We start from the raw sequence: 144,179 nt of genomic DNA on the forward strand, positions 1-144,179 counted from the left end.
TACGAAATAAATAACTTTTTATGTCAAAACATATCCTTGAACGAAAGAATGTTGTTTATATGGGGTGGAAGTAATGCCACACTGAAAAAAATGAATAATCAAGCTTCTACGAAATAAATAACTTCTAATGTCAAAAATGATTAACCGCACGTGGTTGAGGCTTAAAGAGAGAGATCTAGTTGAATGAATGGAAATACAGAATCAATAACATTTGTTGGCAGCATCGTATAAAAATAAAAATAATACTTATTAGCTGCACGTGTTATTCTTCTTTAGATTTTTTTTTGTTTAATATGCGTCTTAAAAGTGATGTTGTGAGCTTTCTTTTTGTTCGCCTTTTTCTTTTACTTAAAAAAAAATAAACGCTATTATTTTGTTAAACAGAATTAGAATTACTTTCTTGAATTTTATTCGTGGCAATGTTATTATTATTCCGATGATTATATATATTATAACTATTCCTATAAAAATACCCGCAGAAGTAATAAAAACTGTGACAAATCAATAACTTTAGTATTTAAAAAACAGCTACAGTTACGAAAATTAAGGTATATGCCTGCCTTCGGGCACTTTTATTTGAAATTTATAAAAATTTAATGAAACATATTTTTAATTATAAAGGGAACAAAAATTAAGAATTCCAGTGAAATTTTTGAAAATTTTTATTAACTTCGAAATTATAAGCAATTCTTAACTTAATTTTGGTGAATATTCATTGTTATGTCAAACATTATCGAGTAAATTCTAAAGAATGTATTTTAATTATTTTTACACAATACATAACTAATATATTTAGCTATGTTATGAACTAAAAGTTTTCCAGTAACTCTAAATGTTTTAGAAATATACCAATTTTGTTGGAAAATTCAAAATTTCTATTGAAAATTATCTAATTATTTCATTAAAAGACTGATTAAATAATTAAATATGAGTCGACAGATTAGATTCTAGTTCATAACATAGCTAAAACCAAATGGAACCTTTTGGCAAAATTTCATTTCAATATCTAAAATACATTTTCTAAAACGATGTTTATCGCAAATAAAAATAACGAAACGAACAATTTTTGTTTCTTTTTTTCTATTAAAAAACGCATTTAAAGATTTAAATAAATATAAGACAAAAAATTTTGTTATCACTTTAGAATGTTAAAATTAACCACATATGCAGGTCAAACTCTCTTTTTTACAAATTTAAACTGGTTTTATTTTTTTTTAAATTTTGCACATTATTTTTGTATTATTTTGTAATAGGCAATTATATCTAAATCTGCTTTTTGTGAATTCCCATGTAGATTTAAAATATCAGTGGATCAATCGATATTTCAAAATACTTGAGAATGGGTTACGAATCGTTACATCATGAATAAAATAATAACGCAGCAATAAAAAGGTCTATAGGACTTATAAACTTTTAATTTTTCGAAATTTTTTTATGATTTCCTTTGATAGCCAAAAAGTATTGTACGTATGTGTACGCTAATTAGTTTAACGCTAGTTAGTACGCTAGTTTAAAAGATATAGCCAAAAACGTGAATATATTTCAGTGCTGGCTGTTATGCTAAAAATGATTTAAAAAAAAAAGCATTGTCATGTTTTAACAATATAAAAAGTAAAATAACTTCAGTAAATCTATTAAAATATTTATCATGTTGCATGATTATCAAGTTGTTCTTTGGAAGTAAATTGGTTTAACATCTGTTAATATAAGTCAAACTTTGCGCTCAAGCAAATTTTGTCTTCGACACTTTATAAGAAACACGCTTTTTTTACATATATATTATTTAATTAATGAAAATTATTTACTAACTTAAAAATTCATATTTATAAGGTTAAATGTCTTATAAAACAGTGTTAAATCTATTAAGATTTATTTAGCTTAAGGATTTTTTGTCTAACGTTAGGAAGAGTCGCATTTGACCAACTTTCGAGGTCTGTTATAGGTGTTAAAGGTCCTCTAGCCCCTTGATTTCTTCCAGATAAATTCGAGCTTCTTTGGGCAAAGCGATCCATTAAAGGTTATTAAAATTTTCATTATTGTTCTGTATGAACATATTTCCTAAGCAAATTTTTCTTGTAACAAACTATTATCGACGTCTAAATCTTGCATATTTAAGTATGGAAACGATCTCTTCGGTGAAAATATTAAATATATTTCGATCATATTAAGAAAATGGCATATAAACAAAAATAATTTTTTTCCATAAGGAATCTTTCACAGCATTAAAAATGGGTGTTGAAAAAGAAATTTAAAATTTTGCACAATTTTTAATATATAGACAATTTTTTTTATAAAATATTAAATATATTACTACGTTTAAGACAGTGTTTTAGTTTCCGTATGTGATGGTTAATAGTAGAATAAACTTGAGTGGCAACTTCTTTTACCCCGCGATCGTTCAACTCAATCGATAACTGGAAGTATTAGTGATTAGTGAGAAATTATACGAACGTGAATCAAATGGATATTATACGAGGCAATTCACATAAAGTTGAAATGTAAATTTTATGCTTTAATATACATACATATATTTCTTAAATATTATTATTTAAAATACGATTTTTTTGTGTTGGGTCTTCCTAGGCATGGGCCTACTTAGTCTTGGGATATTTTTCAGGGACTTTTATGGCTTGGGCTATTTTAATGGGTTTTCCAATAGACAATAAAATATCATTAGTGTTAGAATGTCTTACATATCGACATATCCGTAATATGGTTAAAGTTTTATTTTTCAAAAACAAAAGAAATAATTCCATGCAAATAAAATGCATGCACAGAAAAAATTACAAGGTTCACTAATTAAATCCGGATCCAACCATCGATTTTGAGTATTCGAATCCGGTCTACAGTGAATGACTCATTATAAATGAAAAATGAAAACAATTTAGTTCTTAGCTCACTACTATTATTACTACACTACATCACATTCTTTTTCTAGATCATAGAATATTATTGATCATTTGGATGGATGTATAAAAAAAAGAAAAGTATGAAGCAGTTGTTGTTTTAAAAGTAAAATAAAATTGAGAGGAAATAAAATTTAGAAGCTTGGAATCGTTTTTAAAGGATACACATTTTGAAACTTTTAAGCAACGAAATTGTTACTGAATTACACTTTTTTTTTGATGGACTGCCATTCAGTAGAAGGTCAAAAGTGATCGTTGTTCTTTTAGGGAACTTTCATGCAATATGTTAAGCACAGAATCGGGATGAAAGGGGAGGGGGAATCTAGACACCCAAAAACTGCACACACTGGCTTAAGACATTTTCTAGAATAATGTGCAGAAAGTTTTTGTCATGTATGATTTTCATAGTTAAAAACAATTCTTTGCAGATAAAATTTTGATAAAATTATCTAGCTTTAGGATAATTAATCGATTAATGGAAGCATCAGTAAAAAAATCATGAAATATAAGTATGGACACTTTTTGTGACATTTCGCATAATCCTGAAATGTTATTTTTGTATATTGATGTGTTAATAAAAGTATATACATTCCTCAAATATGCTTTTTAATATTCTTCAAAAGTGGAATTATCGTTATTTTGCCCCGGCTGTTTTGACCCGAGCTATGTAGTCTAATGCTCTTTTTATTGGGATTTTTATAGCTTGGGCTATTTTGACGGGTCATGCGATTAGATTATATCCAATTTTAGAATGTCCATCATGTCGACATGTCCACAATATGGATATAACGTTGGTCATAAATAAGAGGAATCATTACATCAAAATGAAATGCATCCGTGAAACTAAAAACCGGTTTATTTGTCAAAGCATTTCTAACCGTTCATTTGGCGCATTCGGATCCACTGTACTGCAGTGAGTTTTTTCATAACATGATTTTCGTCTTTGTTTATAATTCTTTTAAGATTTCAAGTTAGAGAAATCAGTATAACATTATATATAGCGTTAAACTAATCTAATAGACCGCTAGAAGCATCACTAGAAAGTTACAAACTTAGGAAATGTTTACTTATATTTCACATAATTTTGACATTTAACTTTTATATACTGATAAATTAACAAAAGGATGCATATTTCCTATGCTTTTTAATATTATTCAGAACTGGAATGTGGGTTATTTTACCAGAACTGATTTTGCATAGGCTTTTTAGTCTATCTTGGGCTATTTTGACGGGCTCTCAGTTCTAATCGTTCACTGTGAGTATTCGAATCCGCCGACCCGATCTAAAGCGAACGATTCGCTACGAAGGGAGAAATCCAAGTTTTCATTTCTTAACGTCAGTATGTGCGTGAGCTCTATCATAATATTTTAAACTTCATTTTTATCGTTGCGATTGCATCTTTGAAGATGCCAGGTAAGAAAAATTCTTATGAAATTATTCTACATCGATCTTCTTAACGTATCGGAATATCTCAAGAAAAATTAAAGTTTAATCAAATAATTAATTTTCGGTAAAAACATCATTTCCCTCTTGAAAATTGTGTCGATTTTATAGCATATATATTTTTAAATGCATTTAATTCTCTGTGCCAACTTTTTTTGAAGCAGTGCTTTAATTAAATACGAATAACATTAATCATAAAAGTTGCCATTTCCTTATAATCTCGTTTAACAAATATTAGAATTTAAACAAGAAACTTCATATAAAATTTTTTTTCAAAATGCATATACGAATACATAAATTGTAGTTCATGTTATGCATGTAAATTAATATAATGGAACTTACTTCATTCGAAATTGAAGGAATCCCAATAAAAATTAGATTTATCTAATTATTTGAATGAAGAGAAATTTATTTTAAAATGAGTTTAGAAGACATTTTAAAATTAAAATGGCAGAAAAGGGTTATTTTTAATATTTAACACTTTTAGTACATAATTAATAAATAAAATAATAACACATTATTAAAATTAAATTTTCTCAGTAATTTCAAGAATTATAATAACAGTAAATCATTTTAATACATAATTTTAATAAATAGTTCACAATAATTTTAATATAACAATTGTACAGTAAAAAGGAGCAATAAAATAAAATAAACAGTAATTTATATATAATATGCTTCACATTTTCAAATGGAGAGCGATACTTTTTTTGCTTTTCTAACTGAATTTATAAGACAGCAGTTAAGTTCTGCTGTGAATTAAAGCATTAAAAAATTTTTACTTATAAAGCAATAAGGACTCATGTTATGGATGTTTCTAGCTAAACAGATCAAATCAGAAATAAAAGCTGCTTAGTTTTGAGTAAGTAAAGTGATCCAAAGTAAATTTAATATTTAGTCAAATTTGCCCATTATTTAAAAAAAAAAAATCGAAATTCAGAGAAAAATTCGAATTAAAAGCGATTAGAATAAGCACTCAAAATTCAAATCAATTTTTAATTGTTTGTAATTTAATTTTACAAAAGCTCGAATTAATTATGGGTCGCTCTTTGTCATTTTATTAAAAAATAAGTTTTGATGCTTATATGAAGGTAACAATAATTATTCATAACTTCTTAATAGTTTAAATTATTTGAAAATTGGCTCCAACCAACTTCAGAAATGAGGCATTAAAAAATATTCATTCTATCAGGCATATGCAATTAAAATTAAAGAAAATTCATTTAAAGGAACTAAAGTTCATTGGCAATAAACTTCAAATATGTATGAAAAGGAGTGTTTGGATTATATTTATTTTAATTACATGCTATTTAATTACAGAGGACTAATTTAATTCCATTTCAATATATTATATTTAATTCTAATTCAATATATATTATATTTTATTTTCAATATAATATAACGATGTCAATAATGTATAGCCCGTTTCTTCATATATGAAACAAAATCAAAAATCATTTTGAAAACAATTAAACAATTAAGTTCCGTGTTTTAAACAACATGCGCATTTGAAGTCAGAAGAGTCAATTAAATAATTAACAATAAACATTTCAGAATTTTTGCGATGACTGATTCAGAGAAAAATTCGAATTAGCAGAAGAAATAACAATGAATTTTAATTGTGTATGATTTAATTTTACAAAAGCTCAAATTAATTATGGGTTCAAAAAAATTCATTTAAAGGAATTAAAGTTTATTAGAAATAAATTTGAAATATCTATAAAAAGGAGTGTTTAACTATACCTATTTTAATTATAGAGAAATAATTTAATTACATTATACTTTCAACATAATGTAACGAGACCAATAATGAAAAAGTACCATTCTTCATATATATATATATATATATATATATATATATATATATATATATATATATATATATATTATATATATATATATATATATCGAAAACCATTTTAAAAACAATTCAGGAATGGCAGAATTATTGCTATGTTTTAAACAATATACGCATTTGAAGTCAGAAGAGTCAATTAAATAATCGATAATAAGATACAATTTCACAAATTTTACCAATCACTGCTCCAGAGAAAAATTTGAGTTAAAACCGATTCGAATAAGCACACGAAATTTCAATGAATTTTAAATATGTATGATTTAATTTTATAAAGCTCAAAATAATTATGGGTTCAAAAAATTCATTTAAAAGAATTAAAGTTTATTAGAAATAAATTTGAAATTTGCATAAAAAGGAGTGGTTGAATTATACCTATTTTAATTACAGAGGAATAATTTAATTTCATCACTCGGAGCATTTTCTCATGCTCCGAGTGAAGGAATAAAAAGCCCTAAAGCTTACAACATTTTTTTAAAGTTTTAAAGATGCCTAAGATTCCTTGACTGATTTGACACGTGGCAAAGAAATCCCTACAAAAAACTCTTAGTAAAATTTCTGAAGGGAAAAATTTCTGACTGAAGGAAAAGTTGTAGATCAAGGTATAGAACATAAAGATAATGAGGTGCTTAATATGAATTTCAAAATATTTAAAATGTTGTTGTTGTTTCTTATGGTACTTGCCATGGACAAGCCCGCTGTTACGAAGATAGCGATTTTAAGCCGGCGGGGGAGCGTCTCTAGTTTTTTTAGTAGCGCCAACTAAAACCAAGAGTACGACTTTGCTTCTCACGTATCATTCATTCGCTTGCACAACCCCTTTTTACAGGAGAGCACATTCACACATCTCACAGATAGAACAACGGAAGAACAACCATGCCCAAACCGGGACTCGAACCCAGGACGCTCAGGTCACGGGGAAGACGCGTTACCCCTATGCCAGGACGCCGGCAAGATTTATAATAGTCAAATTTATACTATTTTAATATTTTGTATGTATTTGAATCTTATTGATATTTATTTCTAGAGTAAATTGGGAGTATTTGAAGACAAGTAGTTAAATTAAGGTAAACACTGATTTCAGCTATGTCCTTCTGTAAAAATACCAAAATACCATTACTAATTACAATTCGATTACTAAAGAAGAAAACTTTTTTTAAGGATATAAAGCTTTATTCCTTGTAATTTAATTTAATCAGAATGGAAATTAACAAAAATTAAATAAATATATTCAAATTTGGACCTCTTTGTTATAAAATTCAAATTTGAACCTCTCCTTGCAATATTCGCAGAGAAGTGAAAAATTAACAGATAAAAACCATTTAAATGAAGCCAGTCATTTTAGTAAATTTCCTTATAAAGAAGGAAATACCTGCAAGGTCAATTGCAATAAAGTTAACATAATAATATCTAAATGCAATAAATTGATATTACATTCAAGAATTATTTTTCTGTATATTCAGTGACTCTAATTAATTAATTCTGGTTACTTAAATTTGCTTTATATTCAATAACTACTTCTTACATCAATCTTTGTAAATTTTACGATAAAAAAAATCAAGAACGTAGAAATATATAAATACGATTATTTAAGACAAGTTATAGCAGTAAAAGTGCTGTGACTATATGTTATAAACGCTATTTAATTGTAAAGTACATCATCTATATACTTATATGTATATAAATATATCATGTATATACTTAAAAATATATCAATATTTATTCAAAGAATTACCAGTATTATTTCATACATTATAAGCACAATAGTAAATTTAAATTATTAGTAAATCTTAGTAAAAGTTAGATTGCAATTATTAGAAAAAGTTAGACATATTATACTGTGCGGCCGGAATAGAAGCTTATTGCATTTTGAACCAAGATTCAACAGTATTCTATGGCAAAACGTTGTACTTAAGGATTTACATAGTGAATCAAACTAAGGAAAACAAAAGTGTTTTTTCGAATTAAATTTATTAATTTATTTTATTACAAATTAATTAATTTCAAGAATTTTTAAATATACTGTAGAATTTCTTTTTTTAAAAAAAATATTTCATCAGTTTGTGAGAATACAGTATTAACACAATACCATACCTATTTAAGCACAAGGAAAAAGTTTAGAAAGAAATTAGGAAAAAATTTAGGGAGAAATTAGAAAAAAGTTTAGGAAGGACAAGAATTTAATTATTTATTAAGATTTTCATAATTTTGACTGAAAGGTTTACATTCTTTATGAAATAACAACAGCAACAAAAAAAATCTTGAATTTCGTGTATATGAGTATAGATTAAAAACAACATTCATTTCCAACTGTTTGCTCTCTCTCTCAATAGTTTTTAAATTGTTATCATATATTTTTGAAAACTTTCATGATGATTATTGTAAACAAAATATAAAAAATAATATAGATTTTCAAAGAAATTTAAAGTTGGTGAAAGAGGTATAACTAATTCTGTTGTGCAAGTATGTTTGCTTTGCAAAAAAGAATTCATTTATCATTAATCAGAAATTATAAGTAATCATATATCAGGCTATTTCTAAAGCTCCATTCTAGATTCTAGATTATTTTTGTAGTTTAACATATAGTATTTTAAGATTGAAAATTAGTAATGAAAACAATAAAAACAAACTTTACATAATATGGTAATCGCTACACGTCTTACTATGAATCTGAATTGAATGATAATTTGATTTATTTTTCACGAATATAATAAAATTATTATCATTTAATACATCAGACACTAATACATACATCATCAGAAATACATCATAAGAGGACCAATAAGGTATAAATTAAAAATTTGGACTTATAAGCATTAAGTAAAATTTTGGTAAATAATTTATAAAATATCTTTCAAGATTTTGATTTAAATTTGATTACCAAATGATAACCATCTTAATTTATCTTTGATTATTAAATTATTATTATTTTGATTTACTTTTGATAGTAAATTTATTATGAATATCATTCTGATATGTTTTCAATTACTAATTTACAAGCAGTCTAATTTATTTCGATTACTAGATGTCTTATATAAATATTATTTTGATTATCATTTACAGTAGATATATCATAAGAGGACTTGTGAAGTATGAATTAAAAATTTGGATTTTTAAGCATTAAGTAAATTTATAGCGGATAGTTTTTAAAATATCTCACAAGATTCTGATTTAACTTGGATTACTAAATGATTGATAATATAATTTGATTTATATCTTTAAAACCAATTTTTGACAGATTCTGATAACATAACTGATTTTAATTTATCTTTCATTACTAAATTATTATTATTTTGATTTACTTTTGATAATAAATTTATCATCATTTTAATATGCTTTCGATTACTAATTTACTAGCAGTCTGATTTACTTTTGATTACTAAATGACCTAGTCAATATAAATCTGATTATCATTTATAGTAGATGTATTATATGAGGACTGATGCAGTAATTAAAAATTTTGACTTTTAAACATTAAATAAAATCACAGTGAATTATTTATAAAATGCTTCTCAAGATTCTGATTTAATTTTTATTATTAAATGATTATCATTTTAATTTATCTTTGATTATTAAATTATTATTATTTTGGTTTACATTTGATGATGAATTTATCACGAATATCATTCTGATAAGCTTTTGATTACTAATTTATTAGCAGACTAATTTATTTTTGATTACTAGATGTCCTATATAAATATTATTTTGATTGCCATTTACGGTAGATATATCATAAGAGGACTTATACAGTATAAATTAAAAATTTAGACTTTTAAGCATTAAATAAAATTACAGTGAATAGTTTATAAAATACCTCACAAGATCTTAATTCAACTTTAATGATAATCAATTAATTACTAAATGATAATCAATTTAACTTATCTTTAATTTCAGAATGATAATTATTTTGATTTGCTTTTGATTATAAACTGATCATCATTTTGATATGCATTCGATTATTAACTTATTAGTAATTTGATTAACTTATGATTACTAGGCATCCCATGAGAATACTAGTCTGATTTACAATTTGATAATAACAATTTATTAAAAACATCTCAAAAGTTTACATTTCGTATTATCGAATATTCGTAGAATATTAATTCGAAATTTATCTATATGAATAACAACAACCAATTAAGAACGAAATTGATTGATTGTTTTTCTAAAAAGGTCAATAAATGTGTTCTTAAAACTTTATGATTTAATCATTTTTTAAAAATAAAATTATTATTTTTGTGATATTTCTTATTGTAATTGGTCACAATTTATGTCTTTAAAACCAATTTTTGACAGATTCTAATAATATGGATCATTAAAAACTTTTTTAGCTTTAAGAATAATTCTAAAAAGTTTATTTTAAAAGAAAGGAAATGGTGTGAGAATAGATTCAAACAAAGCATTACATTTTTCAGGCTTCCACCCCGTTTCATCAGTTAAAAGTTAAATAATGGTATTATCCGAGATTAAAACGAATATATATATAGTCAAAATTCATATTATGGAAATGGAAATGCATTTTGCTGCTGCAGATACTTCTATTGTGAGGATGCCATTTTCTTATACGAATTGCTGTAAACATTCTGATGAAAATTTAAGATAAAAATCTTCCCTAAAAGAAGAACTATGTAACCCTAAAACATTACATAGAATATATTCTTTAATAATTTTATACGCGAAATAGTCGAGCAATTTTTTTAGGCATAAATCTCTTCCTAAAGTTTAAGCTTAATCTCTCCGGGACTGAAGCCATACGGAGAAAACGACAGACCGTCGTGAAGCAACCTCATCCGCCAGATGAAATTCAGTCACACTAGCGTCGACACTAAAAATCGACTGCAGGCTTATTCACTCCACGATCCAGTAATTATCTTTCTCTGGTACGTAAAATTATGTATTATTAATCTTTTAATAATTAGTTTAAAATTTATAAAGTATAATCTGTATATTAATATTTCCATATATCATTTCTATATATAATCTGTATAACTACATATGAATATGTTAATCTATCTCTCTATGCATCATGATTAATATGATGAATTAATTTTTATTATTGATAATCAGTAGAAGTGATTAGTAGATTAATTTCAGTGACTTATTATCGTTAATTATAACTGGTTAACCACCGTTATTTTTAATAATAACCAACAAGTTACATTCACTGTAAAAATGTATCGATGTTGAAATATCTAATTTAAAAGTTTAAAATTTAAAATTATGTCAAATTTCTTGGCATGAATATTTCTAAATGTGTTTAATTCTTATTGTGTGTTTTTAGACTTAATATTTGAACTATTTTAAAAATTATGAGTTCCATATATGTTATTTTTTCATTACTAAAGCAACATAATCTAACGAGATTAGAACATTTATAAGTATATTTTTTTTGAAACTATAGATTATAGTAATTATTTCTCAGATTAAGAACTTCTCATATAAATATGAGAAGTTCTTAATCTGAGATCTAAATATGAATGAAATGTTCTAAATATGAGAAGTTCTTAATCTTTTGACATAAATGGAGTATATACATAATTACTGCGTTCTAAATTTCTCTCGTTCTTAACTATTATTCCGAATCTTAACTTCTATGATAACAATGTTTTTCATAAAATTTATACATATAGTCCCGCTTCTAACTCAAACAGCTTTTCAAACTTCATTAACATTTTTGAATCTACAATTTTTTATTGATCTTTTCAAAAGCTCAAATGTGCAAAACACCATGCATGATGAGGGTTTTTAGTTTTGGAGGATTGTGGGATAGAAATATTTGTTTGATTTTAATTTCTTGTTTCTTCTTTTCCAATTTCTAGTGGATTCAAATATAAGGTTACTTGCTTTGTCTAAATGGAGTTTTATTACTAGATGTAAGATTTGAATAGGTAAATAGATGTATTTTCTTTCTTAAAAATTGACAATATATATTATTTCAATAGGACCACCAATTCATTTTAATATTTTTCATTTGACTTTCTATTTTTTTATGAGAAAAACGGCAATGGCCATGCTGTAATAAACGTTTATCATTCAGAATTCTGCATCATGTTCTATATTTAATTTCATGTCTAAAAAAAATAATAATTTTTTGTTTTTTTTTAAAGAATCAAAGCACTATTCATTATTTCATTTATTTGATATAAGAAACATCGATTTCATAAAACATTTTTTAACCGGTTACTTAATACATTTTCAGATATTTTATTTTTGAGTATTTTTACATGTGTACAATATATTTTGCAATATACAACTCACTCAAGTCTTAATCAGGAAGTTATGTCTTTAATGGGAGCTCAAGTATCAATTCCACGTACGGTGACTAAATCTATAAAACACAAGTTTATAGGATTAAAAATATTTTTTTTGGATAGTTTGAAATTTAAATGGCTATCACATTTCCGAATAACAAAACTGTCATGGACAAATAAAATATTCTCATCTTTGAAAATTACTTCTTTCTAAGCATCAGTAAACTAAGCCTTACATTTTTTAGCCCGATATTATCATTTTCTTCGTTTGAGATCCGATAACTTTTCTTTTATATTTCTTATCTTTTATCTAATCCAAAAAAGTTATTACATTGAGATAGATGATCACGTAGTTAAAACACTAACAAATTTCTAAATGATTAATAACATGCACAGAGCTAGTTCGTAGAATTCAATAATGATTTACTATAATATTATAAGAATATTTACCTGAAAAATGTTTACAACTATTTTGGGCTTTCATTATCAGGGATTTCTTTTTCAATTTAATTATTAAATTTTTTTTCTGATTTTTTACATTTTTTATATTAATTTTATTTTTAATGTAACCGGACTTTGTATTAAGTGAAGATAATCGGTTTTTTTTAAATATACATTTATAATAATATAAGAATATTCATCCGAGAAACGTAAAAGATTATTGTCTGATTTCATTTTTAGTTATTTATTTTTCAATATATTCATAATGTGGATATATTCTACATTTTTTTAAAATTTTACGTAATTAAATTCATGCTAAGTGAAAACAATTATATTGGTGAACGATTTACTCTAATTAAGTAAGAATGTTCACCGATAATGTTACCTAATTTTAAATTTAATTTTTTTACATTTAATGTAATAAGAATTTTTATTAAATAAAGAGAATTCCATTTTTTACTGTATTACTCTAATTAAGGAATAATATTCAGTTGTAAAATATATACGGCTATTGTGTATTTTCATTTTCAGCGATTTATTTTTCGATATATCTAAAATTTTGATAGATTTCTAATGTTTAAAGTAATTTTTATATTAAGTAAAGACAAGAAGTGAATTTTTGAATGTTTTACTCTAATGAAACAAGAATAATCGTCTATGAAATAAGAATGTCAACGGTTTTCTGTATATTGTTATTTAGTTTTTACTTTTAATGTATTAGAACTTTGTATGAAATGAAGATAATTCCATTTTTTACTGTATTACTCTAATTAAAGATGAATATTTGCTTGAGAAATTTGCACAGTTATTGTATGATTTCGTTTTCAGTGATTTTTTTTTAAATATTTACATGATGTTAATCGATTCCGACATCGTATAACATTATTATTTTTTTACTTACAAATTTAGTTTATGTCCAAAATGTTGATTGATTTCTACATTTTGTTACATTTTTTTTTATTTTTAAAGTAATAAGTTTTTATGTTGAGTGAAGACAATTATATTCTTGAAAGTTTTATTCAAATAAAACAAGAATATTCACCGATAAAATAAGAATGTCGACGATTTTCTGTATATTGTTATATAGTTTTTACTTTTAATATAATAGGACTTTGCATTAAGTGGAAAATTCAATTTTTTACAGTATTACTCTAATTAAGGAAGAATATTCACCTGGGAAATTTCTGTGATTTCATTTTCAGTGATTTATTTTTAACTGTCAGCAAAATGTTAATCGATTTCAACATTTTGTTACATTTTTTATTTTTAAATTAAGTTTTATGTTAAGTGAGGATAATTACTATTATTGAATGGTTTATTTTAATAAAGTAAGGATAATTACCGATGAAGTAAGAATATTTAATAATTTATACATTTAGTAATTTTAGTTTCTACTTTTAATTGAATAAGTGTTTGAAGTAATTCCTTTTAAATTATATTTCATTCTTTTTGTTAAAAAGAACCTTTAAAAAATCGTTGCTTTTAAAAGACAAATATATATATATATATATATATATATATATATATATATATATATATATATATATATATATATATATATATATATATATATATATATATATATATATATATATATATATATATATATATATATATACAGTTTTGTATAGTTTACTTATAATAAATAAATGCTTAATTTATAAACGTGGAATCTCATTTTCTCAAATTAGATACAAATTTTATTGAATCATATATCATTTTCGAAAAAAATGGTTTTTTTTAAAGGTCGTAATTTTTTAAAAATGGGATGAAAAATAAATCTACGATTTAATTAATTCTTTAAAAAGAAAATGGTGTTTTCAGACATTCAATTAATCATACTATTTGATTAGTAGTACTATTTCATCCCTTTTTCATTTAACAAATGCTTAATAGAATTAGAATGAAAATTAAGAAAGTTTTATTATCTATTTGGTAAAAATACGGTTTAAGGATTCGTTTCCTTCTAACAAATACTTACTGTAAAAATAAAATTTTCCTGTGTCCACGAAGTTCTTACATATTTCATTAAAAACCTGTCCAGAAATTGAGCGAATCCAATGCATTGCGAATCTCTTCGCCAAGATTTCAGTGATTATTTGGATTTAAAATTTTTCCTGTCATTTTAAAACTGAAAAATTTAATAGCCTATTTATTTTTTTCCATATTCATTCACAACAAATTTTTAATTTATGTATCGAATCAAAGTCTGTAATAAATATATAATTATAAACAGTAGCATGTACAATTAAAGTAAAAAGCAGATTAGCATTGTATACTTATTTTCTTTGTTTAAATTAATTTTAAATGTATTCAGCTGTTTAGAAAACATTGAAAAAGATCTGAAAACTGTGAAATTCGAACACATCAAAATATAGATTGAGCTTTATAAAACACAGAATTAAATTGTAATCGAGTCAAAATCCAAAGACCATCAACAAATAGCATTTTCATTCCTATATTAAACAGTTCGTTGTTGAGTTTCATTTCTGTTTTGATAAAAATAAAATACTTAATTTACCATTTCTTTTTCTCAAAGGAACCCAATATTATTTTTATTTTGTATTAACTGTATCATCATTACATTTAGTTTCTACATTCATTTATAACCATACATTTCCATGTATATTTATATATTATGAAGTATTATCATTTCATATTATATAAATATACATGGAAAAACTTTCTACTTCCTCTGGTATCTTCTTCCTGCTTCCCGCTTATTTTCACGTATATTTATATAATATAGCGTATCATCATTACATTTAGTTTCTACATTCATTTCTAACCATACATTTCCATGTATATTTATATAATATGAAGTATTATCACTTCATAATATATATGGAAAAACTTTCTACTTCCTCTGGTATCTTCTTTCTACTTCCTGCTTATTTTCACGTATACATATATAATATGGCATATCATCATTACATTTAGTTTCTACATTCATTTCTAATCATGCATTTCCAAGTATGTTTATATAATATGAAGTATCATCACTGAATGTAAGCTGAACGTTTTACTTTCTCTGATATACCTTCTTACTACTTCCTATTAATTTTCACGTATACTTATATAATATGGTGTGTCATCGTTACATTAAGTTTCTATATTCATTTCTAACTTTGTATTTCTAAGTATACTTCCATAATATGTTGTATCATCACTGAATGTAGGCTATATTTCCTACTTTCATTGGTATCTACTTTCTACTTCCTATTTATTTTCACGCATACTTATATAACATGGTGTATCATTATTACATTAAGTTTCTATACTCATTTCTAACTATGTATATCTAGGTATACTTCTATAATATGTTGTATCATCACTGAATGTAGGCTATACTTCCTACTTTCTCTGGTATCTACTTTCTACTGCCCATTTATTTTCACGTATACTTATATAACATGGTGTATCATCATTATATTTAATTTCTACTTTTAATCTACTTTTAATTTTTATTAGTATTTTTTTTTCTTTAAGCACTTACATTTTATGCACTGAGACATGTATTATCTACTTCGCATTTTATTTTTTCTCTATTTTTTGACTAACAGGATTGGGTGGTATCATGACAAATTCCGACGGAAAAAAATTTAAACAAACGGAAATAAAGACTTCTTTATAGTTTTGCCAAAATATTTAAGAATAATAATGGAAAAAAGAGATAAAAGTGAAACACGGTGAAAAATAAGTGTTCGCAAGTCTCAATTAATTTAGATATTTTGAAATTAATATCTTAACTCCAGTCTTTTTTCTTGCAGATGCTGCAGCCTTAGATGTGCTTAAATACTGAAAAGGAAGATGTGACAAAAAAATATCCAGATTTATGTTTCTTTTTCCGACTGGGACAAGCAAATTGAAATGGAAAGAGAATGAATACACAAAAGAGGAATTTTCTCAGAATCATATGTAATAAAGTCAATAAAATGAATTTTATATACATTTTTTTAAATTTCCACAACATAAAATGACATGTTTCACTCACTCCAAAATTTCTCTACCAAATTTGTCGGTTATTTATTTCTTCACATTCTCTTAATACCAAAATACCAAATAATAATTCTTAAGGTAAAATAATAAGAATAAAATTTTAAGATGTTATAAACATAATTCATAAGTTTAAAATTTTAAGCTAAAAAGCTGTAAAATTATTGTATTAATGAAACTGGATTTCCATTTAAGAGCCAATTTTAACAATATAACATTTATAAGCTTATCTAAATGATGATATCCTTATGCAAAAATTTTTTTCAAATGCTCTAGAAATATCATAATCTGTTATCGGTTTTACCATGGGGTTTATTCTTTGTAGTAGGTGCAAACTAAGAAATTTCTTTAAAGAAATTATAATGTAATTTTAAACAAAGTTAATTATTATATTTTTTTCTTAATATTATCAGACCATAGTTTTGCTTAATTTTAAATGGTACAAATTTTACTTCTAGATAATTTTTTATTTGATTTAAACCAATTTTTATAAGTATTTTTAAATACATTTTACAACAATATTTTTCATTGTTGAATTATTGAATTAGAATCGTCATATTACAATGTTATTAAACCAGTTTTGTGTCAGATTATTGCTTTTATATGCTATAATATTAAATAAAAAATATTTATATAAAAATAGATGAACAAATCGAGCCGAAAATCTCATCAGGCTAAAAAGTTTTTGAATGAAGATTAAAATTTGTTTCAAGTATTTTTCTTAAAGCTCTCTTTTTTTAACGAGAATTTTATTTATTTTTAACTTTTCCACCACTTCGAAAACTTTGGAACTTCTGAAATCAATTTAAAAAAGTGAGTGCTTATCAAAAATAAATTATTTGAATACTTACCGAAAATAAGTTATTTGAATGCTTATCAAAAATAAGTCATTTGAGAGCTTACCGAAAATAAGTTATTTGAGTGCTTATCAAAAATAAGTTATTTGAGTGCTTACTGAAAATAAGTTATTTGAGTGCTTACCAAAAATAAATTAATTGAGTACTTACCGAAAATAAGTTATTTGAGTGCTTATCAAAAATAAGTTATTTGAGTGTTTACTGAAAATAAGTTATTTGAATGCTTATCAAAAATAAGTCATTTGAGAGCTTACCGAAAATAAGTTATTTGAATGCTTATCAAAAATAAGTCATTTGAGAGCTTACCGAAAATAAGTTATTTGAGTGCTTACCAAAAATAAATTAATTGAGTACTTACCGAAAATAAGTTATTTGAGTGCTTATCAAAAATAAGTTATTTGAGTGTTTACTGAAAATAATTTATTTGAGAGCTTACCGAAAATAAGTTATTTGAGAGTTTACCGAAAATGTGTTATTTGAGTCCTTACCAAAAATAAATTATTTATATGAAATAGAATCATTGACAAATGATTTTAAATTCTTAAATGCGTTTTAGATAAATAATAAAGTATTATAAAAATAAATAAGACTTTATAGAAGTGAACAGTTTATCAAATTAGCTATTAAGTATGTAAATTCAACATCAGTCTTTAGTAATTATTAAATGAATTTTATCTAATCTTCCAAAATATTACACCTAAATTGTAATATATAATGAAGTACTTACAGTAATTAACTCGCATTGCATATGACAGTGCTTGATAAGGAATTGTACTATCAAAAGTTGTAAGACTGGACGGATCTAAAATTAAAAAAATAGATTTTGATAAAAGAATTATATAATCTGTAGGACATTCTTACTTAATTTTTTATTTTATTTATCAAAAATATTGATTTTTAGATTTCAAAACATGGTATCAAGCTCCAGTTTTCCAAGGACAAAACATAAATAAAACTCTTATTTTTGAATATTCAACGGTATGAAAAACAGTATTTTATAACACTGACAATGCATATTATGCAATATAAGGAATGCCAGTGGGATGTAATATTGTACGAAATTAGGAAAGTTTTACATTTCGCTATGGCTTAATGTCGAAAAATAATGGGTGATTGTATAAAAAGTTAGAATTTGTAATCTTTCCAGTTGGGCATTTATTGACTCAAACAATATAAAATATAATAAAATCATTAAAATATAAATAAATAAAATCAAATAAAGTATATATATTCTTTACATCGTTTAAAGCATTTTTCTAGTAGAAGCATATGCTTAAATGTTTAAAAATTAATTATTAAACCATGATTAGTACAAAAGCTTTATATATAATATTTGGAAAACACATTGAGTTAAAAGAAAAAAAAATTAGACATGTGAAATTATTCAATTTTTTTTTATTTGTTTCAAATCATCATCAATCAAAAAGTAATCGTCTTTCCCACGAAAGCATTTGATTTTCTTTACAAGCGAGTATTGCTAAATTTACAGAAATTATATTTTAATTTAGGAGTTTCGAATTAAAGTTTATTACTTCCAGATTTTTAATTATGGCATTAATTAAAGTGCTTGTTACCATTCATATTCATAGTAAATAATATATTTCTTGATATATTAGCTTAATTTTTTTTTGCTTAATTCAGTGAAAAGATTAAATATATTTCTTTCCTTAATTTGTAGTGAAAATAATTAAAATATATTCAAAAGTGGGAAAATGTGAGGGAAAAATCAATAACAATAAGATTTAAATTATTAAAATTGAATCATAAGTTAATAATATTATAATTAATATTAATATATATTAATAATTAATATTAAGTTAACTCAATGATTCATTAAATTATCATATTAGAACGTTTATAATACAATGAATTCATGTAAAGGTCAGTCGCTCAATTTATTTATTGGAAAACAGTAACAATGTTCGTGTGAAGTAATACCTTATAATATGTAGCATTTATATTGTCACATCACATACAAAGGAATGAAATCATCTATTCAAATATGTAAAACAATTCATAACATAAAATATATTATTTTATTGCATTTTATGTTCTTTGAATCAATAAATGCACTGCTGAAAAAAATTAATAATAAGCTTTAGGCTATAAAAAATCTAACCTATTGGGTATATAAAACCTAACCTATCTTCAATTTTGAGTTCATCTAAAGACCAGTCGTTCAATTTATTTATCGAAAAACAGTAACAATGTTTGTGTGAAACAATTCCTTATAACCAGAAACATTTATATTATTACATCACTAATGAGGAACAAAATCTACCTAATCAAATATAAGTGAAGAATTCATAATATAAAATGTATTATTTTATTACATCTTATGTCGTTTGTATCAATAAATGGTTTGCTGAAGAAATTCTAAGCTATTGAGTAGGCTTTTCTTCAAGTTTGAATTCATCTAAAGGTCAATAGCAATTTATTTATCGAAAAACAGTAACAGCGTTAGTGTGAAACAATTCCTTACAACCAGAAACATTTATATTATCCCATCACATACTGAGGAATGAAATTCATCTATTCAAATATAAGTGAAAAATTCATAATATAAAATGTATTATTTTATTATATTTTCATGTCATTTCAATCAATAAATAATTGTTGAAAATATTTAAAAATCGAAAGTATTGAGTAGATTTTTCTTCAAATTTGATTTCGTTTACAGGTCAGTAGCCCAATTTATTAGTCAGAAAACAGTAACAATTTGTATGAAGTAACAATATTTTATAAGCAAAAACATTTATATCATCAGATCATATATTGAGAATGAAACCTGTATATCTATTCAAATATAAGCGAAATATTCAAAAACAATTAATATGTTATCGAAATCCAAACTATCGATTAGATTTTTCTTTAAATTTAAATCAGAAGGTACATTTTAGTAAGATTTCTAGATGATTAATTTAAAGTTAATTTATGAATAAAAAAACTTTCTATCCATATATAGTGTTGGAATCAATGGAAATATAGATATATTGAATCATTTTATTTATTTGTCGCTGAATTGCCACTCACATTATTTATAAAGACCACACACACACACACACACACACACGATTCTTTTAAAATTGTTAATAATTTATAAGAGAAATTTGTTTTCGAAAATTTATAAAAATCATTCAATGTAATTTGTAATTTCACAAGAGTTATCCTGGAACAGACATTATCATTTCATTTAAATATAAAGATAATTTAATGTTTAAGCATTAATTTAATTTAAACATTCAAAAAATACATTAATTTCATTATAATTCATCATCATTTATGGGAAAAATTAGTTTTCGGTGATTTATAAAAATCGTTTAATGTAAACTGTAATTTCAAAAGATTTTGCCTGGAACTGACATTATCATTTCATTTATTTATTAAAAAATTTACATTCAAACATATATATTTAATGACTACAGTCACTAATGTTTGAGATGTATTTCTTCTAACTTAGGTTATAAGGAATATATCAGAAGGCACATACAGTATATGTCAAATTCTATTTATTATCATTTCATTTAAACGTTAAGAGAATTAATGTTTAAGCATTAATTTCATTTAAACAAAATACATTGAAATATATATGTATTTAATAAATGCAGTTTCTAATCTATAAAATGCATTCCATCGAATTTAGGTTATCCTGACTTTATCAGAAGGCATTTCTTGTATACTTCAAAATCTATTCGTTATTATTTCATTTAACATTAAGATAATTAATGTTTATAGCATTAATTTCATTTAAAGATTTAAAAAAATTACATTAAAAAATATATATTTAATGAATGCAGTTTCTAATATGTGAGATGTATCTCTTCGAAGTTAGGTTATCCTGATTTTATCAGAAGGCATTTATTGTATAGGTCAAAATCTATTCATTATAATTTAATTTAAATGTTAAGACAATTAATGTTTTAACATCAATTTCATTTAAACATTTTAAAATATTGCGTTCAAATATATGTAATTAATAAATGCGGTTTTTAATATGTGAGATGGATTTCTTAGGTTATCCTGACTATATCAGAAGACACATACAGTATATATCAAACTTTATTCATTATAATTTCCTCTAAACATAAAAATAATTAATGTTTAAGCCCTAATTTCATTTAAACGTTTAAAAAATTTCATTCAAATATTTATATTTAATGAATGCAGTTTCTAATGTGTTAGATGTATCTCTTCGAAGTTAGGTTATCCTGATGTTATTAGAAGGCAATTATTGTATATGTCAGACTCTATTCATTATTATTTCATTTAAACGTTAAGAGAATTAAAATTTAAGCATTAATTTCATTTAAACGTTAAAAAAATACATTCAAATATATATATTCAATGAATGCAGATTTTAATGTTTGAGACGTAAATTCAATCGAACTTATATTATCCTGACTATATCAGGAAGCATATACAGTATATGTCAAAGTCGGTGTGTTTTTAATTTAAAATTAGAATTTTTTTTAATCCTGAATAAAGCTCAGTACAAAAATATGTAAAGCTTAAAAATTAAAATCATGTATCAAAATAGTTATTAACTCAAAAATCGAATCATTTTAATAATTAGTTTAAAATAAAATATATCTATCTAGTTACTGATTTAACAGTCATTTTTCAAAAAAAATTTTATGTTCAACGCGTGTTCAGATCTGTCCTCGTATGTATAATAAAATGAAATTTTGTGATATTTATTTTATAAATACCAACCTAACAAGCTTGCTTAACATTGATGAGGGAAATATCAAAAAAATTTATGGGTGGCTTTGGTATGCGTATGTGCTTGGAATATCTACAAAAAAACAGGAAGAAAAGAGCACTATGAAATTTCAGAGAATTTAATCAGCTTTGGTACTACAGAAAACATTCAATTATAAACTTAAATATTCAGTTTAAGTAAGTTTACCATAAAGACACCTGCTGAGTTTATGCTGTCGTATATACCTTAAAATAAAATTTACTTTATTTAACAAGTTGTCTAACCTGCATCATAAAATAGTTTGTCAGACGAAAAACACATTAAAAATTCTACTGTGTCTTGTTTTAAAGCTTACATTGTCCGTAAAGAAAAACAAGGGATACGCACAACAAATTTTATGGAAATTTGCTCAGCTTTAATTTTCTAAATCCGCTGATATAAAGAAATGGGAATAACGCGAAAACCATAAAATACTGCCTTTCATAAAATTAAAAAAAATTTAATTGCTTTTCTACTTAACATGCGAACTTTTTTCAAACTTTCATTAAAAAGAGGGACTGTATTGTAATAAAATCAAGACAAAAGAATGATACAATGTTTTGCAGTTGCCAAAATAGAAATTAAATATTATTTTGATGCCTAAGTATCGAGAAGAATAAAATTGATGCATCGACCCCTTATCAGATATGCACGACACTCCCTCCTATTTAATTAATTAGAGCTAAAACGCATACTAAAGAATTAAAAACTCTACAAAATAAAACAGTTCGTCATATCAATAAATGCCATGTTTATTTTTTCGGAAGATACAAAAAGATCTTTAAATAATTTCAATTAACAATTTCTACAAAAACCTCACCAAAAGACTCTTTCAAAAACTGAAACTATGCAATATCAATGCTTTTGAGGAAATAGAAAACTTAATACCAAATTTTCCCAAAAGCCCACGGACATTTATAAGTTAATAATGTACTTAATTACTTATAATTAAATGAGTTTAAATATTTTAACTATCATAACTCTTTTCTTCTTCTTCTGCTTCTAAATATAATTGATATTTAAGTCCATTTATCTATCACTGAAAAATATTTTATCATTATTTGTAAAATTATTAAATAACTATTTTTTTTAACTCTTTCTCTCTTTCAGTAATTTGACTAAGAACTTCTCAATTCAAGAATTCGACAAATACTAGATACCAGTGAACATTTCGAAGAAAAATTTATTATATAACTAATAGGAATATAAAGTCCTGGTTCAAAGTTAGTATTGAATATATTCATGAGATGTTATATTCACATAAGCCCAAGTGCTTATGTTACCTAGCTTAGCAACTAAATGTCAAAAAATGTGGTACATATAACATGGATTGTCATTTAACATACGATAGTTGGCTTTTCAATTTCCAATGAAGCGAATGTGACATTTCATTGAATAAATAAATAAATGCAATGAATAAATTAACTAGATGCGTTATACATAAAAATAACGATAAAGATTAGATTATGTTTAATATTAATAATAAACTCCAATCATTAACAAAAAAATTGCCTATAATAAACAGGTAAAATTTAAGAACTATTAATTTTGATTTCACTTTTTGTGTTTCATGTAATATTCTTAATGTGAAAACTATAATCCGCTCAAAAATATAATATTATTTTATTTAGAAAAAAATATTTATTATATAATATATGTATATATATAATTTTAATATATATATATATATATTAAAAATATAATTTTATTTAATTAACTCCAATAATACGATTTTATTTAGAAAAAAAACCGAATGAAATTTTTTTTTCTTAACTTTTCTTTCATAAACGTTTCCTTCTAAGGTAGCAAAAAAATTATTAAAAAAATGCGATGAGCTAGATGAATGAAATTTAACCTTTCGTACTTTCCCTAACATTTTAGATACTATCAAAGTTTGGAACATATTGATAATGACATCTGTGTTTCATTCATATTCATTTAACTTACAGATGCCGAATAAGATGCTCCAAAACACAAAACGTTAAAAAAAAAATTAATTGTCGATGAAAACCAAATTTTGAAACCAAAAGTTCGAAAACAATCGGCAAAGAACTATAGTAAATATCTAAATACAAAATGAAGTAAGAGTTGTGAAAATATAAGATAAATTCAGAGTATATACATCCTCACTAGATTATCATAACAGCAGGATCTTGAAGAGATACAAGCATTTAGCTAAATGATCGATTTCTTTTTTGATATGTAACAAATGAGCTCCCCAAATTATAGTACTGTTATTTTATTTTACCAATACAATAAAAATAATCAAACTTTGAGTTTCAATCTATGGCATCCATTAATTAATTATCCAACTATAATCCATTTTAATCCTTTAATAGTTAACATTTCATAACTAAAGATTAAAAGCCATGCCTCGAAAAAGAATTCTGTACATTAAAAGAGAGCTTGAACTTCATATTACAAAAACTTGGTGTATTGGTTTCACCAAGTTTCACCAATATATATATATATATAATCCTTAAATTATTACCTAATAAGTAAAAAAAAAAAAAAAAGTCGAAGGACTTCGACCATTTTTAAAAATATTTATAGAAAAATGTAAACAGTTCGGGAAAAATGGCATGGCAGACACAAGATTATTAGATATATTATACAAATATAGCATTTTTCCATCGAATACAAATTTATTTTATAAGCGAAAGAGAAGAGATAGATTAATTTTTTAAAACTTATAATTTTTGCCATTACATGCGTGCAAAACAATATTGTTCAACCAGAATTAACAAAAAATACGACAAAAAGACAAAATATTCATGTTCTGAGGAAAAAGCTGGAAACAAAATTTTAGTATTTATATGTAAAACACGCGAGCTTCATTTCTGCTTCTAGCTACTGTTATACTAACTGCTATTTTATACAATATCGGAAACGGGGTCTAATTTGTTATACCGATCTTTTTCCGAATCACGAATAAATAAACATGATGAGACGAGAAAAAAAAATTAAAATTGTATTTATTTATTCATTTGCTATTCAATCACAAAAAAATTAAAAAGGAAATTTAAGAAAAAATTTTCAGAAATAAAATTTCGCTCATTTTTAATCAACAATTTTTTTAAAAAAGGAAACAATTAACGGAAAAAGCTGCCACACCTCATCAAATTGAAGACATTACTTCAATACAGAATAAATAATCATTGTTTCCTCAGATGAGAACTTTTAATAATTCAGATCTTAAAAGTTGGATTGGTAAAATAACAAATTCACAATTCATAAATCAAGAAAATATATTCCTTTTTTTTCAAACAAACTTAAAAAATCAGGAAATAATTTAACTTCTTCTAATTAAAGAGCTAAATTATAATCAATAAAAAATAAATATGAAAGAAATTTAACATTCGAGATGAAAGGTATAACCTTAAACCAAAAATGAATACAGGAATTGAATCTTCCTGTTACACTGGGGATTCTAGCACTTTACTGAACGTTAAAATATGTAAATAAGAATATCGTCCCTCTTACATTTCGAAAAATCAAATGAATAATTGTTTTTTTAATGACAATTTGCATTCAAATCGTGAGCTCTCTTAAAACTATTTTACGATACAACGTTTTAGAGAGTAATAAAAGAATCACAAGATGAAAAGGGAAATATTCATTAATTGGATGAAATAAAATCAAAAACAGACGGCAGTATTTCCACCTGCGCGGTGTCACGATCTCTCAAGTATAAAAGGAGGATGGATAACTAGCTGAAGTACGTTCGGTTGAACAACTCAGTTATTCAGCCATGAATTGGTTAACTACTCTTGCTTTCGCAGTTCTACTGCTTTCAGTACAGTACGATGCGGTGCAAAGCGCGTCACCTTTGTCAAGGAGTCCTTGGGCCAATCCAGCCAAAGCAGGATCGTTGATGAACTGTCTTATCAACAGAATCTCTAGCTCAAATGTCTTGCCTCAACAAGATAAAGATGACTTAGAATCCATTATGGACACACTGATGTCTGCAATAACAGGGGCCAGTGCCAAAGGCAAAAGCTCTGCTGCGCAGTTGCAGGCCATCAATATGGCAGTTGCATCTTCCCTGGCAGAACTAGTCGTTGCCGAAGACGCAAGCAATCAGGCAAGCATTGCTGTAAAGACGCAGGCCCTTTCAGGAGCACTACAGCAATGTTTCCAAGCAGTCATGGGCACGGTCGACCGAAAATTCATCAACGAAATAAACGATTTGATAACAATGTTTGCCAGAGAAGCTGCCAGCGAAAGTAATGAAATTCCTGACCAAGGATCATTCTCCGCAAGCGGATCGTCTGCTTCATCTTCGTATCAAGCAGCAAGTCAAAGTTTCCAAGGATCATCTCAAACTACAGGCGGATTTAGTTCATACTCTCAACCTCAAGTTTCGCAGCCAGCAACTTTCGGCACTGGGTCAGTCGGATACACTGGTGGATCTGGGACATATGATGGAGGATTGCAATCAGGCTCAATTACAGGCGGAACTTCTTTCGGCCAAACAACTGCTGCATCAACCAGTTTCTCTCAAACAGGAGCTTCATCTACCAGTGGCGCCGGTTACACGGGGCCTGCTGGCTATACTGGACCTGTGAGTGGAGGATCACAGTTCGGTTCTGATTCAGGCCAAACGGCAAGTCTTATATCCAGAGTTGCAAACGCACTTTCCAATACGTCTACATTGAGAACAGTCCTTAGAAGAGGGGTATCCCAACAAATTGCGTCTAGTGTATTGCGAAGAGCCGCTCAGACGTTGGCCAGTACACTCGGAGTCGACGGAAATAATTTGTCCAGAATAGCATTACAAGCCATTTCACAAGTGCCCGCCGGTTCAGACACTTCTGATTACGCTCAAGCATTCTCTAGCGCGCTGTTCAATGCCGGAATTCTGAATGCAGGCAACATTGACACTTTGGGATCTCAAGTTCTGTCAGCTGTTTTGAACGGAGTATCAAGTGCGGCGCAAGGTCTTGGCATCAATGTAGATACTGGCAGTGTACAAAGTGACATTAGTTCCAGTAGCAGCTTCCTCTCAACAAGCTCGTCTGCGTCCAGTTTCTCTCAGACATCAGCTTCTTCTACCAGCGGTGCTGGCTACACAGGGCCTGCTGGACCTTCTGGATATCCTGGACCTGTGGGTGGCGGAGCGCCGTTCGGTCAAACATCAGGCCTCACCGCACCTACTGGCGGACAAGGCGCTTTCGGCGGTGCAACAAGTGGAGCGTCTGCTGGCCTTATCTCCAGAGTAGCAAACGCACTTGCCAATACATCAACATTGAGAACTGTCCTCAGAAGAGGTGTATCCCAACAGATTGCCTCCAGCGTGGTACAGAGAACCGCTCAGTCGTTGTCCAGTACTCTGGGAGTCGACGGAAATAACTTCTCCAGAATAGCATTACAAGCCATCTCTCAAGTGCCCGCAGGGTCTGACACTTCTGCTTACGCTCAAGCATTCTCTAGTGCGCTGTTCAATGCCGGAGTTCTGAATGCAAGCAACATTGACACATTGGGATCCCGAGTTCTGTCAGCAGTTTTGAACGGAGTATCAAGTGCGGCGCAAGGTGTTGGCATCAGTGTAGATAGCGGCAGTGTACAAAGTGACATTAGTTCCAGTAGCAGCTTCCTCTCAACAAGCTCGTCTGCGTCCAGTTTCTCTCAGACATCAGCTTCTTCTACCAGCGGTGCTGGCTACACAGGGCCTGCTGGACCTTCTGGATATCCTGGACCTGTGGGTGGCGGAGCGCCGTTCGGTCAAACATCAGGCCTCACCGCACCTACTGGCGGACAAGGCGCTTTCGGCGGTGCAACAAGTGGAGCGTCTGCTGGCCTTATCTCCAGAGTAGCAAACGCACTTGCCAATACATCAACATTGAGAACTGTCCTCAGAAGAGGTGTATCCCAACAGATTGCCTCCAGCGTGGTACAGAGAACCGCTCAGTCGTTGTCCAGTACTCTGGGAGTCGACGGAAATAACTTCTCCAGAATAGCATTACAAGCCATCTCTCAAGTGCCCGCAGGGTCTGACACTTCTGCTTACGCTCAAGCATTCTCTAGTGCGCTGTTCAATGCCGGAGTTCTGAATGCAAGCAACATTGACACATTGGGATCCCGAGTTCTGTCAGCAGTTTTGAACGGAGTATCAAGTGCGGCGCAAGGTGTTGGCATCAGTGTAGATAGCGGCAGTGTACAAAGTGACATTAGTTCCAGTAGCAGCTTCCTCTCAACAAGCTCGTCTGCGTCCAGTTTCTCTCAGACATCAGCTTCTTCTACCAGCGGTGCTGGCTACACAGGGCCTGCTGGACCTTCTGGATATCCTGGACCTGTGGGTGGCGGAGCGCCGTTCGGTCAAACATCAGGCCTCACCGCACCTACTGGCGGACAAGGCGCTTTCGGCGGTGCAACAAGTGGAGCGTCTGCTGGCCTTATCTCCAGAGTAGCAAACGCACTTGCCAATACATCAACATTGAGAACTGTCCTCAGAAGAGGTGTATCCCAACAGATTGCCTCCAGCGTGGTACAGAGAGCCGCTCAGTCGTTGTCCAGTACTCTGGGAGTCGACGGAAATAACTTCTCCAGAATAGCATTACAAGCCATCTCTCAAGTGCCCGCAGGGTCTGACACTTCTGCTTACGCTCAAGCATTCTCTAGTGCGCTGTTCAATGCCGGAGTTCTGAATGCAAGCAACATTGACACATTGGGATCCCGAGTTCTGTCAGCAGTTTTGAACGGAGTATCAAGTGCGGCGCAAGGTGTTGGCATCAGTGTAGATAGCGGCAGTGTACAAAGTGACATTAGTTCCAGTAGCAGCTTCCTCTCAACAAGCTCGTCTGCGTCCAGTTTCTCTCAGACATCAGCTTCTTCTACCAGCGGTGCTGGCTACACAGGGCCTGCTGGACCTTCTGGATATCCTGGACCTGTGGGTGGCGGAGCGCCGTTCGGTCAAACATCAGGCCTCACCGCACCTACTGGCGGACAAGGCGCTTTCGGCGGTGCAACAAGTGGAGCGTCTGCTGGCCTTATCTCCAGAGTAGCAAACGCACTTGCCAATACATCAACATTGAGAACTGTCCTCAGAAGAGGTGTATCCCAACAGATTGCCTCCAGCGTGGTACAGAGAGCCGCTCAGTCGTTGTCCAGTACTCTGGGAGTCGACGGAAATAACTTCTCCAGAATAGCATTACAAGCCATCTCTCAAGTGCCCGCAGGGTCTGACACTTCTGCTTACGCTCAAGCATTCTCTAGTGCGCTGTTCAATGCCGGAGTTCTGAATGCAAGCAACATTGACACATTGGGATCCCGAGTTCTGTCAGCAGTTTTGAACGGAGTATCAAGTGCGGCGCAAGGTGTTGGCATCAGTGTAGATAGCGACAGTGTACAAAGTGACATTAGTTCCAGTAGCAGCTTCCTCTCAACAAGCTCGTCTGCGTCCAGTTTCTCTCAGACATCAGCTTCTTCTACCAGCGGTGCTGGCTACACAGGGCCTGCTGGACCTTCTGGATATCCTGGACCTGTGGGTGGCGGAGCGCCGTTCGGTCAAACATCAGGCCTCACCGCACCTACTGGCGGACAAGGCGCTTTCGGCGGTGCAACAAGTGGAGCGTCTGCTGGCCTTATCTCCAGAGTAGCAAACGCACTTGCCAATACATCAACATTGAGAACTGTCCTCAGAAGAGGTGTATCCCAACAGATTGCCTCCAGCGTGGTACAGAGAGCCGCTCAGTCGTTGTCCAGTACTCTGGGAGTCGACGGAAATAACTTCTCCAGAATAGCATTACAAGCCATCTCTCAAGTGCCCGCAGGGTCTGACACTTCTGCTTACGCTCAAGCATTCTCTAGTGCGCTGTTCAATGCCGGAGTTCTGAATGCAAGCAACATTGACACATTGGGATCCCGAGTTCTGTCAGCAGTTTTGAACGGAGTATCAAGTGCGGCGCAAGGTGTTGGCATCAGTGTAGATAGCGGCAGTGTACAAAGTGACATTAGTTCCAGTAGCAGCTTCCTCTCAACAAGCTCGTCTGCGTCCAGTTTCTCTCAGACATCAGATTCTTCTACCAGCGGTGCTGGCTACACAGGGCCTGCTGGACCTTCTGGATATCCTGGACCTGTGGGTGGTGGAGCGCCGTTCGGTCAAACATCAGGCCTCACCGCACCTACTGGCGGACAAGGCGCTTTCGGCGGTGCAACAAGTGGAGCGTCTGCTGGCCTTATCTCCAGAGTAGCAAACGCACTTGCCAATACATCAACATTGAGAACTGTCCTCAAAAGAGGTGTATCCCAACAGATTGCCTCCAGCGTGGTACAGAGAGCCGCTCAGTCGTTGTCCAGTACTCTGGGAGTCGACGGAAATAACTTCTCCAGAATAGCATTACAAGCCATCTCTCAAGTGCCCGCAGGGTCTGACACTTCTGCTTACGCTCAAGCATTCTCTAGTGCGCTGTTCAATGCCGGAGTTCTGAATGCAAGCAACATTGACACATTGGGATCCCGAGTTCTGTCAGCAGTTTTGAACGGAGTATCAAGTGCGGCGCAAGGTGTTGGCATCAGTGTAGATAGCGGCAGTGTACAAAGTGACATTAGTTCCAGTAGCAGCTTCCTCTCAACAAGCTCGTCTGCGTCCAGTTTCTCTCAGACATCAGCTTCTTCTACCAGCGGTGCTGGCTACACAGGGCCTGCTGGACCTTCTGGATATCCTGGACCTGTGGGTGGCGGAGCGCCGTTCGGTCAAACATCAGGCCTCACCGCACCTACTGGCGGACAAGGCGCTTTCGGCGGTGCAACAAGTGGAGCGTCTGCTGGCCTCATCTCCAGAGTAGCAAACGCACTTGCCAATACATCAACATTGAGAACTGTCCTCAGAAGAGGTGTATCCCAACAGATTGCCTCCAGCGTGGTACAGAGAGCCGCTCAGTCGTTGTCCAGTACTCTGGGAGTCGACGGAAATAACTTCTCCAGAATAGCATTACAAGCCATCTCTCAAGTGCCCGCAGGGTCTGACACTTCTGCTTACGCTCAAGCATTCTCTAGTGCGCTGTTCAATGCCGGAGTTCTGAATGCAAGCAACATTGACACATTGGGATCCCGAGTTCTGTCAGCAGTTTTGAACGGAGTATCAAGTGCGGCGCAAGGTGTTGGCATCAGTGTAGATAGCGGCAGTGTACAAAGTGACATTAGTTCCAGTAGCAGCTTCCTCTCAACAAGCTCGTCTGCGTCCAGTTTCTCTCAGACATCAGCTTCTTCTACCAGCGGTGCTGGCTACACCGGGCCTGCTGGACCTTCTGGATATCCTGGACCTGTGGGTGGCGGAGCGCCGTTCGGTCAAACATCAGGCCTCACCGCACCTACTGGCGGACAAGGCGCTTTCGGCGGTGCAACAAGTGGAGCGTCTGCTGGCCTCATCTCCAGAGTAGCAAACGCACTTGCCAATACATCAACATTGAGAACTGTCCTCAGAAGAGGTGTATCCCAACAGATTGCCTCCAGCGTGGTACAGAGAGCCGCTCAGTCGTTGTCCAGTACTCTGGGAGTCGACGGAAATAACTTCTCCAGAATAGCATTACAAGCCATCTCTCAAGTGCCCGCAGGGTCTGACACTTCTGCTTACGCTCAAGCATTCTCTAGTGCGCTGTTCAATGCCGGAGTTCTGAATGCAAGCAACATTGACACATTGGGATCCCGAGTTCTGTCAGCAGTTTTGAACGGAGTATCAAGTGCGGCGCAAGGTGTTGGCATCAGTGTAGATAGCGGCAGTGTACAAAGTGACATTAGTTCCAGTAGCAGCTTCCTCTCAACAAGCTCGTCTGCGTCCAGTTTCTCTCAGACATCAGCTTCTTCTACCAGCGGTGCTGGCTACACAGGGCCTGCTGGACCTTCTGGATATCCTGGACCTGTGGGTGGCGGAGCGCCGTTCGGTCAAACATCAGGCCTCACCGCACCTACTGGCGGACAAGGCGCTTTCGGCGGTGCAACAAGTGGAGCGTCTGCTGGCCTCATCTCCAGAGTAGCAAACGCACTTGCCAATACATCAACATTGAGAACTGTCCTCAGAAGAGGTGTATCCCAACAGATTGCCTCCAGCGTGGTACAGAGAGCCGCTCAGTCGTTGTCCAGTACTCTGGGAGTCGACGGAAATAACTTCTCCAGAATAGCATTACAAGCCATCTCTCAAGTGCCCGCAGGGTCTGACACTTCTGCTTACGCTCAAGCATTCTCTAGTGCGCTGTTCAATGCCGGAGTTCTGAATGCAAGCAACATTGACACATTGGGATCCCGAGTTCTGTCAGCAGTTTTGAACGGAGTATCAAGTGCGGCGCAAGGTGTTGGCATCAGTGTAGATAGCGGCAGTGTACAAAGTGACATTAGTTCCAGTAGCAGCTTCCTCTCAACAAGCTCGTCTGCGTCCAGTTTCTCTCAGACATCAGCTTCTTCTACCAGCGGTGCTGGCTACACAGGGCCTGCTGGACCTTCTGGATATCCTGGACCTGTGGGTGGCGGAGCGCCGTTCGGTCAAACATCAGGCCTCACCGCACCTACTGGCGGACAAGGCGCTTTCGGCGGTGCAACAAGTGGAGCGTCTGCTGGCCTTATCTCCAGAGTAGCAAACGCACTTGCCAATACATCAACATTGAGAACTGTCCTCAGAAGAGGTGTATCCCAACAGATTGCCTCCAGCGTGGTACAGAGAGCCGCTCAGTCGTTGTCCAGTACTCTGGGAGTCGACGGAAATAACTTCTCCAGAATAGCATTACAAGCCATCTCTCAAGTGCCCGCAGGGTCTGACACTTCTGCTTACGCTCAAGCATTCTCTAGTGCGCTGTTCAATGCCGGAGTTCTGAATGCAAGCAACATTGACACATTGGGATCCCGAGTTCTGTCAGCAGTTTTGAACGGAGTATCAAGTGCGGCGCAAGGTGTTGGCATCAGTGTAGATAGCGGCAGTGTACAAAGTGACATTAGTTCCAGTAGCAGCTTCCTCTCAACAAGCTCGTCTGCGTCCAGTTTCTCTCAGACATCAGCTTCTTCTACCAGCGGTGCTGGCTACACAGGGCCTGCTGGACCTTCTGGATATCCTGGACCTGTGGGTGGCGGAGCGCCGTTCGGTCAAACATCAGGCCTCACCGCACCTACTGGCGGACAAGGCGCTTTCGGCGGTGCAACAAGTGGAGCGTCTGCTGGCCTCATCTCCAGAGTAGCAAACGCACTTGCCAATACATCAACATTGAGAACTGTCCTCAGAAGAGGTGTATCCCAACAGATTGCCTCCAGCGTGGTACAGAGAGCCGCTCAGTCGTTGTCCAGTACTCTGGGAGTCGACGGAAATAACTTCTCCAGAATAGCATTACAAGCCATCTCTCAAGTGCCCGCAGGGTCTGACACTTCTGCTTACGCTCAAGCATTCTCTAGTGCGCTGTTCAATGCCGGAGTTCTGAATGCAAGCAACATTGACACATTGGGATCCCGAGTTCTGTCAGCAGTTTTGAACGGAGTATCAAGTGCGGCGCAAGGTGTTGGCATCAGTGTAGATAGCGGCAGTGTACAAAGTGACATTAGTTCCAGTAGCAGCTTCCTCTCAACAAGCTCGTCTGCGTCCAGTTTCTCTCAGACATCAGCTTCTTCTACCAGCGGTGCTGGCTACACAGGGCCTGCTGGACCTTCTGGATATCCTGGACCTGTGGGTGGCGGAGCGCCGTTCGGTCAAACATCAGGCCTCACCGCACCTACTGGCGGACAAGGCGCTTTCGGCGGTGCAACAAGTGGAGCGTCTGCTGGCCTCATCTCCAGAGTAGCAAACGCACTTGCCAATACATCAACATTGAGAACTGTCCTCAGAAGAGGTGTATCCCAACAGATTGCCTCCAGCGTGGTACAGAGAGCCGCTCAGTCGTTGTCCAGTACTCTGGGAGTCGACGGAAATAACTTCTCCAGAATAGCATTACAAGCCATCTCTCAAGTGCCCGCAGGGTCTGACACTTCTGCTTACGCTCAAGCATTCTCTAGTGCGCTGTTCAATGCCGGAGTTCTGAATGCAAGCAACATTGACACATTGGGATCCCGAGTTCTGTCAGCAGTTTTGAACGGAGTATCAAGTGCGGCGCAAGGTGTTGGCATCAGTGTAGATAGCGGCAGTGTACAAAGTGACATTAGTTCCAGTAGTAGCTTCCTCTCAACAAGCTCGTCTGCGTCCAGTTTCTCTCAGACATCAGCTTCTTCTACCAGCGGTGCTGGCTACACAGGGCCTGCTGGACCTTCTGGATATCCTGGACCTGTGGGTGGCGGAGCGCCGTTCGGTCAAACATCAGGCCTCACCGCACCTACTGGCGGACAAGGCGCTTTCGGCGGTGCAACAAGTGGAGCGTCTGCTGGCCTCATCTCCAGAGTAGCAAACGCACTTGCCAATACATCAACATTGAGAACTGTCCTCAGAAGAGGTGTATCCCAACAGATTGCCTCCAGCGTGGTACAGAGAGCCGCTCAGTCGTTGTCCAGTACTCTGGGAGTCGACGGAAATAACTTCTCCAGAATAGCATTACAAGCCATCTCTCAAGTGCCCGCAGGGTCTGACACTTCTGCTTACGCTCAAGCATTCTCTAGTGCGCTGTTCAATGCCGGAGTTCTGAATGCAAGCAACATTGACACATTGGGATCCCGAGTTCTGTCAGCAGTTTTGAACGGAGTATCAAGTGCGGCGCAAGGTGTTGGCATCAGTGTAGATAGCGGCAGTGTACAAAGTGACATTAGTTCCAGTAGCAGCTTCCTCTCAACAAGCTCGTCTGCGTCCAGTTTCTCTCAGACATCAGCTTCTTCTACCAGCGGTGCTGGCTACACAGGGCCTGCTGGACCTTCTGGATATCCTGGACCTGTGGGTGGCGGAGCGCCGTTCGGTCAAACATCAGGCCTCACCGCACCTACTGGCGGACAAGGCGCTTTCGGCGGTGCAACAAGTGGAGCGTCTGCTGGCCTCATCTCCAGAGTAGCAAACGCACTTGCCAATACATCAACATTGAGAACTGTCCTCAGAAGAGGTGTATCCCAACAGATTGCCTCCAGCGTGGTACAGAGAGCCGCTCAGTCGTTGTCCAGTACTCTGGGAGTCGACGGAAATAACTTCTCCAGAATAGCATTACAAGCCATCTCTCAAGTGCCCGCAGGGTCTGACACTTCTGCTTACGCTCAAGCATTCTCTAGTGCGCTGTTCAATGCCGGAGTTCTGAATGCAAGCAACATTGACACATTGGGATCCCGAGTTCTGTCAGCAGTTTTGAACGGAGTATCAAGTGCGGCGCAAGGTGTTGGCATCAGTGTAGATAGCGGCAGTGTACAAAGTGACATTAGTTCCAGTAGCAGCTTCCTCTCAACAAGCTCGTCTGCGTCCAGTTTCTCTCAGACATCAGCTTCTTCTACCAGCGGTGCTGGCTACACAGGGCCTGCTGGACCTTCTGGATATCCTGGACCTGTGGGTGGCGGAGCGCCGTTCGGTCAAACATCAGGCCTCACCGCACCTACTGGCGGACAAGGCGCTTTCGGCGGTGCAACAAGTGGAGCGTCTGCTGGCCTCATCTCCAGAGTAGCAAACGCACTTGCCAATACATCAACATTGAGAACTGTCCTCAGAAGAGGTGTATCCCAACAGATTGCCTCCAGCGTGGTACAGAGAGCCGCTCAGTCGTTGTCCAGTACTCTGGGAGTCGACGGAAATAACTTCTCCAGAATAGCATTACAAGCCATCTCTCAAGTGCCCGCAGGGTCTGACACTTCTGCTTACGCTCAAGCATTCTCTAGTGCGCTGTTCAATGCCGGAGTTCTGAATGCAAGCAACATTGACACATTGGGATCCCGAGTTCTGTCAGCAGTTTTGAACGGAGTATCAAGTGCGGCGCAAGGTGTTGGCATCAGTGTAGATAGCGGCAGTGTACAAAGTGACATTAGTTCCAGTAGTAGCTTCCTCTCAACAAGCTCGTCTGCGTCCAGTTTCTCTCAGACATCAGCTTCTTCTACCAGCGGTGCTGGCTACACAGGGCCTGCTGGACCTTCTGGATATCCTGGACCTGTGGGTGGCGGAGCGCCGTTCGGTCAAACATCAGGCCTCACCGCACCTACTGGCGGACAAGGCGCTTTCGGCGGTGCAACAAGTGGAGCGTCTGCTGGCCTTATCTCCAGAGTAGCAAACGCACTTGCCAATACATCAACATTGAGAACTGTCCTCAGAAGAGGTGTATCCCAACAGATTGCCTCCAGCGTGGTACAGAGAGCCGCTCAGTCGTTGTCCAGTACTCTGGGAGTCGACGGAAATAACTTCTCCAGAATAGCATTACAAGCCATCTCTCAAGTGCCCGCAGGGTCTGACACTTCTGCTTACGCTCAAGCATTCTCTAGTGCGCTGTTCAATGCCGGAGTTCTGAATGCAAGCAACATTGACACATTGGGATCCCGAGTTCTGTCAGCAGTTTTGAACGGAGTATCAAGTGCGGCGCAAGGTGTTGGCATCAGTGTAGATAGCGGCAGTGTACAAAGTGACATTAGTTCCAGTAGCAGCTTCCTCTCAACAAGCTCGTCTGCGTCCAGTTTCTCTCAGACATCAGCTTCTTCTACCAGCGGTGCTGGCTACACAGGGCCTGCTGGACCTTCTGGATATCCTGGACCTGTGGGTGGCGGAGCGCCGTTCGGTCAAACATCAGGCCTCACCGCACCTACTGGCGGACAAGGCGCTTTCGGCGGTGCAACAAGTGGAGCGTCTGCTGGCCTTATCTCCAGAGTAGCAAACGCACTTGCCAATACATCAACATTGAGAACTGTCCTCAGAAGAGGTGTATCCCAACAGATTGCCTCCAGCGTGGTACAGAGAGCCGCTCAGTCGTTGTCCAGTACTCTGGGAGTCGACGGAAATAACTTCTCCAGAATAGCATTACAAGCCATCTCTCAAGTGCCCGCAGGGTCTGACACTTCTGCTTACGCTCAAGCATTCTCTAGTGCGCTGTTCAATGCCGGAGTTCTGAATGCAAGCAACATTGACACATTGGGATCCCGAGTTCTGTCAGCAGTTTTGAACGGAGTATCAAGTGCGGCGCAAGGTGTTGGCATCAGTGTAGATAGCGGCAGTGTACAAAGTGACATTAGTTCCAGTAGCAGCTTCCTCTCAACAAGCTCGTCTGCGTCCAGTTTCTCTCAGACATCAGCTTCTTCTACCAGCGGTGCTGGCTACACAGGGCCTGCTGGACCTTCTGGATATCCTGGACCTGTGGGTGGCGGAGCGCCGTTCGGTCAAACATCAGGCCTCACCGCACCTACTGGCGGACAAGGCGCTTTCGGCGGTGCAACAAGTGGAGCGTCTGCTGGCCTCATCTCCAGAGTAGCAAACGCACTTGCCAATACATCAACATTGAGAACTGTCCTCAGAAGAGGTGTATCCCAACAGATTGCCTCCAGCGTGGTACAGAGAGCCGCTCAGTCGTTGTCCAGTACTCTGGGAGTCGACGGAAATAACTTCTCCAGAATAGCATTACAAGCCATCTCTCAAGTGCCCGCAGGGTCTGACACTTCTGCTTACGCTCAAGCATTCTCTAGTGCGCTGTTCAATGCCGGAGTTCTGAATGCAAGCAACATTGACACATTGGGATCCCGAGTTCTGTCAGCAGTTTTGAACGGAGTATCAAGTGCGGCGCAAGGTGTTGGCATCAGTGTAGATAGCGGCAGTGTACAAAGTGACATTAGTTCCAGTAGCAGCTTCCTCTCAACAAGCTCGTCTGCGTCCAGTTTCTCTCAGACATCAGCTTCTTCTACCAGCGGTGCTGGCTACACAGGGCCTGCTGGACCTTCTGGATATCCTGGACCTGTGGGTGGCGGAGCGCCGTTCGGTCAAACATCAGGCCTCACCGCACCTACTGGCGGACAAGGCGCTTTCGGCGGTGCAACAAGTGGAGCGTCTGCTGGCCTCATCTCCAGAGTAGCAAACGCACTTGCCAATACATCAACATTGAGAACTGTCCTCAGAAGAGGTGTATCCCAACAGATTGCCTCCAGCGTGGTACAGAGAGCCGCTCAGTCGTTGTCCAGTACTCTGGGAGTCGACGGAAATAACTTCTCCAGAATAGCATTACAAGCCATCTCTCAAGTGCCCGCAGGGTCTGACACTTCTGCTTACGCTCAAGCATTCTCTAGTGCGCTGTTCAATGCCGGAGTTCTGAATGCAAGCAACATTGACACATTGGGATCCCGAGTTCTGTCAGCAGTTTTGAACGGAGTATCAAGTGCGGCGCAAGGTGTTGGCATCAGTGTAGATAGCGGCAGTGTACAAAGTGACATTAGTTCCAGTAGCAGCTTCCTCTCAACAAGCTCGTCTGCGTCCAGTTTCTCTCAGACATCAGCTTCTTCTACCAGCGGTGCTGGCTACACAGGGCCTGCTGGACCTTCTGGATATCCTGGACCTGTGGGTGGCGGAGCGCCGTTCGGTCAAACATCAGGCCTCACCGCACCTACTGGCGGACAAGGCGCTTTCGGCGGTGCAACAAGTGGAGCGTCTGCTGGCCTCATCTCCAGAGTAGCAAACGCACTTGCCAATACATCAACATTGAGAACTGTCCTCAGAAGAGGTGTATCCCAACAGATTGCCTCCAGCGTGGTACAGAGAGCCGCTCAGTCGTTGTCCAGTACTCTGGGAGTCGACGGAAATAACTTCTCCAGAATAGCATTACAAGCCATCTCTCAAGTGCCCGCAGGGTCTGACACTTCTGCTTACGCTCAAGCATTCTCTAGTGCGCTGTTCAATGCCGGAGTTCTGAATGCAAGCAACATTGACACATTGGGATCCCGAGTTCTGTCAGCAGTTTTGAACGGAGTATCAAGTGCGGCGCAAGGTGTTGGCATCAGTGTAGATAGCGGCAGTGTACAAAGTGACATTAGTTCCAGTAGCAGCTTCCTCTCAACAAGCTCGTCTGCGTCCAGTTTCTCTCAGACATCAGCTTCTTCTACCAGCGGTGCTGGCTACACAGGGCCTGCTGGACCTTCTGGATATCCTGGACCTGTGGGTGGCGGAGCGCCGTTCGGTCAAACATCAGGCCTCACCGCACCTACTGGCGGACAAGGCGCTTTCGGCGGTGCAACAAGTGGAGCGTCTGCTGGCCTCATCTCCAGAGTAGCAAACGCACTTGCCAATACATCAACATTGAGAACTGTCCTCAGAAGAGGTGTATCCCAACAGATTGCCTCCAGCGTGGTACAGAGAGCCGCTCAGTCGTTGTCCAGTACTCTGGGAGTCGACGGAAATAACTTCTCCAGAATAGCATTACAAGCCATCTCTCAAGTGCCCGCAGGGTCTGACACTTCTGCTTACGCTCAAGCATTCTCTAGTGCGCTGTTCAATGCCGGAGTTCTGAATGCAAGCAACATTGACACATTGGGATCCCGAGTTCTGTCAGCAGTTTTGAACGGAGTATCAAGTGCGGCGCAAGGTGTTGGCATCAGTGTAGATAGCGGCAGTGTACAAAGTGACATTAGTTCCAGTAGCAGCTTCCTCTCAACAAGCTCGTCTGCGTCCAGTTTCTCTCAGACATCAGCTTCTTCTACCAGCGGTGCTGGCTACACAGGGCCTGCTGGACCTTCTGGATATCCTGGACCTGTGGGTGGCGGAGCGCCGTTCGGTCAAACATCAGGCCTCACCGCACCTACTGGCGGACAAGGCGCTTTCGGCGGTGCAACAAGTGGAGCGTCTGCTGGCCTTATCTCCAGAGTAGCAAACGCACTTGCCAATACATCAACATTGAGAACTGTCCTCAGAAGAGGTGTATCCCAACAGATTGCCTCCAGCGTGGTACAGAGAGCCGCTCAGTCGTTGGCCAGTACTCTGGGAGTCGACGGAAATAACTTCTCCAGAATAGCATTACAAGCCATCTCTCAAGTGCCCGCAGGGTCTGACACTTCTGCTTACGCTCAAGCATTCTCTAGTGCGCTGTTCAATGCCGGAGTTCTGAATGCAAGCAACATTGACACATTGGGATCCCGAGTTCTGTCAGCAGTTTTGAACGGAGTATCAAGTGCGGCGCAAGGTGTTGGCATCAGTGTAGATAGCGGCAGTGTACAAAGTGACATTAGTTCCAGTAGCAGCTTCCTCTCAACAAGCTCGTCTGCGTCCAGTTTCTCTCAGACATCAGCTTCTTCTACCAGCGGTGCTGGCTACACAGGGCCTGCTGGACCTTCTGGATATCCTGGACCTGTGGGTGGCGGAGCGCCGTTCGGTCAAACATCAGGCCTCACCGCACCTACTGGCGGACAAGGCGCTTTCGGCGGTGCAACAAGTGGAGCGTCTGCTGGCCTGATCTCCAGAGTAGCAAACGCACTTGCCAATACATCAACATTGAGAACTGTCCTCAGAAGAGGTGTATCCCAACAGATTGCCTCCAGCGTGGTACAGAGAGCCGCTCAGTCGTTGGCCAGTACTCTGGGAGTCGACGGAAATAACTTCTCCAGAATAGCATTACAAGCCATCTCTCAAGTGCCCGCAGGGTCTGACACTTCTGCTTACGCTCAAGCATTCTCTAGTGCGCTGTTCAATGCCGGAATTCTGAATGCAAGCAACATTGACACATTGGGATCCCGAGTTCTGTCAGCAGTTTTGAACGGAGTATCAAGTGCGGCGCAAGGTGTTGGCATCAGTGTAGATAGCGGCAGTGTACAAAGTGACATTAGTTCCAGTAGCAGCTTCCTCTCAACAAGCTCGTCTGCGTCCAGTTTCTCTCAGACATCAGCTTCTTCTACCAGCGGTGCTGGCTACACAGGGCCTGCTGGACCTTCTGGATATCCTGGACCTGTGGGTGGCGGAGCGCCGTTCGGTCAAACATCAGGCCTCACCACACCTACTGGCGGACAAGGCGCTTTCGGCGGTGCAACAAGTGGAGCGTCTGCTGGCCTGATCTCCAGAGTAGCAAACGCACTTGCCAATACATCAACATTGAGAACTGTCCTCAGAAGAGGTGTATCCCAACAGATTGCCTCCAGCGTGGTACAGAGAGCCGCTCAGTCGTTGTCCAGTACTCTGGGAGTCGACGGAAATAACTTCTCCAGAATAGCATTACAAGCCATCTCTCAAGTGCCCGCAGGGTCTGACACTTCTGCTTACGCTCAAGCATTCTCTAGTGCGCTGTTCAATGCCGGAGTTCTGAATGCAAGCAACATTGACACATTGGGATCCCGAGTTCTGTCAGCAGTTTTGAACGGAGTATCAAGTGCGGCGCAAGGTGTTGGCATCAGTGTAGATAGCGGCAGTGTACAAAGTGACATTAGTTCCAGTAGCAGCTTCCTCTCAACAAGCTCGTCTGCGTCCAGTTTCCCTCAGACATCAGCTTCTTCTACCAGCGGTGCTGGCTACACAGGGCCTGCTGGACCTTCTGGCTACGCTGGGCCTGTAGATGGCGGAGCGCAGTTCGGTTCTGTTTCAGGCCAATCCTCTTTCGGTCAAACAAGTCTTACGGCTTCTGCTGGCGCTCAAGGTGGTTTCCTTGGTGGTGTTCCATCTGGTCTGACCTCTGGTGCCGGACAGTCGGCTGGAGTATCTCTCATATCTTCTCTTAATTCACCCGTTGGATTGAGATCTGGTTCTGCTGCTTCTAGAATTAGTCAATTAACATCCTCTGTAACAAATGCGGTCGGCCCCAATGGTGTTGATGTTAATGCTCTTGCCCGAAGTCTTCAATCTAGTTTCTCGGCACTCAGAAGCTCCGGCATGTCTTCAAGTGATGCTAAAATTGAAGTATTGTTAGAAACCATTGTTGGTCTGCTTCAACTCTTGAGCAACACGCAGATTAGAGGAGTGAACCCGGCAACGGCATCTTCAGTAGCAAATTCTGCTGCGAGGTCTTTTGAATTAGTTTTAGCTTAAGAGATATTGATTGTTCGACTTCGAGATAAATATAATTTTTTTGAAATGTAACTTGCTGATAAAATTTCGTATTAAATTAAAAGCATTTTTGAAACGCAGTATTCGATGTCTTCCTCTATTTAAAAATTTTCTTTCTGAAAATATTGGTTTCTTTATTGAGAACGTTAATATAATTATGATTTTAGTAAGATCTTAATTGCATATGTTTTAATCAAAATCAGTTAAAATGCACCATACAGATTCAATTTTCGTATGGTATATGGGTGGCCTTTATCAACTGTCCCGAGATTATATTTATTATACATATTCTTTAAAAATAAGTATAAAATAATAAAATTATAATAAAAATTCAATATACGTGGTAAGAAATTGTCCCATATTTAAATACAAGTATTCGACCGATAAATAACAATTTCATTTCTTTTGTATTATGAAGCAGTAAAATAATTGTTTAAGTTTTTAAATAAACAGTTTTTCTTAAAAATCCATTAATTAAAATTATGTCGAGAAATTATTAGAAGAAGTTTGAACATAAGATATACATTCAGTTTTTGTTTATAAATTGTTTCTAAAGATTTTACCAACATTTAGGTTTTGAGGAAAAGCTAGTTAAAGACCTAATATAATATGAAGACGTAAATAAACAAAATGCAATATTTAAAGACCAAACGTAGAATTTAAATTTAAGCAGTTTTAGAAATAAAATTATTCAGAAATTAAAAGTACTGAATAAAAATTCTTCGATACTTTTTGCCAAAACTGGACTTTTTAATATAATATCTTATCTGACGGAAATGAAGAATTGTTGAAAGCTATATTATTCTACCTTCAGAAGAATGAAAGCTCAGAATTTTATACTTCATAAAAATTGAACTTCCTGAAAATTATTTTCTGAAAATTTGTTCATACATATTTTGAACCAGCTCGAATAAATGCTTCGGGATATTTAATGATATATTTAATTCTTTATCAATTAAAAATTATGTTTCTATTGCGCATGCTCGATATTCAAATTAGGCCAAAACAGTACGCCCAAGTTTTGTTGAGTAAACCTCCAAAAACAAAATGAAAACACTTGGAAAAAGACATTTAAATAAGTCACATTTATTTCTAATAAATATTTTTAACTTCGAAAATTATTTTGAAATTTACTGTTACTTAAAATATCTTTCAAATCTCTAATACTTGGTTTTAATGATAGATACTATTTGATATACCGAGTTGTTAACACTTTGATGAACAGTACAACCTTGGTGGCAGTGCCTGCTTAGACACTTCATACATTGCCTATAGGCGTAGCGTCATAACGAATAATTATAAAATTATGTGATATGACAGAAAGCATTAAGCCGTTTACGTCGTAAGTCTTTCTGTCGTATCCTGTTCATGAATTTGACGCCTGAGGGCGTATTGTCCATCAAAGTATTAATGCATATCTAAATTGTGACTCCCAATGTTTAACTAATTCTGTATCAATATTTAATAATACACTATGAAAAAAGTAAGTTAATGGAAACCTTTAAATATTAGGATGCAAAAAAGTTTCTCATCTTCTTTAAAATAAACTGTTTAGAACGTTTGCATGTATTGAAAATTTATATAATAAAATTTATTTAATTAAAATTAATAATAAAATAAATATAATTAAATTATATATAACAAATATTATTTACACGAGTTTTGATTTAGTTTCTGAAATTTTTGAATTTTCATATATATTTGTCACCTGAAAGGTATTACATATTCTGTTCCCAAATACTGAAAAAAATGAAAGATTTTATCGAAAGGTTTAGCCATTAATTAAATAGATATGTTCCATTATTTAAAATCTATTTAAAAAAAAATTCAATCCCGAGCAACAATGGGTACGTAAGATAAAGTTTGCTAACAAAATACCAAATTAATAATTGCCCTTTAACTTACGTAAATTTTTCATGAATCTCCAACAATAATAGATGAAAATGTTTTCTGCTTGTTATCATTCTACAGATGAGACATTTTGAGGACAAGAATTCAAATCTTATCTAAAGAAATAAGCATTTAAATGTCACTTTTTTTCAAAAAAAAAAAGAATAAAACGAAATGAAATAAACAATAGGAGCTAACATTAATGCATAAGTTTTGATCTTGGAGCTGTATGATGTGATTAAATTTATTAAATTCGACAGGCATGCTCCAATTTCATGCAAATATAAAAATAGAAAATTGGCAATAATTTTTGCATACTTCTCACAAACATTGAAACGAAAGTAGTAAAAATAGTTCTTTATGACGCACTTTCATTTTAGATCTAAAATAATTTAATGCACTATTTAGTTAGTAGTATAAAGAAGAAGAAAATAGCATTGCACTTGCAATTCATATCAGTTTCTTAAAACAAAATGCATATGAACATAATAAAAGACCTGAAATATATATAAACATAACCAGATTTTATTATCCCTCTGACATTCGAATTTATTTAATTTTCTCAGAGGATAACACATCCTACTTTAGAGAATTATTATTTTTTTAATTCCATAATAATATAAGGGCATTTGAGATAATGATACTTTTAAAGTAATTTTTTTAATATTTTCAATTGCTTAATATTTTCACTTAATTTTAGATTTAAAAATAAAAATAGTAAGTTGATCAGACTCGTACTTCCCTGCTAAGGGGTTAACTATATGAGCAAGATTTTCTGCTACTTTAAAAAAATTTTGCTATCTAACTCTTTTAATAATTCAGTTTTCCCACTAATACCTTTTCGCAATGCATCAGATTATATACTAATATAGTAATTAAATATTAATTGTAATTTTAAGAAAATAATGGAATATTTAAGAAGTTTAAATTTAAGCTATATTGCCTTATTACATAGAGATAAAAGATAAATAATAATCTTTGGTTTCTGCAAACAGTTTTTTTTAAAAAAAAGTTCTCAAATCTCATAAAATTAATAAATTGTAATCGTAATTATTAGAATATTATACATAATCGTAAACGGAATTCCAGGTATTAAAATATAATTATAATTCAAAACATAATTATTATTTTTGGATGCAGAATATATTTCACAGTTAATACATACACTTACGAACATAAACGATTTTAATAATTTTCATGATTCAAGAATTATTAATTAATTTTTACATTGTCCGTAATTCCGTCAACTTATTAGATGTTAAAGCAGTGTTATTTTAATGCATTTGCATACGGTCATATACGATCTCTTCTAATAGAAACCATTCCGATGACAACAAAGAGTAATTAAGTCTGATACATTTATCTTCTAAGTTTAGTGTAGCTGTAACTTCATGTTTTTTTTTTTTTTTTTTTTTTTTACCTCTCTGTCGTTTAGGAAGTATAGAGAAAATATTATAACCATGAAAAAAAAATCAAATTCAAGATTTTGAAAAATCTCTGAGAGAGAGAAACTCATTTTTGGAAAATGTCTATCTGTGACAAAGATAACTCAAAAACGCTTTGAGCTAGACGGATGAAATTTGTCATAAAGTTTTTATACCGAATTGGTAAATATCCCGAATCAATCCGGAGGAAGTCTTTCGGATAGACATTTCGAATATAATTTAAACACGATAACAATAAAACGGGTAGGATTAGATAGATAAAATTTGGTACACGTTTTTAACATGTACAGTGAAGACAAGTATCAAATTTTGAGTAAATTCAACGAGCGGTTGACCGTCTGTCGATCTGAACTACCAGAAACACATGAACACGATAATTCAAGCACGCAGTGACTTTAATATGTAAAATCTGGTATGTAATTTTGGAATTAAAAATGTAGCTTTGTACCAAATTTTTGTTTCAATATGTTGGGAAAAACGCATCTACAACACAAATACGATTTCGGGATACCAAAACACTCGCCAAGGATCACACGATAGATTCAATTAAAATGCTAAATTCATGCCAAGGTTCATATTTCTATTACATACCTAAGCCATGCAAGACGTTCTCTGAAATAACACCTTTATTAGAGATTATGTGAGAACGTTTGGGGAAATTACACCCCCTGGTTAATCCTGTAAGATGCAGAAATATTAAATGGATACCTTCTTCAGCTTTCAACAGGAGAAAAAATGATGCGATCAAATATTTGAGGAAACAATGGAAACGATTTCGGTTTAATTCAGGACAATGAAAATATTATTTTGAAATATACTTAAAATATATTTAAAAGTTAATTAAATCTGAACTAACGAATTTTAAACATCACGCCCCTTGTCCCTGCCAGCAATTAAATTGGCATCATTGAAAAGGTATTTTTTAGACTTTAAAAACAATTTGAAAAATGAGTCTTCTGTGGAAAAATATTTTAGAAAGTTATTGCGAAAAAACATCAATCTCTAGATTATTTTTTAATTAATCAACTTCTAATAATAATTTCAAAAGAAATCGTTCTGAGGTGCATGTTTCCATTCTATAACTTTTAACTAGGACAAATTGGGTAGCTACAGATCATACAATCTAGACTGAAGAATGATACCCCCCCACAGACACCCCTCCCCCCACACACGTTTCTTTACTGTCAGTTGAAACAATAATTATACCTGCTTTCAATTTTCTATCCATATCAAAAGAGATAAATCGCTAGGTTAATTATTTTTAAGACGTAGAACTAAGTAACGCAGAAGAAATGAATGGGCATTAAGAGTGATATTCTACGATTTACATCCTATGATTATAACATGCATATGAAATTAAAAAAAACATTTTTTAAATGTTTTTTAAATTTCATCCATTATTAGTGAATAAGATGCATCACTTTTTCATATGCTCGTGACATAAATTTGTGCGGCATTTCATGTTTATTTATGAATAGTAAAAAATAACAACAGGAATGATATATGGTTACAAAAACGAATTTTGAAACAAAACGAATTTTTTTTCTTTCTATCAATACTAAACTAAAGTTAATATTTCTGTCAAACAATAAAGATCTATTTATTTTTATTTTTTTCATTTATGTAGCAAAATTTACCATTTTAGTCTTACGATCATAATGGCGATTCATGCTCAGGTGCAATTTAGACAAAATTTGAAATGCTTCTGAATATTTCTTTTCGGAAAAGAATTTAATTTCTACTAGAAATTTTCACAGTAATAATTTGTCATTTATGAAAGGGCAATTCGATAGCAATAGCATGAAGACTGTAATTTCAACGACGCTTTTAAAATATCACAAAACAAAAATAGTATTACCGACGTCTAGACAAGGTCTAAGTTGTGTTTATTTAAATATGGAAATGATCCTTTAAGTGAAAATGTCAAGTATCCCAAGATTAAAAAACGGCATATTAACAATCAAAGGGAATGGTCTTATAAAAACTTACTCGCAAACTCTAATAAACATATCATACCAGAGAACGTCTTACATGATATTGGCTTACAATAGTTACAAAATATTAACTTTTTTCGTGAATTTAGCATTTTTATTCAATCTATCGTGTCATCTTTGACGAGTTTTATCGCAATTAATTCCTGACATGCGGTTAATAGTATCTGCAAATCGAGTTTGTGATGTACTCATGTTTTTCTCAATGAATGAAACAAAATGTGACACAAAACTGCCCTTGTAGTCAGAAAATCCCATTCCTAATTTGATACATTTAAGTCATAGCAATTTTGAATGATCGCATTTGCATGTTTCTGACAGTATAGACCAGTCAACTAATAGACAGTCAACCTTTTGTTGGTTTTGGTTCACACTTTGACAGGTGCTTGCTCTACTGATGTTAAATCTGTGTACCAAATCTTCTCTATCTAGCTTTCTTCATTTTGTAATTATCGTGTTAACTTATATTCGAACAGCCGGATAGACGAACTTCCTCAGAACAGATTTTGCACAAAATTTAATAGATACTGCAAATTTGGAGAAAAGACCGTATACCAAATTTCATCCCTCTAGAGATGCAGGAGATTCATCAAGAGTTTGAATTTTTTGACGATTACTATACTTTCTCGATACCACTTACGAGAGAAAGAGAAAATTACTACTTTTACAGATAATAATTTCTTTTATGAAGAATCTATTCATGACATAAAAAAAGGATGCCACTGGAAATTTTTAAAAATTACACACAATTTTAATTGTTTAGACTACATCTTAAAAACAATTTAGGCACAGAATTTTTTAATATCAATTACTATAAAGTTTAAAACGGTATTTTTAATTTCTATTTATGATGATGGATTGTCGAAAAATTGGATTATCCCTTTTATTTCAGTGACTGAACAATTCTTACGCATTAATGGCAAATTATGGATGGAATATATGGATGTTCTTCGTAGCATTTCACATGATCACGAATGATATATTTATATTTCTTAAATATTTATTTTAATATTATCCAAAATTTGAATTTCTTTGCCGGGATAATTTTGAATCATGTTATTTAGTCCAAGACTATTTTGATGAATTTCGCGTTGACACTTGCTCCAACATTAGGAAGCCTCTCATATCAACATTCTTTAATATGGATAAAATGTTTTCCACAAGTAAGAGAAATAGTTACATTAAAATGAAATGTTCACATGGGAAGAATTAATAGGTTCTAAAAACGAAATACCGATTCAACTATGAACAGAGAGTATTCGAATCCGCTTCATCATGAACGATATATGATTAATGAGAAATGAAAAAAAAAAAAAAAGAACTACTACCGCTACTCCTATTATTACTAGTACAACTGCTAATGCTAATTCTATTACAACAGCTACTACTATTACTGCTACTACTCCTACTAATACTAATACTACTTTACGTCACAGCTTCGTTTATAGAGCATAGAGACTTTTAGCTCCTGTATGATCTTTCCGTTTAAATGTGTATGAGTGGCGAAAAATGAACTAAATAGTTGTTTTTCGAGAAAAAAAAATGTATGAGTGGAAAATGAGTTATGATGTGAAACAAAACTTATACGGCTGAAATTGTTTTTACAGCTTACAAATTCTGAAAATTCTTCCAAATTGTTACTTAATTACTCTTTTCTTAAGTAGTGGTAGCATTTCAAAATAGCGAAGAACGAGTATTAAGATAATTTTAGTTGGGAACCTTCATGTAGGGCATTAAGAACAGGGGGTGGGCGTCTAGATACACATAAATATATACAAATGTAAAAATTTATACATTAGTAAAATATATTTTCTAGAATAATTTAAAAATAATTTTTTCATAAAATGCTTTTCATCTTTTCTGCTAATCCTTTAATGGTACCAGGTAAGAGAAATTCTTATAAAAGTATATAACCCTGAACTGATTTAATCAATCACTGGAAGCATCAGTAGAAAATTACGAGGACATTTAACTACCGACTTGAGGGATGTCAATATAGAAAACTTACATTTCAAGATTATGAGAAATTAAAATTTTGTATACTGACATATTAACAATAGGATACATACTTCTTACACAGTTTTAAAATTATATTCAAAATTTGAATTTGTGCCTATTTGGTGGAACTGTTTTGGCACATGTTATTTAGTTAGTGCTATTTTAAATCAGTTATGTGATTAGACTATATAGAATGTCATAATGCCTTCCAGGTCGACATATCCTCAATATGGATATAACTTTGTCAACGGTAAGCGGTTCACCTAAATGAAATCCACCCATGAAATCCAAACGGTTCACTAGTCTAATCAGTTCTACTGTTCACTATGAGTATTCGAATCCGGTGATCTGACCGTAAAACGAACGTATCACACTAGTGAATGATTCACAAAGAGAGAAATGAAAATTTTCATTTCTTACAGCCAGTATTGGCGTGAGTTCATTGTAACTTCCTTTCCATCGTTGCGAATACTTCTTTAAAAATGTCAGGTAAGAGAAATTCTTCTGAAAGTATCTAGCGCATATCTTCTAAATATATTAGAATAGTTGAAGAAGAATTAAAATTTAATAATCTGAAAAATTTGAATTTTTGGTAAAAGTAAAGTATATTTTCCCGGAAGGTTGTGTCGAGTTCATAATGCATGTTTTTTTAAATGCCTTTATTCCTTTATGTCACATGTTTTTGAAAACAGCGCTTTATTTAAATATGAATAACAATAATTATAAATGCTATTATTTCATACAAATCAAATTAGAAATGAAAATTTGTTTTTCAATGCTAACAAATCAAAATAAATTCGAATGTTTTACATTTTTTTCTTATTTTAAGCTAGAAATTCAAGAAAGCAGAGAAAAATACGAATGGATATCGATACGATTTAATGGTCCATAGTGGATCCATTATATCCAATGCACCATTATTATCCAATTTACAGTACCATTAGTGGTTCCATAACCGATACGACGGTTAAAGGAATTTTTATTTGCATATTATTTGGTGTTTCAAACTTATTTATAATCTTAAGAGTGGATATTTTATTTTAATTATAATTTTAAAAAATACGTTTTGTTGATTATATGAACTAATCATTAATTGTTCATATTGTCTTAATAGCTTAGATTTTTGGAAAAATGGATCCAACCAAGTTTGAAAGTGAGAGTTTTAAAAAAATATGGAAGTTCTTACAGGTATTTGTAATCAAAATTATTAAAAAAGATTTCATTTAATGGAACCGAAGTTCATTTGGAATTCATTTCAAATATGTATCAAATGTACTTATTCAATTATGATTTATTTAATTAAAGCAGATAAATTTAACTCCCTTGTACTTTAAAGATAATATATACTAGACTAATAATGAAAATCATCATTCGACACATACACAAAAAAAATTAAAATTCCGTTTAAAACTGATAAAGAATAATAGAATTGTTGTTATGTTTTTAATGATATGCATATCTGAAGATTGGAAGAGGCAAAATAGTTTATTAGATAAAAATTTTAAAAAATTAAATTTTAGCTAATTACTGATTTTTTACGATTAAAAATACTGGTTAAAATAATTTCATTTCGAAAATTTCAAAATTTAGTGAAATTTCTTTATTTTATTACTCATCAATATGCCATTACTTTTCATATAAATATATTTGACCTTCCCCTTTGAACCTTGAAAGTGGCCGCTTTTATTATTATTATTTTTTAATTTTTTTTTACCGAAGGATAATTTCTTTTAGGAGAAAACTGAAGAGTTTCTATCTTTAATAGAATTGCTAATAAGTGATTGATGGATAGATTTGAAAAGAGCATAAAATATAGAACACAAAGATGAACATAAAGAAAGCGTTTAATGTCAATTTCGAAAGAACTGTGATAGAGAAAATTCACACTATCATGTCATATTGTTAGTATGAATTTGCAAATGTTACTTGGTTCGGTTTGAAAAAGGATAGTTATATCAAGTAGATCATTCGTTTTTAGTAGCCTATGTCCTCCCATAAAAATGGAGTCAAGAATGAATAAAAATATTGAAGGTTATAAACTAGATTCGTGGTTCTTTAATTGGAATAGAAAATAAAATGGCACGAGAATCAAAATGATCAGAAATTCTTTCGTTATAAAATATAAATTTAGCATTTGAATAAAGCCAATCATTTTATTAAACCTCCTTAAAATAAGAAGGGAAAATCTAGGAAACACAATTGGAATAAGGGCAGAAATATTAGTTTCTAAATGAAATAAAGTGAAATAAAAACTTCATTACATTTAACAATTATTTTTCAATATATTCAGTAATTTTAAGTAATTAAATCTTGTTACTTAAATTTGCATTATATTCAGTAGAAATTGTTGTAAAATTTGCGATAAATATTCAAGTACGAAAAAATATAGAAATACTATCATTCATAATTAATTATTTCAATAAAAGTGCTGTAAACATTGTTCAATAATTTGAAATTTAAAATTTTTATCAATTTTTGAATATTCAAATTATTATCATCATTGTTCGACATTTTATACATATAATAGTAAATATAAATTATTATTAAATAGCTATTAAATTTTATATTTATGCCGTAATATTTTAAGGCCGGAATAATCGCTTATGATATTTTGAATACAGAATCGATAATAATATTCTATAGTTAGAAAGTAGCAATTTATCAGTTTCATTGTAATTCAAAACATTGAAAATTGATATTTTTTTAAAGTTAAAACCAACTGATTTAATTTTAAATTATAATCTTTAAAGAATTCTGAAATATATTATAGATTTTTTTTATTTTTAATTTTTTTTATCTGTTTATGAATGTATTACACTAATACAAAGCCAGATCCATTTAAAGATAGGGAAAAGTGACGTCTTTTTAATTTGAATTAATAATTATAATTTTCCTACTTTTTGACAACAGATTACATTAATTATGAAAAAAGGAAAGAAAATCTCGAATTATTTGTATATAAAAAATAAATAATAAACAACGTTTCATTTCAACTCTTTGTTGTCTTTCAACAATTTTTAAGAGCTTTTAAGTCTTTATCTTATTATTCGATATGTTTTTGAAAACTTTCATTATAATTATTTAAAAAAATTAGATATAAAGATATAAATTGAAAAAAAAATGTAAAGTTTGACACAACTATTTTTTTGGAGGAGGGGGGGGGATTATAATCAACTATTTTGTGCATTTTATGCTTGGAAAAAGGAATTAATTTTCTTCAATCAGTTTATAATAAATAATTGCATATGAGAATTCAAGTCTATTTTTTAAAACTCTATTCTGGAATATCATTGTGGTTTACATTTAAAACCTGGAATTTAAACATTTTAAACCTGGAAACATTGACATTTTAAACCTGGAAAGTAGAAACGGAGATAATATAACTAAACTCTGTAAAAGAAATTAGAAGACAATCACTGCATGTTCATTTAAATTAATTTTACTAAAAACATCTAGAAAATTTATATTTTGAAGCATCAAACGTTTACAATACATAAAAAAGACACTCATCTGTATAAGCAATGACATCCAATTGAGAAATTAAATTATGATTAAAATTCATTGACTATTTAAATAATAATTTAAAATTAATTTGATTGTAAAAAAGTTCAATAATTATGTTCATTTAATTTTAAGATTTAATAATTTTTGATTTAAAAATACCAATTTTATAATAACAAGTTACTGTAGTTGATTCAAATTTGTATATTTGAAATGAATTCTTGAAGGATTCTGACAGAAATTTACTTTGGATCATTTAAGGCTTTTATTTTTAACCCATTAGCTGCCACGATCCACGATGGAAATTTTGGAATTTTACACACATCACTCGGCGCCAAAAATATATTTAGCACGACTGACAGTTTAGTTTGTATATATGTCAGTCAATATTGTGAGTAGCAGAAAATGAATTGAACGACAAAATTTGAAACTTGTCTGTAAACAGAATTTTCTTATTTGAAGCATTATATTTTTAGTTTGGTTTCTGTGCTATAATGAAATGTATATAAATATATAATTTAGAGGTTATAGTAAATATCTGATATTTATTTAATATTCTGTTTTTTTTTATTGAAATAACTGAAATGATCATTAATAAAGATATCCAATCTAAACTAAGAAATATTTTGAAAACGAAACGAAATAGTTTCGGAATCGCAATTAGAAATTATTTCTTATTGAAACTAAAACCAAGAACAGGAACAGGAAAAAACATCATAGTATTTAGAGAGCGCAAATGAAGCTACATCTAAAACACAAATGAATTGAGACAAAAGTAATAAAAATCAAGTTAATAGGAAAATCAAATTAAACCAGATAAAAAAGAAGTTTCTTTATCTGGTTTAATTTGATTTTCCTATTAACTTGATCTTTATTACTTTTGTATATATATATATAATTTATTCGAACAAAAATTTTAAAAAAAATGCCAGTTAATGGGTTAAGGATAATTTTTTAAAAAAGTTATTTCTGAAGGATAAAAATGAACTGAGTATACATTCAAACAAAACATAGCATTTTACAGACCCCCAAACTTCATCAGTTTCATAATGTTATTCTTATCCGAGCTTATAAACAAATTTAAAAGATCTTAATTCTTATGCATATGAAAATGTATTTTGAGATTGTAGATAAAATAATTGTGGACCTGCCAGATTTTTTTAAAAAAATGAATCGCTGCGAATATTATGATGAAAATTTCGCTTCTTCCCTTAGAATAGCAATCACATGAGAATATGTTTTTTAATCGTTTTATAAACAAAATCGGTGTAGTATTTATCAATATTAATCTCTAATTAATATTTAGGCCTAAACTCTCCCGAACGGACGCCGTACGTAGAAAACGACAGATCGCCGTGAAGCAACCTCAATCGGATGAAGCATAGCCACACTGGGGTCGACACCAAAGACAGGCAGCACCCTTGAAATTTCCTAGTTCCGTGTCATGTCTCACTCTGGTATATTAAATCTGGTAGGTATTGATTGCCATTCTTCAACAGATAACTTAAAATGAATAATTTATAATACTTATTAATTTTGGCATAAATATAATGTATAATTATAACAATATAATTACAATGTTTAATTTCTAATAAATATATAATTTGTGTTAATTTAGAGTCTTCAGTCGATATGAACTTATCAATTGTTGATGATTCTTTAGAAGAATATCTCTTTAATAATCAGTGATATCTCTTATAATAATTTTAAATGTAATTATGTGAAATTGTTTAATAAATTAGAAGAATATCATGCAGCGATATCTGTTTTAATAATTTTAAATATAATTATGTGAAATTGCTTTAGAAGAAAACTACCCGAAATTTCCTTGGAAGAAGCGTATTATGTAACGTATCATTTTTTAAGAAGAGTATTAAGTAACAGTATCATTTTTTTAAGAGTTTTAAATTAAGGATTAGACGAGATTTCTTAATGTGAATAGTTGCTTTAAAGTTTTCGCTGAAATTTTCGCTTCTTTCCAACAAAAATAACATCGCATGCGAATGACTCCTTCAGCATTTTTCATTTTGGATTTATTACATCATTTCTAAAAATTGGAAATCTCTTGTTTGTATTTAATATTGAGTGTTTTAACGTGTAATCGAAAACGCTATTTACTAAACAGTCACACAAAACTCGTACGTTATCTATCTCAAAATAAAGTTTATGTTTTGCATCATCTGATTGCTAATGTCACTAACTTTATTTGAATCCCAGATTCCAAGCAATGAAGTAGATATTCTTAACAAAAGCAAGATGTTTTACAACCATTTTTTAAATCGCCGTTTTCTATTTTTTATGGAATATTACAATACTATTGCCGCTTTCGCTAAACTAAAAAAAAATTGTAACAACGTTACCATTCACTGAAAATTTTAAATTACACACGTTAATATAACAATACTGACGATAAAAAAATTACTTTTTTAATGATACCACTGTTTTAACCAACAAATTAAATTTTTATTTTTAATGATTTTTTTAAAAAAATAATTTAACCATATTTATCAGCAATTTAGCTCGCAAGAAATAAATAAAATTTAACCTGCACGAGAAAGTTATGCATGTATGAAAAAAAAATGAGCTTTTATCAACGCGGTGCCATCACATTGACAAAAGCTCAAATTAAAAAATAAGTTAACTATCATTACAAATGAAATAAATATGAATTACCATTTTTATAAAAAGTAAATACAAAATATAACAAGTGTGGTCAATATTTGAGTAAATGTATTAGAATCTACATAATATGATTTATATAATAATAAATTTTTTATTTCCACACAAGACAGTATTGTATGAGCACCACCATAATAAAAGTGTTAATGCATTATAAAAATTAATAATATTTGTCGTAATTTAGAACTTGATACATAAATCTTAAATCATATTTGTTTTGATGCTGTCATTAAAAATAGGCAAATTATCAATGTAGATTTTACTTTCATATAATTCCATAAAAATATTTAAATAATAAGCAAGTGCTTTTGATTATTTTTTTCTGATTGTGATAGAACCATTAACATAATAAAAGAACAATCGCTTAAATTGACTTAAACAAATATGTCAATTAAAGTAAAATGCATGTATTAGTAAAGAAAACAATGAATTCAAATTCTGTCTAATGAAATTTGTGGCAATTATAAGTCTATTGATTGAAATTTATACATATAATGTTTTTGAAACAATAGCATATAGTAATAAATCTCAGATTAAAAATTTCTCATATAAATACAGAAGCTGTTCGTACTTTTTTTAATGGTTTTTTAATTGGTTACATTTCACATCATAACCTCTATGATAATAATGCTGTTCGCAAAATTTATATATGTAGTCCAACCTATAGCTTATGCAACTTATCATACTTCATTAACATCATTAAATCTACAATTTTTCATTGATTTTTTTGTCCTTTCTTTTCGAAGAAATTTTTAGTGTATTCATATATAAGGTTATTTGCTTTCTTTATTTATTATATATTATATACATATAATATAAATTTATTTTATTATTTATAACATTTCGATAATATTAGGAATTCATTTTTGCATTTTTGATCTATTATTCTGTTTAATTTTTTATTATAAGAACATCACCAACAACCATGCTGTAATTAACGTTTACCATCCAGTATACTTCATCACTTTCAATACACGGTCACATGTCTATAAAAGAAATGATGATAAGGTACTTTTTTAAGAATCAAATCACTATTTACTATATTATTTATAGTGATAAAGTAAATAATGATTACATAAAACGTTTAGTTTAACCTGATACTTACAACGCTTTTTGGATATTTTACTTTTGAGTATTTTTACATATGTAAAACACACTTAGGACTTAATCCGGAAGTTTAATATGAATTTAATAGAAACTCAAGTGTCAGTTTCACGCACAGTGATAAAATTTGTAGAAAACTAGTTAATAGGATGTTTTAATATGTTTTGGATAAGCAGAAGTTTTAATACTACCATAGTTCCTACTAACAAAACATGACTTAGACAAATAAAAGAATCTCATGTTTGAGAATTATTTCTTTCGAAACAAAAGTAGAAAAAACTTACATTTTTCAGCCAATATAATCATTTCTTACATTTGAGCTTCGATATTTCTTGTTATATATTTCTTATTTTCTATCTAAAACAAAAAAGATATTACATAGATTACATTTACTTAAAAAGGTAACGAATTTCTAAATGATGAATGACATATACAGAACTAGTAAAGCTTAAAAAATTCAATAATGATTTATAATAATATAATGAGAATATTCATCTCAAAAACGTATGCAACTCTCTTATGACCAAGGATTTTTTCGACCAATGTAATCCTAATATAGAACGATTTCTTCATTTTGGTATTTTCATTTTTACTTTTAATGTGATTGAGCATTGTATTAAGTGAAGATAATTTCATTTTTTTTACTGCATTACTATAATTAAGTAAGAACATTCACTTGAGAAACGATTAAAGCTAAAGTGTGATTTTACTTTCTGTGAACATTTATATATATATATATAATGAACAATTTTGAAGTTTAGATCTTATTTTTTATTCTTGAATTAATATAATAACATAAAAACACAATCGTCGATAAAATGAGAATGTTCAACGATTTCTGAATTTTAATTTTTTTTTCTAGTTTTTAACGTAATCAAGCTTTATATTATGTGAAGGTAATTGCATACTTTAATACTTAATTTACATACTTAATACTTAATTTATTAATTTACATACTTAATTACATACTTTACATACTTAATACTTAATTTATTAATTTACATACTTAATTACATACTTTACATACTTAATACTTAATTTATTAATTTACATACTTAATTACATACTTTACATACTTAATTACATACTTTACATACTTAATACTTAATTTATTAATTTACATACTTAATTACATACTTAATACTTAATTTACATACTTAATTACATACTTAATACTTAATTTACATACTTAATTACATATTTACATACTTAATACTTAATTTACATACTTTACAAACTTAATTTATTTAATTTACATACTTAAAATATTATAAAATAAAAACACATTCTCCGATAATGTAAGAATTTTTAACGATTTTTAAGTTTTGTTATTTAGTTTGTATTTTAAATATAATCAGGCTTTGCATCTATTGATAGTGATCTAAATTTTAATATGTTTCTATAATAAAATAAGAATAATCACACCTAAGAAACGAATACAGCTGTTTTGTGATTCTATTTTTTGTAATTTATTTTTCAACATATACAAAATGTTGATCAATTTTTACATTTTGTTACTTTAGTTTTTATTTTTCATGTACTTTTTTCAGGCTTTGTATTAAGTGAAGATAAGTGCATTCGTAAATGCATTACTACTATGAAATAAAAACAAACTCAACAAAAAAGTAAGAATTCGAACTGATTTCTATGTTTTATAATTTTATTTTTAATTTTTAATTCAATCGAGCATTGCATTAAATGAAGATAATTAATTCCCTTTTTTAATATTGTACAATAATAAAGTAAGAATATATGAAAAACATATATAGATTATTTTTTGTCATTTCATTTTTAGTGATTTATTTTTTAATCCTTACGTTTAATGAAGAGGAATATGTGTTTGTGTGTATTGACGCTCTATAGGCCAGATGTTTCACCGAGAGCAATCAAACTTGGCATACGTATAATTTGAAGGTGAATTTGTGTACATGGGACTGATCTTTTTGAAATGTTAATCAAAAGTTTAATTAATAAAAAATTTAGCAAAATTTTGGAGTTTTTCCGGTATATCTACCGTAAATATTATATAACTTACATAATCTTTAAATTCAAAAATTATGCATTCAATGATACTTATTATTTTGCTGCAATTTTTTTCCAATTTTTAAAATATTTGTTTTTTATAAGGTGTTGCCCTCGCCCAGACAAAATTCATATTTAAATATTAAGTATCTTTCACTGCAATTTAAACAGAGACAAGTATAATTTTTAACATGTGTCTATAAAAAATAAAATAAACATAAAACATATCTTCTGAAAAAATAAATGCAACAAAATGATTTTTTGTAACTTTTAAAATATCTGTATTATCAATTCAATTATTCTGTGTTATTTTAAGCAATCATGTTTCAATACATACAATATATCCACTATAAACCGACGAAACAGTTAATTTCTAAACCGTTAACAATAGACTTATACATATAATATGAAAAATTATTAAAAATGAAGATTAAAAAGATTTTTTTTAATTGAAAAGTAACCGTATATCAAGAACATTTCATGGAATGTAATTTTTCAGAAGCAAAGGACACTATAAAATTTAGACTTCATAATTTTTTCAAAAGTACTTTTAAATTTTACAAAATAAAATTAGTCAAATTAGAAGTATATTTGACTGAAATAAAATATTATTATTTACAGCGTTTAAATCATTTTTAAATAGTTAAAATAAAAGTTTATTTTAAGATGAATAAAAAATATTGAATAATTCATTGAAATATTACACAAATCATATATTGCAATGCACTTCAAAAGAATTCAATCTTAAATGATACTTTCTGTTTTCATAATTTAAAAAAAAAACATATTCGATTCTATCAAAATATATTTTTTATTTTAATTGAAGTTAAACACTTCCGTCTCAGTTTAAAGTTAAAATATTACAAGAAATAAGGAAAAATTAGAAAGATATATAACACAATGGATAAAATTACGTAATATTTCTATAACATTATGATTATATGTCTATAAAATTTGCAGTTTAAATATAACTTGTTGAAGAAGTTATTAAGAGACCAATTTACAAAAATACTGAAAAATTTAAAAAGCACTAATCCAACTTATTGCCAAAGGCGGCTAGTATAGACGGAATATTGATAGATTTCTTGATTTTGTTACTTTTTTGTAATGTAATCAATCTTTATATTAAGTGAAATTAGTTATATTCTTGAATATATTACTATAGTAAACTAAGAATATTCGCCGATAAAATAAGAATGCCTGGAGATTTCTACATTTTATTATAATTTTTACTTTAAATGTAATAGGATTCGACAAAAAATTTATAATCCCTATCTGGAATCAAAGTTATCTGTTGTATGCATATACTTATAAGCAGTAGCATGCACTATCATTGTAAAAAGTAGAATAGGATGGAAGGATATTGTATTATCTCTTTTATGCTGTAAGTTACTGTATCAGACAGTGAGTTAAGACCACAAGATTTTTTTTAAAAACATTGTTGAGTACAGTATTAACTCGGGTTTTTAAATATCCATGTGCTGTTGAATGCTCTCGAGTGAATACATCTTTTATAAAACCCGTTTTCATATAAAATTACTAAAACAGCCGATTACAAAATATAAATTTTTTCTCAAATTACTGATCACATTATAGATGAATCAGCTAATAAAATTTTGCTCTCTGAAATTCGTAGTGATGTTCCCATACCATTTATGATTAATTCTAAAAATTCGTTGCCAAAACCGAGAAGACATATACAGTCACAGAATGCATAATGTCAGAATTTCCAATTATGTAATTAATTGTACTTAATATGATTTTGACAGAATAAAACATGCCACGTACTTATAACTATTAATTTTACTAAAGCGTTTTGTTAATAAAGCAATTATTTTTTGTACTATAAGTATACTGTATATTATTAAATTTTCAATGAGCTATATGTATTCGTTTCGACAGATTGAATTTATAAAATTTTCCTTCCGGAATTAATTACATGCTTTTTGTAATTTTTTATTCGCATTTTATTCTTCAAATTTTATCTTTTTTTTTCTTTCTTAATTTAGTTTTTGGAGCATTCAAATGTTTGCAAAGCATTGAAAAAGATCCAAAAGCAAAGAAAGCTGAGCAGATCAAGATTCAGAATTAGATTTTTGGAAGTACTGAATAAAGATAAAGCTGGCCCCAAAACCTGTTGACCATCAACAAATGCAATTTTTTTCTCCAACATCAACAGACCATCGAATGCTGCAATTGTCTATTTTTATGTGTAAAAGTTACATTACCATTTAGGTAAGAATAAAATGAATAAATTACCTCTTTATATATAAGAATAATTTTATAATAAATTATTAACTGAAAGATCACATTTTAATGTGAGAAGACTTTGTCAGCATGAAAAAGAATGTGCCAATTACAGCACACTGAATATTATTTTCAGTAACTTGAAGAAAGTAAATTTAAGAGAAGATGTAATTATTTTATTTTCCACAGATTTAAATCTGTAATTAAAATAATGGTTGTTAAAACAGGATAAGATTTTCTTTAAAATTTGGCATTAAAATCGAATATAAAACTAAAATACCACAGTAAAAATGATATACTATAATTACGACACTCACACTGATCATATTATTTGATTAAATTATAAATTTTAAAAATTAAATAATTTATTTAAAAGAGGATAATCTTGATGTTTATAATGTTCTATTTAAAAAAAAATATTATGGAAAACACTTTGAAAGAGTAACATACCTAATATTGCAAACACATTTTCTTTCATATCTCCAATTTAAGAAATTTCAGACTCACATGTCGAAAAAATTTCCTGCTATTTCTAATTCTACTTTTTTTCTAATTCTCTAATTTCATAACTATTTCATCATATACTTACATATTATGGCATGTAACCACGAGATTCAGTCTCTTTTTTTCCTAGAATCCATTTACTTTTCTTCTAAGCTATTTTTACTTATATAACATAGTCTTTATTTCATACTTTCTATCCCATTAGAATAATACGGTGTATCGTTATTACATTTAATCTCTACCTTCTTTCCCAGCTGTCTGTTTTCAAGTATAGGTACGTAATATGAAATATAATCAATGAATGTATTCAATAATTTCTAATTGCTGGAGTCACTTCTTTCACTTTCACTAGTTTTTTTTTCTTTCACATTTATAGTTTCTATTGCTTTCTCTCCTTTTATTTTCACGTTTATTTATTTCATATTGAGTGTCATCATTACAATTAATATTTACTATCTTTTCTAAGACCCTTTTTTGCATTTAAACTTACATAATATAAAGGGGAAGAAACTGTACTTTTTATATCCTTTAGTATTCAACTTTCTTCGTTTCGTCTGTTTTCGCGTATATTTATCTAGTGGGCATGCCATCATTGCATTTTGAGTGTCATCATTGCATTATTTCTCCTTATTTCACCTAACATTTTTATTTTTTAAAAACATTTTTATGCCTCTATTATTAAAATACTTATATAATATGGCATATTGTGTGTTATTATAGGGAAAAGCATTGGGAATACTTCTCTTGTGTCAAAGCCGCTTCGAAATTTGATGCAGTTTCATAATTTATGTGTCAGGATATATAAAATTTCCATCCGTTTTGCTCATTATATTTGTTCACGATATATACGGACAAAAACAACAGATGTATAATTTATCCTTTGATCAAAACTTAGATACAGGCGTACAGGTACAAAACTTAGATATCAGGCATTAAAAGGCACCCGTTTTGGTCCGAATTCATTTAAGTAGCTTGATGAGTTTTTTTTTAATTATCTGGTTCAAATGTGTACGAATAAGAAGCCTGAAGTTTTCGCATCCGTTTTGGTCCGAATTCATTTAAGTAGCTTGATGAGTTTTTTTTTAATTATCTGGTTCAAATGTGTACGAATAAGAAGCCTGAAGTTTTCGCATCCGTTTTGGTCCGAATTCATTTAAGTAGCTTGATGAGTTTTTTTTTTTTTTTAATTATCTGGTTCAAATGTGTACGAATAAGAAGCCTGAAGTTTTCGCATCCGTTTTGGTCCGAATTCATTTAAGTAGCTTGATGAGTTTTTTTTTTTTTTAATTATCTGGTTCAAATGTGTACGAATAAGAAGCCTGAAGTTTTCGCATCCGTTTTGGTCCGAATTCATTTAAGTAGCTTGATGAGATTTTTTTTTTTTTTAATTATCTGGTTCAAATGTGTACGAATAAGAAGCCTGAAGTTTTCGCATCCGTTTTGGTCCGAATTCATTTAAGTAGCTTGATGAGTTTTTTTTTTTTTTTTAATTATCTGGTTCAAATGTGTACGAATAAGAAGCCTGAAGTTTTCGCATCCGTTTTGGTCCGAATTCATTTAAGTAGCTTGATGAGTTTTTTTTTTTTTTTTAATTATCTGGTTCAAATGTGTACGAATAAGAAGCCTGAAGTTTTCGTTGAATGGTTTTGTTTAAAATTTAATTCACATTTGCAATTTTAGTAATACTAATTTTTGCCAGATTTAATCTATTTACCTTCTTATGTTGTCATGTTCTTATATACACATGGACGGATAGATACAGAAATTTCATTCAAATTTTAAAAAAATCAATTTTTGATTAAAACACTATATATAAATTTTTCTAACTGCAATCTTTGGTATCTGAGTTCTTGTTTAAGTAGATAAACAATAGTTATAATTCCAAATATTGTTTTTTGGAACGCGAATAGTTTTAAAACTAGAGATTTATCGAAATTTTCTTGATTACATTTTCTGACAATTACAATATATTCTCTTCGCGTAATTAGTATAAGAAAAAAAAATTCAATAAATAAATAAAATAAACAAATAATAGCTTACAGGGAGTAAAAATAAGTGGTCAGATAAGATTAGATGATGTCATAACAATTTATGATGAAAAGAAAACTTAAACAAAAGGAAATTAAGAAAAATTCATTCTTTTTCCAAAATATTTAAGAATAATAATTGAAAAAAAAAACGAAAACTCAGAAAGAAGAATATAAGAATTCACAATTTTCCTATAAAATTAATGTCTTTATTCTTTATTTACAGCTGTTGAAGTTAAAAATGACTAAATGCTGAAAAAGAAGACGTGGAAGAAAAATATGGCCCAGATTAAGTATTCAGTTTTGATTGAAACAAGTCAATCAAAAAAGAGAAAAAGATGAGTAAAAATAAAAGCTGAATTTTATCAGAATTACATGCAACATATATATGTTTTGAGTCAATAAAAAGAGTTTTGTACACAATTATTTTTATTTTTATTTCCACATCATGTAATGGCATATTTTATACGTTCCAAAATTTCTGTACCAAGTTCCTTAATCTTTCATTTTTTCATATGCTCTTTAAAATGGAAATTTTAAGCTTATCTTGAGTATCAATTATCTTAAGAAATAAATTTTAAACTAAAAAGTTTTCACTTTATTGTATTATTATAAATGAATTTGAACTGAATATAAATGTCATTTTTAACTTAATAACATTTATAAGCTGATGTGTTATCTCCAATTTACGACAACGTTACGGGAAAATCGTTCAAGACACTCTAGAAATCAAACTGCTGAACGTAACAGTTGATTGACACATTGAACTGAGAGTTTTTGATTGGTAATAGGTGCTCACTAAAAAAGAGGCTTTTTTTTTAAAAAAAAATATTAAATCATTTAAATAAAATTAATCATTAATATTTACCCTCCATAACTACAAAGCATATTTTTGGATAAAAAGCGATTTTCCGTCACTTTAAAATATATAAAAAAATAACGTTTCAATGATACCAATTTTCTTTCAATAAAGTTTTTTCTTCAAAGTTAACACATTTTTAAAAATATTTTAAAGAACATCTTACAAGAATACTTTTCATTGTCGGAGTTACTGGATATATACTTGCCGTAATACAACGCTATTAAAACTATTTTTTTTATAACATTATCATTTCTATATGCTATAAGATAAAATTTAAAAAAAAAAGATAGACAAAACAAATCTAAAATATTACCATTCTAACTATTTTTTGATTATAGGCTTAAATCTTTTTCAATTATTTCTAAAGTAAGTCTTTATGGTAATAAAAATTTAAAATTTTTGATAACTTTTAAATATGCAATCACTACAAATACTTTCTAATTTCTGAAGTAATTTTAATAAATAGTGCTTATTAAAAAGTAAGTTTTATCCACAGGAAAAAAAAACACTTGACAAATGACTTAAAGTATCTAAACTCTTTTCAATTAAGTAATAAAGTATCATAAAAAATAATAAATAGGTTCTTATGGAAGCAAACAATTGACCAAATTAGATTTTAAACAGCTAAAATTTACAGAAGATATGCATTTTTAATAATTAATAAAGGATATTTATCTATTCTTTCAAAACATTTAGATAAAAATGTACACCTAATCTGTAATATAAAATGAAGCCTTTACAGTGGTTATTCGTCATTTCATTTGACTGTGCTTATTAAGAGTTGCATTACTAAAAATTCCAAGTTTGTAAAGAGATTTAAAAACAACAACAAAAAAATTGATTAAAGGATTATATAATCTGTATGATTTTCGTTCTACTTAAATTTTTTATTTTATTGAATAAAATATATTGAATCAAAATCATTTTTCAAGCCATAAAAGTTTTAAAAAATGAAATATAAATTGATATATTTCTCATGAATACTCAACAATATGAAAAACAATTCTTCATATTACTGATAATGCATACTGTGCGATATGTGAAATAATATTGTATAATACAAAGGAATATTGAACCAAACTAGGAAAGCTTTACATTTCATAATGTTTTACTATTGTAAAATATTATTTTTTAAACATTTTACAGTATTGCAATTATTATGACTTGGAACTTTAAACAATTTATATGTGAAAAATTTTATGCTAGATAACAATCAGTTTTCTTCAATGTGTAATAAATAATGTGGAAATGAAAGATAATTCCGAAAATCCATAAAATCGGTAGGAATGTTGTATATCCGATTTTTTCGCACATTAACAATAATCATCTTTGATGAAATGCAGGGAGTACTATTTATATTTAGTTTAAATCTAATCTCCCATACTTAATTTGATATTTATGATTTTCCCAAGAAAGTATTTATATGATTAAAACTGCGATAGTTATTTAAACCGTAATATCTTAATTCTTTAATATAAGTTAAGTTTAATCTGTTCTAATACTTTCCTAATGGAATCACAATACCTTTAGAAATGTAATTATCCAGATGCACAGTTTTCTAATTGCACACTGTCATTTGCGTTAATGTAATTTCACTCTCTGATTCCACAAGTCTTCAGATAATAAGCAAAATCTTTTTATTTACATTCAAAAGTGAAAGAATATCTCGAGATCAAATATTTGATGAAACAAAGAACAAAGGTTTAAATTTCATTGCGATAATGATATATATTACTGAAAATTATTCTTAAAAATTGAAACTAAACAATTAATATTTTACAAAATTTTCAGGAGTATTTGCGCAACAACTAAATTGGTCTTATTAAAAAAACAATTGTTTGAATTCTAAATTGGTGCAAAAATCATTTTATGCGCAACAATATTCTCGAAGCTATCGCAAAACAAAATATATAACAGAAATAAAAAAATATTGAAAACTAAATTTGGAGAATAACACCAGAGGACAGCAAATAATTTTTTATAATTTTATGGGAAGCACATTTCTTTACTCAAACTACACAAAATATATTAAAATAACATAATCTTCATATCAAGATGTAAAAAATATATGTAGTCTTAAATATCAATTAAATCAGTTCTCTAGTAAAAATATATTTTAATCATTAATTGCTTAAAAATTAGTTATTAGACCATGAATAGAATACCAGTCCTGGGTTGGTTTATTTTTTCAAAAATACATTGAGCACAAGGGGGGAGGGGAGGAAATGGATATGTGAAATTATTCTAAACTTTCAGATTTCTCTCAAATTTTAAACGAAATTCATCAATCAAAAAGAATCCCTTTTTCCTACGAGCATTTGATTTTCTTCAGAAGAAACCAAACAAGCATTGTCAAATTTACAATTGACGTCGAAAAAAATTTACTTACATATTTTTTTAATTGTAGAATCATTAATAGGCCTTTTGCCGCTCATCTACATAACAAAGGGTACATTTCTGAGAGCTCTGTTAGTTTGCGTTCGTGTTACTTCTCGATTCAGTTAAATAAATTAATTTATATCATTCCTCCAGTTGTACTGAAAATAATGAAAGATATGCACACAAAATACGAAAATCCAAGAAAAGTATCACTAACATTCAACAGTTTATTGTTGAAAAGAAAAACTATTGAATTCTAATCCAATAATGTTCAATTAATCCATACTTATCACCTGTTAATGAAACCATTTAATTTGAAACTTTATGATGAAATTAATTCAATCGAATGTCAGTCATTTAATTTGTTTAACAAAAAACAATACAATATTAATACGAAGTAATACTTTATAATTAAAAATATTTACATCATCAAATTATATTTTGAGACATGCAATCAATCTATAGATTTATTCATATACAAGTGAAAAATTTAAAAAAGTTTTGTCTAAACATTTCAATAGATTTTTTTAAAAAAAAATGTAATTCAGAATAAAGTTTTAGTAAGATTTCGAGGGAATTAATTAGTAAAGATTTTCTGAAGAAGAAATGATGTTCCCATATATCACCTTCTGTTTATATGAAAATATAGGAATATTGAATCATTTTATATATTTGATTCCAACTTACTTTCGTATAGTTTAGGAAATCCTGTATATGATTCTCTCAAAATTGTTTATAATTTGTAGGAAAAATTAGTTTTCAATGACTTCTAAAAGTTGTTTTGTATCATTTGTATTTTCCCGAAATTTAAAAATATTTTCAGCATCTGGTATTACCATTTCATTTAAAAATATTGCTGGAGATTATACATGATGTTATAATATTTTAGATAAAAGAATTTTCTATATTCAAATTCTTGAAATGCATTTAAAAAAATGCAATTTATTATGCGTTAGATGACGTTGCATCAAGACAAAATATACAGACTATAACAGACGGCATTTACAATATCTGTCACAATTCTCGATTTTTAATCTAAAGGTTAATAGAATTTACATCTTAAACATCGCGGAGTGTAGCAATTCGTGATGATTAAAAATTAAATCGCATACTTTGAAACAAACAGTTATGGAAAAATTGAATCATTTTATTAACCAGTTTAAAATAATATACTTTTAATTTGACTATCCTATTTCGGAAACATTTTATGTTGAACACGTGTTCAGATCATGTCCTTTTACGTATAATAAAATAAAATTTTGTGGTATTTACTTTAACATACCAACCTAACAAGCTTACTTAACGCTGACGAACAAAATGTCAAAAAAATTATATATAGGTTCTGCATGCATGTGTGTTTGGATTATCTAAGAAAGAAAGAAGAAATGAGCACTATGAAATTTCAGAGAATTTAATCAGCTTTGGTACTACAAAAAACCTTTAATTATAAATTTAAATATTTCGTCCAAGTAAGTTTACTATAAAGGCACCTGTTGAATTTATGATGTCGTATATATCTTAAAATAAAATATACTTTATTTAACAACTTGAGAAATCTGCTTCATAAAACAGATGGTCAGATGAGAAAGACATTAAAAATTATACTGTGCCTGGTTTTAAAGCTTACATTGTCCATAAAGGAAAACAAGAAGTACGCACAACAAATTTTATGGAAATTTGCTCAGCTTCAATTTTTTTAAACTGCTGCCATAAATAAATGAGAACAACACGAAAAGAATTAAATGTTGGCTTTCATAAAATTAAAAATATAAATATGATTGCTCTTTTGCTTAGTCACCAAAATGGGGACTGTACATTGATAAAATCAGGACAAACGTATGATACAATGTTCTGCAGTTGCCTTCATCCAAAGTAAGAATTAAATAATATTTTTGATGCAAAAGTATATAAAAGAATCAAATTGATAGTTTTCAAAACAATGCGTCGACCCATCACCAGCTATGACCTTCACCCTACCTAGGCAACCAGAAATAAAACGCATATTAAAAAAAAAATCGAAACTCGAAAAATAATAGAAAACAGTTTATCAGATCAATAATTGAATGGGTTTTCTTTAGAAGATCCAAAGAGTTGTTCAACTGACTTCAATTAACGGTTTCTACATAAACCTCACCAAAAGAGTTTTTCAAAAACTGAAAACTATGCAATAGCAATTCTTTTGAGGAAATAAAAATCTGTAATACCAAATTTCTCCAAAATACCAAGAACATTTATCTTTTATGATGCACCACACCAACATGGCTCGAACACAAAGTAGAAGTGGCGATATAATAAACAAGTAAAAAAACTATTCTGATAAATTATATTAAATTACTTGTTATTTAATTTATTATAATTATTATAAGAAATTTAATTACGTAAATTATTTATAATTTATTTCTTTTAATTCTTTTTTTTCTTCTTCTAATAATTGAGGTTTAACTCCCTTTATTTGTCTCTGATAAATAGTTTAACAGTATGTGAAAAATTATTAAATAACTATTCTTTTAACGCTTTCTTCTTTCAAAGATGTGATAAAGAACCTTCAAATTGAAGAATTCGATAAAAACTAAATCCCAGTGAACATTTCGATGAGGAATTTATTATATAACAAACGTGAATATAAAGTTCAGGTAAAAAGCAGTTATCATCTAACATGTGACAATTGGTTTTTAAATCCCAAAGTAGCGTTTTACATTGAATAAATAAATTAAATGAATAAATGAAGCATATGCGTGCATATATAAAAAAAATAACAATAAAGATTAGATTAGGTTTAATACTACTAATAAACTTCAATCATTTACAAAAAAATGACCATAATAAATAGATAAAATTTAAGAACTATTCATTTTTATTTCACTTTTTTTGTTTCATATAATATTTTCAATGTGTAAACTGTAATCCCTCCAAAAATATAAAGGAAAAATTAAGGTTTCATTAGGAGGAAAAAAAAAGAGAAAAAAAAAAAAAGAAAAACGAACGAAATATTTTTTTTTCCTGAACTCCATACACATATCAGATGCATTCTAAAATAAATTGACCTTATTTACATAAGTGGGAAGACCCAGGATTTGACCCTTTTCGCCTTTTTTCATATAAAAAGGAAGCATATCGATCTCGAGCTATCAATAAATCTGCAAGTTTCGGACGTCTCCGGGTCCAAAAACGCCCATTTTGGAATTATGATTGTCTAAGAATTCTATAGCCGAAATGTAGAACGCACTAGAAAAAAGAAATTCAGGACATAGTTTTTACAATAAAATGGTAAATTTTCATAAAAGTTTTCTTCTAAGGTAACAATAAAATTGAAAAAAATATATATATAATGAGCTACATGAATGAAATTTAAACTTATCAAATTCTGTAACATAGTGATAATGATATCTGTGCTTTTTTCATATTCATTTAACTTAGGGATGTTGAACAAGATGACTTCAAAACACAAAACATTGGATAAAAAAAATCATTGCAGATGAAAGCCAAATTTTGAAACAAAATGTTCGGAAGCAATCGGCAAAGAATTATGAAAGAATCTAAATACAAAATGAATTAAAACTTGTGGAAAAGTAGGAGAAATTCAAAATAAATACCTCTCTCTGGACAAACTGAGGTATCATAAAAGCAAAATCTTGAAGAGATATAAGAATTTAGCTAAATGATCCATTTCTGCTATCTGATCATTTAGCTAAATGATCCAAACAGATGAGCTGACCAAATTAGAATACTGATATTTTATTTTAACAATACAATAAAAATAATCAAACTTTGAATTTCAATCCATGCCATCCATTAATTAATTATCCACCATTAATCAATATGAATCCTTTAATTGTGAACATTTCAAAACAAAAGATTAAAAGCCATATCCCGAAAAGGAATTCAGAACATATGTCATATTTAAAGATAGCTTGAGCTTCAAATAACAAAAATTTGGTTAGGTTCAACCAGAATTAACATAAAATATAAATTCAGTAGAAAAAGATGGTAAGAAAATTTGTAGGATTTATATATATATAAAGTACATGATTTCTGCCCCTAGTTATTGTCATACTATCTGGCTATTTTATACACATGTTTGTTTAATATTGGAAACGGGGCCTAATTTACTATCCCAATCCTTTTCCGAATCAATACTAGAAAAATATGATAAGACAAGGAAAAAAAAATTTAAAATTTATTTATTTATATTAATTATTATTCATTTGTATATTCAACCACAAGAAATACTAGCAGGGGAATCTCTGAAAAACATTTCACAAATTAAATCTGGCTCATTTTTACTCAAAAAGTTTTTAAAAAGGACACATTTAATAGAAAAAGCTGCGACACTTCAGCAAATTGAAAACGTTATTTCAATACAGAGTAAATAATCAAATTCAGAATTGTTTCCTTAGACGAAATCCCCTAATAATTTAGATCTTCAAAGTTTGAATACTTAAAATAACAAATTTGCAATTAATTTTTAAAGAATATATATTCCTAATTTTACAGACAAACTTAGAAAATAAGTAAACAATTTATCTTCCAATAAAAGCAAAATTATAATAGATAATAAACAAATATGAAAGAAATTTAACATTCGAGATGAAAGGTATAACCTTAAACCTTAAAAGAATACAGGAATTGAATCTTCCTGTTACACTGGGGATTATAACACTATACTGAACGTTAAAATATGTAAATAAGAATATCGTCCCTCTTACATTTCGAAAAATCAAATGAATAATTGTTTTTTTAATGACAAGATGCATTCAAATCGTGAGTTCTCTTAAAATTATTTTAGGACGTGAGGTTTTAGAGAGTAATAAAAGAATCACAGATAAAAAGGGAAATATTCGTTAATTGGATGAAATAAAATCAAAAACAGATGGCAGTATTTCCACCTGCGCGGTGTCACGATCTCTCAAGTATAAAAGGAGGACCGATAACTAAGCTGAAGTACGTTCGGTTGAACAACTCAGTTATTCAGCCATGAATTGGTTAACTAGTCTTGCTTTCGCAGTTCTACTGCTATCAGTACAGTACGATGCGGTGCAAAGCGCGTCACCTTTGTCAAGGAGTCCTTGGGCCAATCCAGCCAAAGCAGGATCGTTGATGAACTGTCTTATCAACAGAATCTCTAGCTCAAATGTCTTGCCTCAACAAGATAAAGATGACTTGGAATCCATTATGGACACACTGATGTCTGCAATAACAGGGGCCAGTGCCAAAGGTAAAAGTTCTGCTGCGCAGTTGCAAGCCATCAATATGGCAGTTGCATCTTCCCTGGCAGAACTAGTCGTTGCCGAAGACGCAAGCAATCAGGCAAGCATTGCAGTAAAGACGCAGGCCCTTTCAGGAGCACTACAGCAATGTTTCCAAGCAGTCATGGGCACGGTCGACCGAAAATTCATCAACGAAATAAACGATTTGATAACAATGTTTACCAGAGAAGCTGCCAGTGAAAGTAATGAAATTCCCGACCAAGGATCATTCTCCGCCAGCGGATCGTCTGCTTCATCTTCGTATCAAGCAGCAAGTCAAAGTTTCCAAGGATCATCTCAAACTACAGGCGGATTTAGTTCATACTCTCAACCTCAAGTTTCGCAGCCAGCAACTTTCGGCCCTGGGTCAGTCGGATACACTGGTGGATCTGGGACATATGATGGAGGATTGCAATTAGGCTCAATTACAGGCGGAACTTCTTTCGGCCAAACAACTGCTGCATCAACCAGTTTCTCTCAAACAGGAGCTTCTTCTACCAGCGGTGCTGGCTACACAGGACCTGCTGGACCTTCTGGCTACACAGGGCCTGCTGGACCTTCTGGCTACACTGGGCCTGTGGGTGGCGGAGCGCAGTTCGGTTCTGTTTCTGGTCAAACATCAGGCTTTACCGCATCTACTGGCGGACAAGCCGCTTACGGTGCAACAAGTGGAGCGTCTGCTGGCCTTATCTCCAGAGTTGCAAACGCACTTGCCAATACATCAACATTGAGAACTGTCCTCAGAAGAGGTGTATCCCAACAGATTGCCTCCACCGTGGTACAGAGAGCCGCTCAGTCGTTGGCCAGTACTCTGGGACTCGACGGAAATAACTTCTCCAGAATAGCATTACAAGCCATCTCTCAAGTGCCCGCAGGGTCTGACACTTCTGCTTACGCTCAAGCATTCTCTAGTGCGCTGTTCAATGCCGGAGTTCTGAATGCAAGCAACATTGACACATTGGGATCCCGAGTTCTGTCAGCAGTTTTGAACGGAGTATCAAGTGCGGCGCAAGGTGTTGGCATCAATGTAGATACCGGCAGTGTACAAAGTGACATTAGTTCCAGTAGCAGCTTCCTCTCAACAAGCTCGTCTTCGGCCAGTTTCTCTCAGACATCAGCTTCTTCTACCAGCGGTGCTGGCTACACAGGACCTGCTGGACCTTCTGGCTACACAGGGCCTGCTGGACCGTCTGGCTACACTGGGCCTGTGGGTGGCGGAGCGCAGTTCGGTTCTGTTTCAGGTCAAACATCAGGCTTTACCGCATCTACTGGCGGACAAGCCGCTTTCGGTGCAACAAGTGGAGCGTCTGCTGGCCTTATCTCCAGAGTTGCAAACGCACTTGCCAATACATCAACATTGAGAACTGTCCTCAGAAGAGGTGTATCCCAACAGATTGCCTCCACCGTGGTACAGAGAGCCGCTCAGTCGTTGGCCAGTACTCTGGGACTCGACGGAAATAACTTCTCCAGAATAGCATTACAAGCCATCTCTCAAGTGCCCGCAGGGTCTGACACTTCTGCTTACGCTCAAGCATTCTCTAGTGCGCTGTTCAATGCCGGAGTTCTGAATGCAAGCAACATTGACACATTGGGATCCCGAGTTCTGTCAGCAGTTTTGAACGGAGTATCAAGTGCGGCGCAAGGTGTTGGCATCAATGTAGATACCGGCAGTGTACAAAGTGACATTAGTTCCAGTAGCAGCTTCCTCTCAACAAGCTCGTCTTCGGCCAGTTTCTCTCAGACATCAGCTTCTTCTACCAGCGGTGCTGGCTACACAGGACCTGCTGGACCTTCTGGCTACACAGGGCCTGATGGACCTTCTGGCTACACAGGGCCTGATGGACCTTCTGGCTACACTGGGCCTGTGGGTGGCGGAGCGCAGTTCGGTTCTGTTTCAGGTCAAACATCAGGCTTTACCGCATCTACTGGCGGACAAGCCGCTTTCGGTGCAACAAGTGGAGCGTCTTCTGGCCTTATCTCCAGAGTTGCAAACGCACTTGCCAATACATCAACATTGAGAACTGTCCTCAGAAGAGGTGTATCCCAACAGATTGCCTCCACCGTGGTACAGAGAGCCGCTCAGTCGTTGTCCAGTACTCTGGGAGTCGACGGAAATAACTTCTCCAGAATAGCATTACAAGCCATCTCTCAAGTGCCCGCAGGGTCTGACACTTCTGCTTACGCTCAAGCATTCTCTAGTGCGCTGTTCAATGCCGGAGTTCTGAATGCAAGCAACATTGACACATTGGGATCCCGAGTTCTGTCAGCAGTTTTGAACGGAATATCAAGTGCGGCGCAAGGTGTTGGCATCAGTGTAGATAGCGGCAGTGTACAAAGTGACATTAGTTCCAGTAGCAGCTTCCTCTCAACAAGCTCGTCTGCGTCCAGTTTCTCTCAGACATCAGCTTCTTCTACCAGCGGTGCTGGCTACACAGGGCCTGCTGGACCTTCTGGATATCCTGGACCTGTGGGTGGCGGAGCGCCGTTCGGTCAAACATCAGGCCTCACCGCACCTACTGGCGGACAAGGCGCTTTCGGCGGTGCAACAAGTGGAGCATCTGCTGGCCTTATCTCCAGAGTAGCAAACGCACTTGCCAATACATCAACATTGAGAACTGTCCTCAGAAGAGGTGTATCCCAACAGATTGCCTCCAGCGTGGTACAGAGAGCCGCTCAGTCGTTGTCCAGTACTCTGGGAGTCGACGGAAATAACTTCTCCAGAATAGCATTACAAGCCATCTCTCAAGTGCCCGCAGGGTCTGACACTTCTGCTTACGCTCAAGCATTCTCTAGTGCGCTGTTCAATGCCGGAGTTCTGAATGCAAGCAACATTGACACATTGGGATCCCGAGTTCTGTCAGCAGTTTTGAACGGAGTATCAAGTGCGGCGCAAGGTGTTGGCATCAGTGTAGATAGCGGCAGTGTACAAAGTGACATTAGTTCCAGTAGCAGCTTCCTCTCAACAAGCTCGTCTGCGTCCAGTTTCTCTCAGACATCAGCTTCTTCTACCAGCGGTGCTGGCTACACAGGGCCTGCTGGACCTTCTGGATATCCTGGACCTGTGGGTGGCGGAGCGCCGTTCGGTCAAACATCAGGCCTCACCGCACCTACTGGCGGACAAGGCGCTTTCGGCGGTGCAACAAGTGGAGCGTCTGCTGGCCTTATCTCCAGAGTAGCAAACGCACTTGCCAATACATCAACATTGAGAACTGTCCTCAGAAGAGGTGTATCCCAACAGATTGCCTCCAGCGTGGTACAGAGAGCCGCTCAGTCGTTGTCCAGTACTCTGGGAGTCGACGGAAATAACTTCTCCAGAATAGCATTACAAGCCATCTCTCAAGTGCCCGCAGGGTCTGACACTTCTGCTTACGCTCAAGCATTCTCTAGTGCGCTGTTCAATGCCGGAGTTCTGAATGCAAGCAACATTGACACATTGGGATCCCGAGTTCTGTCAGCAGTTTTGAACGGAGTATCAAGTGCGGCGCAAGGTGTTGGCATCAGTGTAGATAGCGGCAGTGTACAAAGTGACATTAGTTCCAGTAGCAGCTTCCTCTCAAGAAGCTCGTCTGCGTCCAGTTTCTCTCAGACATCAGCTTCTTCTACCAGCGGTGCTGGCTACACAGGGCCTGCTGGACCTTCTGGATATCCTGGACCTGTGGGTGGCGGAGCGCCGTTCGGTCAAACATCAGGCCTCACCGCACCTACTGGCGGACAAGGCGCTTTCGGCGGTGCAACAAGTGGAGCGTCTGCTGGCCTTATCTCCAGAGTAGCAAACGCACTTGCCAATACATCAACATTGAGAACTGTCCTCAGAAGAGGTGTATCGCAACAGATTGCCTCCAGCGTGGTACAGAGAGCCGCTCAGTCGTTGTCCAGTACTCTGGGAGTCGACGGAAATAACTTCTCCAGAATAGCATTACAAGCCATCTCTCAAGTGCCCGCAGGGTCTGAAACTTCTGCTTACGCTCAAGCATTCTCTAGTGCGCTGTTCAATGCCGGAGTTCTGAATGCAAGCAACATTGACACATTGGGATCCCGAGTTCTGTCAGCAGTTTTGAACGGAGTATCAAGTGCGGCGCAAGGTGTTGGCATCAGTGTAGATAGCGGCAGTGTACAAAGTGACATTAGTTCCAGTAGCAGCTTCCTCTCAACAAGCTCGTCTGCGTCCAGTTTCTCTCAGACATCAGCTTCTTCTACCAGCGGTGCTGGCTACACAGGGCCTGCTGGACCTTCTGGATATCCTGGACCTGTGGGTGGCGGAGCGCCGTTCGGTCAAACATCAGGCCTCACCGCACCTACTGGCGGACAAGGCGCTTTCGGCGGTGCAACAAGTGGAGCGTCTGCTGGCCTTATCTCCAGAGTAGCAAACGCACTTGCCAATACATCAACATTGAGAACTGTCCTCAGAAGAGGTGTATCCCAACAGATTGCCTCCAGCGTGGTACAGAGAGCCGCTCAGTCGTTGTCCAGTACTCTGGGAGTCGACGGAAATAACTTCTCCAGAATAGCATTACAAGCCATCTCTCAAGTGCCCGCAGGGTCTGACACTTCTGCTTACGCTCAAGCATTCTCTAGTGCGCTGTTCAATGCCGGAGTTCTGAATGCAAGCAACATTGACACATTGGGATCCCGAGTTCTGTCAGCAGTTTTGAACGGAGTATCAAGTGCGGCGAAAGGTGTTGGCATCAGTGTAGATAGCGGCAGTGTACAAAGTGACATTAGTTCCAGTAGCAGCTTCCTCTCAACAAGCTCGTCTGCGTCCAGTTTCTCTCAGACATCAGATTCTTCTACCAGCGGTGCTGGCTACACAGGGCCTGCTGGACCTTCTGGATATCCTGGACCTGTGGGTGGCGGAGCGCCGTTCGGTCAAACATCAGGCCTCACCGCACCTACTGGCGGACAAGGCGCTTTCGGCGGTGCAACAAGTGGAGCGTCTGCTGGCCTTATCTCCAGAGTAGCAAACGCACTTGCCAATACATCAACATTGAGAACTGTCCTCAGAAGAGGTGTATCCCAACAGATTGCCTCCAGCGTGGTACAGAGAGCCGCTCAGTCGTTGTCCAGTACTCTGGGAGTCGACGGAAATAACTTCTCCAGAATAGCATTACAAGCCATCTCTCAAGTGCCCGCAGGGTCTGACACTTCTGCTTACGCTCAAGCATTCTCTAGTGCGCTGTTCAATGCTGGAGTTCTGAATGCAAGCAACATTGACACATTGGGATCCCGAGTTCTGTCAGCAGTTTTGAACGGAGTATCAAGCGCGGCGCAAGGTGTTGGCATCAGTGTAGATAGCGGCAGTGTACAAAGTGACATTAGTTCCAGTAGCAGCTTCCTCTCAACAAGCTCGTCTGCGTCCAGTTTCTCTCAGACATCAGCTTCTTCTACCAGCGGTGCTGGCTACACAGGGCCTGCTGGACCTTCTGGATATCCTGGACCTGTGGGAGGCGGAGCGCCATTCGGTCAAACATCAGGCCTCACCGCACCTACTGGCGGACAAGGCGCTTTCGGCGGTGCAACAAGTGGAGCGTCTGCTGGCCTTATCTCCAGAGTAGCAAACGCACTTGCCAATACATCAACATTGAGAACTGTCCTCAGAAGAGGTGTATCCCAACAGATTGCCTCCAGCGTGGTACAGAGAGCCGCTCAGTCGTTGTCCAGTACTCTGGGAGTCGACGGAAATAACTTCTCCAGAATAGCATTACAAGCCATCTCTCAAGTGCCCGCAGGGTCTGACACTTCTGCTTACGCTCAAGCATTCTCTAGTGCGCTGTTCAATGCCGGAGTTCTGAATGCAAGCAACATTGACACATTGGGATCCCGAGTTCTGTCAGCAGTTTTGAACGGAGTATCAAGTGCGGCGCAAGGTGTTGGCATCAGTGTAGATAGCGGCAGTGTACAAAGTGACATTAGTTCCAGTAGCAGCTTCCTCTCAACAAGCTCGTCTGCATCCAGTTTCTCTCAGACATCAGCTTCTTCTACCAGCGGTGCTGGCTACACAGGGCCTGCTGGACCTTCTGGATATCCTGGACCTGTGGGTGGCGGAGCGCCGTTCGGTCAAACATCAGGCCTCACCGCACCTACTGGCGGACAAGGCGCTTTCGGCGGTGCAACAAGTGGAGCGTCTGCTGGCCTTATCTCCAGAGTAGCAAACGCACTTGCCAATACATCAACATTGAGAACTGTCTTCAGAAGAGGTGTATCGCAACAGATTGCCTCCAGCGTGGTACAGAGAGCCGCTCAGTCGTTGTCCAGTACTCTGGGAGTCGACGGAAATAACTTCTCCAGAATAGCATTACAAGCCATCTCTCAAGTGCCCGCAGGGTCTGACACTTCTGCTTACGCTCAAGCATTCTCTAGTGCGCTGTTCAATGCCGGAGTTCTGAATGCAAGCAACATTGACACATTGGGATCCCGAGTTCTGTCAGCAGTTTTGAACGGAGTATCAAGTGCGGCGCAAGGTGTTGGCATCAGTGTAGATAGCGGCAGTGTACAAAGTGACATTAGTTCCAGTAGCAGCTTCCTCTCAACAAGCTCGTCTGCGTCCAGTTTCTCTCAGACATCAGCTTCTTCTACCAGCGGTGCTGGCTACACAGGGCCTGCTGGACCTTCTGGATATCCTGGACCTGTGGGTGGCGGAGCGCCGTTCGGTCAAACATCAGGCCTCACCGCACCTACTGGCGGACAAGGCGCTTTCGGCGGTGCAACAAGTGGAGCGTCTGCTGGCCTTATCTCCAGAGTAGCAAACGCACTTGCCAATACATCAACATTGAGAACTGTCCTCAGAAGAGGTGTATCCCAACAGATTGCCTCCAGCGTGGTACAGAGAGCCGCTCAGTCGTTGTCCAGTGCTCTGGGAGTCGACGGAAATAACTTCTCCAGAATAGCATTACAAGCCATCTCTCAAGTGCCCGCAGGGTCTGACACTTCTGCTTACGCTCAAGCATTCTCTAGTGCGCTGTTCAATGCCGGAGTTCTGAATGCAAGCAACATTGACACATTGGGATCCCGAGTTCTGTCAGCAGTTTTGAACGGAGTATCAAGTGCGGCGCAAGGTGTTGGCATCAGTGTAGATAGCGGCAGTGTACAAAGTGACATTAGTTCCAGTAGCAGCTTCCTCTCAACAAGCTCGTCTGCGTCCAGTTTCTCTCAGACATCAGCTTCTTCTACCAGCGGTGCTGGCTACACAGGGCCTGCTGGACCTTCTGGATATCCTGGACCTGTGGGTGGCGGAGTTCCGTTCGGTCAAACATCAGGCCTCACCGCACTTACTGGCGGACAAGGCGCTTTCGGCGGTGCAACAAGTGGAGCGTCTGCTGGCCTTATCTCCAGAGTAGCAAACGCACTTGCCAATACATCAACATTGAGAACTGTCCTCAGAAGAGGTGTATCCCAACAGATTGCCTCCAGCGTGGTACAGAGAGCCGCTCAGTCGTTGTCCAGTACTCTGGGAGTCGACGGAAATAACTTCTCCAGAATAGCATTACAAGCCATCTCTCAAGTGCCCGCAGGGTCTGACACTTCTGCTTACGCTCAAGCATTCTCTAGTGCGCTGTTCAATGCCGGAGTTCTGAATGCAAGCAACATTGACACATTGGGATCCCGAGTTCTGTCAGCAGTTTTGAACGGAGTATCAAGTGCGGCGCAAGGTGTTGGCATCAGTGTAGATAGCGGCAGTGTACAAAGTGACATTAGTTCCAGTAGCAGCTTCCTCTCAACAAGCTCGTCTGCGTCCAGTTTCTCTCAGACATCAGCTTCTTCTACCAGCGGTGCTGGCTACACAGGGCCTGCTGGACCTTCTGGATATCCTGGACCTGTGGGTGGCGGAGCGCCGTTCGGTCAAACATCAGGCCTCACCGCACCTACTGGCGGACAAGGCGCTTTCGGCGGTGCAACAAGTGGAGCGTCTGCTGGCCTTATCTCCAGAGTAGCAAACGCACTTGAGAATACATCAACATTGAGAACTGTCCTCAGAAGAGGTGTATCCCAACAGATTGCCTCCAGCGTGGTACAGAGAGCCGCTCAGTCGTTGTCCAGTACTCTGGGAGTCGACGGAAATAACTTCTCCAGAATAGCATTACAAGCCATCTCTCAAGTGCCCGCAGGGTCTGACACTTCTGCTTACGCTCAAGCATTCTCTAGTGCGCTGTTCAATGCCGGAGTTCTGAATGCAAGCAACATTGACACATTGGGATCCCGAGTTCTGTCAGCAGTTTTGAACGGAGTATCAAGTGCGGCGCAAGGTGTTGGCATCAGTGTAGATAGCGGCAGTGTACAAAGTGACATTAGTTCCAGTAGCAGCTTCCTCTCAACAAGCTCGTCTGCGTCCAGTTTCTCTCAGACATCAGATTCTTCTACCAGCGGTGCTGGCTACACAGGGCCTGCTGGACCTTCTGGATATCCTGGACCTGTGGGTGGCGGAGCGCCGTTCGGTCAAACATCAGGCCTCACCGCACCTACTGGCGGACAAGGCGCTTTCGGCGGTGCAACAAGTGGAGCGTCTGCTGGCCTTATCTCCAGAGTAGCAAACGCACTTGCCAATACATCAACATTGAGAACTGTCCTCAGAAGAGGTGTATCCCAACAGATTGCCTCCAGCGTGGTACAGAGAGCCGCTCAGTCGTTGTCCAGTACTCTGGGAGTCGACGGAAATAACTTCTCCAGAATAGCATTACAAGCCATCTCTCAAGTGCCCGCAGGGTCTGACACTTCTGCTTACGCTCAAGCATTCTCTAGTGCGCTGTTCAATGCCGGAGTTCTGAATGCAAGCAACATTGACACATTGGGATCCCGAGTTCTGTCAGCAGTTTTGAACGGAGTATCAAGTGCGGCGCAAGGTGTTGGCATCAGTGTAGATAGCGGCAGTGTACAAAGTGACATTAGTTCCAGTAGCAGCTTCCTCTCAACAAGCTCGTCTGCGTCCAGTTTCTCTCAGACATCAGATTCTTCTACCAGCGGTGCTGGCTACACAGGGCCTGCTGGACCTTCTGGATATCCTGGACCTGTGGGTGGCGGAGTTCCGTTCGGTCAAACATCAGGCCTCACCGCACCTACTGGCGGACAAGGCGCTTTCGGCGGTGCAACAAGTGGAGCGTCTGCTGGCCTTATCTCCAGAGTAGCAAACGCACTTGCCAATACATCAACATTGAGAACTGTCCTCAGAAGAGGTGTATCCCAACAGATTGCCTCCAGCGTGGTACAGAGAGCCGCTCAGTCGTTGTCCAGTACTCTGGGAGTCGACGGAAATAACTTCTCCAGAATAGCATTACAAGCCATCTCTCAAGTGCCCGCAGGGTCTGACACTTCTGCTTACGCTCAAGCATTCTCTAGTGCGCTGTTCAATGCCGGAGTTCTGAATGCAAGCAACATTGACACATTGGGATCCCGAGTTCTGTCAGCAGTTTTGAACGGAGTATCAAGTGCGGCGCAAGGTGTTGGCATCAGTGTAGATAGCGGCAGTGTACAAAGTGACATTAGTTCCAGTAGCAGCTTCCTCTCAACAAGCTCGTCTGCGTCCAGTTTCTCTCAGACATCAGCTTCTTCTACCAGCGGTGCTGGCTACACAGGGCCTGCTGGACCTTCTGGATATCCTGGACCTGTGGGTGGCGGAGCGCCGTTCGGTCAAACATCAGGCCTCACCGCACCTACTGGCGGACAAGGCGCTTTCGGCGGTGCAACAAGTGGAGCGTCTGCTGGCCTTATCTCCAGAGTAGCAAACGCACTTGCCAATACATCAACATTGAGAACTGTCCTCAGAAGAGGTGTATCCCAACAGATTGCCTCCAGCGTGGTACAGAGAGCCGCTCAGTCGTTGTCCAGTACTCTGGGAGTCGACGGAAATTACTTCTCCAGAATAGCATTACAAGCCATCTCTCAAGTGCCCGCAGGGTCTGACACTTCTGCTTACGCTCAAGCATTCTCTAGTGCGCTGTTCAATGCCGGAGTTCTGAATGCAAGCAACATTGACACATTGGGATCCCGAGTTCTGTCAGCAGTTTTGAACGGAGTATCAAGTGCGGCGCAAGGTGTTGGCATCAGTGTAGATAGCGGCAGTGTACAAAGTGACATTAGTTCCAGTAGCAGCTTCCTCTCAACAAGCTCGTCTGCGTCCAGTTTCTCTCAGACATCAGATTCTTCTACCAGCGGTGCTGGCTACACAGGGCCTGCTGGACCTTCTGGATATCCTGGACCTGTGGGTGGCGGAGCGCCGTTCGGTCAAACATCAGGCCTCACCGCACTTACTGGCGGACAAGGCCCTTTCGGCGGTGCAACAAGTGGAGCGTCTGCTGGCCTTATCTCCAGAGTAGCAAACGCACTTGCCAATACATCAACATTGAGAACTGTCCTCAGAAGAGGTGTATCCCAACAGATTGCCTCCAGCGTGGTACAGAGAGCCGCTCAGTCGTTGTCCAGTACTCTGGGAGTCGACGGAAATAACTTCTCCAGAATAGCATTACAAGCCATCTCTCAAGTGCCCGCAGGGTCTGACACTTCTGCTTACGCTCAAGCATTCTCTAGTGCGCTGTTCAATGCCGGAGTTCTGAATGCAAGCAACATTGACACATTGGGATCCCGAGTTCTGTCAGCAGTTTTGAACGGAGTATCAAGTGCGGCGCAAGGTGTTGGCATCAGTGTAGATAGCGGCAGTGTACAAAGTGACATTAGTTCCAGTAGCAGCTTCCTCTCAACAAGCTCGTCTGCGTCCAGTTTCTCTCAGACATCAGCTTCTTCTACCAGCGGTGCTGGCTACACAGGGCCTGCTGGACCTTCTGGATATCCTGGACCTGTGGGTGGCGGAGCGCCGTTCGGTCAAACATCAGGCCTCACCGCACCTACTGGCGGACAAGGCGCGTTCGGCGGTGCAACAAGTGGAGCGTCTGCTGGCCTTATCTCCAGAGTAGCAAACGCACTTGAGAATACATCAACATTGAGAACTGTCCTCAGAAGAGGTGTATCCCAACAGATTGCCTCCAGCGTGGTACAGAGAGCCGCTCAGTCGTTGTCCAGTACTCTGGGAGTCGACGGAAATAACTTCTCCAGAATAGCATTACAAGCCATCTCTCAAGTGCCCGCAGGGTCTGACACTTCTGCTTACGCTCAAGCATTCTCTAGTGCGCTGTTCAATGCCGGAGTTCTGAATGCAAGCAACATTGACACATTGGGATCCCGAGTTCTGTCAGCAGTTTTGAACGGAGTATCAAGTGCGGCGCAAGGTGTTGGCATCAGTGTAGATAGCGGCAGTGTACAAAGTGACATTAGTTCCAGTAGCAGCTTCCTCTCAACAAGCTCGTCTGCGTCCAGTTTCTCTCAGACATCAGATTCTTCTACCTGCGGTGCTGACTACACAGGGCCTGCTGGACCTTCTGGATATCCTGGACCTGTGGGTGGCGGAGCGCCGTTCGGTCAAACATCAGGCCTCACCGCACCTACTGGCGGACAAGGCGCTTTCGGCGGTGCAACAAGTGGAGCGTCTGCTGGCCTTATCTCCAGAGTAGCAAACGCACTTGCCAATACATCAACATTGAGAACTGTCCTCAGAAGAGGTGTATCCCAACAGATTGCCTCCAGCGTGGTACAGAGAGCCGCTCAGTCGTTGTCCAGTACTCTGGGAGTCGACGGAAATAACTTCTCCAGAATAGCATTACAAGCCATCTCTCAAGTGCCCTCAGGGTCTGACACTTCTGCTTACGCTCAAGCATTCTCTAGTGCGCTGTTCAATGCCGGAGTTCTGAATGCAAGCAACATTGACACATTGGGATCCCGAGTTCTGTCAGCAGTTTTGAACGGAGTATCAAGTGCGGCGCAAGGTGTTGGCATCAGTGTAGATAGCGGCAGTGTACAAAGTGACATTAGTTCCAGTAGCAGCTTCCTCTCAACAAGCTCGTCTGCGTCCAGTTTCTCTCAGACATCAGCTTCTTCTACCAGCGGTGCTGGCTACACAGGGCCTGCTGGACCTTCTGGATATCCTGGACCTGTGGGTGGCGGAGCGCCGTTCGGTCAAACATCAGGCCTCACCGCACCTACTGGCGGACAAGGCGCTTTCGGCGGTGCAACAAGTGGAGCGTCTGCTGGCCTTATCTCCAGAGTAGCAAACGCACTTGCCAATACATCAACATTGAGAACTGTCCTCAGAAGAGGTGTATCCCAACAGATTGCCTCCAGCGTGGTACAGAGAACCGCTCAGTCGTTGTCCAGTACTCTGGGAGTCGACGGAAATAACTTCTCCAGAATAGCATTACAAGCCATCTCTCAAGTGCCCGCAGGGTCTGACACTTCTGCTTACGCTCAAGCATTCTCTAGTGCGCTGTTCAATGCCGGAGTTCTGAATGCAAGCAACATTGACACATTGGGATCCCGAGTTCTGTCAGCAGTTTTGAACGGAGTATCAAGTGCGGCGCAAGGTGTTGGCATCAGTGTAGATAGCGGCAGTGTACAAAGTGACATTAGTTCCAGTAGCAGCTTCCTCTCAACAAGCTCGTCTGCGTCCAGTTTCTCTCAGACATCAGATTCTTCTACCAGCGGTGCTGACTACACAGGGCCTGCTGGACCTTCTGGATATCCTGGACCTGTGGGTGGCGGAGCGCCGTTCGGTCAAACATCAGGCCTCACCGCACCTACTGGCGGACAAGGCGCTTTCGGCGGTGCAACAAGTGGAGCGTCTGCTGGCCTTATCTCCAGAGTAGCAAACGCACTTGCCAATACATCAACATTGAGAACTGTCCTCAGAAGAGGTGTATCCCAACAGATTGCCTCCAGCGTGGTACAGAGAGCCGCTCAGTCGTTGTCCAGTACTCTGGGAGTCGACGGAAATAACTTCTCCAGAATAGCATTACAAGCCATCTCTCAAGTGCCCTCAGGGTCTGACACTTCTGCTTACGCTCAAGCATTCTCTAGTGCGCTGTTCAATGCCGGAGTTCTGAATGCAAGCAACATTGACACATTGGGATCCCGAGTTCTGTCAGCAGTTTTGAACGGAGTATCAAGTGCGGCGCAAGGTGTTGGCATCAGTGTAGATAGCGGCAGTGTACAAAGTGACATTAGTTCCAGTAGCAGCTTCCTCTCAACAAGCTCGTCTGCGTCCAGTTTCTCTCAGACATCAGCTTCTTCTACCAGCGGTGCTGGCTACACAGGGCCTGCTGGACCTTCTGGATATCCTGGACCTGTGGGTGGCGGAGCGCCGTTCGGTCAAACATCAGGCCTCACCGCACCTACTGGCGGACAAGGCGCTTTCGGCGGTGCAACAAGTGGAGCGTCTGCTGGCCTTATCTCCAGAGTAGCAAACGCACTTGCCAATACATCAACATTGAGAACTGTCCTCAGAAGAGGTGTATCCCAACAGATTGCCTCCAGCGTGGTACAGAGAGCCGCTCAGTCGTTGTCCAGTACTCTGGGAGTCGACGGAAATAACTTCTCCAGAATAGCATTACAAGCCATCTCTCAAGTGCCCGCAGGGTCTGACACTTCTGCTTACGCTCAAGCATTCTCTAGTGCGCTGTTCAATGCCGGAGTTCTGAATGCAAGCAACATTGACACATTGGGATCCCGAGTTCTGTCAGCAGTTTTGAACGGAGTATCAAGTGCGGCGCAAGGTGTTGGCATCAGTGTAGATAGCGGCAGTGTACAAAGTGACATTAGTTCCAGTAGCAGCTTCCTCTCAACAAGCTCGTCTGCGTCCAGTTTCTCTCAGACATCAGATTCTTCTACCAGCGGTGCTGGCTACACAGGGCCTGCTGGACCTTCTGGATATCCTGGACCTGTGGGTGGCGGAGCGCCGTTCGGTCAAACATCAGGCCTCACCGCACCTACTGGCGGACAAGGCGCTTTCGGCGGTGCAACAAGTGGAGCGTCTGCTGGCCTTATCTCCAGAGTAGCAAACGCACTTGCCAATACATCAACATTGAGAACTGTCCTCAGAAGAGGTGTATCCCAACAGATTGCCTCCAGCGTGGTACAGAGAGCCGCTCAGTCGTTGTCCAGTACTCTGGGAGTCGACGGAAATAACTTCTCCAGAATAGCATTACAAGCCATCTCTCAAGTGCCCTCAGGGTCTGACACTTCTGCTTACGCTCAAGCATTCTCTAGTGCGCTGTTCAATGCCGGAGTTCTGAATGCAAGCAACATTGACACATTGGGATCCCGAGTTCTGTCAGCAGTTTTGAACGGAGTATCAAGTGCGGCGCAAGGTGTTGGCATCAGTGTAGATAGCGGCAGTGTACAAAGTGACATTAGTTCCAGTAGCAGCTTCCTCTCAACAAGCTCGTCTGCGTCCAGTTTCTCTCAGACATCAGCTTCTTCTACCAGCGGTGCTGGCTACACAGGGCCTGCTGGACCTTCTGGATATCCTGGACCTGTGGGTGGCGGAGCGCCGTTCGGTCAAACATCAGGCCTCACCGCACCTACTGGCGGACAAGGCGCTTTCGGCGGTGCAACAAGTGGAGCGTCTGCTGGCCTTATCTCCAGAGTAGCAAACGCACTTGCCAATACATCAACATTGAGAACTGTCCTCAGAAGAGGTGTATCCCAACAGATTGCCTCCAGCGTGGTACAGAGAGCCGCTCAGTCGTTGTCCAGTACTCTGGGAGTCGACGGAAATAACTTCTCCAGAATAGCATTACAAGCCATCTCTCAAGTGCCCGCAGGGTCTGACACTTCTGCTTACGCTCAAGCATTCTCTAGTGCGCTGTTCAATGCCGGAGTTCTGAATGCAAGCAACATTGACACATTGGGATCCCGAGTTCTGTCAGCAGTTTTGAACGGAGTATCAAGTGCGGCGCAAGGTGTTGGCATCAGTGTAGATAGCGGCAGTGTACAAAGTGACATTAGTTCCAGTAGCAGCTTCCTCTCAACAAGCTCGTCTGCGTCCAGTTTCTCTCAGACATCAGATTCTTCTACCAGCGGTGCTGGCTACACAGGGCCTGCTGGACCTTCTGGATATCCTGGACCTGTGGGTGGCGGAGCGCCGTTCGGTCAAACATCAGGCCTCACCGCACCTACTGGCGGACAAGGCGCTTTCGGCGGTGCAACAAGTGGAGCGTCTGCTGGCCTTATCTCCAGAGTAGCAAACGCACTTGCCAATACATCAACATTGAGAACTGTCCTCAGAAGAGGTGTATCCCAACAGATTGCCTCCAGCGTGGTACAGAGAGCCGCTCAGTCGTTGTCCAGTACTCTGGGAGTCGACGGAAATAACTTCTCCAGAATAGCATTACAAGCCATCTCTCAAGTGCCCGCAGGGTCTGACACTTCTGCTTACGCTCAAGCATTCTCTAGTGCGCTGTTCAATGCCGGAGTTCTGAATGCAAGCAACATTGACACATTGGGATCCCGAGTTCTGTCAGCAGTTTTGAACGGAGTATCAAGTGCGGCGCAAGGTGTTGGCATCAGTGTAGATAGCGGCAGTGTACAAAGTGACATTAGTTCCAGTAGCAGCTTCCTCTCAACAAGCTCGTCTGCGTCCAGTTTCTCTCAGACATCAGATTCTTCTACCAGCGGTGCTGGCTACACAGGGCCTGCTGGACCTTCTGGATATCCTGGACCTGTGGGTGGCGGAGCGCCGTTCGGTCAAACATCAGGCCTCACCGCACCTACTGGCGGACAAGGCGCTTTCGGCGGTGCAACAAGTGGAGCGTCTGCTGGCCTTATCTCCAGAGTAGCAAACGCACTTGCCAATACATCAACATTGAGAACTGTCCTCAGAAGAGGTGTATCCCAACAGATTGCCTCCAGCGTGGTACAGAGAGCCGCTCAGTCGTTGTCCAGTACTCTGGGAGTCGACGGAAATAACTTCTCCAGAATAGCATTACAAGCCATCTCTCAAGTGCCCGCAGGGTCTGACACTTCTGCTTACGCTCAAGCATTCTCTAGTGCGCTGTTCAATGCCGGAGTTCTGAATGCAAGCAACATTGACACATTGGGATCCCGAGTTCTGTCAGCAGTTTTGAACGGAGTATCAAGTGCGGCGCAAGGTGTTGGCATCAGTGTAGATAGCGGCAGTGTACAAAGTGACATTAGTTCCAGTAGCAGCTTCCTCTCAACAAGCTCGTCTGCGTCCAGTTTCTCTCAGACATCAGCTTCTTCTACCAGCGGTGCTGGCTACACAGGGCCTGCTGGACCTTCTGGATATCCTGGACCTGTGGGTGGCGGAGCGCCGTTCGGTCAAACATCAGGCCTCACCGCACCTACTGGCGGACAAGGCGCTTTCGGCGGTGCAACAAGTGGAGCGTCTGCTGGCCTTATCTCCAGAGTAGCAAACGCACTTGCCAATACATCAACATTGAGAACTGTCCTCAGAAGAGGTGTATCCCAACAGATTGCCTCCAGCGTGGTACAGAGAGCCGCTCAGTCGTTGTCCAGTACTCTGGGAGTCGACGGAAATAACTTCTCCAGAATAGCATTACAAGCCATCTCCCAAGTGCCCGCAGGGTCTGACACTTCTGCTTACGCTCAAGCATTCTCTAGTGCGCTGTTCAATGCCGGAGTTCTGAATGCAAGCAACATTGACACATTGGGATCCCGAGTTCTGTCAGCAGTTTTGAACGGAGTATCAAGTGCGGCGCAAGGTGTTGGCATCAGTGTAGATAGCGGCAGTGTACAAAGTGACATTAGTTCCAGTAGCAGCTTCCTCTCAACAAGCTCGTCTGCGTCCAGTTTCTCTCAGACATCAGCTTCTTCTACCAGCGGTGCTGGCTACACAGGGCCTGCTGGACCTTCTGGATATCCTGGACCTGTAGGTGGCGGAGCGCCGTTCGGTCAAACATCAGGCCTCACCGCACCTACTGGCGGACAAGGCGCTTTCGGCGGTGCAACAAGTGGAGCGTCTGCTGGCCTTATCTCCAGAGTAGCAAACGCACTTGCCAATACATCAACATTGAGAACTGTCCTCAGAAGAGGTGTATCCCAACAGATTGCCTCCAGCGTGGTACAGAGAGCCGCTCAGTCGTTGTCCAGTACTCTGGGAGTCGACGGAAATAACTTCTCCAGAATAGCATTACAAGCCATCTCTCAAGTGCCCGCAGGGTCTGACACTTCTGCTTACGCTCAAGCATTCTCTAGTGCGCTGTTCAATGCCGGAGTTCTGAATGCAAGCAACATTGACACATTGGGATCCCGAGTTCTGTCAGCAGTTTTGAACGGAGTATCAAGTGCGGCGCAAGGTGTTGGCATCAGTGTAGATAGCGGCAGTGTACAAAGTGACATTAGTTCCAGTAGCAGCTTCCTCTCAACAAGCTCGTCTGCGTCCAGTTTCCCTCAGACATCAGCTTCTTCTACCAGCGGTGCTGGCTACACAGGGCCTGCTGGACCTTCTGGCTACGCTGGGCCTGTAGATGGCGGAGCGCAGTTCGGTTCTGTTTCAGGCCAATCCTCTTTCGGTCAAACAAGTCTTACGGCTTCTGCTGGCGCTCAAGGTGGTTTCCTTGGTGGTGTTCCATCTGGTCTGACCTCTGGTGCCGGACAGTCGGCTGGAGTATCTCTCATATCTTCTCTTAATTCACCCGTTGGATTGAGATCTGGTTCTGCTGCTTCTAGAATTAGTCAATTAACATCCTCTGTAACAAATGCGGTCGGCCCCAATGGTGTTGATGTTAATGCTCTTGCCCGAAGTCTTCAATCTAGTTTCTCGGCACTCAGAAGCTCCGGCATGTCTTCAAGTGATGCTAAAATTGAAGTATTGTTAGAAACCATTGTTGGTCTGCTTCAACTCTTGAGCAACACGCAGATTAGAGGAGTGAACCCGGCAACGGCATCTTCAGTAGCAAATTCTGCTGCGAGGTCTTTTGAATTAGTTTTAGCTTAAGAGATATTGATTGTTCGACTTCGAGATAAATATAATTTTTTTGAAATGTAACTTGCTGATAAAATTTCGTATTAAATTAAAAGCATTTTTGAAACGCAGTATTCGATGTCTTCCTCTATTTAAAAATTTTCTTTCTGAAAATATTGGTTTCTTTATTGAGAACGTTAATATAATTATGATTTTAGTAAGATCTTAATTGCATATGTTTTAATCAAAATCAGTTAAAATGCACCATACAGATTCAATTTTCGTATGGTATATGGGTGGCCTTTATCAACTGTCCCGAGATTATATTTATTATACATATTCTTTAAAAATAAGTATAAAATAATAAAATTATAATAAAAATTCAATATACGTGGTAAGAAATTGTCCCATATTTAAATACAAGTATTCGACCGATAAATAACAATTTCATTTCTTTTGTATTATGAAGCAGTAAAATAATTGTTTAAGTTTTTAAATAAACAGTTTTTCTTAAAAATCCATTAATTAAAATCATGTCGATAAATTATTAGAAGAAATTTGAGCATAAGGCATGCATTCAGTTTTTGTTTATAAATTGTTTCTAAAGATTTTACCAATATTTAGGTTTTGAGGAAACATTAGTTAAAGACGCAATATAATATAAAGACGTAAAATATCAAAATGTAATTTTTAAAGACCAAACGTAGAAATTAAATTTAAGCAGTTTTAGAAATAAAATTATTCAAAATTAACAGTACTGAATAAAAATCCTTCGATACTTTTTGCCAAAACTGGACTTTTTAATATAGGATCTTATCTGACGGAAATGAAGAATTGTTGAAAGCTATATTATTCTACCTTCAGAAGAATGAAAGCTCAGAATTTTATACTTCATAAAAATTGAACTTCATGAAAATTATTTTCTGAAAATTTGTTCATACATATTTTGAACCGGCTCGAATGGGATGCTTCGCGATATTTAATGATATATTTAATTCTTTATCAATTAAAAATTATGTTTCTATTGCGCATGCTCGATATTCAAATTAGGCCAAAACAGTACGCCCAAGTTTTGTTGAGTAAACCTCCAAAAACAAAATAAAAACACTTGGAAAAAGACATTTAAATAAGTCACATTTATTTCTAATAAATATTTTTAACTTCGAAAATTATTTTGAAATTTACTGTTACTTAAAATATCTTTCAAATCTTTAATACTTGGTTTTAATGATAGATACTATTTGATATACCGAGTTGTTAACACTTTGATGAACAGTACAACCTTGGTGGCAGTGCCTGCTTAGACACTTCATACATTGCCTATAGGCGTAGTGTCACAACGAATAATTATAGAATTATGTGATATGACAGAACGGATTAAACCGTTTACGTCGTAAGGCGTCTGTTGTATCATGTTCATGAGTTTAACGCCTGAGAGCGTACTGCCCATCCAAGTATAAATGCATATCTAATTTGTGACGGAATGGTACCAGTTTTATGCAAATATAAAAATAGAATATCAGCAGAAATTTTTGCATATTTCTCACAGTCATTCAAACGAACGTATTTAAAATAAACCTTTTTTTGTAATTTCCTTATGACAGTAATTTTACAGTTATTCTGTAATTTCCTTTATGACGCGCTTTCAATTTAATCTAAAATAACTTTATTGCATTATAGTTAGTGGTATAAAGAAGAATAAAAAAGTATTTACACCACCAATTGAAATCAATTTCTAGAAACAAAAGGGATAAGAAAAAAATCTGCACATTTTATTAACTCCTTGACATTTGAATTTATTTAACTTCAAATTTAATTAACTTAACTAAGTTATTTATTAACTTCGTTAATAATTATCGAATTTATTGACAGACGAATTTTATTAATTTATTTAAAATAACTTTAAATTTATTAATTAGATGACGCATTCTACTTTAGAGAATTATTATTATTTTAATTCCTATAATAAAATAAGGGCATTTACGATAATGATGAATTTTTTAGTGATTTTTATATATTTCCAATTATTTAACATTCTCCCTTAATTTCAGATTTGAAAATAAAAATTCAGTAATTCGATGCGCCAGTCAGACTCGTCCTTGTCTGCTAAGGGGTTAACTATATGAACAAAGTTTTTTGCTTCATTTTAAAATTCTTGCTATCTAACTTTTTTAATAGTTTAGTTTTCTCATTAATATCTTTTTGAAATGTATTAGATTATTTACTAATATAACAATTATACACTAATTGTACTTTTAAGAAAATAATGGAATAATAAAGAAGTTTAATTTTAAGCTAATATTTTGTTATTACATAGAGGTAAGAGATGAATAGCAATTTTTGGCTTCTGTAAACAATATTTTTAAAAAAGATCTCAAATCTCATAAAATTAATCAATCGTAATCGTAAGCGGAATTAAAAGTCAGGCATCAAAACATAATTATATCACGCATTTAGTGTAACTTTTTGGATGCTGACTATATCTCACAATTACTACACACACTTACGATAACAAAAAATTTTTAAATAATTTTAATGATTAACGAAATATTAAATAATATTTTACATTACTACTATTTTTTCTAGTGTGAAATTGCTGCTATCTTTACTTTATATTTAAATGAAGGACAGAAGAGGTTAGAGGTTGAAATAAAATTTAAAAAATAATAAATTACAATCCATCTAAATATCATAATGTATAAATTTCTTGAAAATTTGGTTTTGAATATATATATATATATATTTTGAAGTAAGCAAAAGTATTTTGTAACAAAATAATATGCAAAATTTTGTATGAAATTCATTATTAAGTCACTATTTATGAAAAATTTATTATTTACACAGGAGGCGAGAGATTATTGGCTTATAGAAACTATTCTTTTATAAATTAATTAAAAAATAATTAATTCTAATTTTATAAATTAGTTATAACTATATTTTACGACTATTCTTTTATAAATTAAATGAACAATAGTGATTTTCCAAACAGTTCTGCTAAGAATATTAGTGCTATTCTTATATGGTTTTCAAAAAAATTTCAAACATAGAACGAACATAAGAAGTAAACCTAAAGTATACCTTTAACTATAAATATTATAACTATTCCTGTAATTATATACATAAATACTTGCCTTTGGCAACCAGCCGATTCGCCGCATTGGATAATAATGGTTATACTTACAGGATGCGGCAGAAAAACACAGAAAACAAATTTTAATATAACTTGATTAAAATTTAATTAATTAGCAAAATATAACAAATAAAAATAAGAGTAGACTTTTACGATAAATAAATTTAATTGGTTTCAAAGTGGTTGGATTTTGCAGTGATACAGAGGCGCAAACGCTTGTTGAAATTTTCAGCAATGGGCCGCAAGTCTTCTACCTTTAATCTATCCCATTCCTACAGAAGACATTTCTTTAGAGAGTCCGAACTTTTATGTCGTTTAGTGCAAGCCTTTGACTTCAAAATGGACCATACATTTTAATCATGGGATTGAGATTCGGCGAGTATTGTGCCCATTTCCCAGATGATATCACGTCCAGAAAATGTTCCTTCCACCACTCTTCTGTCTTTAGCCTTGTGAGCTGATGCAGAGTCTTGTTGAAACTCCCATTTTACATTTCCGAAGTGCGTTTTGGCCCACGAAAATATAAAAGCTTCTAGAATGTCCCACTGGTACACTTTTAGAATTTTTTTAGCTTCCTCATCCACAAAAACCAGACATGTTTTGCAGCTGTCGCAATTCCACCTCAGACCATAACCGAATTTGGAATTTTTGCGATGTTCACCAACAGCTGAAGTGCTTGGTGCGTCTACAGATCAGATCCTATAGTTCTAGGAGTTACGGACTTTTGGAAGGTAAAAGTGCTTCTCATTAATGAAAAGGAATCTCTCTCAATGCTGAGATGCGGTCCGCTTCAAAAGTTTTCGGCGTTTTTCGACCCGCACTTTGTTTTCTTCAGTGAGAAGCTGAACTTTCTGGACCTTGTAAGAATTCAGTTCTAGCTCTGATTTTGCCATTGATTGCTCTGACCAGTCCCTTATTTTCAGTTCACGAGCGATATTTCTCATGGCAACCTCCGAATTTCATTGCACTTGCTTTTTGATAACCTACGGCTACTGAAAGTGTTCACCATACGTTTTAGTTCACTTCCTAAACTTTTATCATCATTGCCAAGCTCTTTGAAACGATAGATTGCATCAGACACTGTTTGCCGAGGCCCAATTAAGTAAACGAATGACATCATACTGTTCGTTTTCCAACTTTAAAACAGAATATCTTTTGCTTGGCATTTTAAAAAGGCCAAAAATCAGTACATAAACTAAAAGATACATTATAAAATATGTTATAATTGAAGTGGTAGACAAAAAGAAATGAACAAAAATTTAAAAATAATTAATTAACTTCTATTCTATGATGTAATACTTTTGTCCGAGTTTTTGTGCCACACCATGTAATATTTGTTAAATCGTTTATATAAAACTTCACGCTATTATTACATCAAAATTATCAGATGCAAGTTTTTTTAATGGCTTTGGAAATTCTCTGTTCATTGTACATACAAAATCTTCTAATAGAAAACCATGACAATAGCACTATTAAATACAGTTAATACATTTTCTAAATTTAGCGTTATTGTAAATTTATTATTTCTTATCAATTTTCTGGTATACGAAGTATACAGAAAATATTTTAACCATCAAAAAATTCAATTTTGACAAATCTCCAGATTTTAGACCTTTCTGAGTGCGATAAAACACTTTTATGCGTGTCTGTCTCTCCGGCTGCGTTTTTTAAATTTTTTTAGTTTAGTTTAGTTATTTTAACGTCCTGTTGTAAAGCAACACTAGGGCTATTTTGGGACGGACCTCGTAATTTTGAACCGCGGTCAGAGGACGAGGACGACACCTGAGCTGGCATCCCTCTCTCCACGCCATACCACACCAGCGGGAGGACGTTTGGTCTGACGGATTTAACGTGCAACAGACCCCCTTACACGACGGTTCTTCGGTAGAATCGGGTCTCGAACCTGAAACCCTACGGCTCACAAGCCAAGACCTTACCACCAGGCCACCGCGGCCTGCGTTTTTTAAAAAGTAAATGCAAGGAAACGTTTTCTATGGTCTTTCACAATACTTACAATAATAATTCAATGAAACAGTTTTATTTAAGGCAAATATGGTTTAATATGTACAAGATATCTACTCCAATTGGAGCCCAACAGCTAATTTGTAATCCTTCAGTAACAGACCTATCTATATCTGTTAAACAAATTGTGTAAATGAAATTAATAATTATATTTTTACTTTTATTTAATTTGAGTCAATAAATGTTGATGCATTATGAATTTTAAATTTTTACATATATCTTGTGCCCTGTGAGTCATATTTAACAAAATGTTTTTAAGACCCTAATATTTTAAATAAAAAGAGTTGCTCTCCAATCAACTGAATCAATCACCAAAGCTGACATCACTAAAAAATTTCAACATCACTATTCTATAAACGGGTGATTATAGATCACTTCAACAATCGTTTCAAAGAAGCCAATCATCTCCCAGGGTTTCTCAAGAGTGTTTGGCATAGATTATAAAAATGTTGATTGTTCTAATATTGTAATATTCAAAACTTAATAAATTGGTCAGATTTGATCGTAGAAGACACGTTAATTAATTTATTTAAAAGCTGGAATGTTAAGGATATTTTTGCAGAATATGATTCCTTAGGACCAAAGGACTGTCTAAAGTTTATATTTCATAATTTTGTAAGCACATTAAGCACTGTCTATTAATTGCTCTTTCCTCATTTCCACTTTAATTTAAAATTGAATTTTATGAGCACTGATAGAAAATTGGAGAGAAATGTATGCGTAGTCCAATGAACAAAATGGCTTAAGGCTTACATAACAGTATAGGTGAATTATATGACTATCAAAACTTGAAGCTTAAAAATACTTTGATGAAAAACCTATTATGAGTGTATAAAGAATTAATTGAACATTTTAGCGAGCATTAACACTGGCGGACCGGTTGGTCGCCAAAGTACTACAAAGTTCTAATACTTTTCTAATGGAATCACAATGTCTTTAGAAATGTAATTATCCATATCTGTAGTTTTCTAATTGCACCCTGTCATTTGCGTTAATGTAATTTCACTTTTTGATTCCACATGTTTTCAGATAATAAGCAAAATCTTTTTTTTTTTTTTTTTACATTCAACAGTGGAAGAAAAACTCACGATCAAATATTTGATGAAACAAAGAAGATGGTTTGAATTACATTATGATATTGAAATACTTCGCTGAAAATTATTCTTAAAAATTTAAATTAAACAAATAAATATTTTAAAAATTTTCAGGAGTATTAGAGCAAAAATTAAATCGCTCTTATTAAAAAAACAATTATTTATACTCTAAATTGGTGCAAAAATCATTTTATGCGCAACAATTCTTTCGAAGCTATCACAGAAATATCTCGCTTATTATGGAAAACAAAATATACAACGGAAATAAACTAAATTTGGAGAATAAAACCGGGGGAAGCAAATTATTTTTTCAGCAGCTCATTTCTTGACTCAAACAACACAAAATATAGTAAAATAAAAAAAATCATCATATCATGATCTAAAAAATATATGTAGTCTTTATATCGCTTAAATCAGTTCTCTAATAAAACTATATGTTTATTAATAAATGTTTAGAAATTAGTTTTTAGACTACGATTACAATATCAATCCTGTGTTTAAAATTTTGAAAATACATTGAACAAGAAAAATAAATAAATAAAAATGGACATGTGAAATTACTCCAAAGTTTTAAACTTGTTTCAAATTTTGAGCGAAATTCGTCAATAAAAAAGAAGTCCTTCTTCCTATGAGCATTTAATTTTTAGAATGAAGTCAAACTTACAAAGATTTAGGTATTACAATTAAGGTCGAATTTACACACACACACACACACACACACACACACCACACACACACACACACACACACACACACACACACGCACACGCACACCACACATTAATTGCTAAATCATTAATATGCCTGTTACCACTCATTTACATAAAAAAAAGTACATTTCTGATAGTTTTATTGTTTTCCGATCGTGTTTCTTCTCTATTCAGTGGAATAAATAAATTTATACTATTCTTCAAGTTGTAGCGAAAATATTGAAAAATATGTAAACAAAATGCGAAAATCCAAGAAAAGTATCAACAGCATTTAATAGTTTATTATTGAAAAGAAAAACTATTGAATTCTAACCGAATAATGTTCAATTAACCCATATTCACCAACTGTTCATTAAACCATTTAATTAGAAACATTATGGTGAAATTAATTCAATCGAATGTCAGTCATTGAATTCGTTCAACAGCAAAAAACAGTAACAATATTAATCTGAAGCAATGCTTTATAACTGAAAACTTTTACATTATCAAATTATATCTTGAGACATGAAATCTATTTACATACTTATTCATATACAAATGAATTATTTAAAAATGTTTTGTACTCCATAGAAATCTAAACAATTGAGTAGATTTTTTTTTTAAATTTAATTTAGAAGGAAATTTTATTAAGATTCCAGGGAATTAATTAGCAAAGACTTTTTGAAGAAGAAATGATGTCCCCATATATCACCTTCTATTTACATGAAAATATAGATATGCTGAATCATTTTATATATTTGCCTCCAACTTGCCTTCGTATAGTTTAAGAAATCCTGTATGCGATTATTTTAATGTTCATAATTTGTAGGAAAAATTAGTTTTCGATGACTTCTAAAAGTTGTTTTGTATTATCTATAATTTCCTGAAATGAAAAAAGAAAATATTTTTCTACATATTATCATTTCCTTTAAAATAATGCGGCAGTTAAAAGACTCTAGATTTTATATAAAAGAATTTTCTACATTCAAATTCTTTAAATGCATTTATAAAATGGAATGTCTTATGTGTGAGACGATGTTTCATCCAGACGAAGAAATCAGACTATATCAGAAGGCATTTACAATACATGTCAGAATTCGGTTATTTCCGAGTTAAAATTTTATCTGGGGGCACGGCAGCGCCCCCGCCAAGTCGAGCAAAAACAAGCGGCACGGCCGTACATCCTTTTCTCGAAGCAGTTCAGACCATTTTCGACCCTGTATAACTTTGTTATGGATAAAACTAGAAGCCTGAATTTTCCGAGCAGGCATTATATAAATACCTTATATTTCAAATTTCATTAAATTTGAACCAGTATTTTAAGAATTATAACTAGTCAAAGTTTGTGAATTTTGTCACTGACTGACTGACTGACCGATCATCAAAACTCTAAGGCACTTCTAGCAGACATAGAAGCTTCAAATTTAGAAAACAATAAGTGTTTAGTGTATAAATCAAGGAAAAACTAAAATATCCGTGTAATAATGGACGGATCAATAAATTTTTCGAAGTTTCGAGCATTATCCATTTTGTCGGTAAATTCGTCGCCAAGTCGCCAAATTTGTCACCAAGCTCTAGGATCACTGGCTCGGCATCCGACAGCATCCAATACAGATTAAACGGTCTTTCTTATGAAGACACTATTTGCTCTGGGAAGCAAAATTACAGGTTTGTAACAATATCTAATTTGAAATAATTCAATTTGAAGCTGCAAATAATTCTGTAGAAGCTGCAAACGCAATGGGTGACTTTTAGAGAATCAATCTGGTAGAAGAAGAGCAAACTGATCTTCAAAGTATGATCGTAAAACTTAATTCCGATCAAAAAAGAGTCTTCGATATGATCACAAAAATAAAATGGACACAACTGATAATAACGCTGACGTTTTACGCTGTTTTGTGAGTGGAACTGGTGGCACTGGAAAGAGCTTTTTGATAAAAACTCTGAAAGTTGGTTTAAGAAGTATTTAAACAAAAAAGTGGCAGTTAGTGCTCCAACAGGAATAGCTGCATTCAATGTGAATGGATTGACTATACATAGACTATTGCAGCTGCCTGTAGAACACAAGCAAACACCGAAGTGCAAGCCACTTTCTGGTGAAGTGCTCCAAGTTCTGAGATCAGATTTGAAAGAAGTAGTGTTGTTTATCATAGACAAAGTGTCGATAATATCCAATGTTACTTTAACATATATTCATTTACGCTTACCTGAAATATTCGACACAAGCGATGATCAGAATGGGTGGTTTGGAAAAAAACATCTTGTAGTTTTCGGAGATCTCTTACAGCTTCCGCCAGTAAGAGAAAAGTGACTTTTTGAAAAACTACCAACTGCTGAAACTAATAAGTTGTTAGGTTCCTTCAGGATACCGAATCTGTGGATTGAACTGTTCATATACGATGAACTTACAATTAAAATACGACAGCTCAATGATTCTGACTTTGTTGAAATGCTAAATAGAATAAGATTAGATATGACTACACAAAAGGACCGCGACTTACTCTCGACTAGATTAATAACTCTAAAATCCAATTCAAATGAAAACAGATTAATTGAAATAATTGAACACCTCTCAAAACTTCCTGATGATACCGTTTGCTTATTACCAACAAAAAACATGTGTCAACAATTAAATACTGCAATGCTTAAATCTCTTCCACATCCCGAAATAAAACTTACAGCTGTAGATAGCATAGATTGCCCCAGATACCTCACAAAAACCAGATACTCACACTCGTGAATGCATAAAAAAATATGAAGACGAGGCTTCTATGACTGCAGGCCGGGAAGAGAACATAATTATAAAAATAGGAGCAAAAGTCATGTTAAGGCGAAATATTGACGTGAGGCTTGGTTTAGTTCAGGGTTCTATCGGTATAGTGCAAAGAGTAAATGTTGATTCGGAAAATACAAAAATAATTAAGAAAATATGTATTACATTTAATAAAGAACCTGTTTACGAACTTAGTCCGGTCAAAATTAAATTTGAAATTATTAATAGAGCTTATGTTCATCGCGAACAGTTTCCCATATGTATAGCCTATGCTATAATTATACACAAAAGTCAGAGTTTAAATCTAAATAATGCACAGATGAATATCGGTCCTGCAGTATTCACATCCGGTCAAGCCTACGTGGCAATTTCGAGAGTTATAGGTCTGGACGGCTTACATCTAATAAATGTCGACTTTGGAAGTATTAAAGCGCAGGAATCCTCAATTTGTGAATATAACAGACTAAGAAGCATTTAGCGTTCAGACTTGTCAAAAATTGTAACATCAAAGCTTCCGAGAAAAACCCATAGAGACAGGGAGTGGGCTATGAGAAAAACTGTAGCTGAAGCTCAAGAAGTAGTACCGGAAAAGAAAAAGGGGAAGACTACATACAAAAATAAGAAAAGGACTATCTACAAAAAGAAATGAGATGGCATCAAAAACATAACTTATAAAAAAACCAAGTCTCGCAACTCAGTTCTTCTATCGTAAAAAGTTGTGAGATCCATGTAATACCAAGTCGGTCAATTTATTTAGTCTCTACTTAAGGGTCCTTCTGTCTTAAGTTATTACGTAATTAGCTATCCTAACAACATCTTATAGTGACCATATCAATATTAAAAATCTTTTATGGTTTAAATAAATAGATTGACTTGGCAATCGCCCTAAACATTCTAATTTTATATAATATGTTAATGTAATCTAATTTAATGTAAAGATGCATTGTGTTTTCATGCGATGGCCAAGTCAATGTATTTATTTAAATCATAAAAGATTTTTAATATTGATATGGTCACTATAAGATGTTGTTAGGATAGCTAATTACGTAATAACTTAAGACAGAAGGACCCTTAAGTAGAGACTAAATAAATTGACCGACTTGGTATTACATGGATCTCACAACTTTTTACGATAGAAGAACTGAGTTGCGAGACTTGGTTTTTTTTTACACGTTATGTTTTTCATGGCATAAACATTTACATCTTAAACATCGCCGAGTATGGCAATTCGTGAAATTTAAAAATAAAATCGCATATTTTGAAACAGTCAGTAAAGGAAAAATCGAATCATTTTATTAACCAGCTTGAAGTAATATATATTTATCTAATCATTAATTTGACTGTCCTATTTCGGAAAAATTTTATGTTGAACACGTGTTCAGATCCTGACGATTTACGTATAATAAAAAAAAATTTTGGTATATACTTTATAACATACCAACCTAACACGCTTACTTAACGTTAACGAACAAAATATCAAAAAAAAATTTATATATAGGTTAGGTATGCATATGTGTCTGGATTATCTTTAAAAAAAAGAAGAAAAGAGCACCTTGAAATTACAGAGAATTTAATCAGCTTTACTACTACAGGAAACATATGATTGAAAACTTAAATATTTTGTTTAAGTAAGTTTACCATAAAGACATCTGCTAAATTTATACACCCATACGTATCCTAAAATAAAATATAGTTTATTAATTAAGTTACCAACCAGAGTCATAAAATCATACATTATTCGAGAAAAATCTACCGTGGCTCTTTTTAATGCTTCTATTGTCCATAAAGAAAAACAAGAAATGCGCACAACAAATTTTATGGAAATTTGCTCAGCTTTAATTTTCTAAATCTGATGGTATAAATAGGCGAAAACAACACGCAAACAATTAAATGGTGGCCCTCGAAAAATTGGGGAAAAAATTTAATTGCTTCTCTAACTTAACGAGAGAAAAATATTTTTTAACCATCAAAGGGGGACTGTATAGTAAGAAAATAAGTAAAAAATATGATACATTGTTTTGGTGATCCAACAATTTAAAATATAAATTAAATAATAGTTTTATGCCCAAGTATCGAAAGAAATCAAACTGATAGTTTTTAAAACAATGTATCGACCATTCATCAGCTTTCACGCCCATCTAGGCTACTAGAGCAAAACACATATTAAAGAATTAAAAACTGCAAAATAAAAAAGTTCGAAAAATCAATAAAATACCATAGTTTTTTCGGAAGATTCGAAGAGATCTTCAACTAAGTTCAATTATGATATTTCTTTAAAAAAATTTTAAAAAAAACCTGTATAAAGAATTTTTTCTCTAAATTGGAAAAGCCCTTGAGGAAATAGAAACCTATAATATGAAATATCCACCCCCCCCCCAACAAAAAAAAGTGAAGTAGATTTATTTGTATCCCTCCAACTAGGCAAATAGAGCAAAACACATATCAAAGAATTAAAAACTGCAAAATAAAAAGGTTCGGAAAATCAATAAACACTGTAGTTTTTTCTGAAGATTCGAAGAGATCTTCAACTAAGTTCAATTATGATATTTCTTTAAAAAAATTTAAAAAAAACCTGTATAAAGAATTTTTTCTCTAAATTGGAAAAGCCCTTGAGGAAATAGAAACCTATAATATGAAATATCCCCCTCCGAAGCGAAGCAGATTTATTTGCCCCTCCTCCACCTCTATCTAGGCAACTAGATCTAAAACACATATTAAAGTTTAGTTTAGTTATATTAGCGTCCAGTTTAAAAGCAACACTACAGCTTAGGATGGACTTTGTAATTTTGAACCGTGGTCAGATGACGAGGACGATATATGAGCTCAACTCACCCTCTTCAAACTTAAAAACCCCAACAGCGTGAGGACGTTTGGCCCCGACGGATTTAGATTTCACCAGACTCGCTTAAACGACGGCTTTTTGGTGGAATCTGGAATCGAGACTGAAGCCCTTCGATTCCGAAGCCAAGACTTTACCAACATGCCACCGCGGCCCAACATATATTAAAGAATAAAAACTTTACAAAATAAAAAGGTTCGAAAAATCAATAAATACCATGGTTTTTTCGGATAATCCCAAGGGATTTTCAAATAAATTCAATTATGATTTCTACAAAAAAAAAAAAAAAAAAAAAAAAAAAAAATCTCTAAAGGATTTTTTTTTTCTAAATTGGAGAAGCCCTCGAGGAAATAGAAACCTATAATATGAAACATTCTCCCAAATCGCAGCAGATTTATTTGTCCCCCAAACCCCAATCTAGGCAACTAAAGCAAAACACATATTAAAGAATTAAAAATTACAAAATAAAAAGTTTTAAAAAATCAATAACACACCATAGGTTTTTCGAAAGATCTGAAGAAATTTTTAACTAAATTCAATTATGATTTCTATGAAGGAAAAAAAAACCTTTTAAAGAATTTCTTTTTTTAAACTGGAAAAGCCCTTGTAGAAATAGAAACCTACAATATGAAACATCCCCCAAAAGCGAAGCAGGTTTATTTGCCCCCCCCCCCTCCCATCTAGGCAACTAGAGCTAAAACACATATTAAAGAATTAAAACTACAAAATAAAAAGTTTAAAAAATCAATAAACACTATAGTTTTTTCTGAAGATTCGAAAAGATCTTCAACAATAACTAAAAATTACAAGATAAAAAGTTTTTAAAAAAATCAATAAACACCATGGTTTTTTCGGAACATCCGAAGAGATCTTCAACAATAATTAAAAATTACAAGATAAAAAGTTAAAAAAAAAGATCAATAAACACCATAGTTTTTAAGGAAGTTCTGAAGAGATCTTGAACTAATTTCAATATTGATTTCTAAAAAAAACATCTCTAAAGGATTTTTTTTTTCAAAATTGGAAAAGCCCTTGAGGAAATAGAAACCCACAATACGAAACATCCTCCAAAAGCGAAGCAAATTCATTTGTTTCCCCCATATTTTCATGCCGTACCATACTAACTTGACTCCAACTCGAAGCAGAATTGGAGAAATAATAATAATAATAAAAAAATAACTAATAGCATTATGATCATATTTTAAATTACTACAATTTCTCTTTTTCACTTTCTATTAATAATTGAGGTACAGATTAAATTTATTTATCTATCTCAGATGAATGTTGTAACAGTACTTCCAAAATCCTTACATAGCTGTTCTTGTAACGAATTATTTTCATTGGAAAGCAGATTAGGAACCCTCTAATTCAAGAACTCAGACAAATTATTAAATATCGGTGACCATTTAGATGAAAAATTCATTCATAATAAATGGGCGTACAAGTTTCGGGTGCAAAATCTCCGTTGAATCCATTTATGAGAACTGGAATTTCTATTGAAAAAATACACAATTGACTTGAATAAATTAATTATATTCGCATGTATCAAAAAGTAACAATACAGTTTATATTAGACTGCGTTTAATACAGCTAATAAATTATAATAAGGAAAAAAAAAACAGTCCTAAAAATACCTAACATTTCAGAACTATATATTTGGTTTCACTTTTTCTGTTTCATATGATAATTTTAACCCCTTAGCTGCCACGAACCCATTTGGAATTTTACATACATCGTTCGGGTCAAAAATATATTTCGCAAACCCGAAAATTTAGTTTCATTATATATATACACCAGTCAGTATTATATGCAGCAGAGAGTATATATTTTATTCTTCATTTTTTTTTACAACATGCAATCAAATTTCAAATTCGTCTGTAAGTTGAATGGAACAGAATTGCTACATTTGAAGCATTATATTTTTGATTTGGTTTTTATATTATAATAAAATACCGTACATAAATATGTAATTTAGTGGTTGTATAAATATCTATTACTTAAACTTTTTTTTTATTTTATTAAAAAGATTTTATTGGTCATTTTATAACGATAGCTTTTTTTCAAAAATATCAAATATTTTCAAAAAAAAACATAATTTGAATATAATTATACTGTTATACAACTTCACCTACACACACATATTATATATATTTATAACGTATCAAGCCAAAAGTTTTTTTTAAAAAATGTCTTTAATGGCTTAACGTGAAAACTATAATACAAGAGAAAATATAAAGGAAAAATTCAAATTTTATTTTTAAAAGAAGAAAGATTTTTCCCGAATTTTATTTGCGTAGCAGATATAATCCAGATTAAAATTGATACTACTACTTCCCATGAATATTCCATTTTAACATGGATAGTAATTAGTTCCATAATTGTTCGTCTATAATATTCCCAACTTTTAAGGTATTAATTTGATTAAGGTATTGTGATGAAAGCCAGTTAACAGCTACTCTACCCGAGCAATTGTTTTTGTATCGTGGTCATGTTACTGGTCTGCAAACCACAAAGTCCCAGGTTCGATCCTCGCTCATCTCAATTCGCCACAGTATCATTTAAAAGAGGAAAATCTCAGTGTTAAAATAATTTAATTGGAGAATACTGCGCCCCCCATACCCCCCCCCAAAAAAAAAGACTCAGAGTCCGTCCTTTTTCACTTTTTCGCATAACGAAAGTATTAAAATCGTGAAAAAAATTCTGAAGTATGCAAGAAATTTCCATGATTCCGAGGTCTTCGAATCCAAAGACGCCGATTCTCTGAATTCTATGGTTCAAATGCGGAGAGTTCAAGAAAAAAGAATCAGGACATGGTTTTTACAATTAAATTGTGAATTTCCTCAAAAGATTCCACCGAATTCTTTAAGGTAACAATAAAATTATTAAAAAAATGCGAAGAGCTAGATGAATGAAATTTAACCTTTTATACTTTCCCAAAAATTTTTATATACTTATCTAATTTTGGGTCATAGTGATAAAAGTTTTCTGTTTTTAATTCACATTCATTTACTTTAGAAATGTATACAAGATGACTTCAAAACACAAAAAGACAGATAAATGAAATTTAATCATAGGTGAGTATCGAATTTTGAACGCAAAAGTTCTAAAACAATCGGGAAAAAGTTATAATACAAAACTGAGCACAGAATGAAATAAAACTTGGGGAAAAAATGTGAGAAATTCAAAGTAAGCATATCTTTGAAAGTCAATTTAATCAGTTATATCAGCAAGACCATGGAGAGAGATAAGCATTTAGATAAATGATAACTTCAAAACACAAAAAGATTGATAAATGAAATTTAATCATAGATGTGCGTCAAATTTTTGAATGCAAAAGTTCTAAAGCAATCGAGAAAGAACTATAATACAAATCTAAGCGCAAACTGAAATAAAACGAAAAAATATGAGAAATTCAAAGTAAGTATATTTTCGCTAGTTAATCTAAGTTATAATAGCAAGACCTTGGAGAGATATATCTAAATGGTCGATTACATTTTTGAAATATTAAAGTTGAGCTTCACAAATTATAGTACAGTGACTTTATATTATCAATCCAATAATCGGACTTCGGGTTTCAATATAATGAATTATGAACATTTCATTATGAAAGATCAAAGGTAATGTCCCGAAAAAGAATTCAAAACATAAGTCACATTTAATGAAAATTTGACATTCATGTAACAAAAAATTGACATATTATTTTCAATAGTAATGTTACCTATGTATAGAAATAATTGGATTGGAGAATTCTTCAATCTCCAATCCTTTACATGTACTTTAGATATTTTTTTTTCTATTTTTTTTTAATACCGCAGCGAAAATTATTTGATAATGAGTAAAAAAATTAGAAAGATTTCGGCCATTTTTTTCTAACATTCATAGTAAAATATTAAATGCTCGGAGAAAATGTCGTGTCAAAAGCATGATTATTAGATATATTATATATCAGTTATCAGAATTATTTTTCCTCCCGAACGCAACTGATACAGTGATAATTGATTTATAATATATCCTATAAACCTGTGTTTGACGTTACACTTTTCCCGAACTTTTAAAAACGAGACAGAAGCCATATATTAATTTTTTAAGATTTCTAGTTTGTACTACTTCATGTGTACACGAAAATATTGTTCCCACAGAATTTAAAAAAAAAATATGACTATAGGACACATCATTTATGTTGCATAGAAAAAGTTAGAAAAAATATTTGTAGGATTTACATCTATAAGACACATTATTTCTGCTTCAGGTGACTTTAGACAAATATTTATTTAATACCGAAAACGGAGCCAGATTTATTTTTCCTATATTTTTCCGTATTACAAATAAACAAATATGATAAAATGGGGGAAAAAAATTTAAAATTTAACATATTTTACATAATCAATGTCAAATAAATATTAAAAAAAAGAAAGAAGATTGAGAAATGTTTCGGAGAAGAAATCTTCATATTTACTGAACAATATTTCTAACACGAATCAATTATCAATAGAAACCGGAAAAAGAATAAATAATGCTAAATATACTTCAATGGAGAAAGAATAATCAAAAATCGGAACTATTTACTTACACACTGACTTTTAGTCAGCTGAATGAGCATTCGATTTATGTAAAAGGAAAAAACAAATTTCAAATGTTTGAAAATTTTGAAAAAAAGAAGTAATAATTTAAATCTTAAAAGTTTGCATATGTAAAATAAAAAGATAAAAATATTTAGAAAAATTATCTAGGATTTTCGAGCAATATTAGAAATTTAGTAAAAAAATTCAATTTATTTACATCAAAATTAAATTATAATCGTTAAGAATCGAATAGGAAAGAGATTTAAATTCATAATTCCATATGAAAAATGCAAACTAATTTCCTTAGACCTCGAAAGGCCCAAGAAAAGATCATATTTTCTTATTCCAGTCAAGAATTGCAGAAATACTAAGAACGCTAGAAATATGTAAATAGGAATATAGTCCCTCTTGCCTTTCGAAAAATAAATAAATAACTGCTTTTTACAATGTCATGATTCATTCGAAATCATGTGTTTTCCAAAAACTATTTTAAGAGGCAATGTTTTAGAGAGCCATAAAAGAATCACAAGATGAAAAGGAAAATATTCGTTAATTGGATTCTAGAAATACACGAAGCAGAATTAAAAGTATTTCCACCTGCGGGTGTCACGATTTTTTAAGTATAAAAGGAGGATCGAAAATTGGTTAAAGTACGTTCGGTTGAACAACTCAGTTATTCAACCATGAATTGGTTACCTACTCTAGCTTTTGCGATTCTACTGCTACCAGTCTAGTACAATGCAGGTATGAAAGGTATAACCTTAAACCAAAAATGAATACAGGAATTGAGCCTTCCTGTTCCAGTGGCAATTCTAGCACTATACTGAAAGTTAAAATGTATAAATAGGAATATCGTTTCTCTTACATTTCAAAAAATCGAATGAATAATTGTTTTTTTAATGACAAGATGCATTCAAATCGTGAATTCTCTTAAAATTATTTTACGACATAACGTTTTTGAGAGCGATAAAAGAATCACAAGACAAAAAGGGAAATATTAATTGGATACTTGAAATAAAATAAAAAAGGGACGGCAGTATTTCCACCCGCGCGGTGTCACGATCTCTCAAGTATAAAAGGAGGACGGATAACTAGCTGAAGTACGTTCGGTTGAACAACTAAGTTATTCAGCCATGAATTGGTTAACTACTACTTTCTACTTCCTGCTTTCGGTACAGTACGAAGCGCATTAGCGATTACATCGACATTGAGATCGGTATTCGGAAGCGATGGATCCCAACAGACTGTCTCCAACGTGGTACAGAGAGGTTCAGACGTTGGCCAGTACTCTCGGCGTTGACGGAAATAGCATGTCCATAATAGAGTTACAAGCCGTCTCTCAAATGCTCGCCGGTTCTGACACCTCTGCTTACGCTCGAGCATTCTCAAGTGCGTTGTTCAAATGCGGGAGTTCTGAATGCATGTAACATTGACACATTGGAATGCCGAGTCGTCTCAGAAGTTCTGTACGGGGTATCAAGTGAGGCGCAAGGTGTTGGCATCAATGTATAGACACTGGTAGTGTACAAAGTGACATTTGTTCCAGAAGTGGCTTCCTGTCAAGAAGCATATCGTCCACCAGTTTCTCTCAGACAGCAGCTTCTTTTATCGGTGGAGCTGGCTACTCGGGATCTTCTGGCTGCACTGGACTTTCCGGGTACACTGGACCTTCTGGCTACACTGGGCTTGTGGGCGGCGAAGCGCAGTTCGGTTCCGTTTCAGGCCAAACCTCTTACGGTCAAACGTCAGGCTGTGCTGGATTTTTTGGTGTCCAAGATGGTATAGGTCAACCAATTGGGACGCCATCTAGCCTGACCTCTGGTGCTGGACAAACGGCTACAGCATCTCTCATACGTTCTCTAAATTGACCCGTTGGATTGAAATCTGGCTCTGCTGCTTCCAGAATTAATCAACTAACATCATCTCTAACGAATTCGATTGGCCCCAATGGCGTTAATGCTAATGCTCTTGCTCGAAGTCTTCAATCTAGTTTCTCGGCACTCAGAAGCTCTGGCATGTCTTCAAGTGATGCTAAAATTGAAGTTTTATTAGAAACCACTGTTGGTCTGCTTCAACTCTCGAGCAATACGCAGATTAGAGGAGTGAACCCGGCAACAGCGTCTTCAGTAGCGAATTATGCTGCAACGCCTCCTGCTTATAATATTTAAGCTTTTATAATTTTTTAAATTTCCAAACATACAAAAAATTTTAAAAAATGAATTAATTTTGACTTTGATTCTTTAAAAAAAATTACTACTTGTCTTAGAACTAATTCCAGTATTAGCACGTTTTATAAAGCATATGTTTTAGAAGATAGACAAAAAATATTACACCACTATTTTAAATTTTAAAAAAATCTTAGGCTTTCGAAAAAAAATATATAAACAAAAACACTATACGGAAAAAATGAATTTAAAGTTTTCATTCATTAATGCCACGATATAAAATCTATACAATTTGTCTGTAACAATCTATACAATTTGTCTGTAACAATCTATACAATTTGTCTGTACAAAGTGTTAATTAAACTATTCTATATTATTTAAAATAAAGAATTGCAAAAAAAATTAATAAATAAAATATTATGCTTGTTTAATGAATATGTAAAAAAACCCCTAAGAATGATCAATGTTTCAAAAATCATAATCATAGAAACCTAAAAAATGAATACATATCTCAGAGTTCATTAAATGCATTTTTCTACTATAAACAAAAATTAACAAATATATAAAATTAGAACACCTTAATTTTCATTGTTTTAGAAGCCTTAGCTTGTCGAAAATTTGTAAACAGCAAAAAACGGAAAAAAAAAATCTCTAATTTAAAACTTTCATTCTTCTAAGGAAACTAGCATGCAGACAAAACAAAATGATCTACTTCATTTCAGTTTCATCATACATCAAAATTTTTTCAATAACTTAAAGGGACTCGATACCCTGAGAATTTCGGAATATAAACGAAATTATCGATTTTCAAATTTTGGTTGAAAAATGATCCTTAAATCTTTGACTTATTAATCTGAAAATTTCAAACCAATTGGACATGTATTTAGTGAGATATGGAATTATTTTATCAAACGCGATATCTGGTGCCAAGCCCACTTCCAGTGTTTACATCAAACATATTTCACGTGTAAGTAGCCAAGTCGCTTACTTTTTCCCATGAAATAAAAAGGACAGTTGTTTGATACTGTAATGGTTAAATCTTTGCTTGCTTATAGTTTTACTGCTTTCGCTTTTCATTTCGATTGAATTTCTCAATAGTTGATTATAATCATCTTCAAAATGGCTAATTTCTAACTAATGTTCTAGAATTGTTGCTGTGTATTAATAGATATTTGATGAACAGAACTACAGATCATTTAATAAATATTTTGCCGAAAAAAAATTTATCGAATAAAAAAAAATGTGAACATTTTCTTTTTCTTTTCTGATAATCCTTACATATGATAACAGTCATTAATAAATATAGTAATATATATTAATAAAATTGATATCTTAGGACTTACAAAAACCAAATTATTGTTCTGAGAAAAAACCAGCTTGATTTGAGCTATTTTTATTACAATTTTATTGTGTTGAAAACTTTAAAGCTGTTTATCTTAGTTTGATTTTTTCCAAAATTATGTCTGCTACAAAATGTTAAAAGTCGATCACATTTTACTGTAATTGCATGAGTTTCTTCCGCCCATTCTTAAATGCATGCTTTAAAGAATTAGAAGTGGATTTGTACAAATTTTAATTAGAATTTTTTCTAAAAATGTTCAAAGTGAAAAAAAAACTTATACTTTCCAAAAAAAAAAACCCAACATTTTGGGAATTTTTTTTCAGAAACTTACATATATATCAAAAATTCGATCTCTGATTCTGTTAAATACATTGCAAGGTCCCTTTAAAAAATGTGTCGGAAAATATTTTGAAAATTGTACAAAAAAAAGCATTTTTAAGCAAAGAATATTTTTTTTAAATCTAATATATTTAAATTTGTAATTTTTAAATCTGAAAAATATTTTAGAAATTTAAGTTTCTACACAGTTAATATCTATCTATGACACAATTTGAAAAATTTGTTGGAAATGGTGAAAAAAAAAATTGGGGTATCAAGTCCCCTTAAGAGGACAGTGGCCTCTATGAGATACTTTTGGGAATTATTCAGTGACGGTTATGAAATTTCTTATGCATGTTTATTAAAATATAAATACGTCAAATTTCTTAAAAAATACATTTCACAACAAAATATATTATTTTTAAAAAATTTAAAAGATATATAATTTTTGAAATTTTAAAATATTTTATGCGTTTCAATTATTATTATTTTTTCCTTATTACCCAATGTAAATTTATTTGGAACAAAATTACGTATGATTTTGTAATTCCAATTAAATGCTAATTTTTCAGAAATATTTTTAGGCACACTTATTGAATTTTCATAATACTTTTATGTTTTTCTGAACTAAAAATGACTTTTAATTATCTAAAAAAAAGCTCATAATATAAAATGAATACCCATTTTTTTAATGTTTGACCGAAATCTTTATTATCAATTTCCTTTAATTTCTTCAAAAATTAAAACACCTGGAACATTTCAAAGATATTTAAACCTAATTACAATATCATTTAGAGAAAATTCATTAAGATGTACTTTTTTCCCTCTTAATTCTTCAAATATTTATTTTATTGAACAATACATTTACAACGCTATTTTAGGTGAATATGAATATCTATTTTGGTGATGAAACGAGAAAAATAAAATTGTACGTTTTCTTCCATTTTTGCCTTTTCAAAGTGCACTATCCCCTTAATAAAAAATGCATGTGAAGCTCTAAAATTTTACAGACACATTTAGATTCAATTTATCATATTTTTTTGTTGATTTTTTTAAGTACTGTTCCGCCTTTTTAGGAAAATATTATGAAGATAATATAAATAACTCAAAATTCTTCTAACGAATTAAGCCATAACCGCTTCATCTCTCTCTTTGAATCCGAATTAATTGTTCAGTTGGATTATAATCCACGTACGCACATCAACGGGAGAAAACGACAGAACGCTCCGAAGCAACCACGTGAAACAAACTCCAGGAGACATAGCAACGCTGGATCACTAAAGAGCAGTGCACGTTTTCCTCTCTCAGACCCGCTGCATGTTTTTCTCCCGTACGTAAGTTATGCATCGGCCATCTTTGAACAGAATCCAAAATATAATTTGTATGACGCTCAGTGTTATTTAAGATGAAGATATCAATAATAATTTCTCATGTATAAAATAAGTACCATAAAGCAATATATTTTTATCAATTTGAAATATGAGATTATGTTGGAATTCAATAAAAGAATAACATTAATTTAGATAAAAACTTCGGTCAATCCTAAAAGGAAGAGTATTAGATAAGTATATCATTTTAAATAGTTTTAAATTTAGGATTATGTCACTAAATGCTCTGAAGAAAATTTCACTTCTTTCATACAGTAAAAACATCATATAAATATAGGATTATGTCAATTTTTTGAAATGCATAATATTATATATTCCGATGAAATCTTCCCCTCTTTATGAAAAGAAATGCAACCAATAGGTGATATCTCTTCAATTAGTTTTGCATTATATAAGATATCCTTACGTAAATAGCATTAAACATTCAGATGAGAGCTTTCTTTCTTTAAGAAGAGCATCATACATGGTTATCTCCTCTTACAATTTTCAATGAAGGATTAATGAATCGATTTTTAGTGGTCACTTACTTCATTTTTTAATAATTTCTCACCGATATTTACTATTGTTGTTAATATAATCTTTATATTATTATATTGTTATAGTATTGTTAATATTGAACAGTGTATTTAAATCCACAAAATTTAATTTTGTGATTAAACTTTTTAATTTGTACGAAAAAAACTTATTGTATGTATATTATATTAATGTATTAAAAAGTAATAGTTTCTGTCAAAGTTAAGATTCATGTATTAAATTTTATTCGATATCATGCATTGTTGCCATCACAAACTAATCATATACTCAGAATTTTATTCCATGTAATTCCTTAAAAAGCATTTAAATAACAAGTATATATATATTTTTTTCTTGTTTTTCCATCAGTTTTGATAAGATCAAGAATGTAATAAAAATAATAATTTAAATTTTGAAAATATGAAAATGAATTTTATTTTTGAACTACATGCATTTATAAATAACAAAAAATGAGTAAAAATTCTATCTCTTCTTTATTACTATTATAAGTCTAGTGATATTAAAATATATAAGAATATTGCCTTAGGAACTGCAGCATACAGTAGTTATATATCTCAGAATTAAAAACATGGTGAAATGATTATTCCTTAATATTTTTCCACATTTTATTTTCCATGATAATAATGCTATTTGTATAATCAATAAAAGTAGTTTCGTCTCTATGTTAAACAACTTTTCAGTCCCCAATAATTCTTCATTTATCTTTCATATCTTAAATGTGCAGAGGGCTCATGTGTGACGTATCAGGTGATTTAGAAGTATTGATTGTGAGATAAAAGTAACTGACTGATTTCAGTTTTTTTGTTTCTTGTTTTTAAAGAAAATTTCATGTAGTAGATTTAGATGTATAGTTGATTGCTTTACCTTTATTTTAATTTTTTCTATTCATAATATCAATCAATTACTTTATTATTATTTTTTTAATTAAAATGTTACTGGAATTTTTATTAAGTGAAGATAATTCCATTCTTTAATGTATTACAGCACTAAAGTAAGAATATTTACCTAAAGAATGTCTATGGCTATTTTGTGATTCTACTTTCAATAATTTATTTTCAATACATAAACACAATGTTGATCATTCTCTACATTTTGATAATTTTTTTTTGTTTTTAATAAATCAGTCTTTATATTAAGTGAAAATAATTCCATTCTTTAATGCATTACTGCTTAGAATTAGAATATTTATCAAATAAATGTGTGAGTATATTCTACAATTTTATTTACAGTTATTTGTTTTCGATATATAAACGTAATGTTGATCATTTACTACATTTTATTATTTAAATTATTGTTTTTAATGAGTTAGACTCTTTATTAAATGAAAATAATCCTATTCTCCAATGTTCTATAAAAGAATAAGAAAGCTTGAAAATTTTATGCAACTCTTTTTATGATTTCATTTTTATTCATTATTTTCAATTTAATCAAATTGTATCTAATAAGATCTCTGCATTTTGTTAGTTTAGATTTTATTTTACTCTAACCAGACTTTTTTTAAACTTAAAATAATACCATTCTTTAAAATATTTCTCTAATAAAGTAAGAATATTCATATGAGAAATTTATCAAGTTTGGTAGTTTCAGTATCATGGAATTTTTTTTTTACTACCTGACTTCTCTCTCTCTCTATCTCTGAGAGAGAGAAAGTTAGAGAGAAGCCTGAGAGAGAGAGATTTTAGTTCTAGTTTAATCAGACTTCAAATTAAGTAAAAGTAATTCAACTTCAAGTTATGTTTTTTTCTTTAAGGAAAAATGCATTTTTATAAAAATAAAAAATAAAAAACTGTTTTGAGACAAAATTTTTTTTTTATCAATGGTTTGGTCAAAATATTTAATTGCCTAATTTTATTAATGAGAATCTCATTTAATTGCTGCTATTTTGGGATTCAAATTCCAGTGGATATTTTCTTAAGTTTATCATAATATTGACCGAATTCTAAAATTTGTTCATAATTAGTTATTTTATTTTAAAGTAATTGGCTAAAATATATTGTGAAGAAAATTCCATTCTTTACATTACTTTAAAAGAGTAAGAATAATCGCGTAAAAACACATATATATCATTCTTATAATTTTATTTTCAATGATTGTTTTTAATTTAATCATAGCATTAATCTATTTTTACATTTTTTTATTTTAGTTTTATTGTAAAAACGAATGAAGTAAGAACATTCGGATACATTTAAATGGCTGAACAATGCGACAGCATTAATGAGAAATATGGTTGAGTCCTGAGGGCATCAACGGCTACGGTATAACCCCACACGGAGGAAGCATATCCCGTCATTGGTATGAGGTAGACAACTCCACACCATTTCTGTACCGACCAGGGCGAAGAGAGCCAACCACCATTCCGGAAACTTCTCTCTGGAAGTGGCCCCCATTGAAGATTACTTTTATTGTAATCAGGCGTTGAATCAAGAGAAGTAATTTCATTCCATTAAAATATTATTCCTTATATTTTTATATTTTGCTTTATTCTTTATATTTTCATACCACCTTTGCATAAATACCAATATTCACTAATTATTAATTATCTATTCAACATTATATTTAATATGGGAAAATTATTATATATCTTTGAAAGGTCTCGATTATATTTTACATTGGAGAAACACAAACCATGAACTTAACTATTGATATTTAACAGTAAAAAATATGATAGATATCACTTAAGCATGCCGTTTGATTTGTATTCATAACTTTCTCATCTAGAAAATTTGAGTATACTTAGACTAAATTAAGCATGTTTTTTTTTTTTTTAACGTTTGCTAAAAATAAGGTTTTAGGGTTCATTTTTTATTAACTAATTAATTGTGTAACAATAAAATCTCTTAAACAAATTTAGATTTGACGTACAGTTATTCATTAAAAATCATTCAAAAATTGTGCAAACCGTTAAAGGCGTTCAGAAGTTGCTAGAAAACTCTCCACCGATAACATTTCAATGATTATTTGTATTTTTTAACATATTAACATAACAAAAAAATTCGTAATTTGTATTTTGAATCAAGTTATATGCCATTAGTACGTAGTTGCAAGCAATAGACATTATAGCTATAAAAAGTTGATGCATATAGAATTATCTTTTTCAAGTTACAACTGATTCCATCAGACAATGAGTTAAAAAAAGTTAGGCAGCGCATTAGTCTGAGTTAAAAATTTTTCTTATGGTACTTTTGGACTGTTCCGTATTCTTGTTACCGTGCCCTTTTAGAGACACGTGATTTACTCCAAAAATTCGACTAAATCAATTTCCGAGTAGGAAAAGTCAGTGTTTTTTTATATATAAGTATAGAATTTCAAGTTAAAAGAATTTTAAATAATACCAGCCGCCTTCAGCGATCAGTTGGTTCGCTAAAAATTACAATTAAATACTTCATATAATTTGCTTTTAATGCAAAGTATTTTTAAACTTTAAATTTTGAAAGACTATTTTAACAGCTTACCCTACACCGTTCATTATGAAATGCAATTGCTTAATTTTTGGTTACTTCTCCAAAAAAAACTGAACTTTAATTTGAAAAATGGATGTGGTTAAACGTGAACTAAAACAAAAACATTCTTCTTGAAATAAAATATCATTATTTTAAATATGAAAACAGAAAGCAGAATCCCTTAGTATGAAAATTTTCAGTATTTTCTATTTAAAAATGTATGTAATAATTCAAATGATCATTCAATAAAAAAAATCATTAATTTATCAAAAAAAATTGAATGTATTATTACAATAATATATCAATTTTAAAGTGATATTATATATTTATAAATCTGATTACATTACATTAAGGGGCGGCAGTACTTAAAAAGGATTATAAAGATATTTTTCATGATGTTTCATGACATAAAAATTGTTAAATGTAACCTTTAATTATAAACCTTCTCATTGTTAATAAACACGCCGCAATTTTATAACTCCAACATTAACAATGGAATAAAAATCAAGTTTGAAATATTTATACAAAAATTAGCACTATTTGTATTTCTTTAAAACAGTAAAATACATTGTTATAAAATACACTTAAAAATGCTTTTTAATTAAATTATTATAGAAAAATATTGAACAGCAATTGAATTGGTATAATTGAAAAGATAATTTCGTGCATTTTAGGAAAGTACAAAATTCATTTAGTGCTACAATACTTAAGAGAGTCATTGCTGAAAAACGCAATACATTTTTAATTAATGTCGTTTTGAATTGCACATTCTACTTTACAAAATATACTTCTGCAAGATTTCGTAGTTTTAGGTCTTAAGGATTTCCTAGCAGAACGCCAAAACAAAGATTCATATTTAATATAAGACTATATCATTTCTGCTTAATATTAATTCATATTAAATAGTTAAAAGATTATTAAAAATAATTTATTCACTTTGTGAGGGTAATGTCTTCCGCATTCTAATAAAATCTTAAAACTGCATTTAGTGATCTGTGTTCGATTCATAAGACTGCATATTGGTATTTATAAAAATTTTATATGGAATTAAGTTACATATTTGTTGTGCATTTCCTTTTTGTATTATTTTAAAATTGACTCAAGTAAGTAAACTTTATTTTGCAAGTACATTTTTTTTTCTTTCCCGATTACAGATCTCAAGTATGCAAAAGTTTAGAACGAATTAAAAAAATTATTAAAGGCAAGCACATAAAGATGCCATATCAGCTTGCTAATGTATTGAATAAAAATGAAGCCACTTCAGAATCTACTGATGGCGACAAACAGGATTTTACTTTCAACATCAAAAGACCATCAGATGCTCCTGTTGATTGAGCATATTGAAAAGGTAAAAATTTCACTGGCATTTTGGTAAGAATAAAATTTTAAAATTATCTTTCATAAAAATTCATATTAGGTTGTTGTATATTAAATGAAATTCCACATTTTTATTAAATAAGGTTTAATCGTCATAGAATTGAATACTCACTATGCGAATCACATTACATGAAATATCATTTACATATTTCATAATAACTTATAGAAAGCGAACTAAAATAGACAAGAGAATAATTTCTTTCACATAGATTTTCGAATTCATAATTACAGAATTAGACACACAAAACTGTGTTTTTTGTACAGAATATAGTACCCAAAACTGTAAACCACACATTTGAGGAAACAAAGTATTTTCGTAAGTGTGTATTATTATTCAAAGAACAACTAGAATATAACAGGAAAAAAACGATTAGCAACGATTAATTAATGATCAACGATTAATTAATCTGAATTCATTCATTATTTTATAGATTAAAACCCTTGCACAATTTATTAAAAATGGAGACTAGCTAATATTCTGAATTCACTATTTAAATGTATGGAAGAAAAGGCATTTCGAAAGAGTTACATATATAATACAAAAGATACATTTTGCAAACATTAAGAACTGAAAGTTTATCTCCGCATTTTTAACCTATTTGAAGGAATTTACCATCGTTTTTAAACATTCTTCTTTCAATTAATTGCAAACAATAACATCTCATAATTGAAAGTTTAAATTTAATGTTTAATTTTTCATTTATATTGGAGAAAAAAAATCCTCTGCTTTTCTTAATTAATACTGTAATTAAAATACTATCTGCTGTGCATTAAAATATTTCAATTATAGCTATTAATTGGAGTAAAAGAAAGTTATCAGTTTTTAATATTATATTATATATATATAATGGCACTTATGTATAAACTGCATGTTATTGCCAAGCATTAGGCTTAACCCCATTCATTGGTGAATGAACATAGTCAATAGAATAACGTGATATCTTTGCCAGTCTTCGTCTTTTTCTTCCTTTTTTTGGCTATTAACAGCTATTTAAAAAATGATTAATAAAAGCATTTACACTTGGGTTAAAGCCATAATGGTTGTCTTTTATTTTTACGGCTGAATATTCTCAGCAACTCAGCACATATCAAATCAGATGAGCATGAAATTAGCAAAAGTTTCAGAATAAAGAGGTTCATTAAAAAATAATTTATTCAGATAATAATATAAAAATAATATAACTAAAAAACACACAGCTTAATAATTAAAGGAAATCACGCTATCATTATTACATAATGTTGCCATTACATCATCATCCGGATTTATTGTTATTTAATTAGTTTTATTCAAGTTTTCAATCATTTGTCCACGTGCATTTAAACAACTTCAAAAATATGGAAATGAAACAAAAGTCGAAGTTTTATTTCTTTATTGCAACAGAAAATTTGACGTTAAAAGCAATAATAATTAGGGTTTAAAAATCACTTTAGCGCCTAACTTTGAAACAATTCCAGCTATCGAAAAACTTTAAATGCAAAAGATACCCGTCTTAATGAGATGCTATTTTGGTTAATTGAGTTTATTAAGGCATTTTTGGAATAAAATTTACAATTTTTTTTATTGTTTTATTTTAAAACCCATTTATTTGGGTTTCCAAATCTGTATTTTAATTCTACGATAGATATAAAATGTCATATATTATTTTTTATCAACCATTTTAGTTGAAACCTAAAGTACCGACCGGAATTTGAATGTTTTTCAACATTTTATCAAGCATACGCCTCTCTCAGTTATAATTTATTTTATATATGTTCTATCAGCAAGCCACGTGTATTAGAATACATTTTGAGTAGTTTCTATACCGAAAAGATTGGCAATTACATCTGCTTTTGAATATTGTTTATATTTACAAAGCATTTTTAGTACGAGACAAATGAACATTTTAAATAATTTTTTGAAAAACTTGGATTTTGTAAAAAATTTCATACGCAAAACCTGATACCTCAAAAATTTATTAATATATTACCTTTAAAATTTTGCATATATGTTACCTTAAGTATTAAAAAGGCAATGAACTAGTCATATAACTTTGAATTGAACAGTTTTTGTTTTAGAGATGCTTAACGTAATTTTTAATAAAGAATTTTGTGAATTTTTCAATACAGAAATACACGATAAGTTACAACTTTTTTGAAAATGTACATATTTTTTAGATTGTAGTTTGCTCCCTTCACTACAGTTGTAAGTATGTTGTCTATAAAAATAATTGGAATATATACAATAGAATTTTTTGTACAGTGTTTTGATTTTTGTTGCAATTTTCACTATTTTTTACCCAAATTGACGCATTTTACAGAATCTCAATTGGCACATAACTTTCTGATTAATACTTTTAACTATTTGCAATCACATTAATGCAGAAAATGAACTGAAACAGCTCATTAGAGGGATTTTTCAAAAATTTGTCTCCGTAAGTAGGCAGAAAATTTCAACCCCCACTATTTTCACCCCTTTTGAACTAGATGGTCCATCTATGAACTCATCCAAGGTTTATACATTTCTTACAGTATATTCCAAGTTGGCTAAAATCCAAACAGAATTACTCTAGTTATTATATATATATATATTGATCAAAGGTGCTTTTGGGTTCTGGGGACCATAATCGGTGAAGAATGCAGAAATTTTCCGAAACTCATGTCAAGACACGCATTGCAATAAATAGTCTTCCTATAAGGAATCTACCTAAAAGTATCAATGAGCTATGTATTCGATTCATAAGATTGCATGTTGATATTTATGAATAATTTCCTATGGAATTAAGTTACATATTTGCTGTGCATTTTTGTGTTTGTGCTATATTCTTCCAGTACATTTTTTGTTCTTTCCTGAATTCAGATCTTGAGTATGCAAATGCTTAGAGAACATTAAAAAGCTATGAAAGGCAAGCACATAAAGATGCCATATCAGCTTTCTAATGAATTGAATAAAAATGAAGCCATCTCAGAATCCTCTGACCATCAAAATATGACGTTTTCTTCTCAACATCAATAGACCATCAGATGTTTCTATCTATTTCCTTTGAAAAGGTAAAAGTTTTATTGTATTTTAATAAGAATAAAATGCTGAAATTGCTTTTTTTATAACGCCATGTCATTTTCTTATGTATAACTGAAATTTCACATTTGAATTAAATAAAATTTGATCATCGTGGAATTAAATACGTAGTATGCCAATCATATTACACTGAATATTATTTACAATTCTTTTAGAAACCGAATTCGAATCGAGAATAGAACAGTTTCTTCCACATAGATTCTAATTCTTAATCACCTTGATAGTACACAAAACTGTTTCCAAAAATGTGCCATTATTATTGAATCAACAACTAGAATACAGTAAAAAAGAATAATTAACTGCGACTAAGTTACTACGCTAATGCTCCTAATTTATACATTATTTCATAACTTTGAAATCATAAATTAATAAAAAAATGGAGATCAGTTGATCTATTCAAATCATTACAAAGCAAAACGTTTCAAAAATGCAATTCTTATTATATAATCTATACATATCCATATATGTCTGCAAATCACCAAGCGTTTATGTTACAGACGGAAAAAATGTTTTTATTTTCTATTTTTTCTAGTTACTACAATCTACTTCATTTTCTATTTTTCTCTTTTCTCATATATCTATATACGTATTATAAGGAGTTTAATTATTACATCTAGTGACAACTTTCTTTTCTATCCTTTATTTTGAAGTATAATCATAGAATATAAAGTGACATCTTTACATCCGATCCTTATTTTATTTCTATCCCTCTATTTACAATTACGCTTATAGAATATGGCATTTCATCATTGCCTCTAGTCTCTATTTTCTGCTTTTATTTCTACCTTTCCCTTTTTTCGAGCACATACATTATATGTAACTTTATCAATATACCTTTATATTTCTTGTCCAAATTTTTTTCTATCTTCCTACATTCACGCATATACAACGTGATGTTTTATTATTACATGTAGTCTCTACTTACTTCTTTTATTCATACATTTCTATATTTTTCGTACACATACATTATATTGTAGTTTCATCATTATAACTTGTCTCCACTGTGTATTTTTTTCTATGTCACTATATTCAGTTATACATACATAATATGAAGTTTCATCATTACATGTAATCTCTACCTTCTTCGTTGCTTCCTACTTCCTATTTTAATGCATACATACATAATATGGCATTTCATCATTACACTCAGTCTGAACTTTCTACTAATTATATCCTTCAGTTTTTACATATACTTACAGAATATGACGATTCATCATTATATTTATTCTTTATTTTCCACTTTCTATTATATCCTCCGTTACATTCAGTTTCTACTTTCTTTTCCATCCCTCTGTTTTTATTTATACTTATAGAATCTGAAGTATCATCAATACATCCAATATATACTTTCGTTTTTACGTATTCATAAAGAATATGGAATGTCACCATTACTTTCACTTTTCGACCTCCTTTTCTAAATCTCCGTTTTAACATAAGTATAAGAATAAGGGATATCATCATTACAAACTGTCTCTGCATTCAACTTTATTTTCTACCCATATTTTATATATATACTTCTTGAATATGGCTTTTCATCATTATATTTATTCTATATTTTCAATTTTCTATTCTCCTCCTATGTTTTCTGGAATATTTTCAGATTATGAAGTGTCAATATTATCTGCTTTATCCTTCCGTTTCTCTCCATGTGTTCTCACATGTACTTGCAGTGTATGGTGTTTCATCATTACATCCAGTTTCTACTTTCTTTTCTACACCATTATTTCCAAGTATACTTATAAAACGCATTACTCCATCACTAAATCCAATTTCTACTTCCTTCCTATTTGCTTTCTTACCATTTTACTTTCAAGTTTTTATATAGAATAAGGCGTTAGATTATTGTATGCAGTTTCGACTTTGTATTTTCTTTTCCATTTTAAGTTTTCACATATGCTGAAAGAATATGACATTTCATCATTACAGCTTCCTCTATTTCAACTTTCTTTTTTAATATTTTATTTTCACTCATACTCATAGAATATGAAGTGACATCATTGTATGCAATTTCCATTGTTTTTTTTACTATTCCTCTTTTTACATGTATACTCACACAGTATGAAGTATCATCATTAAATCCATTTTCTGCTATATTTCTATCCCATTGTTTCCTCTTATACAAGGCGTGTTCAAATGAAAATGTACGAAACGTCGTAACAACGTAACCGTTGACATATTTTCCATGCCGCTGTGGGAGAACGTAGCGAGACATCTAGGGAATCGACTGGAATCTCCGGTATAGATCGAAGCATGCGTGGGCGGAGCCTCTCATAAAGAGCACCGTCCAATTGACTAAAAATGTTGAATTTCTCGAGCACAGAAGAACTATTAATTTCTATGTGTACTGTGAGGCACTCCGAAGACTTCGCAGGTCCATCAAGAACAAAAGACCGAGGCAACTCACGTAGGGTGTGGTTCTGCTCCATGATAATGCGCTTCTACACGTCTCCAGGGTCACACACGCGGAACTGGCCAAGTTAAAAAGGGAGAGACCATCCGCCCTACAGCCCGGACATGATGCCCTGCGAGTGTTTCAAGTGTTTGGTCCCCTAAAAAAACATCTGGAAAGGAAGCGCTTCAACTCGGACGGCGAACTCAAGGACTGGATGTCCGTCACGGCCACAAGAGTTCTGGGAACAATGAATCCTTGAGCTCGTTAATAAATGAGATCGTTGTGCTCAGGCCTGTGGTGTATACAATGAATAAAGTTTTCATTTATACCCACAGTGTCGTTTCGAATCCTTTCCATTTGAACACCCCTTGTATTTAATGAATTTAGTGTTTTATCATTACATCCATTATCTATTTTTAACATTTTCCCTACCCTTTTGTTTTCACATATACATACAAAATATCGAGTGTCATCAATATATCCAGTCTCTACTTACTAGCCTTCTGTTTTCACATCCAAATCTACAATAAGCTTTTTTATCATTTTAATTTCAAGTATATTTATAGAATATAGTGCTTAATTATTACATTAAATTCTTACTTCTAATTTGCTTTTTTTACCCATTGATTTCGAAGTATGCTAATAGAATATAAAATATCATCATAACACTCAATTACTCCTTCTGGCTTTCCTTTCTACTTCTCTAGGTTTGCATGTACTTGCAGAATATGGCATTTCATCATCGCATCATCTATTCTCTACTTTAAACTCTCTTTTCAACTCTTTTGTTTTCAAATATACTTATAGAATATGAAAAGACATTACATTGTTTTTCTATTTTCTAGTTTTCTATACTTTTTCACAAATACATAAAGAATAAGAAGTATCATCATCACATCCTTCTACTTTTTTCTTCTTTCAAATCTTTTGTTTTCACAAATATAGATAATGTGGTGTAATCATTCCATCCAGTCCCTAAATTCTGCTTTCCTTTCAACTCTTTTGTTTTCCCTCCATGCTTACACAATATTGAGAGCTACAATTACAAACAGTCTGTACTGTCTGCTCGCCTTTCTACTCCATTTGTAATATATACTTTCAGAATATGGCCTTCCTTCATTATATCCATCATCAATACCTCATGTCCCAACTTTTAATTCTATCATTCTGATTTTATATAACTTACAGAATATTCCATTTAATCAATACATCTATCTTCTATTTTCAACTGATCTTCGACTCCTTTATTTTCAAGTATATTTACAAATTAAGAAGAGACATCATTACAACGAGTTTCTACCTTTATTTTTTCCTCTGTTTTCTTTGCTTCCTAGAATATGACGTTTCATCATTATATACAGGTTCTAACTTATGCTTTCTTCAATACTCTCTTCATTTCACATATACTTAAAAGTATCATCAATACACCCAGTCTCTATTCTTTTACTATCATTTCAGCAACCTGTTTTCAATCCAACTTTACCTTCTGCTTTCTTTTTCAACCTTTGAAGATTATTAATAGAAAATGAAGTTTCAGTCCCTACTTTCTACATTTTTCTATTCTCCTACATTTTTACATATACTTAAAAGTATGGTGTTTCCACCTTATATTTTTTATCCACTTTTACTCTGTTTCCATCCTTATGCTACCAAGTATAATTATTGAATAAGAAATGGCCACATTACATATGCTCTCCATTACATATGTCTATTTTGTTTTCTTTCATTTTTTACATATGCATAAAGAATATGGAGTGCAACAATTACGTCCAATCTCTATATTCTTTTCTATCCTTCTGTTTTCACATATACAGAATTGGATGTTTTATCATTACATTTACTGTTTATTTTCTTTCCCACTATCTTGTTTTCAAGTATACTTACAGAATATGAAATAGGATCATTACATCAAATCACCGCTTTCTACGTTCTCTTTTACAATTTTCTTTTCGTATATACTAATACAACATTAAATGCCCTTACTTCTTCCAGTCTCGACTTTCTAATTCCTTTTCTATTTCCCTGTTGTCATATGCACTTACAGAATATGGTATTTCAAGGATACTTCTATTTTCTCATTGCAACTTTTCCCACTCCTCTGATTCTAATAGACAGTGAAATGACATTATATACGTCGTCTTGTTTCTATTTTCTTTTCTACACCTTCTTTCCATATATACTTGATACGTATATACACAGGGAACATATTCCATATATACACAGAGAACATAAAGTGACCAAATTACATCCAGTTTCTACTTTATTTTGCACTCTTGTACTTTCATGTATACCTATAGAACTTAAAATGCTTTCGCTACATCTAATTTATACTTTTAATTTCAGCCTAATTCTTTCATATGTATTTACAATAGAAATCGTTTTATCAAAACATTATATCTGTATTTTTTATTTTCTTTCCTACATAGTTGCTGTCAAGTATGCTTATAGAATATGGACACCATTACTCCAATTAAACTCGAAATTACTAGATGAAATGTCGAGACTACTGTATTTATTACCTTTATCTTTTTGTAGTATATTTATAGTATATGGCATTACGTCCAGACTCTACTGACAGCATTATTTATTACATTTCAGTTATTACATAATATCAAATATGGTGTTTCATCATTACATCATTTTTCTACTTTTAACTTTTCCTCATTATTCTATTTTCAAATATACATGTAGAATTTAAAGTGTCATAGTCTCATTCAGTCTCTGCTTTCTAATTTCTTTACTACCTCTTTGTTTTCACATGCAAATCGACAACATTGCCATTATTACATGCAGCTCCTACTTTCTTTTCAACAACCGGTTTTTTATTAATATAAAACAGTAAATGTCATTATTATATAAAATATCTAAGTCCCACTTCAATTCTGCCCTTTTATTTTCAAATATACTTACCGCATATTTTATTTCATCATTGCATTCCAATCTTTGTTTTATACTTTCTTTTCTACTTTTTCGTTTTCAACTCTACTAACAGAATATGTCGTTCCATTATTACATCAATTTTTACTTCTTAATTTCATTTTACCATTTTATTATCAAGCACATGGTAGTATAAAGCAATACTTTCAGTCTCTACTTTCTTTTCTGCCTTTCTTTATTATTATATATATTTACAAAATATGAAGTTACATAATTATATCTAATTTATACAGTCTTTCCTACTTCCTTGCATTTAAGTATACATATAGAATGAAAAGTAACATCATTACAGTTCATTCTACTGAATGCTTTCTTTTTTATCGTTTTGTTTTTATAAATATATAGAGAATATGAATTGACATCATCGCATATAGTTGCTATTTTCTTTTCTACTCTTGTGCTTTCTTGAATACTTAAAGAATTTGAAGAGTTATTATTATATTTACTCCCTATTTTATATTTTCCCCTCTACTTCTGTGTTTTTACATATACTTATAGCATATAGTTGTTTTATCAATGCACATAATCTGTACTTTCTAGTTTCTTTTCAATTCTTTGAATTTCTCATATGCGTAAAGAATATCGAGTGTCATCATTATATCCAGTCTTCACTTTCTGCTTTCTTTACGACACTTGTATCTCTTTATATACTCAAGAAATGACAATACACCCAGTCTGTATTTTCTACTTTCTTTTCTTCTCTTTTCCTTTCAGATATACTCATAATACACAGGGTGCATCATTACATCTGATTTCTACTTCCTTTTCCAACTTCTTCGCTTTCAAATAAACTTATAAAATACATCATTTCTTCAATACATCCTGTCTCCATTTTAAATTTTCTGTTCTACCATTCTCATTTGACAAATACTTACAGCATATGATTATTTCACGATTGCACATAATCTGCACTATTCGTTTCAAATATTTGAGTTTCATATATTATATATATATATATATATATATATATATATATATATATATATATATATATATATAAAAAAGAATATTGAGTGTCGTCATTATATCCAGTCTCCATTTTCTGCTTTCTTTACGACACCTGTATCTCTTCATATACACAGGAAATGGTAATACACCCATTCTGTATTTTCTACTTTCATTTCTTCTCCTTTCCTTTAAAAGATACTCATAATACATAGGGTGTCATCATTACATCTAATTTCTATTTTCTTTTCTACTTTTTTGTTTTAAAATAAACTTATAGAATATGTAGCATCATTAATAACTTGTGTCTCTACTTTCAATTTTCATCAATTTCATTTTTTCAATTGTACCATTCTGTTTTTACGTACACTCACAGAAAATGCAGATTCATCATTACATCCGTTCATTATTTTCAACTTTCTTTCCTACTCTTTTATTTTCAAATACATTTAAATAATATGAGTCATCATCATTACATCCAGTTTCTACTTTTTCTTTCACCAGTTTGAAACACCATATTCTTACTTGAAAACATCAATACATCTAGATTTTTCTTTCCACTTTTTTAGTAGCTCCTTCCTCTCACTTATACATTATTATGTCATCATTAGATGCAGTCTCTAATTTCCATTATCATTTCAGCCTTTTGCCTTCAAATCCAACTCTCCTTTGTACTTTCTTTTCCGCTTTTTTATTTTCAAGTATACTAATAGACTATGGCGATTCAATTATATATCCAGTCCCTATTTTCGAACTTTTTTTCCAACTCACTACTGTTTTACATATATTTATAGATTACAGTGTTTCATCATTACATCTTTTCTCTACTTCCAACTATTTCACACCCCTCTACTTTCACTTTTTTACAAATACATACAGAATAGGAATGTCGTCATCGAATCCAGTTTCTACTTTCTATTATTTTTTCTATCCTTTTATTTTCATGTATAATTATGGATTATTAATTATCAACAATACATCCAATCTCTACTTTCTACTTTATTCAATATCGTCTTTTTCACATATACTAAAAGAAAAAGGATTGTAATCATTACATCCAGTCTCTACTTTGTATTTTCATTTTTACCCCATAGGTTTCATGCATACTTAGAAAACAGAAAGTGTCATCATTACATAAAATCTCTACATTCTTTTCTATCCTTCAGTTTTTGCATATAGTGAATAGGACGTTTTATCATTACATAAAATCTCTACATTCTTTTCTATCCTTCAGTTTTTGCATATACTGAATAGGACGTTTTATCATTACATAAAATCTCTACATTCTTTTCTATCCTTCAGTTTTTGCATATACTGAATAGGACGTTTTATCATTACATAAAATCTCTACATTCTTTTCTATCCTTCAGTTTTTGCATATACTGAATAGGACGTTTTATCATTACATAAAATCTCTACATTCTTTTCTATCCTTCAGTTTTTGCATATACTGAATAGGACCTTTTATCATTACATCCAATCTCAACTATTTATTTTCATTTCCACTATTTTGTTTTCAAGTATACTTACAGAATATGAAATAAGTTCCATACATCCACTCACCACAGCCTACAATCTTTTGTGCAATTTTATTTTCGCATACATCTAGAAAATATGATTGATATTATTTCTTCCAGTCTCAACTTTCTTTATTTTATACCTCACTGTTATATATAGTTAGAGAATATGGAATTTCAATAATACACCTATTCCCTCCTTGCAATTCTCTTTTCCACTCCTCAGATTCAAAGTACAAAAGACCATGAAATTACATCATTACATACGGTCTCTTGGTTCTATTTTTCTTTCTACATACAAATATTCATAGTGAAAATGAAGTGTGAACACTGCATCCAATTTCAGCTTTATTTTCTACACCTCAATTTTTATGTATATCTTCAAAACTAAAATTTCATGAATACATCGAATTTCTATTTCCATTTTTCCTTCACTGTTTTCGCATATACTTACAACAGATATCGGTTTATCATTACTTTTTGTCTCTATTTTCTACTTTCTTTCCAACATAGTTGTTTTCATGAGGTGCCAACATTCCATCTAGTCTCGACTTTCTTCTTAGTAGCTTTTTTACTCAAGTATTATTTATAGTATATGACATTTCATCCAGAATCTACTGTATACTTTATTTTCCATCTTTTTGCTATTACATATACTTACAAATATGTTTCATCTAGGGTTTGACGGTTTTCAAACCTTGTTTTAAAAAACCGGTTTTTTAAAGTAAATTTGTCACATTCGAAAACCGGTTTTTAAATTAAGAAAACCGTTTTTAAGAATTCATATTATTATGTCAAAATTAATTTTGAACTTATTTTATTTGCTATTCATTCTATGCAACGGGCAGCAAACACATTTTTTTCAACGTTGCAAGTTGCATTAACCAGTGCTTGTGCACTGCACAGTTGCGCCTCGAATTCGTCAATTTATGTTTTTTTATGAACCTTCCTTTTCACTTTTTTTCTAGGTGAAACAAAAGTTTGATAAAATTCATCTCTTGCTTCTCGTCGGATGTTTTGTCTATTGGTATGAAGTCGGTGCTAATAGAAACGTCAGCAATTTGACTGCCTCGTTTCGAAGAACGTGTGAAAGAAATAAATAATTCCCCGTTTTCTGCTTCTTGATTACAGTATTTAAAGATATATAAAATTTTCTTCGCACCACTTCTGAAAGCTTTTTTACACCACTTGAACTAGCCATATCAATACAAAATATTCAGTTAAAATAAAATGCTGTCAGAAATGACATAACACTCGCATACACGTGAAAAAAAAATAGAACTAAAAAAGTATTTAATGCGAGAAATCCAAGGTCAAATGTGTTCATCGTTCCGCGTCTCAGCCCTAAAATGAAATGGAATTGTCGAAATGTGGTCTCAGAATCCGATTCGTTTCGAGTCAGGACAGGTTTGCTTAATATTGTGAAGATGAAAACTGGAAACAAAAATATAAAGTTGTTATATTTGGTAAAAATAACGTAAGTATTAAGTATGTTTAATTTTTATGTTTATATTTTCTTACATTTTAAAATTTAAATTTTATTATATAAATTTCTTCTATCACAGGGTGTTAAAATATTCCATATTTTCTTTCGTAACGTTTTGACATAAATTATATCTTTAGCTATTCATCGGAATTAGATTAAGAATTTTTTTTTTCAAAATTCCTAGAAAATGTGTAGATTAGATTATTTTAAATTGCATTAATATTAATAGTTAAAATAGTAAAATTGTAAAAAAAAAATATTCATTCAATAACTTTAATTTCATTCTTAGATAAAAATGAGTAAGTCGGAATTTTTGGGATAGCTTCAAAAAGTTCGGGATAGATAAGGCAATCTGAAATCATTGTAATAAAATGTTGAGCTGCAGAGGATCATCTACGAGCACTCTACATAATCATTTGAAAGCAGTTCATAAAATAATTGTCGGAAATAATATAATTGTTTAGTTTCTTGAAGACCCTGAAGTAAAACTTACTAATCCAAAGACACTGAAAGCTGAATTTTCATTATTTGAACAAAAGAATAAAAGAACAAAAAGCTTAGATTTCTAATTTGATGCCAAACTCAGTAACTAGTAAACAAGTATTTTCAATTTCAGGCAATATTGTGTCCAAAATAAGAACGAGACTTAGCCATCGTTCAGTGGATATTTTATGTTTTTTAAAATCCTATTTTCTTGGGAGAAATTAAAATTCGCGAAAATAATATAAATATTATTTGAAATTTTTGTTTGAGTTTTCGTTATTTTATGTAAGTAATATGTATATGTAATCTTTAATTTTGTTTTTTATATTTTGACTTTGATATTGATTTCGTTTTTTGTTATTTTATATAAATTAAAATAAAATAAAATAGAATAGGGAAAAATATTTTATTTTTCCCAATTCAATTTTTTTTAACATAAATTCGAAAACCGGCTAAAACCGGATTTTTTTGGAAATGTCGAATTCGAAAACCGGTTTTTCAAAAAGTCGGTTTTTGTATAAACCCTAGTTTCATCATTACATCATTCTGTACGTTAAACTTTCTTTTCCATCAGTATATTTTCAATTAAACTTATAGAATATAATGTATCATCATTACCTTCAGTCTCTACTTTTTTTTGTCCCTTTGCTTTCACATACTCATACAGAATATAAATTGCCATCACTGAATGCAGTGTCTACCTTTTTTTTCCTCTGTGATTTTATTGATACTTAAACATTAGTATCATCGTTACATGCAACGTCTAATATCCAATATTTAATATATTGCTTTCATTCTACCACTATATTTTCATGTATATTTACAGCATATGCTGTTTCATGGCTACATTCCAATTATTGATTTCTATTTTTCGGTCCTACATCTTTGTTTTCATTTGCACCTATAAAATATTTCATTACATATGATCGCCACATCCTACTTTGTTTTGTACCTTTTTGTTTTCAATTGCACTTATAGAATAAATCACTTTTTTACTACATTTTTTACTACATTTTACAACATTTCATCATCATATTTATTCTCTACGTTCTTTTTCAGCTCCCTTTATTTAGGTACATTTATAGAATAAAAAGAATACATTTATAGAATTACATCCACTCTCTACTTTATACTTAATTTTTTTTATCGTTTTGATTTGAGAAATACATAGAGAATATGAGTAGTCATCATTTCACCATTTTTACGTATACTTAATGAACATGAAGAGTTGTGATTACATCCAATCTGTATTTTATACTTCTTTTCTGCTTCTCTGTTTAACGTATACTCACAGCATATGGCTGTCCCATGGTTGCATCTAGTCTGTACTTTCTAATTTTTTAGAACCCCTGTGTCTTCCCATATACTTACAGCAAATGGCATTTTATCACTACATGTGTTCTGTACTTTCTACTTTCTTTTCTTCTTTATTGCTTTCAAATTTACTCATAAAATATAGGCTGTCATCATCATATCTAATTTTTTCTTTCTTTTCTACCTTTTTGTTTTCATGCATACGTATAGTATATGTCTTTTCGCCAAGAAACTCCTGTTTCCACTTTAAATTTTCAGTTCTACCGTTCTGTTTCAACATATATTTACAGAATATGGTGATACACTCTTTCATCTGATGTCCATTTTAAAAATTTTTCCACACTTTTCTTACCTTTTTTTTATTAATTTCTCAAATACATTTCAAGAAAATGAACCACCACCCTTATATCACCAGTTTATATTTTTTTCCTCTACCCCTTTGCTTTCAAGTATGCTTATAGAATATGACATTTCATTATTACATAGAGACTTCATTTTCTATTTTCTAAAATACCCTTTTCTTAACTGTATAATATGAAGTGACATCATTACATAGTTTCCATTTTTTTTCTACCCCTCCTCCCCCTCCTTTTCCTATATGATTGAAGAATCTGGTGGGTCATATTTACACTCAATCTTTTCTTTCTACTTTCTTTTCTATCTCTTAGTTTTCATGTATACCGACAAATCATTAAATGTAATTATTTTTTAACGTTTCTATTTTTCTGTTTACACCAGAAATTTCATGTATACTTAAAAATATGAGTTGTCATTTCATCCAATATTTACATTCATTTCTACCCTTCGGATTTAAAATATACTTATAGAATATAGCGTTATCACTACATCCAATCTGTACTTTCTAATTTTTTTCAACCAATTTGCTCTTACATATACCTAGATAATATGGAGCGAAATAATTATTTCCAGTTTTTATTCTGTTTTTCGTTTTAGCTTTTATCAATATATTTTTTTCTATTTTCAATTCTATTTTCCATCCCTGTTACAAATATAATCAAATCTGAAACAACATATTTGCATAGTCTCTAGTTTCTACTTTCTTTTCTGCCCCCTTTTCTCACATAAACCTACAAAATACGGCGTTTCTTCCTTATCCAATCTCTACTTTCGAATTTCATTTTACCTCTGTATTTTCACATATACTTACAACATATGTATTTCATCTTAAAATTCCATTCTTTATTTTCTACTTCCTCTCTAATATCTTTGTTCCTAGTTTGATAGAAAAGGAGGTGTCATCATTACCTCTCACTAGACTCAAATTTCTATTTTATTTTCAATCATTCGCCTTTAACGTGCATTTATAGAATATTTCGTTTCTTTAATATATCCAGTCTCTACTTCAGACTTTCTGTTTTATCATTTTGATATCAAGTATATTTATCGAAGCATATTTATAGTATATGACATTACACCCAAGTTCTACTTTCTATTTCCTTTTCTAACCTTCTGTTATTACATATACTAACAGAATATGGTGTTTCATCATTTCTTCTATTCTGTTCTTCCCGTTTTCTTTTTCTGTACTTTACGTTTAAGTATATTATAAGGTTATGTAGTGTCATCATTGCCTCCAGTCTCTATTTTTTTCTACCCCTGTATTTTCATGCGTAAATACAGGATCTGAAGTGTCATCATTACATCCTTATATACTTATACATGCATAACATTACACATTCATTTCTTTCTTTTGATTTTAATTAATCATTAAGAATATTGAATGTCTCCATTACGTCAATATTCTTTTCTGCTTTTAACAGATACTTAAGAATATGGGACATCATCTTTACCTCTGTATTCTGCTTCCTTTTCATACCCATTTGTTTTTATGTATATTTGAAGAATATGTTGTTTCATCATTATCTATATTCTGTATTTTCAAATTTCTATTCCTCCAATGTTTTCAAGTACTATTTCAAGCATTCCACTGCAAATATTTGAAATTAACATTACATCCAATATTTACTTTATGTTTCCTTTCCTCTTCCTCTGTTCTCACATATACTAATAGACATAAGGCGTTTCATTGTTACATCCTATCTCTGTTTTCATTTATAGAATATGGAGTGCCATTATTGCGTGAAATCTCGGCTTTCTTTATTACCTCTCTATCTGCATCCATACTTACTGAGCATAAAATATCATCATTAAATCCAATCTCTACCTTCTAACTTCATTCCTGTCAGAATATTTGTACAAATGCAATACATTCGTTTTATGCTCACTAACAAAAAGAATGTTATTTTCTCATTACATCCAGTATATATTTTCTACTTCCTTTTCTAACCCTTTGTTTTCATATATTAACTAAATATGGAGTATCATCATTATATCCATGCACTACATGCCAATTCTTCTGTTTTTATATTCAAATCTACTTTCAACTTTATTTTTTATTCTTTTAATTTCAAGTATACTTATTGAATATGGCTTTAATTAATTACATATACTTTCTATCGCTTTCTTCATATACACTTTACTGAATATGGAGTGTCATCATCATATGGAGTCTCCGATATCTTACATCCTTCCTGCTAGAGTATTTTCTTATATATTTTCAGAATGTGGCGTTCAATTCTTGCAAGCATCTCCATTTTCTGCTTTTCCCCAAAAACATTTGTTTTCAACTATGCTTAAAGAAAATGTCGTTTTATCAGTACATCTAGTCTCTACTTTTGTTTCTATCCTTCGTTTTCACACTGTATCATCATTACAATTTGTCTATTTTCTGCTTTCTTTTCTACCCTCGTATTTTCATGTATACTTTCCACGTAGAACCGAAGTATCATCATTACCTTCAGTCGGGATTTTTTTAACACTTTCTTTTCTGCCCTTTAGTTTTCAAGTACACTTACACAATATGGCATTTCAATCTTACACTAGTCATTAATTTATTGTCTTCTCTTTTTTTTCTTTATATAGACATACACATGGAATATGGCGTTTCATCATTACGTTCAGGCTCTGTTTCTACCTTTCTCTTTTTATCATTTTATTTTTAATAATGTTTACACTATGGAGCTTATCATTACATCCTTTCAATCCTTTTCTTAAGGTGTACCTACACACTTGAAGATTTTAAAAATTTTAACTTTAAAAATCCATTTTTTTTTCACAGTAGGTTATTAATATATGTTTAAACTCATTTCAGTGAGAAAAAACTATATTACACTAATTATTAATTAATTAAATAATATTTAATGAGCTAATTAGCCTATTTTTTGAAACATGATATCTTAAATTCTAATTTGTACAGACACACAATTCTAGTTGGAAATTATGCCTAATATTAGTCTTCATGTTGTCTGCCTCAAACAAGTTATAAAAATGTATAGTTTTTTTAAACATTTTTTTCATCAACGATGAATAGAAAAAGCGAGATTTTTTCTGTCATTTTAACTTTTAAACAGCTATTAAAAATTTATTTCTATAAATATCACTTTGATTGAGGCACAAAACATCCGCTATTTCATACATATTATTTTGATATATAAATAAATGTATCTGGTTCATTTCTTGTTGAGTTAGGATTGTTTGAATGAAGCAACATAGTGGAAAAATATCATTCTTCATAAAATGAGTATTAAAAACACCATAACTAGAGTTTTTAATGAAAGCACCTGAAGAAAAATAATTATAACTCGAGAAATATTTCGTGTATTGACAATATATCGGTATCGTTAAAAAGCTAAAGGATCAGAGAACATTATTAAGCAATAAAAAATAATCGGTACTTTGAACGATTTTCGAAGTTTCAAGTGTGTACATACACTTTAACATATTCTCACAGAATACAGTGTTTCATCATTACATCTATTCTCTACTTTCAACTTTGTTTTCCATTTCTCTGTTTTCAAATACACTCATAGAGGTTGAAATGTCTTCATTACATTCAGTGTCTATTTCCTGTTTTCTTTCATAAGCCTTTATTTTGAAATATACTCAATGAATATGAACTGTCATCAATATATCCAGTCCCTACTTTCTTTTCTATCCTTCTGTTTTGACATATGCATCCGATATACGGTGTTTTATCATTACATCCAGTTCAAAGATTTTTCAATGATTGGAAATGTTCAACCAAGCTCAAAACATCGTCAACTCTCCAGCTGGATAGAGATATTATAAGATTGACTCAAATGGAGCATGCATCCCTACATTTTCTTCTGGAACCTCTCTTTCCAAGGAAGACCACCGGTAAACAATAAGATTAATATGAACTTGCTGCAACCCTTCTCGAAAAAAGAAGACCCGATTATACTCAGACAAAAGGGTCTTGAAACAATAGAAAAGCTCAACAAGTTGCTTTCACCGACGATTCATCAAATAAATCTCTCAACAGAGGTGTAACAGGTATCCTCTTCATTCTTCCACGTGGTGAAAATGTCAATTTTAAAATTAACACAGGTTTGATTGCCTCCAACTTCACCAGCGAAATTTTGACAATCAAAGAAGCTCTAATTTTTTACTTGACAAATTTTCAAACTATGGACCTTGCTGAGGGACTGGTTGTTTTCTCAGGCTCTTAATTGACATTAGAGGCCATCGGAAACGGAGACACAAACATCACTTCTACTATAAATGACTTAGTTGATCAACTGCATTGCAAGAGAAAATCTTGTGTACTGTAATGGATACCCGCACATGTAAACATCGAGGGTAATGAGTGTGCGGATGCTTTGGCCAAAGAGGTAGTAAATCTTGTCCAACCTAGTTCCATCATCACACTTGCAGATGGAACGCTGTGGCCAGATGTAGACTTATAATTCAGCCCTCTAGAAAGCCATTAATCACTGACTTTGATTTCCCTAGAAATGTAACGACTACATTGCTAGATTAAGAACAAATCACTATAAGGGAATGAAGATCCTTCCTGATGGGACAAGAACCCATATTTACTGCAAAAACTGCCCGAACACTCACACCAAGACACATCTATTGCCCATCTCTTACCACAGATATCTTAAAGCTTGCCTGGTTACCGCTGATGGATCCACTTCGGGAGATCTTTTACAGTCTTGAAGCACCAAAGCTGGCGGAAGTGGTTCTCTGGACCTTCGACAATATCTGAGACTTTCTTTCCTTACTTTTTGCATTTCCACAGACACAACAACAGCATCCAGTTCTTTTTTAGCCCTTAGTTTTCAAGTATGTTTGCAGAATATGGAGTGTCATTATCTGTAGTCTGTACTTTCTACTTTTCTTCGTAACTTTCTGCTTTCATATATAAAATATGGCGTTTTACCATTCTATTCATTTTTTTACTTTATCTATCCCTCTGTTATTACATATATTTACAGAATATAGGTTTTTTTAATATACTTATGAATTACGAAGTGTCATCATTACATTTAGGTTCTACTTTATCCCTCTGTTTCCATGTATACTTACAAACAGTATGGCGTTATGCTATGTATACTTACAAACACAAAGTACATCATTAAATCCTATCTCAAATTTCTATTTTTTTTTTTTTTTGAAACTAGGTATTTAGACATATGGATATATGTTTACTATTTATAGATATATATTTACTATTTATAGATATATAAATATATGTTTACTATTTATAGATATATAGATATATATTTTTATATAGAATATCGCATTTCATCATTATATCTATTCTCTACTTTCTTTCTCAACAATCGGTTTTATTATTACAGGATATGGATTTTTATCATTAGATCTCTCTTCTAATTTATTTTCTGTTCCTTTATTCTTACGAATTGTCGCAAAATAGAACGCATCTTTTGTTTATATATTAGAGGGAATTGGATAGTACTTCGAAAACTTTTTCCTTTCGATTGTCTGGGCTCAGAAATTCAATACAGATTTAAAATCTTTGGTATGGAGGCCGCAAAGACAAATAAAATGACATAGGTAGTTTACCTTTGTGGAATATAGACACAAATTATAAATAAGTGAACAATTATGGTACATTAGATTCTAAAGTTCATACATCTTCATACAATATCATTTATTTAGCGTGTTGAGCTTTTGAATTATATTATTCGAATGCAAATCTTGATGCATTTCTAATTTTAAATATTCCCACGTCCGAAACAACAATTTTAAAAACTACATTTGGCTTCTGCCTATCTGTCTGCATGCAAAATAACTCAAAAAAACTTAAAGAATGTTTAGAAAACAAATTAGATATAAAATTTTCGATTGAAACTGTAGATCTGCGTAAAGATTTGGGGAAATTCTTCATATGGAATATCGTTAGTCAGTACGAAAATGTGATAACATATGAAGCTAGATAGATAAAAACAGTCATAAGTTTTTATTACTAAAATTGCTTTTTTAAATAAAATTACAAATCTAACCTGGCACAGTACGCCCATTTATCTATTTATGCTTTCTAATTAATAACAACACATTCTCTTACACACTTATTTTATCAATAAAAAAAATAAAAGGGTGAAAAATATTTATTCTAAAAAGAGTGTTTGGTGTCTTAACCATCCTTGTCAAAAACAAAACTCAAGATATAAGGAAAATAAATTTATAACTTTTCAAAAACATTTTGGAATAATAATGAGGAAAGCATATAAAAGGGAACATAAAGGGGAAAAAAAAAATTTATCGATTCCCAGAAAAAGCTGATATTTTGACACTGATTAATTCCAGTCTTAATTCTGTTGTTGTTATTTATTTATTTACAGCTGCTAAAACTTGAAACTATCCAAGTTCTAAAAGAGAAGATGTAGTTGAAAACTACGATCCAGATATATGATCCAATTTCCGATTGAGATGAGTGAATAAAGAAACAAAAAGAGAGAGAATGAGTAAAAAGAGCTAATTTTTTTTCAGCAGCACATACAACAAACACGTGCTATTGAGTTAATACATACATAATTTATTTATAATATTTTTTATTGAATCGTATCTTTTTGAATTTTGTTGGTTGCTACTTTTTCATATTTTCTTTAAGAATCGAAATTTCATGCTGAATTTCAGGAACCTTAAAATAAAATTTAAACTAGAAAGCCCTGAAGTTTATTTTTTATTTTATTATTAAAACATATTTTTAAAATTTTATCTCAAATATTATAACATTATAAAATATATCAGTTACCATTCTATCACTAAATCGCAATATGTCTTATGTAAAATACCTTCAAAATGCTTTAGAGGTCAAACCGTCACTAACAAAGCAGTTTTCAAAATTTTAATATTTTTAACCACAAATTAATTAAAATAAAAAGTATTTATCCATAAATTCCGGATATATTATTGCATAAAAACCATTTTTAAGCATCAGAAAAATAAATTTGAAATAATTTTAGAAAAGTAAGTTTTTTTCAATAATATAAATTTTATTTCTGCACAATTTTTTCTCCAGTTCTAAAGATCTTTTTTTTAATGTAAATATATTTTACAACATTTCATATTTTTTATGGAACAGGATTTGTATTTAAGCATGTTGTAATGATATTAAATACATATTTTTAAGTGTAAATAATCACTAATGTAAATTATAAGCAATTTTTAAAAACAAACTAAACAAAGCAAGGCTAAAATGGTATCATGCTACGATATTTTATGCCTAGAGATTCACATATCCTTTCAGATTTTCTACAACAGCGCTTTTTAATAATTAACGAAAATTATAATTTTTCAATAGTCGTTTTCGAAAACATTAGAATTATTTAGATAAATTTAATTCAGAGAACCCTTAAAAGAAGCCAGTCTTATTTGCATGAAACAAAATTATTGACTCCTAATTTTAAATTTTTAAATACTTTTCAGACAAATAATAATATATCATAATTAATACAAAATAAATTATTTTAGAAATGTGTCAGTGTATCAATTTGGATCTGAAATAACTCAATTAAATAATAGATATCAATGTTCAGTAATTACTATAGTATTTCAGAATTCTTTTTGAATTACATATAATCCAATCCTTTAGAATTTATAAATAAAAATATAAATTTAAATTGTCAATTTATTTACATGAAACAATCAATTTTATTCAACGTTTTATTGACATGAAACAAAATTATTGACAACTTATTTCAAATGTTTAAATACTTTTCAGGTAAATAATAATACATAATAATAATAAAAAATATTTTAGAAGCCAAAATCTATCAAACTGAATGTTAAATAACACAATTCAATAGTAGATATTAATTTTCAGTAGTTTATTAAAAATCTTTAGAACTTCTTTGAATTATGTAAAACCTAATCTTTTAGAATTTGAAATAAAAATACAAATTTAAATAGTCAGTTTTATTCACATGAAATAAAACTGTTGACAATTAACTTTAAATGTTTAAATACTTTTCAGGCAAAAGAAAATGTATCATCATAAAAACAGTAAATAAATAAATAAATATTGAAGTGAACATTTAACAAATTGGAACTCAAATCAATAGTAGGATATCAAGTTTTAGTAATTATCAAAGGATTATAGAAATTTTTGATTTGTATATAATCTAATCCTTCAGAATCGATAAATAAAAATATGAATTAAAATTGTAATATAAAATAAGTACTTACAGTGATCTTTGGCATTGCTTGTGACGGTTTTTTGTAAAAATCTGTGTTCTTAAAAATTCCAAAAATGGGCAAATCTAAACACACAAAAAAGTTCTTGATTAAAGAACGAAGTTATTTCGTATAATATTTTTATTTAAATATCTTCTTATTTTTTAACAGTATTAATTATTAGATTCTAAAATCATAGTTTCAAACTATAACAGTTGTGACGAATCAAGTATCAATGAAAACACTGCTCAACAATACGAAAAACAATATTTTATAATATTGAGACTGTATATAATGCAGTATGAAAAATAATACTGGGAAAGAATATTGTATGAAACTGGGAATGTTTCGAATTTTGAAACATTTCAAAATTCGGAAACAGTATTTCAAAATATTATTTATTAAATTTAACTATATTCAACAATATTTTGTACTACTTCATATTTTAAACATTTTATATTCGCACAATTTCATATGTAATAGTCTCTTATTTGCACAGACAAATTAACCAGACTTCAATCTCGAACTCAAATATGAATTAAAATAATAATATTATGCGTAAGAAATTTAACAAGAAATTTAATTAACCGTTTTGACAAGTTTAATGTTTTTCTTGTGATTAAAATAAATGCTATACTTTTTAATTAAATCCTCGTTTTTTCAATAATATTCGTTGATATTTATGAAATATTCAACAATATGAAAAAAATATTTATAATATTGAAAATATATTTTCGTGAATCATTCAACAATATGAAAAAAATATTTCATAACATTGAGAATATACATTTATGAAATATTCAACAATATGAAAAACAATATTCTAAAATATTGAGAATATATATAGTAGAATATGAGAAATAACATTGGGAAGGATACTTGTGAGCAGATGTGGCATATGCATTTTTTTAATTTGGGTAGATATTACATATACATTTTTATTTGGCAGATATTGCATATGCGTTAATAATTCACTTTTTTCATTTCAAAAAAATTTCATGCTTTGTATCCCACGCGGATCTGTCACTACTTTTATTGATAAATTTATTCAAACAAAAACGAACAAAAACTGTACTCAGAAAAATAAATTTCTCCTTTCAAGGAAAATTTCTTTATAAATATACAAGGCATTACATGAAAAGAAACATATAAATTTACTTTATTGTGCAATGAATCATACGGATACGACACATCTTCAGTAATTCATGAAACCAATATGATTGTTTTAACGAATAGTCAGCTTAGAAACTAGCAATTCTACAAAAATATATCTATCAAGCAATTTTATTTTTTAAAAAAGCTGTTTTACCCGTAAGTAGTTCATTATTTTTAATTTCAAAATCAGATATGAAATGTACCGTATTTCAAAAATATTAAACTGCAAGTTTATCCAGAAAGAATTTATCGCGCCCTGCATAAGTATACGGGATAACGAAAGCCCAAATGAGCAATAAAATGCCTATGAAAATTGAAGTAGGTCTGGGTGGATGTACCTTCAAGAAATCTAGGTCTTCGTCACTCCACAGCAACAATGATGCCAATTGAGTTCCAAAACTCGTCAAGCAACAATAAAACAATTTCTTAACTGTACGGAACACTATCCGTAGAATTCATCCAAAATTAGCGAAATGGCACATTCGAAGTCTCCACCAACCAAAATCCATCTCTGATCCTCAGGTACCAAAATACCACCTAGAGTAGTCAATCGATACAACTATTAACATATTTGTACCGACAGCAATCTGCAGATTGCATCCGAAACTGGCGAAATGCCACACTTATAGTCACCATCAACCAAAATCCATCTCTGATCCTCAGGTACCAAAATACCAACTAGAGTAGTCAATCAATACAACTATTAACATATTTGTACCGACAGCAATCTGCAAATTGTGTCCGAAACTGGCGAAATCTCACACTTATAGACACCACCAACTAAAATCCATGTCTGATCCTCAGGTACCAAAATACCACCTAGAGTAGCCAATCGATACAACTATTAACATATTTGTACCGACAGCAATCTGCAAATTGTGTCCGAAACTGGCGAAATCTCACACTTATAGTCACCACCAACTAAAATCCATGTCTGATCCTCAGGTACCAAAATACCACCTAGAGTAGCCAATCGATACAACTATTAACAAATTTGTACCGACAGCAATCTGCAGATTGCATCCGAAATTAGCGAAATGTCACAATCGATATCTCCACCAACCAAAATCCATCTTGAACCTTCAGGAACCAAAACACCACCTAGCGTCCTCCAAACAATACAACTATTAAAAACTTTTACGAAAATCAACAAAATCTGAAAATTTAGAATAAGTTCTAGTTGTCAACAATTCTAATATTACACTAAGATAAATAGCAAAAATAAATATATATATACAGGATGATCGGTAAAATCCTTTTAAGCTCTTTAAATTCAAAAAAGTATCTCGTATAATCGGGGAAGTAACCTGTACCTATGGTAAAATGACTATGCTGAATTTGTTCAGATAGGTTACAGGCCTCTTCTTGTATATAGCCGACCACCCCGCCACTACTGATGAAGCAGTATCGACAGGATTTGTTGTGGCCGACAGCTGTCTTTAACAAAACTCGTCCATAACACTGCCAGATTTATCAAATTGACAACCTCTTCAAGGCAGTTGACCCCTAACCACATAGTGGTCAATCACCGACCTTCCTCCTCATTTGTCTTTCTGTTAAAGCATGAGTAGGCCATCACTTTAAGGAAATCTTCTTGAAATTCTCAATATTCCTGCAAATTACCGTCCCACAACTATAGAAATTCAAACACTTCAAAACTTTCAAATAGTTGATAATAAAAAACTGACAATTTTTAACATCATGTCCTTTGGTGTTTTAAGATTATCTGATGCTATCAGTATTGTACTTAAGCCATAATTTTCAACTTACAGATTCTTCCTTGGTTCCGAGTTTTCTACGCATGCCTTTAAATAATGGTAAACAGTACCGATTCATTTATTTGAATCAATATCCGATGATTTTTTTTTAAGTTTTTATATAGCAGTCCTTTAAATCCTCTAATTGGAGTTGGTGTATCGGGGATTACCATTTCCGCTCCTTTTGGCGAGTAAAACAATAAAAATATCCCTATCAATCCCGTAGTTTTCCCCTACACGTCTCGTTTTTGTCTGATTTTATTAATTTTTTTATTTATTCACAAATTCAAAATTTCTAGTAAGCTTTAACAAGCCTTTAACGAAATATTTGGAAAACTTTTCCAATTTTAAATATGAATTATTATAAATACATTTGAAAAATTGTCTAAATAGAATCTAACTCAAAAATTTTTTTTTAATATAAAACTATCTAAAGTATAACAAGAATTCCTTCGAATTGGATGCGCCTATGAGAACTAAAAGCTTCCAAACAATTTTGTTGTCAACTAACACTCAACACATTTATGGAAATTTTTTCATAAATTGGAATTTAAAAATTGGCAAAAAATCTGTCTGCACAATAATGAAATCTTTGGTTCCAGGACAATATCCGAGTCCTGCAAACAAATCACGCACTAAACGCAGATATCGATAACAGTTTCTCAGATATGTAAACACACAACAAAATGGTTGCCCAAACAAGTGGGCGTTTCTGTCACAACAAACTTCAGACATTCAATAACTTCTAAGATACAAAAGAATTTTGAAATAAAATTCAAAAACCTGTTATTCCAGGGTTTCAGCTACTCTTGAGCCCCGCATCCAGCAGAAATGATCCATCATTTTTCATTTCATAGCCATATTTTTATGAGCACAAGAAAATGTCAACTATACCGATCACAACAGATCCAAATCCCAGGCTACCGACCCCTAGCGGCAAA

The 144,179-nt window shown here is 33.0% G+C and overlaps 2 protein-coding genes and 2 long non-coding RNA genes across 6 annotated transcripts; all 4 read left to right on the plus strand.

The window, feature by feature from the left end:
- The first annotated feature begins 4,228 nt into the window (after positions 1-4,228).
- LOC129956475 (uncharacterized) lies at positions 4,229-16,857 on the plus strand. 2 transcript variants are annotated; one of them, XR_008782699.1, is made up of 5 exons: positions 4,233-4,319; positions 7,034-7,271; positions 10,926-11,084; positions 12,024-12,092; positions 16,667-16,857. It is a non-coding gene; the product is annotated as an uncharacterized LOC129956475 (long non-coding RNA). The 2 variants fall into 2 exon arrangements; XR_008782700.1 differs by lacking the exon at positions 7,034-7,271 and having other exon boundaries at positions 4,229-4,319; positions 16,667-16,856.
- A 9,360-nt stretch (positions 16,858-26,217) lies between these two features.
- On the plus strand, positions 26,218-42,425 carry LOC129957242 (mucin-19-like). Its single transcript, XM_056069488.1, has one exon. The coding sequence runs from the start codon at positions 26,242-26,244 to the stop codon at positions 42,325-42,327; it is 16,086 nt and encodes a 5,361-aa protein (XP_055925463.1). The 5' UTR covers positions 26,218-26,241; the 3' UTR covers positions 42,328-42,425.
- Positions 42,426-50,063: 7,638 nt separating this feature from the next.
- On the plus strand, positions 50,064-64,166 carry LOC129956954 (uncharacterized). 2 transcript variants are annotated; one of them, XR_008782714.1, is made up of 6 exons: positions 50,101-50,158; positions 50,784-50,857; positions 54,477-54,641; positions 58,504-58,578; positions 60,985-61,210; positions 63,980-64,166. It is a non-coding gene; the product is annotated as an uncharacterized LOC129956954 (long non-coding RNA). The 2 variants fall into 2 exon arrangements; XR_008782715.1 differs by lacking the exon at positions 50,784-50,857 and having other exon boundaries at positions 50,064-50,158.
- A 7,779-nt stretch (positions 64,167-71,945) lies between these two features.
- On the plus strand, positions 71,946-90,129 carry LOC129956953 (serine-rich adhesin for platelets-like). The gene has a single exon (XM_056069010.1). It carries the CDS (start codon positions 71,969-71,971, stop codon positions 90,029-90,031), a length of 18,063 nt encoding a protein of 6,020 aa, XP_055924985.1. The 5' UTR covers positions 71,946-71,968; the 3' UTR covers positions 90,032-90,129.
- The last annotated feature ends 54,050 nt before the right edge of the window (positions 90,130-144,179 follow it).

This window comes from Argiope bruennichi, chromosome 11 (assembly GCF_947563725.1).
Source record: "Argiope bruennichi chromosome 11, qqArgBrue1.1, whole genome shotgun sequence".
NCBI classification, from domain to species: domain Eukaryota; kingdom Metazoa; phylum Arthropoda; class Arachnida; order Araneae; family Araneidae; genus Argiope; species Argiope bruennichi.

Excerpts from the sequence above, each read along its gene's own strand:
- LOC129957242 (XM_056069488.1), top strand. The coding sequence starts at position 26,242 with ATGAATTGGTTAACTACTCTTGCTTTCGCAGTTCTACTGCTTTCAGTA.
- LOC129956953 (XM_056069010.1), top strand. The coding sequence starts at position 71,969 with ATGAATTGGTTAACTAGTCTTGCTTTCGCAGTTCTACTGCTATCAGTA.